The sequence below is a fragment of the Schistocerca cancellata genome, chromosome 11 (genome assembly GCF_023864275.1).
Source record: "Schistocerca cancellata isolate TAMUIC-IGC-003103 chromosome 11, iqSchCanc2.1, whole genome shotgun sequence".
NCBI classification, from domain to species: domain Eukaryota; kingdom Metazoa; phylum Arthropoda; class Insecta; order Orthoptera; family Acrididae; genus Schistocerca; species Schistocerca cancellata.
Window position 1 is genome coordinate 25,457,730 of NC_064636.1, and position 129,498 is coordinate 25,587,227.

The 129,498-nt window shown below is 42.6% G+C and overlaps 1 protein-coding gene and 1 long non-coding RNA gene across 8 annotated transcripts; one reads left to right on the plus strand and one right to left on the minus strand.

Moving 5' to 3' along the window:
- Nucleotides 1–1,313: 1,313 nt before the first annotated feature.
- Nucleotides 1,314–79,068, plus strand: LOC126108130 (uncharacterized). 7 transcript variants are annotated; one of them, XM_049913383.1, is made up of 3 exons: nucleotides 1,314–1,452; nucleotides 77,477–77,647; nucleotides 78,558–79,068. In XM_049913383.1, the coding sequence occupies exons 1-3, from the start codon at nucleotides 1,399–1,401 to the stop codon at nucleotides 78,567–78,569; spliced, it is 237 nt and encodes a 78-aa protein (XP_049769340.1). In that variant the 5' UTR covers nucleotides 1,314–1,398; the 3' UTR covers nucleotides 78,570–79,068. The 7 variants fall into 7 exon arrangements, 3 of the variants coding, with proteins under 3 accessions (XP_049769340.1, XP_049769339.1, XP_049769338.1); XR_007523507.1 differs by lacking the exons at nucleotides 77,477–77,647; nucleotides 78,558–79,068 and adding exons at nucleotides 25,801–25,968; nucleotides 33,974–36,648 and having other exon boundaries at nucleotides 1,325–1,452; XM_049913382.1 differs by lacking the exon at nucleotides 1,314–1,452 and adding an exon at nucleotides 57,140–57,407 and having other exon boundaries at nucleotides 78,558–79,062.
- Nucleotides 1,318–58,960, minus strand: LOC126108133 (uncharacterized). Its single transcript, XR_007523510.1, has 2 exons — nucleotides 57,852–58,960; nucleotides 1,318–1,897 (listed from the first exon to the last, which is right to left on the minus strand). It is a non-coding gene; the product is annotated as an uncharacterized LOC126108133 (long non-coding RNA).
- Nucleotides 79,069–129,498: the final 50,430 nt, after the last annotated feature.

Below are 129,498 nucleotides of genomic sequence, written 5' to 3' on the forward strand. Positions count from 1 at the left end.
CTTAGTTGCGACTTGTCACGGAAATCGCAGTTTCACTCGATAGTGTGTCGCAGAGATGATCATAGTACGAACTTTGGCGTACAGATGGCAGTGCTAACTGCGCTTTTTAGTTGCTACTTGCGACTCTTAGTTGCGACTTGTCACGGAAATCGCAGTTTCACTCGATAGCGTGTCGCAGAGATGAGCGTAGTTCGAACTTTGGCCTACAGATGGCAGTGCTAACTGCGCTTTTTAGTTGCTACTTGCGACTCTTAGTTGCGACTTGTCACAGAAATCGCAGTTTCACTCGATAGCGTGTCGCAGAGACGAGCGTAGTACGAACTTTGGCATACAGATGGCAATGTTAACTGCGCTTTTTAGTTGCTACTTGCGACTTCTAGCCGCGACTTGTCACTGAAATCGCAGAAAGAAATATGGAATTCGGCCAACAGATGGCTCACGGCGTTGAATGTGAAATGCTACTTGCGACTGCTAACTGTCACTGAAATCGCAGTTAGATTTTGTAATGTTGTTATTGTGATAACTGTGACTTCTCAATCACTGTGATTTCTAACAGAAACGCGATTTCCTGCACACCACTAGTAAGCAATAAATTTTAGAACAGGGAAACGTTTACAAATTACGGTATATTAACAGTATACCAAATTTTGGGGGACACCGTAACGTATATTCGTGTCTAAATGTCTATGGGTTGAATGAACTACAGATGCAAGCGATGGGCCTAGTGGTAATGGGGTAAGAAGACCACCACTTAACTAAGTTCTCAGACTCATTCGTGCATATGCCTGTCTCACCACAGCAACTCATAGTGTGCACGTGGACACAGTTCTGAACAGTTCTTGCACTGCTGCAAGTCTGAACACACAATCGTAGTGCTTCCCTTTTGGACAAAGCGGAGGTTTGGTATGATCGCATAGTGTTGGACACACTACCGATTACCCACGTCATTCTTACTCTCCTAATTATGTCCTTGCCTGCCCATCCAGTCGACTATCACTATCTTCAATTTCCGTTAATGTAAAAACTCACCTTAGCTTTTATCTGTTTGTTGCTTTTGCGTTACTGTTGTGTTGCTGCTACGGTGGACCAATGGAGAAAAGCATGCTCCTTATACCTCCATGGAGAAAGGTGCGCGACGTTTAATGACGGAGAATCCACACCTGGCCGGCTGCACGTAGTGTAGAAAAGCGACGCGAGAGGGCAGCAGCAGCGGGCGGCAGCACGAAGTGTCACTGCCCGCGAAAGTATGGCCGTCATTGCATAGCACAGCATACAGCTGACTGCACTTCGTGGCATTTGTAGCCACGTTGGTCTTGAATAAGTCCAACAATGCCGTGCTTTTAGCTGAACTTTCGAAGCCAAGAAGAGAGGGAAGCAGCAAGATGAAGAATATGGCTGATGAACTTCTGCAGAGCAAACTGGCAGAACACAAAAGCAACTGCATTATGTGGAGTAAGAGCAATTTTCACGCATTAACGTAGATTGGAAAATGTAAGATTCCCCGCCTAGTATGTCACGTAGCAAAGACGTGCAGTATTTTACTTGTACAGCTCGTGACGTAACTAGTTGCAGAATGTTGAGGTTAAATTCGTAAGGTACAGTATTGGTGCTTTTACTGGTGAACACGTGTTGGTAAAAACACAAAATAATGTCACCAGTAACTGAGCCAGCAAAACAAAATCTCGTTTCAACTTGTAGCGTGCAGTTCCTGAAGCATGCTTTTCTTATTTGTTTATTTCTGTTCAGTGTAACATCACGGGAAGTGACGAATTAAAACGAAATGAGACAAACGTGAAAGAAAAACAAATATAATGAGAACAGTATAGTTGATTTCTCGTTATTTTACAGTTGTTGTGTAAGAGACTGTTGCAGTAAACTATCTCAAGTGCAAATAGACCTACAACATGTGTAATATATTGCGGTACCGGAACACATGCCAAGTAATGAACGTCATATAAGAGGAGATGTTAAGTTTTTAAATTAAAAATAAAATTGCTTTCGAGCAATTCAAGAAGTGGAATGCCACAGATGAGAAGGTGTCGTGTGTATTACTCTACCCCAGCATGTGCACTTTGTGTGTTGTGATTAACAGTAATATTTCTAAAGTTGTGTTGTTTTGCAAATGAACATCTTTTTTCATTTCCAAATGTATTTCTTATGGACAGTTACGAAATTTATTCACCTTTAATACACAGCAGACGTAATGGGGTCAGCCAATTATAGTTTCACTGATTAATCGAATAGTTTTATTCTAGAGCCATTTTAAACCAAAGGAACTAATGAGTTTGTGATACTTAAACCAGCCATTTTCGGCGGTAATCCGGTAGGATACCGCCCTTCGATTGACCATTTGGTTTAATCGAAGCGTTAGGTATTGCAGGTGCCAGCCAGCAGTCCAGCCAGCAGCCAGCAGCGGTCCCGCCTCCAGCAGTTGCAGCCAGCGGTGGTCCTAGCTGCCCCCAGCAGCAGAAGCAGCAGCAGCAGCCAAAGTGTCCCCACCAGCCAGCCGGCCGGGTCGCCCCGCCACCCCCCCGCGGCAGCAGAGTGGGGCTTCGGCCCCAATCTCCTTCTTCATTCTCCGTCCCTCTCTCCTCTGTGTCTCTAGTTTGCTCCTTTGTCTAGTACTGTGTTTTTTCCCACTTCTCATCATGTCCACCCCCACCACCTCTATTACCACCACCACCACTGCCATTATCTACACCTCCCCCTCCGCTGCTGCCACCACTAACACGTGGTGTGCCGCTTCACTACCCCCTCAGTCCATCCCCCCACTCCTCACTCTCTCATCTCCCTCCCTATTTGTCGCCCCGTCCCCGGTTCCTCCCTCCCCTGCCTCCTCTGATCCCTTCCCTCCACTCCCTCCCTCTGCTCCTTCCGTTTCTGCGGCCCCCGCCAGGGTGGTCGCCTGGCGGACTACTGCTCACGCTCCACTCTCCCCTTCACCTTCATCGGCTTCACCATCGCCTTCGCCATCGCCCTCACCGTCTCCGGCGCCGACTCCAGCCCCGGGACCTGCCACTCCCCGCCACATTCCAGTTGTTCCCATCCCCCACACTTCCTCCACCGCCGTCAAGCGCCCCAGCAGCACCCCTGCCTCCTCTGCTCACAAAAAGGCACCGCCTCATCCCCCTTCCCCCACCCCTGATGCCATGGATGTCTCCCCACCCGTCCCTGCCCCCTCCTCCTCCTCCTCTACCCCCTCCTCCTACCGCTACCTCCTCTCCCACCCGGATCCCTCCCTCCTTGAAGCCCAGAACCTCACCCTCTTCCTTTGCCAGCATTGTCCTGGTGCCCCCATCTCCTTCCTCACTCCTCGCCGTGATTCGGTACTCATCTCCTCCCCCAGCCCTACCCTCCACACAGACCTCCTTTCCCACATCCCTGTCACCCGCTTTGGCCCTCATGCCTCTCTCACCCCTGCTCCTTCGCCACCTCCCTCCCGCCAACCCCAACCTCTGCGTCGTTCGCCGACCCTCACCGCCGTGATCACTTGGCTCAGTCCAGTGATCACGGAGGAGGAGGTGTTGGCGGAGCTTCAGGCCCATCCCCATCTGGAGGTGCGTCCGGTTCGCCGCATCCATAACGCTGCCGGCCACACCCGCCTTATGCGAGTTTTTTCTGAGCATGCCCCCTCCATACACCGTCTCCTGAAGGAGGGTGCCCTCCTTTTTCACCAGCGTTATAAATTTGACCCCTCCCGTTCCCCTCCTCAATCCCTCCGCTGCCAAAGGTGCTTGCGATATAATGTGCACCCAACATCTGAGTGCCGCGAGGCCCCCACCTGCCCGAACTGTAGGCAAGCCCACTTTTTACGGCACTGCCCCAATCTCCAGTCCCCCCCTCCTGTAATACCTGTAACCTCCCTCATCCCACCTACTCCCAGAAGTGTAAGGCCCGACCCCCTCCTACTACTCCTGAACCTTTTCAACAACATCCGCTCCCTTCCCGCCAACAACAACCTCTGCCTACACATCCTTGCAACCCACCACGTGGACGCCTTCCTCCTTAATGAAACCTTCCTCCAAACCCACCACACTGTCCACACTTCGCCCTACCTCCTCCACTGCTCCGATAATCCCCTCTCCATTGCGCCTGGCGGAGTTGCCATTGGGCACCATCGCCAGATCCCCGTTCGGCTCCAACCTCTCCTTCCCGACCCCACCGAACACCTGATCCTTAGTCTCTTCTTCCCTGGCCTTACCGTTACCTGCGCCACCATCTATGTCCGCCCCAACGCCCCTATTTCCTTCGACTTCCTCTCCCACGTCGACCGTACCTTCTCCTCCTACGTGATCGCCGCCGACCTCAACATCCATAGTCGTTCCGCTGCCCAGTTACGGCGGTGGCATCGGTTCCTCTCCTCCCTTCAAGGCGACCTCATTCCCATCCCCCAGCATACCTGTCCCGAATCCGACTCCACTCCCGACGTCATCCTCTCCTCCCCCAACCTCCTTGGCCGCATAATGGTGGATGTCCTGGAGCCTATTGGTAGCAACCATCTCCCTGTCCTCCTCACCGTTTCAGACGGTCGTCGTCCCCACCCCGACCCCCGTCATGACCCTCCCCCTAAGTACGTCCATGATTATTCCCGTACCAACTGGAATGCCTAACGGGATACCCTCTCTGCCCGGGTCGATAGCCACCCTTTCACCTACCACCACCCTGACGATGTCACCCATGCCGCCTCCTTTCTCCAGCAGACGTTGTCTGAGGCCGTGGAGGCCCACGTCCCTACTGTCGACATCCACCCCCACCATCCCACCTTACCCCCACAGGCCGTCCTCCTCCTCCTTCAATCCCGCCGTCTCTACCGTGCCTTCCTCCGCACGCGTGACCTGGACACACTACGATGCCACCGGCAACTCCAGCGACACATTCGTAATTTGCTCGCGGCTAAGAAACGCCAGGACTGGCGACAGACATGCACCCATTTAACTGCTACCCTACCTATCGACTCGTCCAAGTTCTGGTCAGCCTTCCGTCACCTTACCGGAACTAAACCCTCCCCCTACTATCCTGTTCTCCATGATGATCACCGTTTCCCTGACACCCTTAGCAAGGCCAATCACTTTGCCTCCTACCTCTCAGATGTATTTTCCATCCCCAATGATCCCCGGTTCGATTACTCCCTCTTCCCGGATATCCGCGATCGAACTGACACCTCTGTCCCTCCCCTCGCTCCTGGTTTTCAGTACTTGGACAACATTGCACACACGGAACTCAATGCCCCTATCACTACACAGGATCTTATTGCTACACTTCGCACAAAACGCAACACCGCTCCTGGTCACGATCGTGTCACCTACCATCACCTTCATGAAGCTCCTGTCTCTTTCCTCTCCACCCTGGCCAGACTCTACAATGTAGTCCTGTCCACCGGTTACTACCCTGACCTGTGGAAAACCTCCCGTGTCCTCATGTTCCTTAAACCTGGCAAATCGCCGTCCGCCGTCTCCTCTTACCATCCCATCAGCCTTACCTCAGTCTTCAGCAAGGTCCTGGAATCTATCCTCACCCAACGCACCCACCAGCATCTCCGCCAGCACCGCCTCCTTCCCATTACCCAGAGTGGCTTTCGGCCGTCCTTCTCTTCCGACGACCTTCTCCTTCACCTCACTCATCTCCTATCTGAACAGCTAAATTCCCGTCTCTCCGCAATCTTCCTCTCCCTGGACATCGAACGTGCCTGTGACCGCGTATGGCATTCCGGTCTCCTCTTCAAGCTCCAAACCTTCGCCTTTCCCATTAACTACGTCCGTCTGATCGGCTCCTTTCTCTTCCGCCGTCCTTCCTATGATACCATCCATAACACAGATTCCTACACCTTTTTCCCCTCCGCCGGTGTGCCCCAAGGCTCCGTCCTCTCCACCCTTCTGTACCTTTTGTACACAGCGAGCATGCCGCCGCCATCACCCCTGTCCACCCTCTCCAGTTTGCCGATGACACCGCCTTCCTTGCCCTTGCCCCCACCCTGCAGCGCTCCCAACACCTTCTCCAATCCAATCTTGACTGGTTCACCGCTTAGTGCGACCAGTGGTTGCTCAAGGTCAATCCCTCCAAAACCCAGGCAATCATTGTAGTCAAAACCACCCCTTCCTTCCGCCTCCTTGATTTCTACACCACCATCTATGGCCGTCCTATCGCCCTCACTCCCGCCCTTAAGTACCTTGGCGTCACCCTCGACCGTCACCTCTCCTGGACTCCCCACCTCCGGACAATCCAAGCCAAGGCACGCTCCCGACTCAGTCTCCTCAAGCTCCTCTCCGGCCGTACGTGGGGTCTGGAGCCCTCCAACATCCTCCACACCTATAAATCCCTCATCTGCCCTATCCTTTGTTATGCCCGTCCGGCTTGGATCTCCGCCCCCCCCCCCCCTATCTTTTATAAATCCCTCCAAATCCTTGAATGCCATTCTCTCCGCCTCGCCTATCGCATCCGTCTCCCCTCCCCTATGCGGATCCTGTATGATCTCATTCCCTTCCCCCACCTCCTCCTTTTCCTTGAAAGGATACGGATATTGTACACCTCCCGTAAACTCGATCCCCCTCACCCGCTCATCTCCCCGATCCTCTCTCACCCCCGCCCGCTGCCGTGCCTGTATTCCCTCGTCCCAACCGGTCTCCATCTCTCCACCCTCCTTACCCTCTCCCAAGGTGGCTTCCGCCAGCTCCCCCTCCCTGATGATGTCCTCCTCCCCTCCATCTACCCCTCCTATCAACTTTGACCCTGCCCCACCCCCCTCTTCCGGTGTCCTTTCCTTTAGGCACCCTCCCTCCCTTCTCTTCCCTTCCCTTCTCTTTCCTTTTCCCCCGTCCCCTCCCTCCACCCCTCTTCCCACGGGCTTCCCCTCCCCCTTCCTCCCACCCCTCTCTCTCCCCTGCCCGTGGCATCTCTGCCCTCCCCTCTCGCTCTCCCACTCCCACTCCCACTCCTCCTCCTCTCTTGGCAGGTCCCCGGACTCGCACACGCATAGTGAACATTCGCGCGCTGGAGATCGTCGCCATCAGTGTCTCGTGTATGTGCTTCGTATTGTGTTTTGCGTTCTTTCGCAGTTACAACTCCGCTGTTCACATGTGCCATTGCCGTCCTCCGTGTTTTGTGCACCGTGTCAACAAGTGTTAGTGTTTTTATCGTCCAGCGTGAACGGCTTCATGTTTATTGTTTTTTGTATCTCCATTTTTGCCCGCCGATTTTTTGTATTCTCTGTATCACCTCTATGTCATGTTGTTGTTCCACTTAAGGCTGAAGAGCAGCGTACTATGCTGCTGACAGCCCGCCTGTATAGGTGATTAAAATTACAATAAAGGAAAAAAAAAATTATACCAGCTTTTGTTATTGTAAACCAATACTTGTACACAAGGCCGTTGCTGAGAGGAAGATGTTTTTGAAATATGCCCCTAGGAGACAGGAAAAGGGAAAAATTAATTTTATAGCTTCAGTAACTTGCACATCTTATTCATACTATCGTTTGCTACTGAATCACAACAGCCTGAAATACTATAGGCATACTTATAATTTTATGGTTTAATTAATAGGATGTTAAACATTCTGACCCACCAGCTTGGTGATCATAAATTTACCACTACAAGATACTTAAGTATTCCAATAAAAGAAATGAATGGAATTACCTGGTGTATGCTGTGAAATGAAAACTAGGTTCAGTAACTATTAAAATAAAAATTAATTTTTATTGTAGCTACTGTATTTTTTAAATGGGACAAAAAGTAAAAATAATTTCATCCATCCCCATATAGATAGCCATGAAAATGAGTGATTGTAAAACTGTAGTAGGTGTATAAATGCTTTGAAGACTTAAAATGAGAAATGTGGTGTACATTCAGTAGATAATCGATGCATGAATAGTTCACCTCTTTGCTATTACTTTGGCATGCAATTATTCCATAATACATTACTGCGCAGAAATGCGCTAAAGATGTCTGCATTATTAGTCGGAACATGTGTGTTCCTGGAAATATTTTAGACTGCCATTAAAGTGTAGTAGTTTTGTTGAATATGACCTTAAACTATTATGGACTTTAAATAAATTTCCCTCTTCAATTAACAATTTGTTGCACATCAATTTTTTCAGCCTGAGCTGTGTCAATAAATATGCCTTGATTCGGGATCCTACTATCGTCCTGCTCACAAGTTGCAAAATTAACTATGAAAATCAGAGTCAAACACCCAAATAATGGTTATAGTACTTTTTACCTCTCGGAATCCTTCAAGAAGTGTATTAAAATCATCACAAAATAGTGACTGGTTCAGTTTGTTTCACAAATAGCTCAGTAATTCATGTAGATTTCTATTAAATCACTGAAAGTCTCATAGACCTCTGAGGAGTGTTATAATTAGAAGTGTATTATTCTCTAGTAACAACTGACAAGCACACGCTTTTACATTGCGATTTACAAAGAAACTCCTTGTTTCCATATTTTTGCTTTTGTGTTAAAACTCCTCCTTTTTCCTGGTAAACTGTACACATACATGATGCTAGCCTATAATCCCTTATATCTTATTTCTCCATCACTGTGAGTGCATGGTGTTGAGAGTGGCACAAAACACACATCCAAATTTCACACACCTTTCTAACATAAAAGAAGCTCATGTAACTTTTTATTCGGCATCCTAATGTTTTGACAGACCAAACATTTAACTTTCCTGGAAACTATTCCATATTTTACAATGCTATGCGGTTCTAATTTCTCTCGAAGCTGTCTGTCTGTAATCTGACTCTAATCAAAAGATGTGTTGCCTTATGCTTCCTGCAAGATGATCAACTAGTTTCTCGGGTTAACGGAAACGTCCGATTCCACCCGTGTGCTTTGACCAATGCCATCACCAATATAGCGGAAACGACCATTCACAGCAACTCCCATATCGCTACAAAAACGTCATTACGTAAACATGACAACAAACATGAAAATAGATCGGAAAACCATCAAACACATATTTCTCCGATAATATAATGAAACTAACTGGACAAGGGGGGGGGATGGGTGTTTTTTGGGTAGGGACAAACTAAAAATAAACACAAGCCACTAAACCAAACGATAAAATAAAACGACGACAACCTTCCCAAAATCAACTAGAAACAATACCCACTGAAATCGAACATTTCCCTTGACCTTTATAGCTCAACAGAAACTACCGATACCAATTCATACAACCCAAACCTACAACCACCTCACCCATCATTACTGCCTCAAAAACCACAAGAAAACACCAAATTTGGAACTAAACACTTCCCTTGATCTTACAGGTCATCGAAAACACACAAAACCTACTCACCAATACCAGCAGCACCACCACCCCCACACATGATCCACAAATTATCTAGCAAGATAAAAACATGAACAGACAACTCACCACACACACACACACACACACACACACACACACACACACACACACACACACACACACACACACGCACAACACTATACCCAACCTCATAAACATAATAAACCACAACCAAATAAAATTCCCAACCCCTCCACCCCCACCCACCCCCAAAAATCAAAATAAAAGAAACAAATACTAATGTAAAACAAAAAAAGGCACACACACCCTAGAACAAAAAAAAAAACAAAACAAAAAAAAACAAATACCAAAATCTACAACCACCCCCACCCAACTACCTCCCCAAACCTCACCAACCTCCGCCCCCCCCCGCCCAAGAGCCTGAGCTGATACCCACCTCCTTCCCCCCCCACCCAAAAAAAAAAAAAAAAAAAAAAAAAAAAGAAACATCTAACCCTCGGCCTGTAGATCTTACTAACAGCCCTTAAGAAAACCCTAAAAATACAATCCCCCTCAGGGATACTCTTCCACCAACATTACTCACGTAAATGAGCCTGAAGGTTGGAAGAGTGCCTCTTCCCCCTCCCAATAACAGATTTAACAGCAACCCCAAAACCCCTCTACAGTATTTGTACAGGCTCTACTCTCATAATTCTTAAACTCAACATTGTGATTGCCTCCTGACCCAACCCACTATAAGAAACAAACCCATCAGAAACTACAGTACTCCCCTGTTCTACATACTCCTGAATCAACCCCATCAACTCCCTGTTTGTACGATGTTGAACAACCCTAAACACACATTCAGAAGACCCAGACCCCGATACCACAGCCCCCCCCCTCCCCACACATATAAACAGGCTTACCCCTCCCATACTTCCTCCTACCAAACTGTGACTCGTCACTCTCCATCACTACTCCAGGCCCACCCAACTTACCACTGTATTTAATGTATTCTGATCAAACCTCACGACAAAAAGAATACCAATCAAGGACCGTTCGCTCACTCACACCCACCCCTTGCGCGCAAAAACCTGAGAGGACTGATAACAAAAATGATAACTCGTCAAGACAATTTTACGCATGCCCAACCTAGACTTCTCGAACCAGGTACCCCAGTGAATGGAGCGCCAAACGTTATCACGCCAGCACCTCACTCGTCCGAGACGCTGGAACTTCTGTTAACTTCTTATGTTCACCACGTGCAGTGCACTTCACCAGCTCGGCCAGAAGACCAAACGGCTGCAGGAATTTGATGAGCGACATTGAACTGTCACGCAACATGCCCCACAACCGAAAACTGTTGATTTTATAGGTTGTAGCCATTCCTGACAGTGACGTAACAATAGTAATCCAAAAAATTCAGACACGACAAACCATACATGAACACTACATTAACTTAAAAAATAACCAAAAACCAAACCGTCAGCTCACTGCAGAATATTCCACTAGAAATTCACTAATAACCAGAACAACACCCGACAACGTCAACAACTCAAATAAATCCAGTTCGACACACAACCCACAAACACCAGCAGAGAGCACCACCAACCGCAACCGTATGGCACTTACAAACACATCACAAGCACACACTAACCCAACAACAAAACCATACCCACAACCCACAAACATGCCACCAGAGAGCACCACTGACAGAACAAGAAGACATCTACAAACACTCACAAACTAAACATCACACCATCGTGACGTCACACACTACAACAGACTTACATCACGGGTCGAAGCCGACGGGTGGTATCGGGGCCCTTCTGGTGACCCAGTTTCTCTCACTACCCACCCTATTCAGATGCAGGCAATAATTAGTGTATCCACATCTGCCAATTTGTAACAGCACACACACGAAAGATTGATTCAATCGAAATCAGTTCACTCAGCGCCCAGATTACATGGCCTATAGCTGTGTTTAGATTAGATTAGTACTTGTTCCATAGGTCATGAATATGACACTTTGTAATGATGTGGCATGTGTCAGGTTAATAAAAGGTGTCATACAAGATATTACATTAGACAAAATATTACATGACACTCAATATATATATATACCTAAAAACAAAGATGATGTGACTTACCAAATGAAAGTGCTGGCAGGTCGACAGACACACAAACGAACACAAACATACACACAAAATTCTAGCTTTCGCAACCAACGGTTGCTTCGTCAGGAAAGAGGGAAGGAGAGGGAAAGACGAAAGGATGTGGGTTTTAAGGGAGAGGGTAAGGAGTCATTCCAATCCCGGGAGCAGAAAGACTTACCTTAGGGGGCAAAAAGGACAGGTATACACTCGCACACACACCCATATCCAACCGCACATACACAGACACAGACACAAGCAGACATTTGTATGGCCTTTACAAATGTCTGCTTGTGTGTGTGTGTTGTGTGTGTGTGTGTGTGTGTGTGTGTGTGTGTGTGTAAGTATCCAGCAGAAGGAGTTGCCATTAAGAAATTCTTTTAATTTCCTTTTATATGCTATATGGCTATCTGTGAGACTTTTGATGCTATTAGGTAAGTGACCAAAGACTTTTGTGGCAGCATAATGTACCCCCTTCTGAGCTAAAGTTACATTTAACCTTGAGTAGTAACGATCATCCTTTCTCCTAGTGTTGTAGCCATGTACACTGCTATTAGTTTTGAATTCGTTCGGATCGTTAATAACAAATTTCATAAGTGAATATATATATTGTGAGGCTACATTGAAGATTTCTAGCCCTTTAAATAAATGTCTGCAGGATGATCTTGGATGAGCTCCAGCAATTATTCTGATTACACGCTTTTGTGTAACGAACACTCTTTTACTCAATGACGAGTTACCCCCGAATATGATGCCGTACAAAAGCAGAGAATGAAAATAGCCATGGTAAGCTAATTTACTCAGGTGTATATTGCCAAAATTTGCAATGACCCTAATAGCATAAGTAGCTGAACTCAAACGTTTCAGCAGATCCTCAGTGTGTTTTTACCAGTTCAGCCCCTCATTAATGCATACACCTAGAAATTTTGAATATTCTACCTTAGCTACAGATTTCTGATCAAAGTCTATATTTATTAATGGTGTCATTCCATTTACTGTGTGAAACTGTATATACTGTGTTTTGTCAAAGTTTAATGAGAGCCCATTTGCAGAGAACCGCTTAATGATTTTCTGACAAACATCGTTTACAATTTCACCAGTTAATTCTTGTCTGTCGGGTGTGATTGCTATACTTGTATCATAGGCAGAAAGTACCAGCTTTATATCTTTGTAAATGTAGAATAGCGAGTCATTAATATATATTAAGAACAGCAGAGGACCCAAGACCGCACCATGCGGCACCCCATTCTTGATTTTCCCCAGTTTGACAAATCACCAGTTTTTTGCATATTATGTGAACTGTTTATTTCAACATTCTGCACTCTTCCAGTTAGGTATGATTTAAACCATTTGAGCACTGTCCCATTCATACCACAGTACTTCAGCTTATCTAGAAGTATTCCGTGGTTTACATAGTCAAAAGCCTTTGATACATCACAAAAAATCCCAACGGGTGACTTCCGGTTACTCAGAGCATTTAATATTTCATTAGTGAAAGTATATATAGCATTTTCCGTGGAAATCCCTTCTGGAAACCAAACTGACATTTTGTTAAAACTTTATTTTTACAAAGGTATGAAGCTACTCTACAATACATTACTTTTTCAAGAATTTTGGATAAGGCAGTCAGAAGAGAGAGTGGGCAGTAGTTGTTGACATCAGACGTATCCCCTTTTTTTTTTATGCAGTGGTTTAACAGTGGCATACTTCAGTCTATCTGGGGAAAATACAATGCTTCAGAGAGCTATTACATATGTGGCCAAGAATCCCACTTATTTCTTGGGAACAAGCTTTTATTATCCTGCTGGAAATGCCATCAATTCCATGTGAGCTTTTATTCTTGAAAGAGTTTATTATCTTCCTAATTTCAGAAGGAGAGGTGGGTGGAATTTCAATTGTATCAAATGGTGTGCGTAAGCCTCTTCCATTAACTGCCTTGCTTCTTCTAATGAACATTTCGATCCTATTTTCTCTACAACATTTAAAAAATGATTATTCAAAATGTTTTCGACTTCTGGCTTGTTGTTTATCAAGTTTCCATTCACTCTGATGATAATGCCGTCATACTGTACTCTAGGTTGCCCTGTCCCCCTTGTAATAATATTCCAAACTGTTTTGATTTTGTTATCAGAGGTATTAATCTCAGACATGATGCACATGCTTCTGGACTTTTTAATAACCTTTCTTAATGTAGCACAGTAGTTTTTATAATATTTGGCTGTTTCTGGGTCATTACTCTTTCTTGTTGTTAGATACAGTTCCCTTTTGTGGTTACAAGATATTTTTATTCTTTTAATAAGCCAAGGTTTTTTGAATGGTTTCTTATAATTAGATTTAACTACTTTCTTGGGGAAACAGTTTTCAAATTCTCTTACAAGTGTATCATGAAATAAGTTATATTTTAAATTAGCATTGGGTTCCTTGTACACCTCATCCCAGTCTAACTGTTGAAGATTTTCTCTGAAATTTCTAATTGTTGAGTCATTAATTGAATGCACAACTTTGGAGGGTAGCTTTGAATTACTGAATGGAGCTATGTCATATACTGTAACTAGCTGAGCACCATGATCAGAAAGAGCATTCTCAACAGGACAAGAATTTGTTATTAAACCTATCTTGGTCTATAAAAGTGTTATCTATCAATGTGCTGCTGTCCTTTACTACCCGAGTAGTGAATCAATAGTGAAGTCCCCACAAATAATAATTTGCTTTCCCCTATCTGACAGATAGCACACAAGGCATCCAAGTTTTCCAGGAATAAATGAAAGTTTCCTGAAGGGAAACTGGCTTCCATACTCTGCTCTAAGTTGACAGAACTATTAAAGTGAAACAAGTCCAAAATTCCTTTAGACTTTGTGTTCCTTTCTCTGTGGCTTTGTGCATTTGTGACTTCTGTATAAGTTTCGTTATTTGAAGGAATGTAACAGTTATTGAAATTTTCAGGCAGAATAGACACATACAAATTTGGTGGACCCAAAGGTTGTAGTTGGATTCTTCACTTACGATGAGAAACGGAAAGTAAGAGATAAACAGGAGAGGAACAAGCACCTGCTTGGAATTCCAAGAGGGTCAGCCAGCATGCAGATATTCTTGCGTTTAGTCAGTCTGATGGCTTTTCGTACCTAAATTACTGCTGCTTGGATATTGTTGTGGTCATCACTGCTAAGACGGATTTCGTACATATCTCCAATCTAGCCTGTCATGTGCAGTCCTCTTCATCTCTGAATAACTACTGCAACCTACATCCATTTGAACCTACCTACAGTATTCAAGGGTTTGACTCTATCTAAAATCTCTACTGCCAACACATTCCTCAAGTACCCAATTAACTGTTACTGTTTACTTCTTGATGTTTCCTGTTAAAGTGACTGTACATTTAGGCAGGTGGTGCCATAAATTTGTGTCCTCTCAGATAATATACCTCTTTATCGATCATGATCTTCTCCATTATTTTCATTGGAGAATCTTATTTGTGGGTCGGCAACTGATAAACTGTTTGTGGTAGTATAGAAGTGCCGTGGCCATACTATATTGTTTTTATTTTGTGTGTTTATATTCCAGTGTTGGCGATTCATTTTGGGATCTGCCTCATGTCGATCTGGAATGAGGCATCATTGCTGGTCGCAGTGGTCAAAACTAGTCTCTAACATGAAATTGGTAAAATAAAGCGATGGAGTTGTTCAAAAACAAATACCTCTTCATTGGTGATTCAGACTACCCACCACATCTTTAGCATTCTTCTGCAGCTCTACATTGAAACGGCTTCTAATTTTCTCTTGCCTATACTGTTTATTGTCCAAGTTTCAATTCCATATAAGGCTACGGTCCAGACAAATATTTCAGTCAACAGGTGGATTTATTTGTGTTAATGCAATGTGTGTATTGTGTTAGGATTTTAGGGCAACCTGAGGCACTGTGTGTAAGGAAACAGATCCCTATTTTAGAACATGGCTGTGTGAAGGTCATTGACTAAAACCTGAACATAAATCTAAATATGTAAATGAAATAACTAAAATGTAATACCTCCAGTGGCCACAGGCTCCTTTCTGGGTCATATGCATCACAATAAACTAGCAATGAGTTAACTAATCATCCAGCACCTCCGATGAGGGTATGAAGATCACAGCTGAGAACCAAGTAAGAGACACTGTAAACTTATTAGACAGGACCATTATAATAATGAATAATAGACATCAAATTGAAATTTATTGGAAATCTTCAACAATGCTCTGCCTCCCACAATTCCTCCTGTCATCCCACAGCCACAAAATGCTTGCATTCGGGTGTGTTGTTAACAGGAACAGCAACTCAACTACAACACTCTGAAGATAAATGTAAACAATAAATTGAAATGTTAAAACACCACCTCCATAGTATACTCCCAGAAAAACTCAAATAATTGCAGAAGGATCACAGCACAGAAAACAAACATAAAATGAGATCTTCCACACAGTACCATTTGTGGTTAGTATTTCATATTTGATTATTTATATCTCGATATGTAAAGGCATAAACATATCTTTTGTCATGCGCAACATGATTGGGCAGATAATTAGGCATCCTTGAAACACTGCAGATATACAAATACACTACTGGCCATTAATGTTGCTACACCATGAAGATGACATGTTACAGATGCGAAATTTTACCGACAGGAAGAAGATGCTGTGATATGCAAATGATTAGCTATTCAGAGCATTCACACAAGATTGGCGCCGTTGGCGGCACCTACAACGTGCTGACATGAGGAACATTTCCAACCGATTTCTCATACAAAACAGCAGATGACCGGCGTTGCCTGGTGAAACATTGTTGTGATGCCTCGTGTAAGGAGGAGAAATGCATACCATCATGTTCCCGACTTTGAGAAAGGTCGAATTGTAGCCTATCGCGATTGCGGTTTATCGTATCGCGACATTGCTGCTAGCGTTGGTCGAGATCCAATGACTGTTAGCAGAATATGGAATTGGTGGGTTCAGGAGGGTAATACGGAATGCCGTGCTGGATCCCAATGGCCTCGTATCACTAGCAGTCGAGACGGCAGGAATCTTATCCACACGGCTGTAACAAATCGTGCAGCCATGTCTCGATCCCCGAGTCAACAGATGAGGACGTTTGCAAGACAACAACCATCTGCACGAACACTTCGACGACATTTGCAGCAGCATGGACTATCAGCTTGGGGACCATGGCTGCGGTTACGCTTGACGCTGCATCACAGACAGGAGTGCCGGCAATGGTGTACTTGACGATGAACCTGGGTGCACGAACGGCAAAACGTCATTTTTTCGGATGAATCCAGGTTCTGTTTACAGCATCACGATGGTCGCATCCGTGTTTGGTGACATCGCGGTGAACGCTCATTGGAAGCATGTATTCGTCATCACCATACTGGCGTATCACCCGGCGTGATGGTATGGAGTGCCATTGGTTACACGTCTTGGTCACCTCTTGTTCACATTGAGGGCACTTTGAACAATGGATGTTACATTTCAGATGTGTTACGACCCGTGGCTCTACCCTTCATTCGATCCCTGCAAAACCCTACATTTCAGCAGGATAATGCATGACCGCATGTTGCAGGTCCTGGATACAGAAAATGTTCAACTGCTGCCCTGGCCAGCACATTCACAAGATCTCTCACCAACTGAAAACGTCTGGTCAATGGTGGCCAAGCAACTGGTTCGTCACAATACGCCAGTCACTACTCTCGATGAACTGTGGTATCGTGTTAAAACTGCATGGGCAGCTGTACCTGTACACGCCATCTGAGCTCTGTTTGACTCAATGCCCAGGTGTATAGAGACCGTTATTACGGCCAGAGGTGGTTGTTCTGGGTACTGATTTCTCAGGATCTATGCTCCCAAATTGCGTGAAAATGTAATCGCATGTCAGTTCGAGTATAATATATTTGTCCAATGAATACCTGTTTATCATCTGCATTTCTTCTTGGTGTAGCAATTTTAATGGCCAGTAGTGTATCAAAGAAAACAGACTGAGTCCATCCTAATTGCCAACATATACAACAGTTTCCAGTTCTGGAAACATCCCCCAGGCTGTGGCTAAGCCATGTCTCCGCAATATCCTTTCTTTCAGGAGTGCTAGTTCTGCAAGGTTCGCAGGAGAGCTTCTGTAAAGTTTGGAAGGTAGGAGACGAGGTACTGGCAGAAGTAAAGCTGTGAGTACCGGGCGTGAGTCGTGCTTCGGTAGCTCAGATGGTAGAGCGCTTGCCCGCGAAAGGCAAAGGTCCTGAGTTCGAGTCTCGGTCGGGCACACAGTTTTAATCTGCCAGGAAGTTTCATATACAACAGTGTCTGTCATCTCTGATTTTAACAGCACCCTACACCATTAGATGCACTTGCACAAGCTTGTTCTCTCTCTCTCTCTCTCTCTCTTTCTCTCTCTCTCTCTCTCTCTCTCTCTCTCTCTCTCTCTCTCTCTCCCATACACATATACACTGCCTTTATCTTCCACTTCATATTGACATGAATTTCGTAATTTTCATGTTTCATTAATATTTTCTATATGAGCATTTGACTAGCATACTTCCAGTACTCACTAGATCTACTTAAAATGACAAAACAGTTTGGATCCCTTGTCATCCTAGTTGGTTATAGCATGCAACAGATGGAATCCTAGCAAACCCATAACTCTAGAATAACCAGAATTTCTCTCTTCTTCTGCCACTCCTTTTGTCCTCTGTCTCTGAATTCCAAACCAAATTGTTATTTATGTATATTTACACCATTTTTAGCAATATAATTACACACATTTCATGTTTTTAACAGGTCACCTGAACACACAAATGAGTACAAAGTTTAAGTTATGTAAATTTAAAAGAAAAGATTCATGTACCATTTTAAATACTAAATCTAAAATAATTATTAATGTACTCAACCACAGATATGCACAATACTTTAACGCAAACTCAGAAATTCTGGGCGTTTTTACTGTATGCTCTTAGTATTTTGAAATAGTGTTTTTGCTGTACAGTCTTTGTGTCTATCAGTTTCTAAACATCATCTTTGTCAACGAAGTGTGTCAGTTTATTGTGATGTATAGTGACACAGAAACTAGCCTGTGGTAAACGGGGGTATTCTAAAACAACTGTTTTGTGTCTACATTTAGATTTACGTGTAGATTTTAGTCAAAGATCCCCACAGAGCCGCGTTCCAAATAGTGATTTGTTTCCCTACAGGCAGTGCCTCAGGTTAGCAAAAAATCATAACCCAATACACACATCATATTAATACAAATAATCCACCTGATATTGAGGTTTAAGTCTTTGAAGCACATTGAGGAAATAAATTAAACAGTGACTGGTAACTGTAAACACATAGTTTCATGTGAATTAATATACTTCCGTATAGTGGCTTCAGAAGTACTGAGGTTAAGGGCTTAGCCAAATCACTCAGCATGCCCTGCATGAGTCTGGATGCAAGTAAACAGAAACCACTGGAAAATGTAAAACAAGGTAAAGGGATGTAGCCGAATTACAGCAGGTAATGCACAAGGAATTAAGAGGGGGAAATGACACACTACTAGTATTGGACAAATTTTGCTGTTTTGGCAGCAACATACCTGACACCGGTCAAACTAGAGAGGATTAAAATGAAGTGCGGCAGTTTATAAAAAAGCTTCTCTGAAAAAGAATGAGGTATATTTACATCACGTAATTATAATTTTGACTACTGGAAAGTCTTTTTTTGAAAGTATTTGTCTGGAGTGTAACCGGATGTGGAAGTGAACCATGGACAACAAATAGCATACATAGGATGAAAACAGTAGTTGTGTAAATGTGGTGCTACAGAAGGGTGCTGAATTAGATGTGTAGATTGGACAACCTGTGAAGACGTATTTGTTTCTCATTTGAAATCCCACAGGAAGTCCTCATTTCCTTATTTTCACCGTGTGTCTTTGAATGGGAGGAAACCTTCCTTGTTCAACCAACCATTAATTCCCTTGGCTACCTGTCTTGTCCACTTGCAATACATTCGCATTACAGCCATAATTACGTCCACCCCGCCAGTCTGTTCCCTAACCCGTTTTTACTCTTCTATATAATTAGGCTGTAGTCTTTAAGTCCAGTAGTCCAGAAAAAATACACACAAAAGCTCTCCATATCAGAGATAGGACATATATTTTATGCTCACTTAACTTGAAAGAATTCAGAAGAAATGACGTTTATATGAAGTGCCTACAGAACTGAATGACATGTTAATTAGCAACACACACACAATGCTCATTTCACTATTATTTAAGTTAGATTGTTCTCATGCTGCTCAAAACTGCATCTGCTCAACCATAGGATGCTTACAGCTAGTGTAAAGGAAAGACCTTACTTATCTGTACAAATATATCAGGAGAGGCAAAAATTTGTTTCTTTAACTGTGTGGGAAGAAATTTTGTTTTATATGACTGTAACTTATAAATGATTCACTGAAATGTTTATATTGTTATAAATATTTGTAGCTACAAATTGTAAACTTGGTCTTTCTGTGTCTCCACACTTCACATCACACGTGACAACTCATCAATCACGTATACAATGAAATAGATGATGATACATGAAATCTTTCGAAATTGCTATTTATATTAACCATAAATTTATCATTGTACCTATAACTGCAGATATCACATGCTAATATATCTGAATCACAAACATATCATTAAGAATGTCAACTGTTTGCAGCAAATTTGGAGGTTACAGTTCAAAACCTGGAGTTGTTTTAGCTTTATATAAAAAAGAAAAAAATTAAAAATAACAAAATCCATGTTTCTATTGTCTTCTTGACTGGCATGTTCTACTCAATTAATAAATAATATACAAAGTTGGTGTATCATCTTCATGAGCACAGGGCATGCAACATTTGACACCAGTGCAAGAAAAAGTTTGCACTTCTAAACTCTCATTTGAAAGTTTTGCGTTTTACATCACAGATCATAGTTTTCCTCTCACTCTTACTAGAACATGGTGGTGTTGTTGTTGTTTTTGTTGTTGTTGTGGTCTTCAGTCCTGAGACTGGTTTGATGCAGCTCTCCATGCCATACAGTAAAGCTGCATGCCCTCGGAAAAAATTACGGCCGTAGTTTCCCCTTGCTTTCAGCCGTTCGCAGTACCAGCACAGCAAGGCCATTTTGGTTAATGTTACAAGGCCAGATCACTCAATCATCCAGACTGTTGCCCCTGCAACTACCGAAACGGCTGCTGCCCCTCTTCAGGAACCACAGTTCGTCTGGCCTCTCAACAGATACCCCTCCGTTGTGGTTGCACCTACGGTACGGCCATCTGTATTGCTGAGGCACACAAGCCTCCCCACCAATGGCAAGGTCCATGATTCATGGGGAGGAACATGGTGGGTGAATGTGTAATGCTTCATACAAACGATGCTACAATATCTGTAAACTGTTTTCTTTTTTCGTGTCAGATAGTATAGGCTAGTTTGATTTCACTATGAATGATTTCCAGTGACAAAAACCAGACTTATGAGTAATCTACATCTACATTTATACTCCGCAAGCCACGCAACCGTGTGTGGCGGAGGGCACTTTACGTGCCACTGTCATTACCTCCCTTTTCTGTTCCAGTCGTGTACGGTTCGCGGGAAGAATGACTGCCGGAAAGAATCCGTGCGCACTCGAATCTCTCTGATTTTACATTCGTGATCTCCTGTGGAGGTATAAGTAGGGGTAAGCAATATATTCGATACCTCATCCAGAAACGCATCCTCTCGAAACCTGGACAGCGAGCTACACCACGATGCAGAGCGCCTCTCTTGCAGAGTCTGCCACTCGAGTTTGCTAAACATCTCCATAACACTGTCACGCTTACCAAATAACCCTGTGACGAAACGCGCCGCTCTTCTTTGGATCTTCTCTATCTCCTCTGTCAACCCGACCTGGTACGGATCCCACACTGATGAGCAATACTCAAGTATAGGTCGAACGAGTGTTTTGTAAGCCACCTCCTTTGTTGATGGACTACATTTTTTAAGGACTCTCCCAATGAATCTCAACCTGGCACCCGCCTTACAAACAATTAATTTTATATGATCATTCCACTTCAAATTGTTCTGCACGTATATTCCCAGATATTTTGCAGAAGTAACTGCTACCAGTGTTTGTTCCACTACCATATAATCATAGAATAAAGGATCCTTCTTTCTATGTGTTCGCAATACATTACATTTGTCTATGTTAAGGGTCAGTTGCCACTCCCTGCACCAAGTGCCTATCCGCTGCAGATCTTCCTGCATTTCGCTGCAATTTTCTAATGCTGCAGCTTCTCTGTATACTACAGCGAAAAGCCGCACGGAACTTCCGACATTATCTACTAGGTCATTTATATACATTGTGAAAAGCAGTGGTCCCATAACATACGATGGTACAGACTTCGAGTTGAACTCAAAAGAAGGAAAGACAGTGAGAAGTACCTTTGTAACATACGGTAGTGCTGTGAACAAGGCCATTGCAATACTGCCATGGAACTCATTTGAGATAAAAGTGAAATTTATTATTGTTATTTATTCCAAAACATGTTTCGGCCCTGAACTGATCTTCTCTCCTATCGTACTACTCAGATGACTCCATCCATCTTCCCACAAATGCAAATGCGCATGCGCATGTTCACTCTATCTCTATCTCTCTGCCTTCCCACATGTAACCGTCTGCTCATTTGCATATGACATCTGTCCAGCATGGACTACAGCTCCATTGCCAGTGCCGCCAACACTGTTAACTGTGCCAGCTGTGACACTTGCACCAGTCAGCTGTGCCTTCACCCTCACTCTTGCTCCATTTCCACATCACCATCACTACATCTGGGTCCAGAAGCAGCTTCCCAGCATCCCCACCTACTCCAGCAACAACAAACCAACACCTGCAACCTGTGCCATTTCGCAGTCGCCTCCCTCTTTTTATTTGTGCCTTTTTAATGGATCGACAGTTCAGGGTACGTGTGGGTTCTGTCCTGTCAGACAGCTTTCGCCAGGAGAATGGGGTCCCACAGGGCTCCGTTTTGAGCGTCGCTCTCTTCGCCATAGCGATCGATCCAATAATGGATTGCCTCCCAGCCGATGTATCAGGCTCCCTTTTCGTGGATGATTTTACCATCTACTGCAGTGCGCAGCGTACATGTTTCCTGGAGCGTTGTCTTCAGCGTTGTCTTGACCGTCTTTACTCCTGGAGTGTCACCAGCGGCTTCTGTTTTTCTGCCAAGAAGACGGTCTGTATCAACTTCTGGCACTACAAAGAGTTTCTCCCACCATCCTTACATCTCGGTCCTGTTGTGCTCCATTCGTGGAGACAACAAATTTTTTAGGTCTTACATTTGACAGGAAACTTAGCTGGTCTCCACATGTGTCATATTTGGCTGCCCGGTGTACCCGTTCCCTAAATGTCCTCCGTATTCTCAGTGGTACGTCGTGGGTAGCACATCGAACCATCCTACTTCACCTATATTGGTCGATCATCTGCTCAAAGCTGGATTATGGGAGCTTTGTGTAGTCCTCTGCACGTCCGTCCATCTTACGCCGCCTCAACTCTATACCACATCGGGGGTTACGTCTTGCGATTGGAGCGTTCTATACTAGTCCGGTCGAGAGTCTTCATGCTACCGGCGCGTTATACTGTTTTGTCGGTAGGCCTGTCGGCTACTGTCAATGCCCGACCACCCGTCTATCGTTCCTTTTTTGACAACTCTCTTGACCGTCAATACGGGTTGTACGTATCTGCCCTGCTACCCCCTGGAGTTCGCTTTCGTTGCCTCCTTCAGCAACTTGATTTTCCACTCCCTGTAATCTTTAGAGTGGGCGAGAGCCAAACGCCACCTTGGCTCCAGGCTCAGGTTCGCGTTCACCTCGACCTCGGCTCGCTTCCAAAGGAGGTTACCCCAGCTTCGGAATACCGCTCGCAGTTTGTCGAACTTCGTCCGAAGTTCATTAATACGATCTTCATTTATACAGATGGCTCTAAGACCAATGACGGTGTCGAGTGTTCTTTTATTGTCGGGACACACAGTTTCAAATACTGTCTCCATGGCCATTGTTCGGCCTCCACAGCTGAGCTATTTGCCCTCTACCAGGCCGTTCTTTACATCTGCCGCCACTGACATTCTGCTTATGTCATCTGCTCCAATTCCCTGAGTGCCATCCAGAGCCTCAGTGATCTGTATCCGGTTCACCCTTTTGTGCGCCAGATCCGACGCTCTCTTCGGCAGCTGGCAGACGACGGTTCTCTGGTTAGCTTTATGTGGGTCCCTGGCCGTGCCGGTATCCCTGGGAACGAAGCTGCAGATGCTGCGGTCGAGGCTGCGGTCCTCCAGCCTCGGACAGCTTCTCGTCGTGTGACTTCATCCGATTGTAGCAGGGTCATTTCTCAGCACATTTTATCACTGTGGCATGCCGGTTAGTCTCCACCTACTGGAAACGAGCTTCGGGCCTCAAAACCTCTCCCCACGGCTCGGACGACCTCTTCACGCCCTTCTCGGTGGGAGGAGGTCGTTTTGGTCTGGTTACGGATTGGACACCGCCGGTTCAGCCACTGCCATCTGCTGACGGCTGTGTCAGTGCAGTTCTGCCCGTGTGGGCAATTGCTGACGGTGCGCCACATTTTAACGTCCTGACCGAATTTTAATACACTGTGCATTGATCTTGGCCTGCCATGTACTCTGGGTGAAATTTTAGCGGATGACCCAGGGGCAGGTGCTCATGTTCTTCGTTTTATCCACTTGACAAACCTGTCTGAGGACATTTGATCATGCTGTTTTCTTTTCATCCCTTGCCTGTTAATGTGCCTTTTATAGTTGCTGTTTTAACCTTGTGCCTCGCAGTGCATTCATAATTTAGTCTGGGCGCTAATGACCACTGTAGTTGTGCGCCCTAAAACCACAAAAAAAAAACCTCCCTCTCTGCACCTCCACACCCTCCATCTCCTTCATCAAGGCAATTTCCAGCACCGCCCCCTTTCGGATGTTGAACTTCGCCCTGACATCTACCCTTCCTTCCAACTGTAACCTGACCTCGTTCCCTCCCCATATCCACAGCTCGTGGTCTTGCGGTCGTGTTCTCGCTTCCCAAGCGTGGGGTCCCAGGTTCGATTCCCGGCGGGGTCAAGGATTTTCACCTGTCTCGAGATGACTGGGTGTTTGTGTTGTCCTGAACATTTCATCATCATTCATGAAAGTGGAGAGTTTGGAGTGAGCAAAAGTTGGGGATTTGTACAGGTGCTGATAACCGAGCAGTTAAGTGCCCCACAAACCAATCATCATCATCATTATCATCATCATCATCATCCCTCTCCCCCCCCCCCCCTCCCCACCCTTCTGTCGCAGCTGTATATACAAAAGTAATTTTGATATGGTTATAATAGAAGGAAACATTCCATGAAGGAAAAATATACCTAAAAACAAAGATGATGTGACTTACCAAATGAAAGTGCTGGCAGGTCGACAGACACACAAACGAACACAAACATACACACAAAATTCAAGCTTTCGCAACAAACTGTTGCCTCATCAGGAAAGAGGGAAGGAGAGGGAAAGACGAAAGGATGTGGGTTTTAAGGGAGAGGGTAAGGAGTCATTCCAGTCCCGGGAGCAGAAAGACTTACCTTATGGGGAAAAAAGGACGGGTATACACTCGCACACACACACATATCCATCCACACATATACAGACACAAGCAGACATATTTCTGCTTGTGTCTGTATATGTGTGGATGGATATGTGTGTGTGTGCGAGTGTATACCCGTCCTTTTTTCCCCATAAGGTAAGTCTTTCTGCTCCCGGGACTGGAATGACTCCTTACCCTCTCCCTTAAAACCCACATCCTTTCGTCTTTCCCTCTCCTTCCCTCTTTCCTGATGAGGCAACAGTTTGTTGCGAAAGCTTGAATTTTGTGTGTATGTTTGTGTTCGTTTGTGTGTCTGTCGACCTGCCAGCACTTTCATTTGGTAAGTCACATCATCTTTGTTTTTAGGTATACAAAAGTAATTTTGAATAGACTATAGGTAGACTTAGACTATGTGCATCGTACAATATATGTTGTTACACAGGAAACCTAAATCTCATGAAAATTAAACTTGAACAAAGATACATTACCTAAAAGATGTTAGTTATCTCATGTAAAAAAAAAAATTTTTTTTTTCAATTATTTTGCAGGTAGAAGCTGAGAGATTGATAAGAACGACAGTGTTTGTGTATAGCTACTGTACCTAATTCATAGGCCTCTGACCACCTTGCACTTGATGTAGTTTTAGTAATGTGTGCTCAGTTCTATTGATATTGCAGATTCATATATTTTATATTATAAAATATAGTTATAATGTACAGTTTTGAAATTTTTATGTCACTTAAATAATGAAGTTGGTAATTAAATTGGCTGATAGAACTGTTTCTGTTTACCAGAATCACTTCACTCCAGACCAGTTTGAAACCAACAGAGCTTGTGGAGTGGTAAAACTTAAACCAAATGCTGTAACAACCATTTCTTGTCATCATAAGCCACCAGTGGGATGTAAAGCTCCTTCTGAGAGAAACCTGTTGGCCCACTAGAGAAACAAACTGAGGATACTGGTAACTGGAAAATAACATTCACTACTTCAGTAGCTTTTTATATATGTCATGCTGTCACACGCTGCTGAATTGCAGTACTGTGAATATCTTGTGTAACTGCTAACGGTTCACATTTGTTGTTTTGATCAGTAGGACACACAGAATTTCCCTTCACAGCATTATGCTTGCAAACAGTGGGCTTACTTGTATCATAGAAGTTGTCGTAGTAAATACTTTGTCAATTGAGTACAATAAGCATTTACTTTTTAATAGGTATTGTAAATACATAGCTTAGAGTTTCTTCTTTAGAAATAAGAGATGGAGTTTATCTACATCATTTATTATTTGCTGATGATCAAGTAGTCGTAGCACAAGATGGGGAGGATGCTAAGTATATGTGCAATCAACTAACAGTAGCATACAAAACCTGGCGTTTGAAGATGAATTACCAAAACACAGAATACTTGACTAATGATTCAGATGAGCTATACATTGTAGGAAAGAAAACCAAAAAGATAAACACTTTCTGTTATTTGGGATCCATTTTAGAAATGGAGGGAAAATCAGAGTCAGAAATCAATAAAAGAATTAGTAGCGGACGGAGGGTCATTGCGACGCTTAACTCAGTCTTACGGAGCAGGAATGTAATGAGCAGAACTAAAAAATTAATGTACAAATCCATATTGGAGAGTGTGGTTCTGTATGGAACGGAGACCTGGACAATTAACATGAAGCACATTAAAAAATTACAAGCTCTAGAGATGGACTTTTGGAGAAGATCAGCAAGAATCTCCAGCAAAGAAAAGATAAGGAACACCGAAGTAATAAGGAGAATGGAAATAAAAGAAAGAATATATGACGTAATGGATAGGAAGAAATTACAGTGGTATGGGCATGTACGACATATGGAGAAAACCAGAATACCAAAATTGATACTGGAGTGGGAACTGGAGGGGAGAAGAAGAAGACGACCTATGACCACCTGGCTCGAAAATGTACAGCACACAATGAGGAGAATGGGTGCAGAGGAAGAAGACACACAAGATCGAAACACCTGGAGGAATATTTTGAGAATATAGTTTAAGAACATTGATTGTTTGTATTGTAATTTCCAAGTAAATTATTATGTTCGAGATAAGCCTCTGTAATGAGGAAAAGCTCAAAATAATATAATAGAGTTTCTTCTTTTGAAGTTATATTTAATACTCTCATTTAAACTCTCAGTAGTGTACAGAAACAGACTCAAACATTTCATTTACAACAGCTGTATATTTTTCAAACTGGCACGTCCAGGGTCTGTTGGTGGTGGGAACAAAATACTTTGTCACAAGTTAATTTAGCGAGCACGACCACATCTCTTACATACACAGTCCACTCCTATTGGTATCTGATGAAATACATCTTTTCTCATGCGTTTTAGCCTGTGGCTTTTCTGTACCTTTTTTTAACTATGTGTACAGAGCTTTACATTTGTTGGCAATGCGTGGCACAACAGGTGCTAAGATGTCTAATGTTGTGGTTCAGTTTGGTCATTATTTAATCTTTCATTGTAAATAATATTTACTTGTACTTAACTGTATTCCGCGCTACAACCCAAATCAGGAAGTACGACTGGCTTCACAGCTCTTGTAATTTAAGTATTCAGGCCTCACAAGCTCTGTTACTATTGAACTGTTGTATAGTGAAGGTCTGTTAAATTACAGTGCTGTCAGATTTCTTTGGTGCCTTAGCAAAGAGCTAATGATTTTTGTAAACACTGTGGTAGTGTTTATTGGGAATTAAATATAATTGGTCGCCTACAATTTCACTTTAGTATATGGCATTACTTTTCCATTCCATAGTATTAAGAGCCCTCCTCAGGAATATTTTGGGCTCTTAATACTATGAAATGGAAAAGTAATGACATGGAGAAGAAATAAAAACTTTGAGGTTTGCCGATGACATTGTAATTCTGTCAGAGACAGCGAAGGACTTGGAAGAGCAGTTGAATGGAATGGATGGTGTCTTGAAAGGAGGATATAAGATGAACATCAACAAAAGCAAAACGAGGATAATGGAATGTAGTTGAATTAAGTAGGGTGATGCTGAGGGTATTAGATTAGCAAACGAGACACTTAAAGTAGTAAACGAGTTTTGCTGTTTGGGGAGCAAAATAACTCATGTTGTTCGAAGTAGAGAGGATATAAAATGTAGACTGGGAACGGCAAGGAAATCATTTCTGAAGAAGATAAATTTGTTAACATCGAGTATAGATTTAAGTGTCAGGAAGTCGTTTCTGAAAGTATTTGTATCGAGTGTAGCCATGTATGGAAGTGAAACATGGACGATAAATAGTTTAGACAAGAAGAGAATAGAAGCTTTCGAAATGTTGTGCTACAGAAGAATGCTGAAGATTAGATGGGTAGATCACATAACTAATGAGAAGGTATTGAATAGGATTGGGGAGAACAGAAGTTTGTGGCACAACTTGACTAGAAGAAAGGATAAGTTGGTAGGACATGTTCTGAGGCATCTTTATTAGAAGATGCTAGGCTGTTAATGGAAGAGGCCATACCTATGCAATTTGATACAATTGAAATCTCACCCACTTCTCCCTCTGAAATTAAGAAAATAATAAACTTGCTTAAAACCAAAAATTCACATGGAATTGATGGCATTTCCAGCAAAATACTAAAAGCTTGTTCTCAACAGATAAGTAAGATTCTCATCCACCTGTGTAATAGCTGTCTGGAACAGGGCATTTTCGCTGATAGACTGAAATATGCTATTTTTATACCTTTGCATAAAAAAGGGGATAGATCTGATGTCAACAATTACCGTCCAATCTCCCTTCTAACAGCTTTATCCAAAATTTTTGAGAAAGTAATGTATTCAACAGTAGCTTCACATATCTGTAAAAATGAAGTACTAACAAAATGTCAGTTTGGTTTCCAGAAAGGTTTTTCAACAGAAAACGCCATATATGCTTTCACCAATCAAATTTTGAATGATCTGAATAACCGAACACCACCCATTGGGATTTTTTGTGATCTCTCAAAGGCTTTTGATTGTGTAAATCGTGAAATTCTGCTAGACAAGCTCAAGTATTGTGGCATGAGTGGGACAGTGCACAAATGGTTTAATTTGTACCTAACCAGAAGAGTGCAGAAAGTTGAAATAAGCAGTTCTCATAATATGCAAAGGTCAGCACATTCCTCAAACTGGGGAACTATCAAGAATGGGGTTCCACAAGGGTCGGTCTTGGGTCCTTTGTTGTTCTTAATATATATTAATGACTTGCCATTCTATATTCATGAAGAAGCAAAGTTAGTTCTCTTTGCTGATGATACAAGTATAGTAATCACACCTGACAAACAAGAATTAACTGATGAAATTGTCAATCATGTCTTTCAGAAAATTACTAAGTGGTTTCTTGTAAACGGACTGAATTTTGATAAGACACAGTCCATACAGTTCTGTACAGTAAATGGTATGACGCCATTAATAAATATAGACCTTAATCAGAAGCATATAGCTAAGGTAGAATATTCAAAAATTTTAGGTGTGTCCATTGATGAGAGATTAAATTGGAAGAAACACATTGATGATCTGCTGAAACGTTTGAGTTCAGCTACTTATGCAATAAGGGTCATTGCAAATTTTGGTGATAAACATCTTAGTAAATTAGCTTACTATGCCTATTTTCACTCATTGCTTGCATATGGCATCATATTTTGGGGTAATTCATCACTGAGGAATAAAGTATTTATTGCACAAAAGCGTGTAATCAGAATAATAGCTGGAGTCCACCCAAGATCATCCTGCAGACATTTATTTAAGGATCTAGGGATATTCACAGTAGCTTCTCAGTATATGTACTCTCTTATGAAATTTGTTATTAACAACCAAACCCAATTCAAAAGTAATAGCAGTGTGCATAACTGCAATACTAGGAGAAAGTATGATCTTCACTATTCAAGATTAAATCTAACTTTGGCTCAGAAAGGGGTGAATTATACTGCCACTAAAGTCTTTGGTCACTTACCAAATAGTATCAAAAGTCTGACAGATAACCAACAAGTATTTAAGAAGAAATTAAAAGAATTTCTGAATGACAACTCCTTCTACTCCATAGAAGAATTTTTAGATATAAATTAAGAAAAAAAAAGTTGTTATATTAACTTAATTATGTTGTTAAATTAACTTAATTATGTCATGTATTAGAAAATTTGACTCGTTCCACATCATTACGAAATATCGTATTCGTGATCCATGGAACTAGTATTAATCTAATCTAATCTATTCTAAGGGATCACCAATTTAGAATTGGAGGGCAGTGTGGAGAGTAAAAATCGTAGAGGGAGACCAAGAATGAATACACTAAACAGATTCAGAAGGATCTAGGTTGCAGTAGGTACTGGGAGATGAAGAAGTTTGCACAGGATAGAGTAGCATGGAGAGCTGCATCAAACCAGTCTCAGGACTGAAGACCACAACAACAACAACAAAAAGAGACCACCTGGAATTTTACAACTCATATTGTCACAGAGTTGCCTCTGTCCCTTGAAACTAAGATTTTGGCATCTTATGAATCTTTAATGGTTCATGGTGTGGGTTCCTGTAGTCATGTCCTAGTTCATGAACCATGGGCAACGTATGAGTGGCCAAGTAAGTGGTCCCGACAGTCGGGATACCAGTTACTTTGGAATAAGGCTGGGCATCTCGCACATATTCTGAGTCGTGGTCACCTTTGTGCTCATACGGCAAAGACTACCAAAATTCACCGGTTAGTCCCTCAGCCGTTAGGGGTAAAACCCAATGGGACTCGGGGCAAGTAAGGCTAGCAACCTGCTTCCCTGGTACTTTAAATATGATGCTGGCAACAATCAGAGCAAAATGCCTCGGACCTTTGGAGGTGATGGAGTCCCACCTCTAACTGACAAACCAGGGACTCCTAAGATACGACCTGGCAAACAAATGGTAATGAGATGGGGAGCTATTAATATCAATGGGGGCTACTCTGGGAAGAAGGTAGAGCTGGCAGAGGCTGCAAGTAAGATGGGGCTGGACGTTTTAGCTGTTAGTGACATTCGGGTAACGGGTGAGAAAGAAGAGGAAGTGGGAGAATACAAGGTCTACTTGTCAGGAGTCAAAGCAGGAATAGCACAATGGGGTGTAGGGCTTTATATCAGGAAAGAAATGGAACCCAGCGTAGTTGCAATAAGGTATGTAAATGAACGACTGATGTGGATAGATTTGACAGTGTCTAGCAAGATAATTAGGATTGTGTCAGTATATTCGCATTGTGAAGGGACTGATCAAGATAAGATGGATAGTTTTTATGAGGCACTCAGTGATGTAGTTGTTAGAGTAAAGGACAAGGACAGTGTTCTGCTCATGGGTGATTTTAACGCCAGGATTGGAAATCGAACAGAAGGGTATGAAAAGGTTATGGGTAAATTTGGAGAGGATATGGAGGCCAACAGGAGCGGGAAGCAACTCTTGGATTTCTGTGCCAGTATGGGCTTAGTAATCACAAACTCCTTTTTTAAACATAAGAACATTCACTGGTATACATGGGAAAGCAGGGGAACCAGATCTGTCATTGACTATATACTAACAGATCAGGAATTCAGGAAGGCTGTGAGGGACACACGTGTATTCAGGGGATTCTTTGATGACACTGATCATTATTTAATATGCAGTGAAATTGGGATTGCGAGGCCGAAAGTGCAGGAGGTCAGGTCCATATGTAGGAGGATAAGAGTGGAGAAACTTCAGGATAAGGAAATCAGGCACAAGTACATAACAGCGATCTCAGAAAGGTATCAGTTAGTTGAATGTAGTCAATTACAGTCATTGGAAAAGGAATGGACAAGTTACAGGGACACAGTACTAGAAGTGGCTAAAGAATGTCTTGGAACAGTAGTGTGTAAAAGTAGGAGGAAGCAAACAGCTTGGTGGAATGACACAGTCAAGGCAGCCTGTAAAAGGAAAAAGAAGGTGTATAAAAAATGGCTACATACTAGAACTCAGGTAGACAGAGAAAGTTATGTTGTAGGAAGAAACAAAGCCAAACAGATAATTGCAGCATCCAAGAAGAAATCTTGTGAAGACTTTGGAAACAGGTTGGAGACATTGGGTCAAGCTGCTGGAAAACCATTCTGGAGTGTAATTAGCAGTCTTCAAAAGGGAGGTAAGAAGGAAATGACAAGTATTTTGGACAGGTCGGGAAAACTGCTGGTGAATCCTGTGGATGACTTGGGCAGATGGAGGGAATATTTTGAAGAGTTGCTCAATGTAGGTGAAAATACGATCAGTAATGTTTCAGATTTCGAGGTAGAATGGGATAGGAATGATGATGGAAATAGGATCACGTTTGAGGAAGTGGAGAAAATGGTCAATAGATTGCAGTGCAATAAAGCAGCTGGGGTGGATGAAATTAAGTCAGAACTCATCAAAGACAGTGGAATGTCAGGTCTTAAATGGCTACACAGGATAATTGAAATGGCCTGGGAGCCGGGACAGGTTCGATCAGACTGGACAAAAGCAGTAATCACACCAATCTTTAAACATGGAAACAGAAAAGATTGTAACAACTATAGAGGTATCTCTTTAATCAGTGTTGTGGGTAAAATCTTCTCAGGTATTGTTGAAAGGAAAGTGTGAGTATTAGTTGAGGACCAATTGGATGAAAATCAGTGTGGGTTTAGGCCTCTTAGAGGTTGTCAGGACCAGATCTTTAGCTTACGGCAAATAATGGAGAAGTGTTATGAGTGGAACAGGGAATTGTATCTATGCTTTATAGATCTAGAAAAGGCATATGACCGGGTTCCTAGGAGGAAGTTATTGTCTGTTCTACGAGATTATGGAATAGGAGGCAAACTTTTGCAAGCAATTAAAGGTCTTTACATGGATAGTCAGGCAGCAGTTAGAGTTGACGGTAAACTGAGTTCATGGTTCAGAGTAGTTTCAGGGGTAAGACAAGGCTGCAACCTGTCTCCACTGTTGTTCATATTATTTATGGATCATATGTTGAAAACAATAGACTGGCTGAGTGAGATTAAGATATGTGGACACAAAATAAGCAGTCTTGCATATGCGAATGACTTAGTTGTGATGGCAGATTTGATTGAAAGTTCGCAGAGTAATATTTCAGAGCTAGATCAGAAATGTAAGGACTATGGTATGAAGATTAGCATCTCCAAAACGAAAGTAATGTCAGTGGGAAAGAAATATAAACGGATTGAGTGCCAATTAGGAGGAACAAAGTTAGAACAGGTGGACGGTTTCAAGTACTTAGGATGCATATTCTCACAGGATGGCAACATAGTGAAAGAACTGGAAGCGAGGCGTAGCAAAGCTAATGCAGTGAGTGCTCAGCTACGATCTACTCTCTTCTGCAAGAAGGAAGTCAGTACCAAGACTAAGTTATCTGTGCACCGTTCAATCTTTCGACCAACTTTGTTGTATGGGAGTGAAAGCTGGGTGGATTCAGGTTACCTTATCAACAAGGTTGAGGTTACGGATATGAAAGTAGCTAGGATGATTGCAGGTACTAGTAGATGGAAACAATGGCAGGAGGGTGTCCACAATGAGGAAATCAAAGAAAAACTGGGAATGAACTCTATAGATGTAGCAGTCAGGGCGAACAGGCTTCGATGGTGGGGTCATGTTACACGCATGGGAGAAGCAAGGTTACCCAAGAGACTCATGGGTTCAGCAGTAGAGGGTATGAGGAGTCGGGGCAGACCAAGGAGAAGGTATCTGCATTCGGTTAAGAATGATTTCGAAGTAATGGGTTTAACATCAGAAGAGGCACCAATGTTAGCACTGGATAGGGGATCATGGAGGAATTTTATAAGGGGGGCTATGCTCCAGACTGAACGCTGAAAGGCAAAATCAGTCTTAAATGATGATGATGATGAATCTTTAAATAACATACCATATCCTACTGAGAAACAATTTCTGGCTGCTTGAAAGCATATTATAGTATTAAATACTTGTTCATTTTTGAAGATTGTAATATTGCAAATTTGTGTTCCAGTGGTTGGAGAGCCTTCAAATGTGACCAGTGACATCAGTCCTCCAGAGAACCTGGACGCAACAGGAGATGAAGTCACTACTCTGAAGAAGCTAGTACAACAGCTTCGGGCTGAAATTTTAGCTTTGAAGAGAAAACTCAACTTCTCTCAGAAAGGGGGGAGACAAGAGTGTGTTTAGAATAAGACAACTTTCTTGCCAGCCTGCATGGTTTATTTGGTGCAGATCTGTTTGCAGTATTAACAAAGGGGACATGTAAAGGTAGCAAATGGTCAGTGGAATCACTCCAGAAAGGGCTGAGAATTAAGACTAGCTTGTGGTTGTACATGATAGAAAATAAATTTCCATTTCCTTCAGACAGAACCTGAGATGTAATTTAGACCTGGTGTGCTGAGGGAGCTAATGAGTTTTCCTGAAAGTTAAGTTTGACCTCATGCTGCCAGATGAAAAATGTGCTCCTCCCCTCATGGATGAGGGTCGTATCATTCCATCATTGGAACATGATTGGAGCATTAGTTGTTATGCTGGGTGGTATTACATGAAAATGGAAACATACAATAAGTTACCATTACACAGGCCTTCATTTTCCAGTTCTCATGTCAAAAACATCACTATAAGCATTTAGTGAATCTGAGGCACTTGGTATCAATGTTCACTACGTCGTGTCAGATACGGCAGGGCAAAATCGAGCTGTATGGTGAGAATTTTGAATTGTTGTTGGCAGGTTTTCAAAATTAGTCAATTTTTGTCAGTATCCTTGTGATAACAGAAAGCTAATTTTCCTCAGAGATACACCACACATTTTGAAAATATGAGGAACCACTTAGTCACCGGGCAATAAGTCTTCCTTTCACAAAATGTTGTTGAGGAACGATATCTACCTTGTAATGAGGTACATATAAATCGTATAAAACAGTTGCTTGAGATAGACAATGGTTTAAGTCTCAAACTGGCACCACAACTGCATGAGAGGTGTTTGATGCCAAACCTTTATGATAAAATGAAAGTTGGCTTGGCTACTGCCCTAATTAACAGCCAGACTACAGCAGCCATAGAGTATTGTGTCAGGACAGAGAAACTGTAGAAAAATGCTTTAACCACAGCACGGTTTCTAAAGCACGTTCATAAGTGGTTTCGCCTCATGACATGTAGAGCTCCAGTTATGGCTCTGAGTCGTTCTGATGAACAAACATACAGTGAGGCTCTCTGTCATCTGGAGGACACTCTGTGTTTATTTCAAAACTTGAAAATTGGCCTGAAGGGTGCCTGGAAACCAGTTCAGTCTTTGTAGTTTTGTCAACTGTAGGTATTTTGGAATTGCAGGACACATTCATGAATGAGAAGAATTTTAAATTTCTGCTGACAAGTAGATTTGCACAAGATGCTTTAGGAAATCTGTTTTCAATGGTCTTCTTCAAAAATCCTGTATCAGCACCATCAGAACTGAAAACAGCACTGATGATTATTACTCTTTCTTAATTCTTTACTTCTACCACTGATAATGAAAATTAAGACAGTAGATTCCTGGCAGAATTAGTGGGGTAATTTGTAAGTGAAGATGAGGGTAAGTGTGCTGAGGAAGTTGACGAGCCACTTGTAACATGGTGTGTGATGATGAGCACCAGTCTCTCTACTATTTGTGTTGTCACAGTGTTAGGCAAGCTATGAAGCGCCATGCGCTTTGCGAATTTTGCGAGGAGAGCCTAATCGCATCTAAAGAAAATCCCTGTACGTCTGTGAACGTGCTTTTACATCTCAAGTCCTTTAAAGATACCTCACTTATTCAGCCACCAAGTGAGGTTTTCAGTGTATTGCAAATGGCAGAGGTTTATTTGAGAAGCAACAAGAAGAAGTTACTCACAAGTGAATTTTTGGTCTCTGATATAGCCACTTCCGTGTTTGCATCAGTGGAGGAGAAAGTAGTTTTCCCAGCCTGCCACAGTGTACAGAAGAAAATAATTCACAGTTTGTTGGCAACAAGAGTACATATGCTTCTAAATGAGGCAAATAAAAGATACCAGGGTGTAGTGACTCAGGGCAGTAGAAGCTTGGCCATGAGAAAATTATTGCAGAATCTGCCACTTCCAGAATCAGTTTTTACTAAATAATTTGGAAAATTGACATTGAAACTTCTTTAGGTTATCATTAACATATTGTGGCACAAAATCTGTGGTAACATTTTCTCTTCAAATAATCTCATTTTTGTTTGACTTACAGTGATTTTTATAAAATTTTTGTTCCATGTTTCTTTCTGAATGTGGAATGTTATTATTATCTCATGTAATATTTGTTACATTTTGCAAGCAGACTCTGTCCCTGTCAAGGGTTCAGAATGATACATAGATAAATAAAAACTTCATCCTTCAACCTGTGTACATATTTGACATTTGTGCTTTACCATCACCTTTGTTTCTTTCTTGTGCTTCACTTGCTTTCATTAATTTGTTTCTCTGAGTTTTAATAGGCTTTTATACATACGGTGTATCTACATTTTATGTTTTGTAGAGAGGGAAAAAGTATAAACACTTCCAGGAAGAAATTAGCTTGTACTCCATACTCTTTCCTAGCCCAGAATGAAATAGCACGTACAAAATCTGGTGATGGTTCACAGGTAGGCCACCCTTTTTGAAGAATACTTGTTTCGACACATGGTGAAATTTGAAGGTTATTTCATGTAAATGTTGTGCACATTTTGTATTGTAACTGCTATTTTTATTTCTCTTCATAATCTGACAATTTATGTTGAAATCACAAATGTGTGAGCGGAAATGCAGTCAACTGTGGTACATGCTGTAGTTAAGGTTACCGAATGCTTCTAATAGTAAAAATATAGACAAGTTAACCCATTGCTGTAATATTTTAATATTTATACTGATAAAGTTACACTGCCATTCTGGCTAAGTTTAGGTTAGTCTTAGACAACACTTATTTTACCTACATGGAATTCTGGGTATCTTATTAGCAATCCCAAAAGTAAGTTAGTGGTTAATAAGAAACTTAAAGAAATTGTTCTAGGTCAGTAATGCAAGATTAGTTTGAAATTCAAAGATATTTATGTAGACCTGTTATTAACAGTTTTTAAGTTAAGTGCACATAAATGTAAAAATAAGATTTCTTCAGGATATTTTTAATAACACACATTACAAATGATAGTGCACATATTGTCTTACAAGTTGAACAACACTTTCAGTAATACTATATAGTAAATACATTCCCTCAAATATTTTCAGATACTTAGTGTAGATGTTCACTGCTATAATGCACCAATCCCCTTTCTGTTTACAGATATTGGGCGAGATTTATCTTTTCTGTTAATAAACTGTCTTTACAGTACAAAACTCCATTTTAGCTTTCTGGCCAAAACCTATTTCTTTATTCCTTTCTTGGTCCTGGAAATGCAACTTATTTAAAAAACTTGCCTTATATATCTGCTGCAGTGACTTTTCCAGCATATGGTCTACCTTCATACAGTGTAATGTCAATCATTTATTTGAAAGCCATATTCAAAAATTAATTTAAATTTGGTGAGCAAATCCATCAGCAAACCCAGAACCATGTTCTGTTATTGGTTGTAAGTTTCCTGTGATTGTGAGCACGTTTCTGCTAATTCAGCTAATTTCATGCTACTATCATGAGCACCTCCAGGCCTGTTATTTTAATCTCAATATCTCACCACTACAGCATAAGTCCTTATACATTTTCTTGTTTTGGGGTTAATTTTAGTCACAATGGAAAAGGTTGCAGGAACTTGACTTAACCATTCAGTTAAATTTATTCATTTCTGACCTTTTGTCTTTCTACATTTCTGTTACTTAGTTTCCAATCCATTCGAATAGCAAAAAAGTCAGAAGAGCTAACAGTTTGGTTCTATGGTAATTTAACTACAAAATAGAAATCTTAAAGAGATAAAGCTTCCACTGTTAGCATACTAAATGAGAAATAGTGAGTGGTGCCGTACAAAGTCATCATGACTGGTAAAAAATTTGACCTCATTGACTGTACAGTATGGTTTAAACTTATATGTAGGATGTTCATAATAATAAATTGTAGTTTGTTCCACACAATATAATGTACAAAAAGTAAAATAAAAATCATGCGCTGTGCAAATATCGAACCTACGACCTACTATTCAGTAATCATTGTTACCAGGAGACTATTATTACAATTGCAACCTGGTTGCTAAAATGAATTGTATTAAGACTAGTACAATTGTTACTGTTTCCTGCATGCTGCTTTTGATCGTAGGCCTAGTTTTGTTTGAACACTTTTTTTTCTTTTCTTTTCATAATCATTCTTCTAATGTCATAGAACAATTTGCAGGCAACATTTTACGGGATAGATCTGACAAAAATAAAAGGCATGCGTAATCGATAGGAACGTTTATCAGTTCTATTTACTAAGGAACCTTGCATATATATTTGAATCCAATGCTTCACTTCGTATTAAAGAAAAAGACACATTGTTCATATTTTCGTAGTACCAACTAGCAGGAACAAGAAGTCGATATAGAGCTTAAAATTAATGATAGCATTTTCCTTGCACCTGTGGAATAATATTGGTTCCCTTGTCTCCTGCTGCCTATTGGATAGGACTAAATTAACGCTAATTACGCTACAGGTGTTCAAACTTTCAAACTCGATACTGGAACAAGAACTGTGAATATTTTTTTTTTCTTCTTTTTTCTTTATTGTATTTCAATTCCCCATCGGGGCGGGCTGGCAGCAGCATATGCGCTGCTCTTCAGGCAAAAGACATAGAACAAACAATAGAAGACATTTAAAAAGAACAAAGGAGAGAATATGGTGAACATAGATATATATAAAAGGGGGAACATCATGGAAGGCAATAGACAAAAAACGGGGTGACCGTAAAATGGAGATAAAAAACTGTTAAAACTGTTTAAAAGTAGCACACACAAAAAGCCACACACTGCGACAATTAAAAGAACACAAGGCACAGTATGACGAGCATAAAAGGTATCGACGGATGGCGTAGCACATAACAAACACTGACAGTGAACCTCAAGGCTGTACACAATTAAAATCACACCTCTCGACACACAGGAGAAACAGCACTAAACATAACACTGATGTGGCACACTGACGATGATCAAAATAGAGGATCTGGCAGGCGCAAGGGGATGAGGGAGACTGGAAGAAGGAAGGGAGGGGAAGAGACGGGGGAAATGAGTAGGGGGCACGCTGAAAAGGGCCAGGAAGGGACGGATGTGGGAAGGAAAGAGGCAAGTATGGGGTGCAGGGTCTTAGGGGAGGGGGGAAGGAGGAAAATCCGCTCTGGGAGGAGGAGGGAAGAGGAAAAAAGGGGGCCCTGGGGTGGGGGGGGGCAAGGCCAGGTTATAGTTGGAAGGAAGGGTAGATGTCACGGCGAAGTTCGTCATCCGGGAGGGGGAGGCGTTGGAAATTGCCCTGATGAAGGAGATGTAGGGTGTGGAGGTGGAGAGAGGGAGGGATACAGCGATAGAGGCGCGGCAATGGGCGGGGGGTGGAGAGGAAGGAGGAAACCAGAGGGTGGGGGGGATCAAGCCTGTGGACAACGTAAAGAATGCGGAGATGTTGGAGGAACAGGAGGAGGTGGGGGAAGGGGGTCAGTTCATACAGGAGCCGTGTGGCGGAAGGAAGACGGATACGGAAGGCAAAGCAAAGCGCATGGCGTTCAAGGATTTGGAGGGCCTTGTAAAAGCAGGTGGGGGCGGAGATCCAGGCAACGCTGGCATAACAGAGGATAGGACGGATGAGGGATTTGTAGGTGTGGAGGATGGTAGAAGGATGCAATCCCCATGTCCGGCCAGACAGGAGTTTCAGAAGGCGGAGGCGGGAATGGGCTTTCTGCTGGACGGTCTGGAGATGAGGGGTCCAGGTGAGGTGTCAGTCAAGGGTGAGGCCAAGGTATTTCAGGGTGGGGGTGAGTTGGATAGGACGACCATAAAGGGTGAGGTAGAAATCATGGAGGCGAAAGGAGCGAGTGGTGCGACCTATGATGATTGCCTGGGTTTTGGAGGGGTTGAGACGAAGGAACCAATGGTTACACCAAGTGGTGAACTGGTTAAGGTGGGTTTGGAGGGTACGTTGAGACCGTTAAAGGGTAGGATAGAAAGCCACGAAGGTGGTGTCATCAGCATACTGGAGAAGGTGGACTGGTGGGGATGGCTTGGGCATATCAGCTGTATACAAGAATAAAGGAGAGGGGAGAGGACAGAACCCTGGGGGACGCCAGCTGTGGGATAAAAGATATGGGAGTTGGTGTTGTGGAGGGTGATATAGGAAGGACGGTGCGAGAGGAAGGAAGTGACCAGATGGACAAAATTGATAGGCAGGGCGTAGGTTTGGAGTTTAAAGAGGAGACCGGAATCCCATACACGGTCATAGGCATTTTGGAGGTCAATGGAAACAAAAATGGCGGAGCGATGGGAGTTGAGCTGGAGGGACAGAAGGTGAACGAGGTTGAGGAGTTGGTCTTCAGCAGAGAAGGAGGGTCGGAAGCCACACTGGGGAAGGGGTAGGAGGTGGTTTTGAGTAAGGTGCTGATGGATACGGCGGGAGAGGATGGATTCAAAGACCTTGCTAAAGACGGAGGTGAGGCAGATGGGACGATGGGACGATAGGAAGAGGTGGCAGAAGGGGGTTTGTTGGGTTTGAGGAATAAGAGGATGTGGGAGGTCTTCCACAGGTTAGGGTAGAAGCCAGTAGAGAGGATGACATTATAGAGATGGGCGAGGACAGTCAGGAAGGAATAGGGGCTTTCTCGAAGGTGACGGTAGGTGACACAGTCGTGACCAGGGGCTGTGTTGCGTTTGGACCGGAGGATAAGTTTAATGTCTTGTGCTGTGATGGGAGTGTTTATGTCGGAGGGGGGCAACTGCCCCAAGTACTGGAGACTAGGAGCAAGTGGAGCGACCGAGGTATTGGCACGTTCCATGACGGTGGGGAAAAGAGAATAATCAAAGTGGGGATCATCGGGGACGGAGAAGACCTCGGAAAGGTGGGACGCGAAGTGGTTGGCCTTACTGAGGTTGTCAGGAAGGGGGCGATCGTTATGGAGAAGCGGGGAGTGGGGAGAGGAAAGGGAACCAGTAAGGCGATGGAAGGCGGGCCAGTACTTGGAGGAGTTGATAGGGAGGGCGGTGTTGAGTCGTGTGCAGGTCTGGCGCCAGTCTCGGCGTTTCATTGCTGTAATAAGGTTCCGTATGTGTCGCTGTATTTGCCGGTGGCATTGGAGTGTATCACTGTCACGAGTGCGCAGGAAGGACCGATAGAGGCAACGGGATTCACGGAGGAGGAGGACAGCCCGCGGAGGGAGAGTGGGACGGTGTGGGTGGATGGTTTTAGTAGGAACATGGGCCTCCAGGCGTCAGTAATTACCTTCTGAAGGAAGGACGAGGCATGGATGATGTCGTCAGGATGGCGATAGGTAAGAGGGTGGTTTTCGACTTGGGTGGAGATGGAGTCCCGGTAGGCATCCCAGTTGGCACGGCGATAGTCATGGACGACCTTGAGAGGGGGTGCAGGGTGTGGAGCCGGAGGGGGGCGGTGAGCAGACGTTATGGTGAGGAGCACAGGGAGGTGATCGCTACCTGTGGGGTCAAGGACGGCGACAGCGATACGCCCAAGGAGGTTGGCGGAGGCAATGACAACATCGGGGGTGGTGTCACTTTCGGGTCGGGTGTGCTGGGGAAGGGGAACAAGGCCACCTTGAATTGTGGAGAGGAACTGATGCCACCGCTGAAGGGCAGCAGGAGTGCGGCTATGGATGTTGAGGTCGGTGGCAATCACATAGGTGGAGAAGGTGCAGTCAATGTGCAAGATGAAGTCATAAGGAAGAGGAGCAGTGGAGCGGACATAGATGGTAGCACAGGTAATGGTGACGGAAGGGAAGAAGACACTAAGGAAAAGGTGTTCAGTGGGGTCATTGAGGAGGTGTTGTGGCCAGACAGGGATATGCTTAAGGTGGCTAATCGCGACTCCACCCTGCGCACGAGGACCAGGAGCGTCAGTGCGGTGGAGGATATAGGGAGAGGTGCAGATAGAATGGTGGGGCTGGAGAAAGGTTTCGTTCAAGAGGAAGGTGTCGACCTGGTGGTGGGAGAGGGTGTGCATGAGGAGGTATTTGTTGGAGCGGAAGGAGCGAATGTTCTGGAAGAGGATGCGAGACTCGTGCCGCACCATGACGGGAAGGAGGGGGGGGGAAGAGAGGGGAGAGAAGAGACTTAAACTAGGGTGTCGAGGCAGGCGAAGGTGAAGTGGGCTCGGTTGTGGGAGTAGGTGGCGAAGGTGTTTAGGTGGAAAACGGAGCGAGCGGCAAGGGAGATTTATTGGAAGGTGTGGGGGCGCTGAAAAGGGTGAATGTTTTGAAGTACAACGGTAAGGAACCGAATGATGTCCTCGGCCATGGAGGGTGGACGGAGGGAATTGTTGGGATGGACAGGGGGACCGACAGGGTGAACTGGGACTGTAAACTCAGGGGTGGCTGGAGGGGGTTTAGCTTTACACTTGTGGGAGTAGGTGGGATGGGGGCCATTGCAGGTATTACAGGAAGGAGGAGCAGCGAGGTTGGGGCAGTTCTTAAGAAAGTGGGAGGCCTTGCAATGGGGACAGGTGGGGGGGTTTTTGCAGTTTGGAGTCTGGTGGTCATTGTACATCAGGCACCGCTGGCAACGGTAGGATTGGGGAGGGGATTTGGAGGATTTGACAGGGTGGCGACGGTGGTATATCAGGGCACCCTGGGTGAGGAGATGGTCAATGGATGGTGCCGACTCAGAGAACACCCGCGTGAGGTAGGTGGGACCAGAGGCATTGTGGATACAGCAGGCAGAGCGGATTTCCAAGTCCAGGTGGGAGTTCAGTTCTGCCAACACTTCATCCTCTGTGATCACCGGGCTGAGCTTGGTGATCACAGCGGTGTAGGTGGGGGGGAGCGACGGGGAGGCTGGGGCTGACGAGGAGTGGAAGCGGAAATGAAGGGTGTCAGAGAGGCGTGGGGGCCAAACATAACACGTGGGAGTTTTCGCAGGAGGTCTGAGTGAAAGGATGGGGACGGGGACTTGATAAGGACTGAGTCCCTGCGGGGAATGAGTTAGGAAATGGGAGCACCAGGTAAGTACTTTGGTATCTCCATGGTGAGGGTACGAGCGTCGAGGAACTTAGGATCGGGAGTTGACAGGACAAGGGTGTGGAGGGTGGGGGCCGAGGTATGGGTGGCAGGAGGAGGGGTGGTGTCCATGGAGACGGCAGGGGGTGGGGAGGTAGTGTTGACTTTTTGTGGGAAGTGGCGGGAGCAGGGTCGGAAATGACGCGCTTTTGGGATTTTTTGGAGACTGGAGGCTGGGAGGAGGGGAGAGGAATGGGGAGGAGAGGGAGGTGGCGGGTGGCAGATCCCTGTGGCGTAGTGGATGCGCCGGGAGAAGCAGCCGGTTCAGTGGTGGCCATGGCTCAGCGCGATGTGATGCATGTGGGAGATGCAGAAGACGAAGTGACGGGGTCGGTGAGAGAGGGGAAGCCAACCACCTGAGGGGCGGCAGCAGTGGTGGCAACAGAAGCGGGGGTAGTAGTGGGAGCTGTTGAGGGTGTGGAGGCTGGAGGCAGGGTGTAGAGGTGTGGGTATACAGCAGGGGAGGAGATAGGGTGATGGGTAAGTGGGGGAAGGGGAGGGGAGGTGTAAGGAGGGAGGCCAGGGGCGGCACTCCAGGAAGTGACTGTGGGAGAGGGGGAGGGGGAGGTGTAGATGACAGTGGAGGTGGGAGGACTCATAGCAGACGAACGGCGACGGACAGACGGACGGGCAGCAGGCGGCGGCGGCGGCGATTACGGCGACAGCGATGGACAGCGAGCAAGCAGGCGGACTGACGAACAGCTACAGCAGCAAGCGGCGGGCGGGCGGACAGAAAGACAGACAGACAGACACAATCTTCGAAGACGGAGATTCCATCCTGAGAGTAGGGCAGGCTTTGCAATCTGACACTTTCGAAGGAGGGGATCCAACCCTCTAGATGAGAACTGCGAAATCTGGTTTCGCTATTAATAAAGAATAGCAGGGAAAATCTGTTTCATGCTCGCCACAGCAAATGCTTTTCGACTCATTTCGCTAAAATTTATTGCTAAATATCTAACATGCCACTGATCAGTTCTAGCAGTGCAAGAGATGGCAGAGTGCACTTCTTAAATATACACGGCTAATCATGCTGCAGAAGTCAATATATCCCCAGAAGTTCAGTTCCACTTGCAAGTTGGCCGTACATTCCCTATACAAAGCTGTACGCTTTGCAGCTCGTGCATGCCATCTGTTGGTGGCAGTGTGTACTACGCAAGTCCGGGTACTCTGCAATGCGGGCAGGTACTGCACTCTCGCGTTACTCCTCTACACTATGTGCAGCTGGGTGGGTTAGAATCTCCATTACACCACCTGCCGTGTTCTGCTTGCCTGGATTTCCAAAACTGAGCACAACTGACAGGGAAAAATTTGCGATTTCAATACTGGAGCGAGGGAAGACTAATCCCGAACCAGTTGGTTTTTTTTTTCCTTATTGTTATTTTGAAACCTGTGTACAGGCAGACCAGCAGCAGCATACTACGCCGCTCTTGGGCCTCAGAGAAACACAAAAGATACAAATGAAGACATTTAGAGAAAAAAATTCGGTGGACATATAAACGGAGGCAAACACTTCTTAAAATACATGGAACCGTTCACGGGCGTAGAGTCCAAGATAAAATTTGTTCAGACACTTCGACACATACATAGACGAAAATTGTCACGCGTGAATGTAGGTGCACAAAACGAATGACACTGAACCACTTAAGCACAAAATGACGGCACACACAGAACACGAGGCGTTGATCTTCGGCGCGCGAATGTTCACTAACCGTGTACAAGTCCGGGGACCTGCCAAGAGAGGAGGAGGGGGGGTGGGAGACTGAGAAGGAAGAGCAGGTGGGGGAAGGGGAGATAGGGAGACGGGAGGAAGGGGGAGGGGAAGCCCGGGGGAAGAGGGGTGGAGGGAGGGGACAGAGGAAAAGGAAAGAGAAGGGTGGGAGGGTGCCTAAAGGAAAGACACAGGAAGTGGGGGAGGGGAGGATCAAAGTTGATAGGAGGGGTAGATGGAGGGGAGGAGGACATCATCAGGGAAGGGGAGCTGGCGGAAGCCACCTTGGGAGAGGGTGAGGAGGGTGGAGAGATGGAGACCGGGTGGGATGTGGGAATACAGGCGCGGCAGCGGGCGGGGTTGGGAGAGGATGGGTGAGACAAGCAGATGAGGAGGATCGAGTTTGCTGGAGGTGTACAGGATCCGTATCCTTTCAAGGAAAAGGAGGAGCTGGGGGAAGGGGATGAGATCGTACAGGATCCGTGTGGGGGAGGGGAGATGGATGCGATAGGCGAGGCGGAGAGCATGGCGTTCAAGGATTTGGAGGGATTTATAAAAGGTAGGGGGGGTGGAGATCCAGGCTGGATGGGTGTAACAAAGGATAGGGCGGATGAGGGATTTATAGGTGTGGAGGATGGTGGAGGGGTCCAGACCCCACGTACGGCCGGAAAGGAACTTGAGGAGACTGAGTCGGGAGCGTGCCTTGGCTTGGATTGTCCGGAGATGAGGAGTCCAGGATAGGCGACGGTCGAGGGTGACGCCAAGATACTTAAGGGTTGGAGTGAGGGCGATAGGACGGCCATAGATGGTGAGATAGAAATCAAGGAGGCGAATGGAAGGAGTGGTTTTGCCTACAATGATCGCCTGTGTTTTTGAGGGATTGACCTTGAGCAACCACTGGTTGCACCAAGTGGTGAACCGGTCAAGATGGGATTGGAGAAGGTGTTGGGAGCGCTGCAGGGTGGGGGCAAGGGCAAGGAAGGCGGTGTCCCCGGCAAACTGGAGAAGGTGGATGGGGAGTGATGGCGGCGGCATATCCGCCGTATACAAAAGGTACAGAAGGTGGGAGAGGACGGAGCCTTGGGGCACACCGGCGGAGGGGAAAAAGGTGTAGGAATCTGTGTTATGGATGGTGACGTAGGAAGGACGGTAGGAGAGAAAGGAGCTGATCAGGCGGACATAGTTAATGGGAAGGGCGAAGGTTTGGAGCTTGAAGAGGAGACCGGAATGCCATACGCGGTCATAAGCTCGTTCGAGGTCCAGGGAGAGGAAGATTGCGGAGCGACGGGAATTAAGCTGGTTGGAAAGGAGATGAGTGAGGTGAAGGAGAAGGTCGTCGGAAGAGAAGGACGGCCCAAAGCCACACTGGGTAATGGGAAGGAGGCGGTGCTGGCGGAGATGCTGGTGGATGCGTCGGGTGAGGATAGATTCCAGGACCTTGCTGAAGACCGAGGTAAGGCTGATCGGACCGTAGGAGGAGACGGCGGACGGCGGTTTGTCAGGTTTAAGGAACATGAGGATACGGGAGGTTTTCCACAGGTTGGGGTAGTAACCGGTATACAGGACTACATTGTAGAGCCTGGCCAGGGTGGAGAGGAAAGAGACAGGAGCTTCACGAAGGTGACGATAGGCAACACGATCGTGACCAGGAGCGGTGTTGCGTTTTGTGCAGAGTGTAGCAATGAGATCATGTGTAGTGATAGGGGCATTGAGTTCCGTGTGTGCAATGTTGTCCAAGTACTGGAAACCAGGTGTGAGGGGAGGGACAGAGGTGTCAGTTCAATCTCGGACATCGGGGAATAGTGAGTAATCGAACTGGGGATCATCAGGGATGGAAAATACATTGGAGAGGTAGGAGGCAAAGTGATTGGCCTTACTAAGGGTGTGTCACTGGAGTTGTCGGTGGCGTCATAGTGTGTCCGGGTCACGCGTGCGGAGGAAGGCATGGTAGAGACGGCAGGATTCACGAAGGAGGAGGACGGCCTGTGGGGGTAAGGTAGGACAGTGGTGGTGGATGGCGACAGTAGGGACGTGGGCCTCCAAGGCCTCAGACAAGGTCTACTGGAGAAAGGAGGAGGCATGGGTTACAACGTCAGGGTGGTGGTAGGTGAAGGGGTGGCTATCGACCTGGGTGGAGAGGGTATCCCGGTAGGCATTCCAGTTGGCATGGGAATAGTCATGGATGTACTTAGGGGGAGGGTCAATACGAGGGTCGGGTCGGGGGCGACGACCGTCTGAAACGGTGAGGAGGACAGGGAGATGGTCGCTATCAATAGGCTCCAGGACATCCATCGTTATGCGGCCAAGGAGGTTGGGGGAGGAGAGGATAACATCGGGAGTGTAGTTGGATTTGGGACGGGTGTGCTGGGGCATGGGGATGAGGTCACCCTGAAGTGAGGAGAGGAACCGATGCCACCGCCATAACTGGGCGGCGGAACGACTATGGATGTTGAGGTCGGCGGCGATCACGTAGGAGGAGAAGGTACGGTCAATGTGGGAGAGGAAGTCGAAGGGAATAGGGGCGTGAGGGCATACATAGATGGTGGCGCAGGTAACGGTAAGGCCGGGGAAAAAGATACTGAGGATCAGGTGTTCGGTGGGGTCGGGAAAGAGAGGTTGGAGCCGAACTGGGATCTGGCGGTGGTGACCAATGGCAACTCCACCACGTGCATTCAGGAGGGGATTATTGGAGCAGTGGAGGAGGTAGGGTGAAGTGTGGACGGTGTGGTGCGGTTGGAGGAAGGTTTCATTGAGGAGGAAGGCGTCCACACGGTGGGTAGCAAGGGTGTGCAGGAAGAGGTTCTTGTTGGCGGGAAGGGAGTGGATGTTGTTGAAAAGGATACGGTGCTGTCGCGCCATGACAGGGATTTAGACGAGGGTGTCAAGACGGGAAAAGATGAAATGGGCCTGGTTGTTGGAGTAGGTGGCGTACATTTTTAGGTGGAAAACGGAACGGGCGGCAAGGGAGATCTATTGGAGGGTGTGGGGGCACTGGAAAGGATGAACATTCTGAAGGACGATGCTGAGGAATCTGTTGATGTCCTCAGCGGTAGCTGCGAAAAACGCACGGCTCAGCATAAATACAGGTGCTGGCTACCGAAGCCTGCAGATTGAGTATTTCTATTTGACCGTGAACAGCACCTTAGAAACGACCTCAATACGTTGCAAGCTATAGTGTAATTATACAGGGTGGACTATTGATAGAGACCGGGCCAAATATCTCACGAAATAAGCATCAAACGAAAAAGCTACAAAGAACGAAACTTGTCTAGCTTGAAGGGGGAAACCAGATGGCGCTATGGTTGGTCCGCTAGATGGCGCTGCCATAGGTCAAACGGATATCAACTGAGTTTTTTTAAAAAGGAACCCCCATTTTTATTACATATTCGTGTAGTACGTAAAGAAATATGAATGTTTTAGTTGGAACACTTTTTTCGCTTTGTGATACATGGCGCTGTAATAGTCACAAACATATGGCTCACAATTTTAGACAAACAGTTCGTAACAGGTAGGTTCTTTAAATTAAAATACGGAATGTAGGTACTTTTGAACATTTTATTTCAGTTGTTCCAATGTCGTACATGTACCTTTCTGAACTTATCATTTCTGACAACGCATGCTGTTACAGCGTGATTACCTGTAAATACCACATTAATGCAATAAATGCTCAAAATTATTTCCGTCAACCTCATTGCATTTGGCAATACGTGTAATGACATTCTCTTTCAACAGCAAGTAGTTCGCCTTCCGTAATATTCGCACATGCATTGACAATGCACTGACACATGTTGTCAGGCATTGTCGGTGGATCACGATGGCAAATATCCTTCAACCTTCCCCACAGAATTAATCCGGGGACGTCAGATCCAGTGAATGTGCGGGCCACGGAATGGTGCTTCGACGACCAATCCACCTGTCACGAAATATGGTATTCAGTACCGCTTCAACCACATGCGAGCTATGTGCCGGACATCCATCATGTTGGAAGTACATCGCCATTCTGTCATGCAGTGAAACATCTTGTAGTAACATCGGTACAACATTATGTAGGAAATTAGCATACATTGCACCATTTAGATTGCCATCGATAAAATGGCGGCCAATTATCCTTCCTCCCATAATGCCGCACTGTACATTAACCTGGCAATGTCGCTGATGGTCCACTTGTAGCAGCCATCGTGGATTTTCCGTTCCCCAACAGTGCATATTATGCCGGTTTACGTTACCGCTATTAGTGAATCACGCATCGTCGCTAAATAGAACGTGTGCAAAAAATCTGTCATCATCCCACAATTTCTCTTGAGCCCAGTGACAGAACTGTACACAACGTTCAAAGTCGTCGCCATGCAATTCCTGGTGCATAGAAATATGGTACAGGTGTTATCGATGTTGATGTACCATTCTCGACACCGACGTTTTTGAGATTCCCGATTCTCGCGCAATTTGTCTGCTACTGATGTGCGGATTAGCCGCTTCAGCAGCTAAAACACCTACTTGGGCATCATCATTTGTTGCAGGTAGTGGTTGACGTTTCACATTTGGCTGAACACATCCAGTTTCCTTAAATAAAGTAACTATCCAGCAAACGGTCCGGACACTTGGATGATGTCCTCCAGGATACCGAGCAGCATACATAGCACACGCCCGTTGGGCATTTTGATCGCAACAGCCATACATCAACACAATATCGACCTTTTCCGCACCTGATAAACGGTCCATTTTAACACGGGTAATGTATCACGAAGTATATACTGTTTGTAATTCCATAATAAACTAGTTTGTTGACGAGTGAAATATGCTCCACACAATCAAAGGCTTTGCTAAGATCACAAAAGGTAGCCTGAGCAAAATATTTTCCTTCATAAGCATTTAGCACTTTTTTAATCAGGGAGTCAATGGCATGGACTTCCTAAAGCCAAATTCTACCGCAGTAATTTTGTTATTACATGTCAGATAATCACACAACTGGAAGTTGATGATGGATTTCAAACTATAGATAAAATAGGTGTCAAAGATATTGGCCGATAGCTAGAGGGGCAATTTTTGTCTCCTTTCTTGTAAATGGGCACTACCCTGGATAATTTTAATACATCTGGGAATACTCCTTCAATTAGATATCTGTTTATACATTTAGTAAGAGGATATACTATGTTCCCAATTATCTTTTTGTAACATGTTACAAGAAAGACCATATATATCATCACTATCAGAGGGCCTAAAATTATTTACAATAGTTAAAACAACATCTGGTGTGACCTCTGTTAAAAGGAATCTGTCTTTCAGGGTGTAGTCTACATTATGATATTTAATGAGATCAGCTACAGTTTCTTGCGGCCTCCCAACGCTTTCCATAATTTGGTAAACAGATTTTATACAGTAGTTATTAAATTCGTCTGCTGAAATTTCTACCTCAGCTTTCTGCTTGCTTTCAGCCACTGAATTTCTTATGGTCCATGCTTTTTTGCATTTATTTTTTGATGACTCAATGCTGACTAGATTATGTTGTTTTTTGGCCTCATTTAAAGCATACTTATATTCCTTTTGTGCTCTTGATTACCTTTGTTTAGCCATATCAGTTTTCTGAAGTCTGTAAGAATCTCTACACAATAACAACCTCCTTTTCATATTGGATAGTTGAGCGGTATACCATGGATTCTTATCCCTATGTCTATTACTGTTACTTTTAGTGTTAACTTTACATTTATATTGAGGGCAGTTGGTCTTGAATACATTTAAGAAAGAATGAAAAACTCTGTCGAACAATGTATTGGCAGAGCCCTGGGCATTATTGTTAAACATATGTGACCAGTCACAATTACTGAGTGAGACCATGAAATTAGACAATTTTTCTTGCGTTAACTGTCTTGTGATGACTATTTTAGGCTCTTTAAACTCCTTATAGTCCTTATTACGCCTATCTGTACCTATTTTTACCCAAACTGAGTCATGCTCTGAGAAATCGAAGACAGCTACATCTGAAGATAGTAACTCTCTATTGACATTTGTAAGTATGTTGTCGAGACAAGCAGACTGTCTTGTGGGTTTACAGTTCGTAAAAATGAAGCTGAATTGTCCTAACAGGTTTTTAAATTCATTTACGGTGTGCACGTCTTTGTTTACATCAAATGCAGCATTGATGTCACCATCAATAACTATACTATATTTCTTCCAGTGAGGACTACGAAAGAAATTTAGTAAAATCTCAAGTTTTTCTAAAAATATTAGTAGACTTCCGTCTGGTGATCTATAAAGAGATACAACAGCAATTTTTAAATGACCTGTGGCTTCAAAATTATCTCACTGCACAGAAATCGTAGATCTAGTTCATTAGTACCATTTATTAATTCTTTCTTAATGTAAATTGATACACCCCCATGAATATGCTGCTCTGTGCTAAAGCTATTTGCTAAGAGGAAAACATCTAGTACATGAAAAGATATTTCATTTCCTTTACACCAGTGCTCACTTTGGAATAACGCATCAAATAATTTCTCATTTGCAAATTCGTTTAAAATTTCTTGTTTTCCTCTTATACTTTCAATATTGAGATAACCTATCTTGAGAGACGAAGCTGGTGAGTAATTTTTTTTTTTTTATGGGGGCAATCGTCATTACTGCTATATTTCTTTCTAGTGTTACCGACATTTATTATATTACTCGTATCTTTAATCTGGTCGTCCAGTGTGAATCTGGGCAAACCTGTTACTCTCGGTCCTTCTTTGCTACCTCTAAAAAAGAGTCTTCCACAAATCTAAGTGGTATTGACTCAGAGCTTTCGATTTTTGCTATGCCTAACTCATTGGCTACTTATATGACTTCATTATTCACGATTCAGATGAAGACCATGAGCAGTGTAGAATCTTGTACCTAAGTTAGTTATGTTTACAAAACAGAAACAGCAAGAAATTAAGAATTCCGCAGCAAAACGCAACTCAATATGAGAGAAGCAGTGGTTACATGGCACACATCACTAATGCCAAATTGAAGGATAAGTTTAAACAGGCAATCAAGCAACTGCTGTCACAAACCCCTTTATATTCAATCACAGAACTTATTACAAACGAAAATATTTGGAGCAAACAGGCATAGTACACTAAAAAAAATTTACACAACTATAGAGAAAAAGAGAAAGTAAAATGTCTTAACTTCTTAACAGCATTTATTTATCTAAAGATTTCGTTTTTCTACAGTATTATTGCTGTTAATTTTTTTATAATTGTAAACAAAACAGGATCTAGAATATTTATGTGCCGTGTGGCTGTATTATACCGTTGTTGTTTTGGTCTTCAGTCTTGAGACTGGTTTGATGCAGCTCTCCATGCTACCCTATCCTGTGCAAGCTTCTTTACCCTCTAACCGGAACATCGTTTACTCGGCGGTAAGATGGAACATCGGTCTGCTAGACCGCTAGGACATTTAAAGTGTATTTTTCTCTATTTTTATGACTTTTCCGCACTTCTACGTTGCTTCTCTCTCTCTTTAAGGTGTAATTAAACATAATAATAGGTTTTTGAACCATAATATTTGTTAAAATACCAGTAAATTCAAGTTTATTACTAGGAAAAACTTTAATTTGCAGTGTTTTGTTGTTTACACATTACTCCTTTAGAAATACTTTTTTTTACATTATTATAGTTACAACACAAAGAAAATGAATACTAAAATGTAATGCAAAGAAAAAATTTAACTTTTATTTTTAATTGCACAAGTCTTGCACACTTTTCGTGAACACTCCAAGCACGTTGGTTCTTCGCAAGAAATACACTTGTAGGCAGTTTTCCTCTTTTTTTGATATGGACAAAATCGACAGGTTTTTCTTTTACCAAGTGTGTCCGTCGGACACTCATCAACTCGAACAACAAATTTATTCCGTTGGCTAACGATTTGCTTTTCTTTTGCTGCCTCTTCTTCTAAAGATGAAATAATACTTTGTAGCTCTTGAGGCAGATTGGAGATTGCCAGTCGGGATTTTACGAAATCGTAGACCAAATATAGAGAAACTCTTTTCAGGAAATCAAAACGTGATACGGTTTTCTTCTCTCCAAAAAGTCCATAAAGTATACTTGCGTTTGATCCAGCCATGGCCACCATGTGGTAAAAAATAGCCAACGGCCACCTTCTTGTTTTGCGATTAGTAGAATAAACACTGCACTTCATATCTAGCGTGTCTATTCCACTTTTTGTGGCGTTATAAAAAGATATGATTTCAGGTTTATCATTTGAAACGTCAGTGTAATTGGAATGATGCATTGACGAAAGAAGTAGGACTGCCTTATTCCTTTTTGGGACATAAGAAAGCAGAGTCATTTCTTTCGTAAAGCCATAAAGGCTGGACCCAATTTCACGATCGCTTCTTGCTTGAAATTCTGCTGGTATCTGGGGTCTGTTTCTTTTTAGTGTCCCAACTAATGTCAAATTGTGAGCTAGTAGCTCCTGGGCAAGTTCCACAGAACAAAACCAATTGTCGCAACTAATATTTCTGTTTGTGCCATACAGCCCTTTAGATAGGCGGATTACAGACTGCGTGGGAATGCTCTTTTTCTTTTCTGCTGTAGAAAGTGTGGCTCCATCACAGCCTTTGCCGGAGTAGATGTAGGCATTGTAAATATATGCATTGTGTGCATCTGCCAGACCCATGACCTTAATGCCATATTTAGCCGGTTTATTCGGCATATATATACGAAATTTAACCCTCCCTCTGAAAGGCACCAAAGTTTCATCAACTGTCAAATGCGCTCCAGGGCTATAAATTTGTTGGCAGTTCCAAATAAACTTATTAAATATGTCTGTAATGGCAGCAGCTGGGTCATATTTTTCCCTCTGTTCCCTCGTGCTCGAGTCATCGAATCTAAATGCCCTAAGCAATATTCCTAATCGCTTTTCTGTTATTATTGATCGAAAAATTGGCCTCCCCAAGACCGAAGTGGAAAACAGCGAGGTCATAGGCTCCCTCGCAGATTTGAATATGCTGCAAAGAACTGTGACTCCAATCACAGCGTTCACTTCCTGCACAGTAGTGTCTCTGTAAGCTACACTTTCTTTTAGTTCAATAACAGAACGAATTTTGGCCAACTTTTCATTAGTATGCTTTACAATCGTCTCAATCATGTCGTCAGTAAACAAAAGGCGCCACACTTCACCTGGGAGTGGGTTTTTCCCCACGGTAAGAGCAGGCCCTTGTATCTTTGATAGCCGTACCTTTATTATATTGGATGCTGCTGTTCGCGTCTTAGAGCGAACAGGAGTTGATGACCATGTGAAACACTTGTTTCTTCCGTAGTAAGAAACTGGAAGACGACTCTCATCTAGAGTGTCATCAGAACGCGTAGATGAGCTAGCAACATCAGCAGGCTTCTGTGGAGTGATTAGTCTGCTTCCACCAGAAGTTATGTCAGACTGTGGTTGCTCTCCAGTTTCTTCGCGAACTGCGGTATTTTCGACTTCAAATATTTCTCGAATAGTTTCATCATCGCGATCATCATCATTGGGAGAGTCATCGTCATTATCTGTTTCATTGCGAAGATCTTGGATAGTAAGGTCCTCATCTGGAATGCATGATTCATCTGAATCCACTTCCGAGTCTGATTCTTCAAGGTAATTTTGAGAGCGTGCAAGGGCTACAATTCTTTTCGACCGATTTGAAACATATTTCGGACCTTCCATTGTAAACCTGCAAGGAAAAAGGGAAAAATGAGTTTTAACGAAATTTAATGGGGATAATTCTATCGCTGTAATAAGTTTGCGCGGTAAATTGGAGAATGTGTGTGAAAAACGGAAAGAGGAAAAATTAAAACGTTAAATACGAGTTGTTACACTTTTTTCTCGTTCTTCTATGAACACAAAAGTATTAAGCATCGTGTGGTGGCAAAAATTTCAATCAAATAGATGAAATGTTGCTACACAGAAAACAGAAGAGTTCAAAGAGTGGAACATCGGTCATACAGACCGACAAATGCGTGATACTTTAGGAACACCGGTCTGGGAGACCGGCAAAAATTTGACACTTTTAGGAACACCCGGTCTGTCAGACCGGGAGGGGAATGCATTTTTTCGGAACACGGTCTCACAGACCGACAATACGTAACAAAAATTCTACTTACTTGAAAACAATGCATGCGCCGACAATACGTTGTTGGCCAGCTGCGGTTCGGGACCCGACTGAAGATTACTGGGCTTCTCCCCACCCTCACGAACAATGCAGCGCCGTTAGCATTGTTAATGTCAACTATGGCGGTATCTCAGACCGATGTTCCGTTCAAAGGGTGAGACTGGTTTGATGCAGCTCTCCATGCTACCCTATCCTGTGCAAGCTTCTTTATCTCCCAGTACTTATTGCAACCCACAGCCTTCTGAATCTGCTTAGTGTATTCATCTCTTGGTCTCCCTCTACGATTTTTACCCTCCACGCTGCCCCCCAATGCTAAATTTGTGATCCCTTGATGCCTCAGAAAATGTCCTACTAACCGGTCCCTTCTTTTTGTCACGTTGTGCCACATAGTCCTCTTCTCCCCAATTCTATTCACTACTTCATCATTAGTTACGTGATCTACCCATCTAATCTTCAGCATTCTTCTGTAGCACCATATTTCGAAAGCTTCTATTCTCTTCTTGTCCAAACTATTTATCATCCACGTTTCACTTCCATACATGGCTACACTCCATACAAATAGTTTCAGAAACGACTTCCTGACACTTAAATCTATACTCGATGTTAACAAATTTCCCCTCTTCAGAGAAATACCGTATATACAAAATAATGGACCAATAGTACAGAATTATTGCAATTAAATGTTCTGTAATTTAGGTACATATATTACGTATGCCTCATAAAAGCCGTTCAGTTTACAGTACCTAAAATTTTGTAACTATGATGTTAATTTCCAGAAATGTTCTGACTAAAATTTATTAGTTATCTTAACAAAACTATAGTTAGAATCAGTATGAGTAATGTAGTTTATTGGAAAACTGACAAAGCAAACAAATATGTACTTGGACTTACTCCATAGATGTACATTATAAGCTGCTAAATAAATTTAAAAAAAATTCTGGACTGCTGCGGGATGTACTATCAAGTACTGTATGTGTGTTGTTTAGTGCTGCAAAAGGTGAACGTTCAATCCTTATAGAATCTGTCCCGCCTACACTTCTCTTTCTGTCTGCCCATTTGTGAAACTTTGCCGATCTAACATGTTGCATAAATGAGGGTTTAAAACACATAAGCCGTTTTGCTGGAAAGTCAGTAGTTGGCAGCATGGTGAGTTGAGATGCATTCTGCTTTGCGCTGTGATGTTTTTGCGTGAGTACGAAGCCAACGTGTTGGTCTGCCATCTGTCGGCAACGTCAAGAAACAAGTGTGATTGAGAGCCTCTCGCATATTACTTGACCCATTTCGCATTTGGAAGTTTCACAAGAACATCTCAGAAATAACAAACATCTCCTGCGCGATATCAACTGTTTGAACATATTTAATTAATGAGATTGCTAGAAGCGCCAATACCTCCTCATTGTTTCGGGCGAAAATATTTCATACTCACCAATGTTTGTGGTAACACATTCTACATATTTACCAACTGCCGCAAACGACATGGGATTGAATTTTAAATGCATAATGATTATCTAATCAATTTTTGCAAGACATGGAAGTGTAAGTCTGTGTCTATTAATCTGTTTGAAGCACAGAATTTTAGTAAGCATTAAATTTTGAAAGAATAAGGAAACGTTTATAAATTACGGTATATTAACAGTATACCAATTTTGCGGGACACAGTAACGTATATTCGTGTCTAAATGTCTATGGGTTGAATGAACTACAGATGCAAGTGATGGGCCTAGTGGTAATGGGGTAAGAAGACCACCACTTAACCAAGTTCTCAGACTCATTCGTGCATATGCCTGTCTCACCACAGCAACTCATAGTGTGCACGCGGACACAGCTTCTGAACAGTTCTTGCACTGCTGCAAGTCTGAACACACAATCGTAGTGTTTCCCTTTCGGACAAAGCGGAGGTTTGGTACGATCGTATAGTGTTGGAAACACTACCGATTACGCCACGTCATTCTTACTCTCCTAATTATGTCCTCGCCTGCCCATCCAGTCGACAATCACTATCTTCAATTTCCGTTAATGTAAAAACTCACCTTAGTTTTTATCTGTTTGTTGCTTTTGCGTTACTGCTACGGTGGACCAATGGAGAAAAGTGCACGACGTTTAATGACGGAGAATCCACACCTGGTCGGCTGCACGTAGTGTAGAAAAGCGGCGCGAGAGGGCAGCAGCAGCGGGCGGCAGCACGAAGAGTCACTGCCCGCGAAAGTATGGCCGTCATTGCATAGCACGGCGTACAGCCGACTGCACTTCGTGGCATTTGTAGCCATGTTGGTTGTGTACGTTGTTCGTTTAAAATAGCAAGTACTGTGTATTTTTGTCTTGAATAAGTCAACAATGCTGTGCTTTTAGCTGAACTTTCGAAGCCAAGAAGAGAGGGAAGCAGCAAGAAGAAGAATATGGCTGATGAACTTCTGCAGAGCAAACTGGCAGAACACAAAAGCAACTGCATTGTGTGGAGTAAGAGCAATTTTCACGCATTAACGTAGATTGGAAAATGTTAGATTCCCCGCCTAGTATGTCACGTAGCAAAGACGTGCAGTATTTTACTTGTACAGCTCGTGACGTAACTAGTTTCAGAATGTTGATGTTAAATTCGTAAGGTACAGTATTGGTGCTTTTACTGGTGAACACGTGTTGGTAAAACACAAAATTATGTTACCAGTAACTGAGCCAGCAAAACAAAATCTCGTTTCAACTTGTAGCGTGCAGTTCCTGAAGCATGCTTTTCTCATTTGTTTATTTCTGTTCAGTGTAACATCACGGGAAGTGACGAATTAAAACGAAACGAGACAAACGTGAAAGAAAAACAAATATAATTAGAACAGTATAGTTGATTTCTCGTTATTTTACAGTTGCTGTGTAAGAGGCTGTTGCAGTAAACTATCTCAAGTGCAAATAGACCTTCAACATGTGTAATATATTCCGGTACCGGAACACATGCCAAGTAATGAACGTAACATAAGAGGAGATGTTAAGTTTTTAAATTAAAAATAAAATTACTTTCGAGCAATTCAAGAAGTGGAATGCCACAGATGAGAAGGTGTCGTGTGTATTACTCTACTCCAGCGTGTGCACTTTCTGTGTTGTGATTAACAGTATTATTTCTAAAGTTGTGTTGTTTTGCAAATGAACATCTTTTTCATTTCCAAATGTAATTGCAACGGACAGTTACGAAATTTATTCACCTTTAATACACAGCAGACGTAATGGGGTCAGCCAATTATAGTTTCACTGATTAATCGAATAGTTTTATTCTAGAGCCATTCTAAACCAAAGGAACTAATGAGTTTGTGATACTTAAACCAGCTTTTGTTGTTGTAAACCAATACTTGTACGCAAGGCCGTTGCTGAGAGGAAGATGTTTTTGAAATATGCCCCCAGGAGACAGGAAAAGGGAAAAATTAATTTTATAGCTTCAGTAACTTGCACATCTTATTCATACTATCGTTTGCTGCTGAATCACAACAGCGTGAAATACTATAGGAATACTTATAATTTTATGGTTTAATTAATAGACCCACCAGCTTGGTGATCATAAATTTACCACTGCAAGATACTTAAGTATTCCAATAAAAGAAATGAATGGAATTACCTGGTGTATGCCGTGAAAGGAAAACTAGGTTCAGTAACTATTAAAATAAAAATTAATTTTTATTGTAGCTACTGTATTTTTTAAATGGGACAAAAAGTAAAAATAATTTCATCCATCCCCATACAGATAGCCATGAAAATGAGTGATTGTGAAACGGTAGTAGGTATATAGATGCTTTGAAGACTTAAAATGAGAAATGTGGTGTACATTCAGTAGATAATCGATGCATGAATAGTTCACCTCTTTGCTATTAACTTAGGCATGCAATTATTCCATAATACATTACTGTGCAGAAATGCGCTAACGATGTCTGCATTATTAGTCGGAACATGCGTGTTCCTGGAAATATTTTAGACTGCCATTAAAATGTAGTAGTTTTGTTGAATACGACCTTAAACTATTATGGACTTTAAATAAACTTCCCTCTTCAATTAACAATTTGTTGCACATCACTTGTTTCAGCCTGAGCTGTGTCAATAAATATGCCTTGATTCGGGATCCTACTATCTTCCTGCTCACAAGTTGCAAAATTAACTACGAAAATCAGATTCAATCACCCAAATGATGGTTATAGTACTTTTTACCTCTCGGAATCCTTCAAGAAGTGTATTAAAATCGTCACAAACTAATGACTGGTTCAGCTTGTTTCACAGATAGCTCAGTAATTCATGAAGATTTCTCTTAAATCACTGAAAGTCTCATAGACCTCTGAGGAGTGTTATAATTAGAAATGTATTATTCTCTAGTAACAACTGACAAGCACACGCTTTTACATTGTGATTTACAAAGAAACTCCTTGTTTCCATATTTTTGCTTTTGTGTTAAAACTCCTCCTTTTTTCCAGGTAAACTGTACACATACATGATGCTAGCCTATAATCCCTTATATCTTATTTCTCCATCACCGTGAGTACATGGTGTTGAGAATGGCACAAAACACACATCCAAATTTCACACACCTTTCTAACATAAAAGAAGCTCATGTAACTCTTTATTCAGCATCCTAATGTTTTGACGGACCAAACATTTAACTTTCCTGGAAACTATTCCATATTTTACGATGCTATGCAGTTCTAATTTCTCTCAAAGCTGTCTGTCTGTAATCTGACTCCAACCAAAAGATGTGTTGCCTTACGTTTCCTGAAAGATGCTCCTCTAGTTTCTCTCCCTACCCACCCTATTCAGATGCAGGCCATAATTAGTGTATCCACATCTGCCAATTGGAGCGACAGTAACAGCACACACACGAGAGATTGATTCAATCGAAATCAGTTCACTCAGCACCCAGATTACATGGCTGATAGCTGTGTTTAGATTAGATTAGTACTTGTTCCATAGGTCATGAATACGACACTTTGTAATGATGTGGCATCTGTCAGGTTAATAAAAGGAGTCTATACAAGATATTACATTAGACAAAATATTACATGACACTCAATATATATATATATATATATATATATATATATATATATGGTTATAATAGAGGGAAACATTCCACGTAGGAAAAATATATCTAAAAACAAAGATGATGAGACTTACCAAACGAAAGTGCTGGCAGGTCGATAGATACACAAACGTACACACAAAATTCAAGCTTTCGCATCCTACGGTCGTCAGACAAGTGTTAGCCCCATTTTCGTAATCATTCACCACAACACCACTCCTTTTAATACATTTACACGTTTTTTCGAAATTTTCCCGAATTTCACCATCCTTTAACGTGTTTTAGCGGCAACACAACCACCTAACCTTTATGCACATCGCTATCTACCAACCCAAGTTCATCACAGGATCAACTTAACCAACACTTTTTCGCCTTTTTTCATACCAGATCTCCAGTTGCTTTCTAGTTCACCTTTATCTCACCCCATATATTTTTATTTTCATTTTCATTTCAGCCTCATGTTACACTTTCCACCTTCTAATACCATGTCACCCTCACAACACCCCCACAACGACCCCATTAAGTTTTATTTACATTCCCTCCGCAAACATGCCTTCGGCCTAGCCAGATTACGCTCCCATATTCTATTTTCTCAGGCCTGTCTGACATTTGGCATTACCCCCAAAGGCCTCACACTTAAAGTTCACATTTCTGGCTGCAACCCTTCTTTCCATCAGTCCCTATACCAGTTCCAAACTGAACAATCCATTGCCCTCACCCACCTAATCCTTCACCTACACATCAACTCAGCCAATGAACACACCCGTCAACTCCCATCCTTAATAAAAGTCCTTAATCTTTCCTCTCCCACGTCCACACCGGCTGTTCAGAGCATCCTCCTACAGGCCGACCGTAAATTAGAACAGCATGCCACCCTCCACCTCAAAAACTATCCAATCTCCTGGTTTCCCACCTCCGGAAAGGCAACTCGCTCACCCTTCACAACCTTTCCAGCAAACCTCAACCTCCTCTCATTGCACACCAACCCAGTCTCTCCCATCTACTCAATCTCCCACTTCCAGCTCCACTCTCTCCAAAACCTCAAAATTCCAATCAACACAACCTGGAACCACAACACCCTAATTCAGTAGTTAACCTTTCCTCCAAACCTCTCTCCCAATCCGAAACCTCTGTCCTATCCAAAGGCCTCACTTTCAGCCCCACTCCCAGATTCAACCAAACAGCCCTCGTCAAAGATTTACTGTCCTACACCCATACTCTCTGCTGGAAATATCACTTTGCCACGAAGAAAAATGATCCTAATCCTACTCCTAATGATCCAACTCCCCAAGACACCATCCAAATTGAACCCTGCCTGGAACAGTTCCGTCCTCCGTCACAGCGGGACCCACCTCCTCTTCCTCAAAATCACCCTCTCCAAACCTTCCAGGAATTTCTGACTTCCAGCCTTGCATCTCAATCCTTCTTAAAAAACCTTAATCCTACTCCCAACATCACCACTGCTGAAGCCCAGGCTATCCGTGATCTGAAGGCTGACCGATCCATCGTCATTCTTCCGGCGGACTAGGGTTCCACGATCGTGGTACTTGATCGTCGGGAGTATGTGGCTGAGGGACTGCGTCAGCTTTCAGACAACACCACATACAAAGTTTGCCAAGGTAACCCCATTCCCGATGTCCAGGCGGAGCTTCAAGGAATCCTCAGAACCTTAGGCCCCCTGCAAAACCTTTCACCTGACTCCATCAACCTCCTGACCCCACCGACAACCCGCACCCCTACCTTATACCTTCTTCCTAAAATCCACAAACCCAATCATCCCGGCCGCCCCATTTTAGCTGGTTACCAAGCCCCCACAGAACGTATCTCTGCCTACGTAGATCAACACCTTCAACCCATTACATGCAGTCTCCCACCCTTCATCAAAGACACCAACCACTTTCTCGAACGCCTGGAATCCTTACCCAATCTGTTACCCCCGGAAACCATCCTTGTAACCATTGATGCCACTTCCTTATACACAAATATTCTACACGTCCAGGGCCTCGCTGCGATGGAGCACTTCCTTTCACGCCAATCACCTGCCACCCTACCTAAAACCTCTTTCCTCATCACCTTAGCCATCTTCATCCTGACCCACAACTTCTTCACTTTTGAAGGCCAGACATACCAACAATTAAAGGGAACAGCCATGGGTACCAGGATGGCCCCCTCGTATGCCAACCTATTCATGGGTCGCTTAGAGGAAGCCTTCTTGGTTACCCAGGCCTGCCAACCCAAAGTTTGGTACAGATTTATTGATGACATCTTCATGATCTGGACTCGCAGTGAAGAAGAACTTCAGAATTTCCTCTCCAACCTCAACTCCTTTGGTTCCATCAGATTCACCTGGTCCTACTCCAAATCCCATGCCACTTTCCTTGACGTTGACCTCCACCTGTCCAATGGCCAGCTTCACACGTCCGTCCACATCAAACCCACCAACAAGCAACAGTACCTCCATTATGACAGCTGCCACCCATTCCACATCAAACGGTCCCTTCCCTACAGCCTAGGTCTTCGTGGCAAACGAATCTGCTCCAGTCCGGAATCCCTGAACCATTACACCAACAACCTGACAACAGCTTTCGCATCTCGCAACTACCGTCCCGACCTGGTACAGAAGCAAATAACCAGAGCCACTTCCTCATCCCCTCGAACCCAGAATCCCCCACAGAAGAACCACAAAAGTGCCCCACTTGTGACAGGATACTTTCCGGGACTGGACCAGACTCTGAATGTGGCTCTCCAGCAGGGATACGACTTCCTCAAATCCTGCCCTGAAATGAGATCCATCCTTCATGAAATCCTCCCCACTCCACCAAGAGTGTCTTTCCGCCGTCCACCTAACCTTCGTAACCTGTTAGTTCATCCCTATGAAATCCCCAAACCACCTTCCCTACCCTCTGGCTCCTACCCTTGTAACCGCCCCCGGTGTAAAACCTGTCCCATGCACCCTCCCACCACCACCTATTCCAGTCCTGTAACCCGGAAGGTGTATACGATCAAAGGCAGAGCCACGTGTGAAAGCACCCACGTGATTTACCAACTGACCTGCCTACACTGTGACGCATTCTATGTGGGAATGACCAGTAACAAACTGTCCATTCGCATGAATGGACACAGGCAGACAGTGTTTGTTGGTAATAAGGATCACCCTGTGGCTAAACATGCCTTGGTGCACGGCCAGCACATCTTGGCACAGTGTTAAACCGTGCGGGTTATCTGGATACTTCCCACTAACACCAACCTATTAACTTACTCTTCAATATATCCTCTCTTCCCGTTATCCACCAGGCCTCAATCTCCGCTAATTTCAAGTTGCTGCCACTCATACCTCACCTGTCATTCAACAACATCTTTGCCTCTGCACTTCTGCCTCGACTGACATCTCTGCCCAAACTCTTTGTCTTTAAATATGTTTGCTTGTGTCTGTATATGTGTGGATGGATAAGTGTGTGTGTGTGTGTGTGTGTGTGTGTGTGTGTGTGTGTGTGTGTGTGTGTGTGTGAGAGAGAGTGTATACCCATCCTTTTTTCCCCCTAGGGTGGGTCTTTCCGCTCATGGGATTGGAATGACTCCTTGCCCTCTCCCTTAAAACCCGCATCCTTTTGTCTTTCCCTCTCCTTCCCTCTTTCCTGATGGGGCGGCGGTTTGTTGCGAGGGCTTGAATTTTGTGTGTATGTTTGTGTTTGTTTGTGTGTCTGTCGACCTGCCAGCACTTTCATTTGGTAAGTCACATAATCTTTGATGCTATTAGGTAAGTGACCAAAGACTTTTGTGGCAGCATAATTTACTCCCTTCTGAGCCAAAGTTAGATTTAACCTTGAGTAGCGAAGATCATCCTTTCTCCTAGTGTTGTAGCCATGTACACTGCTATTAGTTTTGAATTCGTTCGGATTGTTAATAACAAATTTCATAAGTGAATATATATATTGTGAGGCTACACTGAAGATTTCTAGCTCTTTAAATAAATGTCTGCAGGATTATCTTGGATGAGCTCCAGCAATTATTCTGATTACACACTTTTGTGCAACGAACACTCTTTTACTCAATGACGAGTTACCCCAGAATATGATGCCGTACAAAAGCAGAGAATGAAAATAAGCATGGTAAGCTAATTTACTCAGATGTATATTGCCAAAATTTGCAATGACCCTAATAGCATAAGTAGCTGAACTCAAACGTTTCAGCAGATCCTCAGTGTGTTTTTACCAGTTCAGCCCCTCATTAATGCATACGCCTAGAAATTTTGAATATTCTACCTTAGCTACCGATTTCTGATCAAAGTCTATATTTATTAATGGTGTCATTCCATTTACTGTGTGAAACTGTATATACTGTGTTTTGTCAAAATTAATGAGAGCCCATTTGCAGAGAACCACTTAATGATTTTCTGACAAACATCGTTACAATTTCACCAGTTAATTCTTGTCTGTCGGGTGTGATAGCTATACTTGTATTATAGGCAGAAAGTACCAGCTTTACATCTTTGTAAATGTAGAATGGCGAGTCATTAATATATATTAAGAACAGCAGAGGACCCAAGACTGAACCATCCGACACCCCATTCTTGATTTTCCCCAGTTTGACAAATCACCAGTTTTTTGCATATTATGTGAACTGTTTATTTCAACTTTCTGCACTCTTCCAGTTAGGTATGATTAAACCATTTGAGCACTGTCCCATTCACACCACAGTACTTGAGCTTATCTAGAAGTATTCCATGATTTACATTGTCAAAAGCCTTTGATACATCACAAAAAATCCCAACAGGTGACTTCCGGTTACTCAAAGCATTTAATATTTCATTAGTGAAAGTGTATATAGCATTTTCTGTGGAAATCCCTTCTGGAAACCAAACTGACATTTTGTTAAAACTTTATTTTTACAAAGGTGTGAAGCTACTCTACAATACATTACTTTTTCAAGAATTTTGGATAAGGCAGTCAGAAGAGAGATTGGGCGGTAGTTGTTGACATCAGACGTATCCCCTTTTTTATGCAGTGGTTTAACAGTGGCATACTTCAGTCTATCTGGGAAAATACCCTGCTTCAGAGAGCTATTGCATATGTGGCCAAGAATCCCACTTATTTCTTGGGAACAAGCTTTTATTATCCTGCTGGAAATGCCATCAATTCCATGTGAGCTTTTATTCTTGAGAGAGTTTATCATCTTCCTAATTTCAGAAGGAGAGGTGGGTGGAATTTCAGTTGTGTCAAATGGTGTGGGTAAGGCGTCTTCCATTAACTGCCTTGCTTCTTCTAATGAACATTTAGATCCTATTTTCTCTACAACATTTAAAAAATGATTATTCAAAATGTTTTTGGCTTCCGGCTTGTTGTTTATCAAGTTTCCATTCACTCTGATGATAATGCCGTCATACTGTACTCTAGGTTGCCCTGTCCCCCTTGTAATAATATTCCAAACTGTTTTGATTTTGTTATCAGAGGTATTAATCTCAGACATGATGCACATGCTTCTGGACTTTTTAATAACCTTTCTTAATGTAGCACAGTAGTTTTTATAATATTTGGCTGTTTCTGGGTCATTACTCTTTCTTGTTGTTAGATACAGTTCCCTTTTGTGGTTACAAGATATTTGTATTCCTTTAATAAGCCAAGGTTTTTTGCATGGTTTCTTATAATTAGATTTAACTACTTTCTTGGGGAAACAGTTTTCAAATTCTCTTACAAGTGTATCATGAAATAAGTTATATTTTAAATTAGCATTGGGTTCCTTGTACACCTCATCCCAGTATAACTGTTGAAGATTTTCTCTGAAATTTATAATTGTTGAGTCATTAATTGAACACACAACTTTGGAGGGTAATTTTGAATTACTGAATGGAGCTATGTCATATACTGTAACTAGCTGAGCACCATGATCAGAAAGGACATTCTCAACAGGACAAGAATTTATGTTATTAAACCTATCTTGGTCTATAAAAGTGTTATCTGTCAATGTGCTGCTGTCCTTTACTACCCGAGTAGTGAATAAACATTGAAGTCCCCACAAATAATAATTTGCTTTCCCCTATCTGACAGATAGCACAACAAGGCATCCAAGTTTTCCAGGAATAAATGAAAGTTTCCTGAAGGGGACCTATATACTGTTACAAGAGCCCTCCTTCAGTTTAAGTTGACAGGCACATGCTTCTATACATTGCTCTAGGCAAAATGTTTTAGTATCTAAGCTTTCTACACAGTGATAACTTTTGACATATATGGCAACTCCTTCTCCCACCTTATTCTCTCTACTCACTTAAATCACAGCTGGTTGTGGTGCTGCAATACTTAAACATGTGTGCTGTTACTTCTTGTATTTTCTCCAGACTGGCTTCCATACTCTGCTCTAAGTTGACAGAACTATTTAAGTGAAACAAGTTCAAAACTCCTTTATACTTTGTGTTCCTTTCTCTGTGGCTTTGTGCATTTGTGACTTCTGTATAAGTTTCGTTATTTGAAGGAATGTAACAGTTATTGAAATTTTCAGGCAGAATAGACACATACAAATTTGGTGGACCCAAAGGTTGTAGTTGGATTCTTCACTTATGATGAGAAATGGAAAGTAAGAGATAAACAGGAGAGGAACAAGCACCTGTTTGGAATTCAAAGAGGGTCAGCCAGCATGCGGGTATTCTTGCCTTTGGTCAGTCTGATGGCTTTTCGTACCTAAATTACTGCTGCTTGGATATTGTTGTGGTCATCACTCCTAAGACAGATTTCGTACATATCTCCGATCTAGCCTGTCATGTGCAGTCCTCTTCATCTCTGAATAACTACTGCAACCTACATCCATTTGAACCCTACCTACAGTATTCAAGGGTTTGACTCTATCTAAAATCTCTACTGCCAACACATTCCTCAAGTACCCAATTAACTGTTCCTTTTTACTTCTTGATGTTTCCTGTTAAAGTGACTGTACATTTAGGCAGGTGGTGCCATAAATTTCTGTCCTCTCAGATAATATACCTCTTTATCGATCATGATCTTCTCCATTATTTTCATTGGAGAATTTTATTTGTGGGTCGGCAAGTGATAAACTGTTTGTGGTAGTATAGAAGTGCCGTCGCCATACTATATTGTTTTTATTTTGTGTGTTTATATTCCAGTCTTTGCGATTCATTTTGGGATCTGCCTCATGTCGATCTGGAATGAGGCATCATTGCTGGTCGCAGTGGTCAAAACTAGTCTCTAACATGAAAGTGGTAAAATAAAGCGATGGAGTTGTTCAAAAACAAATACCTCTTCATTGGTGATTCAGACTACCCACCACATCTTTAGCATTCTTCTGCAGCACTACACTGAAACGGCTTCTAATCTCCTCTTGTCTATACTGTTTATTGTCCAAGTTTCACTTCCATATAAGGCTACAGTCCAGACAAATATTTCAGTCAACAGGTGGATTTATTTGTGTTAATGCAAGGTGTGTATTGTGTAAGGATTTTAGGGTAAGCTGAGGCACTGTGTGTAAGGAAACAGATCCCTATTTTAGAACATGGCTGTGTGAAGGTCACTGACTAAAACCTGAAAATAAATCTAAATATGTAAATGAAATAACTAAAATGTAATACCTCCAGTGGCCACAGGCTCCTTTCTGGGTCACATGCATCACAATAAACTAGCAATGAGTTAACTAGTCATCCAGCACCTCCGATGAGGGTATGAAGGTCACAGCTGAGAACCAAGCAAGTGACACTGTAAACTTATTAGACGGGACCATTAGAATAATGAATAATAGACATCAAATTGAAATTTATTGGAAATCTACAGCAACGCTCTGCCATCCATTTGAAACTGTTACCCAACTTAGATTCTTTGTTAAAGATAATATTTTTGATGTACTTATTCTAATTGTGGTCTTAATTTCACTGATACATCAGTTATTTAGTAGTTAAACCTAGATGAAAATAAGTACATGACATAATAAGAAAACAAACCAATATGTATTTCTGGGAGGAGAACATTAGCTATAAAGACTAACAGTTCAACTTAAAAAAATATTTTCCAAATTATGTTAGACTCATTAATTTGTTGTTGTTGTTGTTGTTGTTGTTGTGGTTTTCCGTCCTGAGACTGGTTTGATGCAGCTTTCCATGCTACTCTATCCTGTACAAGCCTCTTCATCTCCCAGTACCTACTGCAGCCTACATCCTTCTGAATCTGCTTAGTGTATTCATCTCTTGGTCTCCCTCTATGATATTTACCCTCCACGCTGCCGTCCAATACTATATTGGTGATCCCTTGATGCCTCAGAACATGTCCTACCAACTGGTCCCTTTATCTTGTCAAGCTGTGCCACAAACTCCTCCCCAATTCTATTCAGTACCTCCTCATTAGTCATGTGATCTACCCATCTAATCTTCAGCATTCTTCTGTAGCACCACATTTCGAAAGCTTCTATTCTCTTCCTGTCCAAACTACTTATTGTCCACGTTTCACTTCCATACATGGCTACACTCCATACAAATACTTTTAGAAACGACTTCCTGACACTTAAATCTATATTCGATGTTAACAAATTCCTCTTCTTCAGAAGCGCTTTCCTTGCCATTGCCAGTCTACATTTTATATCCTATCTACTTCGACCATCATCAGTTATTTTGCTCCTCAAATAGCAAAACCCCTTTACTACTTTAAGCGTCTCATTTCCTAATCTAATTCCCTCAGCATCACCTGACTTAATTCGACTACATTCCATTATCCTTGTTTTGCCTTTGTCGATGTTCATCTTATATGCTCCTTTCAAGACACTGTCCATTCCATTCAACTGCTCTTCCAAGTACTTTGCTGTCTCTGACAGAATTACAATGTCATCGGCGAACCTCAAAGTTTTTATTTCTTCTCCATGGATTTTAATTCCTACTCGAAATTTTTCTTTTGCTTCCTTTACTGCTTGCTCAATATACAGATTGAATAACATTGAGGAGAGGCTACAACCCTGTCTCAGTCCCTTCCCAACCGCTGCTTCCCTTCCATGCCCCTCGACTCATAACTGCCGTCTGGTTTCTGTACAAATTGTAAATAGCCTTTTCCTCCCTGTATTTTACCCCTGCCACCTTCAGAATTTGAAAGAGAGTATTCCAGTTAACATTATCAAAAGCCTGCTCCCAGCACACCAAAGTGTTTCTAATTCATTCATTTGAATTTAGTTGGTCTACTATTCCCAGTACACTGACTAAATTCAAACGAATGAATTAGAAACACTCTGAACAGAGCTACTTGACAGATTTGTGTTGACTCCAGTTCAGTGTAGACTACCGTAACAGATTTTGTTAACTCGAAAAGAATTGGGGGGTGGAGGGGGGGATGTTTCTGATTAAGTCTTTGACACATGGACTCTCGGTTAATGTAACATTTCTTTTGCCTGTCACACCATTGTGAATATGTCACAATGCAATGTGTGCGATGTCGAACCAACCGACCCCGTCCCAGTCCCAACCTTCCACTGCAGAACGCCCGTCCACCACAGAACCTGACAGCCCCTCCTGTACCCTCCCAACAGGGCGCAACCGAGGCAGCTCCGCCGTCCCCTTCTCCGGCCGACACTCGGCTAACGGAGAGGCAGCGGCGCTGGCTGGCGGCTCTGGAGAGCATCCACGACCAGCCGTGGGACGCATTAGTCGGGATCGTCGAGGACTTCGTCTGTGAGATCACCGAGCTGAAGCCGCAACACCAGGCGGCCGGAGGTCTATAGGACGGGTGACCAGCAGCAGCACACCATGGCCAGGGCCACGCCAGCACTGCTGCCAATCCCCCTGCACGCGGCCGCGGTAGGCGGCGCGGTGGACGTGGTGCTGTGTGCCGGAACGATGCGAATGCAACGTCTGAAATTCAGAAACTGTACCGCATGGACTGGCGCAGGGCGATGCAGCGCGTCCTTGGTGAGACGTCGCCGTACTGCCAAATTGATGGCAACGCGCTCACGGAGCACTTCAGAAAAATCTATACTAAAACCGACTTTTGTGTTAGACATGCACCAGCTGCTGTCCCGGACTTTGCCGCCACCACACCTCCTGATGTCAGCAAGGAGGTCCTGATGCTAATCACTGCAACAGCGGCTCCAGAAGGCGAGCCGTACTGCTCCTGGGGCAGACGGAGTCAACTACTCCGGCTTGCGGCGTGAGGAACCTGGGTGCCAAGTGCTAGCTAAGATCTCCTTGTACTGCTGGAAAGAGCGGAAGACTCGAGTGCAGTGGAAAGTATCCATTACCGTCCTCATCCACAATAAAGGTGACATCTTGGACGTGACAAACTGGCGGCCTCTAGCTTTGAGCTCCACCATCTCTAAGCTCTTTGCTGCAATCGTTGTGGATCGTACAACCCTCTGGGCAGAGCGTCTGAGCCTGCTCTCCCCAGAACAAAAGGGTTCAAAGGCTGCTCTGAGCACAACTTTATTGTGCAGACGGCAACTGATGATGCAAGATGCAGGGGAGGCCAAGCATGCTTTGCTTGGCTTGATCTAGCGAATGCTTCCGGCTCAGTGCCTCACGCTCACCTCCTTGGAGTACTGAGCAGGATGGGACTACCAGAGCAATTGCATCATCTAATTGTCGACGTGTACAATGGTTGCTCCACCCGTGTCCGTACATCTGACGGGCTAACGGAGGAGTTGGAGATTCAGGCGGGGGTCATGCAGGGCCGTCCACTGTCGCCCATCGTCTTTAACCTCACGCTGGAGCCGGTACTTCGCGCCGCAAACGCTCTTAGAAATGAGTGTGGTATTCCACTTTGCAGCGTAAGTGTGAGTGCACTGGCGTATGTGGACGATATCGTGCTTCTAGCACGGGACTCGGAGGCGATGCAGACACTCCTCAATGTTGTGGGTGAGGTGGCAACGTGGGCTGGGCTTACCTTCAAGCCATCGAAGTGTGCCACGCTTCACATCTGCCGTTGTGAGACATTATACTCGGTATTTGCCCTACAAGTGGGAGAACCAGCCGTTCTCGGTGAGGGTGATGCCTACCTCCGTCTCGGTGTCCCATCGGGTACAAAGTCTCGCAGACGCCAGCGGAAGCGATCGCGGCAATTCGACTTGACTTGGAGCTCCTGGACGCTTCCCTGCTGGCTCCTTGGCAGAAGATTGATGCAGTGCGCCTCTTCCTCCTCCCCAGGCTTGACTTTGTCACGCGGGGCGGAGCGGTACGCAAGGGACCACTGTCTGCACTCGACAAGGCAGTTAAAGCGGCTGTTAAATCCTGGCTCTTCCTTCCGCAGTGCGCCTCGACTGAACAACTGCACCTCGCACTGGGAGAGGGAGCATGTGGCCTGACGCTGCTCGCGGATGCCGCAGACCATCTCCACCACCATCCACGGCTTCCGCATGTTCGACTGCGCAGACGCCACCGTCCGCGACATCGCCTCGGCCACACTATCTACGGCTGCGCGCCGCCAACTGGGGAGGGAGCCGAGTCGGTCCGACTTGGCCACTTACCTTAGCGGCAACATCGAGAGTGACCTCACAAGAGACCGAGGTGACATCCAGTCGCGTGGACACGTGTCGGGAACACCACAAGGTGCCTAGCGCCACGTGGTGTCACCCGAGTTGCAGGTGAAGGTCTGCAGTCGGCTCGCCATCGCAGACGACGTGGAACATGGTGGCATCGGAGGGGTGACGCACCCGGCCACGGATGGGGCGGAGCCTCGCGGCACGGCCGGCGGGGCGGAGCCTCGCAGCAAATGTGGTGGAGCAGCACTGCACCGACGGACCTGCGGGACGGCTGCACGGCACCTCGAAGGTGGCGGTGATGGACCGCAACACGATGGTGACAGCGTGGGACACGCCACCAACACTGGCGTCGAGCATGTCCGGGTGGGAGGGAGCGCCAAACGTCTTCTCTCGTGGACGCTCTGCGAGTGCCTGAGGCAGCACCTGTGCAACCTCCTACTCAGGAAACCTGACCAGGGGAAGGTGTCTGAGTGCACCGAGGAGTCCACAGCGTCCAACCACTTCGTGGCGGGAGGCAAGTACACACGCTTCGCAGACTGGCGGTTCGTCCATCACGCCAGGCTCGGAGGTGTGCCTCTCAACGGCTGCCTCAGTTTTGATGGGCGGGGGTGAACAACCACAAAGCGTGCCGACGCTGTGGCCACAACAACGAGACACTCCCACAAGTGATCAACCCGTGTATGGTGCACTCGGCAGCCCTACAATATCGCCACAACGCGGTCCTCAACCACCTCGGGCAGCCAAGAAGAGGAAACACTGCTATTCCTGACTTCAGGATGAACCAAATTGTCTTGGGGGCTGCGTACGGATCTCGTAGTAACCGACGAGGCCGCGAAGTCTGTGACCGTCGTCGATGTGACAGTCCCCTTTGAGAATAGGCGGATTGCGCTCGACAACGCTCGGCAGCTAAAGAAGATAAAATATGTCGACGTTGCACGGATTAACCACTAGTGGTTATTCTGTCACTGTCGATGCCCTGGTTGTTGGCAGTCTGGGGGCGTGGGACTGCCAGAATGATGCTGTGTTTTGGCACTTAGGCATCGCCTGCCGCTACTGTCGACTAATGCGGCGGCTGACGGTATCTGACTCCATCGAGTGGTCGCACGACATTTACGTGGAACACATCACTGGCAACCACCAGTATGTGTCCCCCTAGACTGTGACTTGCTTCGACGTCAGGCTGCGAGACCCTCGAGACTGCAGTCGTTGGAGAACTTCGAGGTCGGTGCCTTCGTGCCGGCGGTGTCGAGCTTTTTCTCCACGACGCGGGAACTGCAGCGGAACATCTTCGCCCTGCACTGCAACAGTGCCGAGTCAATAGCGGTGCTGCCTGGTGCCCCTCCCTCTGTGGTGTCCGCCGAATACGGCCCCCACCTCGCTCGGCACGGCGCCAGACGTGTGCCTACTGCGAGGCAGTCTCCAGCCGTCGCGGGAAGCCACGCCCTCCTGCCGCGACACCCCAGTGACGTCTGCCGCAAGGCGGACAGAGGGGAGAAGCCCGGCTGTGTGCGACCCGCCTGTGTGTGTGGCGCACCAGCCGCTGGCAGCCGTGCGTGTGCAGTGTGCTGTCAGGGCATGGAGATGAATGAAATAAAAAATAGTTCCTAAATTAGTTCCAAACCTCCCCCGCCAGTCTGACATAATTGAGGCCGAGCTTAACGCGGGATTAGTCTTAAGTCTGATACACTTAACACTTTGGGTCCTGAGCCATTGTGCATGGTTGTCTACCATAAAGCTTGGCTGATTTTAACATATTTTGAACTACTACAACTCGTGAAAGCTTTCAGTTTAAGCAATAAAATTACTCTTATTGAAAGACCTAGACTTTCTTGTTTAAAACCGTATATAATACCTTTCTCTTGAATTTGTATATACTTTTGACAAGTGTTACTATTATAACATTGTTTTTGAAAAAAGGAAAAATTGGTCAAAGGTATATTCACTGTATTTTCTTGAAGGAATTTTTTTTTATTTTACACAAAAATTGTTATTATGATGGATACAGCATGTCTTATCTACAGTAACTTCCTGTAGCTATTTTATGATGCAATTTTGCTCTTTGTGTGGTTAATTTTGAAGCATGGCATTTTGCACAGTGCTACTTTACATTCACTACCCTGGTAGCTTGTGTCTTTTCACCACACTTTTGCAGTCAGTTTTTTTTCCTCTCAGAGAACACACTACACACTGTGTATGTTTCTGTTTCTTGCCTACTTCTGTCTCAATCTTTCCCAGGAAATGATTTCCAGTTGATAGTCTTGAGAGTCCAGATGGACCAGGTCGGGGTTCAAGATCTTTGCTTTGTGCAAGATCTGCGCAGATAATTGTCATGAAGTGAGATGTTGTGAAGTGTTTGCAGTAACCTTATCGTATAATATGCAGGAATTTGCAACCACTATTAGTATAACATGGAATGCCAACTTTCTCCACCACTTCACAGTTCGATTTTAAAAAACGCCGTATGACAATCGCTGATCTGAAAAGTCAACACCAAACTTGTTTTTACTGCAGTCCACTACACAGGCTGGCTTTGACTTCTCTCTTCCTCTCTGATCAGTGAAAGTGACCATCTCAGCAGTGTGCCTTGTACTTCTCATATGCACATTTCTTTTGTCCTTCCAACACAGTGCTAACATATTTCCTTTACGCCTGAAAATAAGTTCACCTTGCTGAAGATTCGGATCTTTTATAGCACGAGGCAATCCCTGCCGAGATTTTCTCGTTGTTCCCACAGGAGCAGTTTTTGCAGCTTCCAGTTCTGAAGCAAGTATTGGACTTGTGTAGAATCTGTCCGTAAACAAAGTGTAGCCTTTTCCTGAAAGATCTGCAAGCAATGTTTTTACCAGAGTCACTGTGTCAGACCTTCCACCTGCGTAAACAGAGAAATTCCAGATGTAACCTGTGTCAGATTCGGATAACATGTACAGTTTGATACCGTATTTATTTGATTTTTGTGGCATGTACTGTTTGTCTGTGTAACCTCACAATCTCCTTCCCCACGCTAGAGCAAACTTTCAAATCTTAATACACATTTCGCACTGTTCGTGTGGCTTTATACCATTCAATTGATGCAGTTAATGATTTTGCTGTCATCTACTGTGACAAATTTCTGTGAGAAATAATTAATCTCTCTGCTGGCCAGTGCCGCAAAGGAGTGCACGACGGAGAAAAACAGGTGCACGAAACTATGGAAACGTGGCTGAACTGGTTGAGATCCTGGCACACGGAACGGACGTCAACAGACAGTGTGAAAATGGCTACACCCCACTTCACAAGACGGCGAAGTGTGGTGATGCCTCGGCCATAAACTGGCTGCCGGAGTCCGGTGCGGACGTCAGCGTGCGAAATGACTGGCGGCAGACTCCCCTCCACGTAGCGGCAGCATGCGGCAAATGTGGTACCATGAGGGTCCTGCTGTTTCACGGTGCGGACAAGGACGCGTGGGACGGCTGTGGGCGGACAGCTTTGCAGGTTGCCGCCACATGTTTTACAGATTGCTACTGCATGTGGTGAAGTGGTCTCATGACCTGCTGTGGCGCTTGGGCTCGGACCGGTCTGCTGCCGGCTACGGTAAGACACCTCTTGAGCTCACCCTGATGTACAACAGGAGGGCAGTTGTAGGTATAATGACAAGGAGACGGCATGACTGTGGGGTCGGGGATTTGTCCGAAATTGTGTGTGGTGAAAGAGGACCCCTAACACCTCACGTGGTTAAAATATTAGGACGCACTACTCGGAAATCCCGAGAAAAATCGATCCAAAGTTTCTTAGGTGCCTTATGAGTATAAAAAGTTAGTCCATTGGCGAGCCGCCGTCTGGCCTACATGGTTAACGCTCGGACCCTTACGTCAGAGGTTTCGGGTTTGATTCCTACTCCAGCACTTTTTTTTTCCTTCTGTTGCTTGCAGTGCATTGTTACAGGAGAATCGTGAAATTAATTCCTGGGAAGATTGTATAAAAATTCATTCTATAATTCACCATCTGTTATCATCACCAATATTCCGAGACATGATTCAATATGCCTCATTTGCCTCAAAATTATCAGAAACTCAAAACAGTTTCGTAAATGTTAATGGGGCATATTTTTGTACAGATTTATTGCAAACGCCCTGCGATTGTAAAAAATCCGCTTTTATATGCTGCGCAAGATGTCGCAAAAATTATTGCTTTGTTTGTTTTTACAATAATTACCACTGCGGTTCTTGTTTATAATTATTATATGTATAAAAATTGAATTTCCCAATTGACTTTGTTATTATGATTAACAACTCAATGTTTCTCCTCATATACTTTACAATGAAAAATGGAAAACCCACTGCCATGAATTGTGTTGTTGGACAAAAAGAAAATACTTTTTATTCAATAATGTAACTAATTTGTTAAAGATAATGTAGGTTTGGGAAGCTTTCTGAATAACTGGTGGAGTAACCAAAGAAAATAAAACAGAAGAGAAAATAAAAGTGCCGGAGGAGGAATTGAACCTGAGACGTTTGGTGCAAAAGTCCGCGCCCTAAACATCCAGGCCAGACGGCAGCTCGGCAATGGGCTAACATTTTACACTCATAAGGCACCTAAGAAACTTCACATCAAGTTTTCCCGGGATTTTCTGCGTAGTGCGTCCTAATATTTCCTAATATTTTAACCACGTGAGGTGTTATGGGTCCTCTTCCACAACACAAAATTTCGGACAAATCCCCAAGCCCACAGTCGTGCCGTCTCCTTGTGAGCAGGACTTGTCCCTCGTAACACCTGCCTGAGGATTTGTCCCGTGTTAACACGGGCCTGTCCTACCATTTGCAGATGAAGAAAGTAAAACCCTGGTATACTGTGAAATACATGTCATGGAATTATTGAAATATTTACCTGATCTTCCCCACACCCCTCCCCCCCCCCCCCCACACCCCCACCCCCCCTTCTTTCTTCTCTTCATACTGGTCTTACTTCCGCAGGTGAGACTTTCTAAACTGCTACCTTCAACTTCTGTGAGCTTTCCAAACAGTAGTTTTTTTACACTTAGTTTGCTGGCAGTAGGTCACATGTTTGAGAGGCACATGATTGCAGAGCTCTATTGAAACTGCTCCAGAGTAGCAGTCATTAATATTTTAGCTTCACTATGTTCCAAATACACTTATTTTCAATGAACTTCCAGCGTGGTATACTTTGAAGCATTTTCAAGAATCTTACACAACATGCTGTTCCCAGAAGTGTCCAGCACTTCTGTTAACACAGCCTGAAATTTGTGTGTGCATTTTTGTGTCAGTTTACACATCCCTATTCTTAGGTGTCGAGTTACTGTTGCCCGTCAGCATGCACCAGAGTGTGAGGCAACTGGTGAATATGTGGTCAGATTACTGCCAGTGGAGAAGCACACAGTGTGTGTACTAGAGTTACCAGTTAAACCGGTATTACACTATCAAATTTCTTTGTACATTATCTTTGTCAAATATCTTTGTCAAAGATATTTGATGGTGTAATAGGGAACTTCGACAAATGTCATCAAATATTTGATCAAATCCAGGGCCTCGCCGTAGATTTGATCAAAGAAGTCTCTCGTCTTCTGTTCACCGCAATGCGATATGTTACCACACGGAGCGCTAGCATCGCTGCAGCATTCTGTCATCTTAAGTGTGTTTGTAAACATGGCCGGAAAGTACAATTGGTGTGTGGCGTCTACCACAAAATTAATAGAGATGTATGAAGCGAATGAGATGCTTTATAATGTGAGGCACCCTGATTATAAAAATAGATTACAAAGATTGGAGAGTTACAAAAATATTGCGGAGATTATTAGCCGTGACATACAGCCTGGGTGTACGGCTGAGGACATAAAGAAGAAAATTAATGGCCTCCGCACAAGTTACTCGTACGAGAAAGCAAAAGTACGTATCGACATATTTCTTTCTTTTTATGTATGCAAGTAAAGTTAACATGTCATACAAATGACTAGCATTAATATGTTTCACTGCAGCGACTTGAAGCATACAATAATGTTTACTTAACCTATAAGTAGTTTACATTATTTTCATTACTATTATTGCAGATGCATAAAAGCAAAAGTGGAGCCAGTGCACTGGCGGCATATACTCCACAAGTGTATTGGTTCCACATGCTGAAGTTTCTGGACCAGGCGACAGAGGTGGATGAGAGTGTTTGCAACATTGAAAGCACTAAAAGTGAATGTGCTACAACAACGTTCGAAGAAATGTTTGAGGTATGTACATTTGTTTACATTTTACATAACTAAATGTGATTATCTTGCCAGGGCACTTTCCCAGCGCCATTGTAAAATGTCTTAAAGTATTCTCTAACTACTCTCCCGTGTACTGGACGTCCAGAAGCAGCTGGGCAAGCTATCGGTTCCATTCACTGGAGGTCCTCAGTGCTTTGTGTCTCAAGATAAGTGCAGTCTCCTACTACGGCAGACACTGTTTCCTGATGAGTGTACAAATGTTTTCTTCTCTCAGTTAACAAGTTGTGCAATGTGCAGGCAGCGGGTGTAATTGTGGAAACTTTTTCTGGAGGCAGATTAATGGTAGTACGAAAAATCCTGAAACGACTTGCAAGAATGCCAAAGCTGCTCTCCACTAACCTTCTTCCTCGTGACAGTCTGTAATTGAAAACCTTTTCTTCTTTTGTGATTCATTTTAGGGGGTATGGCTTCATAATGTTATAACTCAGAGGAAAAGCGTCATGTGCCAGTACGACCATTGGAGTTGTAATGTTTGTGTTCCCAAGCTTCCTGTCTTCAGGAATGTTGAGAATAGATCGGTCAGCGAGACACTGACGTAGTTTGGTTTCTGAAAACACTCCAGCGTCACCAACACGCCCATTAGTTTCTACATCAACATAAAAAAATTTGTAGGAAGCATCTACCATGGCAAATAAAATGATACCATTGAAGGATTTGTAATTGAAAAAGTGAGATCCACTACCTTGTGGACATTTAATACAAATATGCTTTCCGTCCATTGCTCCTATAGTGTTAAAATAGTTCCACTTCTTCTCGAAATCCTCTGCAATTTGCTCCCACTCTCCTCTGCTTGTGGGTACCTGTAAATAAATAAGATTTAAGTATGTGCAAGGAAGTACGTAACTAATGGCTTTTATCTCTTATTTTATAGCATGAGATGTAAGAGCCTTCTGTCGCATGTAGCGAGGCGAGGAAAGTCACACCAGACGTGGTGACAGACATCGTGGTGGAGGCCAGCAGGACACTGAAGGCCAGAACTCTGCCTGTCCAAGAAGACCGCTACAGTACCCTTGGCACCCACATCGCAGCAGATCTGCGTGAGATGGAAAACATGGGTGGCAAGGAATTCACAACAGCTACAATGCACGGTCTGCAGTGCTATTTAATGGACGGGTGGGATTTGGTGCACGCGACAACTCGACAAACACAACCGTCCACCTCTGGTTGTATCCAGGCTACCTTCCAGCAGGCTGGAATAGAGGAAGAAGATTAGATTTTATAAATTACATACATACATATATAATTTTTGTATCTCTCCAATCTTCGTAATCTATTTTTATAATCACAGTGCCTCACATTGTAAAGCGCCTCATTCGCTTCATACATCTCTATTAATTTTGTAGTTTCACACACCAATTGATATTTGCTATGTGAATAAAATAAAATAAAAATTGATCTTAATGAACATAAAGTGTTCTGAACATGTATTTACCTTCAGACAGTAGTCCTTTAGTGCTTTATAAATTGCTTCACACGTTTCAGGTATTATTTTACTTAATGTGCACTGTGGAATTAGAGTGCTCTACTGTAAGCTAGAGTAACTTTCTCCTGTAGCAACGAATCAGAGTGTTAACAGTGAACCTGTCTTCTGCAAATATAGCAGTTCTTAAGTGAGTACTGTGTTTTGAGACCTGAGGAATCACTTCACTGAGCACATACAGAAATGTATGCTCATCCATTCGTAAGTAATTGATGTACGACTTGACATCTTCCACTATTAGCTCACGTAACAACTTTGGTGAATGCTTTTGTCGTCTCGTCGTGAAACCCACAGTTTCACCCAGGTATGTTTCCTTTCTCCCCCCCCCCCCTCCCCCATCCTTTCCGTATCACATGTGTACACAGTGCAATTGTGGTACAAGCAGCTGCTGTGATAAATAACAATTTGTATTTGTCAGCCATCTCGAGTTTAGACGAAAAATTTGATGACAGTGTAATACCCCTTATAGCGCTACGTCACAGATATTTGTCAAATATATTTGACAGAATATTGGATCACATCTTTGATCAAATCTTTGACAAAGAAATTTGATAGTGTAATACCAGCCTTAGCAACATTACAACATCCTGTAAGAAGAGATCTTGTTTGGTAAATCTGTGAGAAGTTATTAACAAGTCTGGGTCTTGCAGATAAAGCAGAGACATTTTTGGTGAAAGCAAAAGCTTCCTTTCCAACTGTTATTTTAGCAATGCTAAGTAAAGTTTTATGTTGTGCAGCATGGAACAACAGTTGAAAAACTTATTGGTCTTAGATTTGTCAAAAGGAAAACGATTGTCGCCTTGCATATAGCATTTGTTGTGAAGGGGCACTAATTATAGTGTGTTGAGACTTTTGAGAGTTCAGTGCGGAGGGAAGTGTAGTCGCTAGCATGTGCTGGATGCCCAGTGGGCGACAATAAAGGCCGGCATGCTCAGTGTGTAATCTGTTACCTGTGCAAGCTGGCCGATCTGCAGTCTTTCTCAAGCAATTTTAAAGAAACCTTGCACTAATAAAATCTGAGTGTCGCACATCTTATATCTTCATTCGTCAGCTTCATGATATATTACCTATCATTTCGTTAATGGTCATAGTTATTGAGATAACAATTGTTTTAGACATATGTAATGTATTGCAAGAAATCTTACAGTTTGCATTGAAAAATTGGGTTCACTATGAATGTGGTGCAACAGAAGAATGCTAAAGAATAGATGGGTAGATCACATAACTGATGAAGAGGTATTGAATAGAATTGGTGAGAAGAGAAATCTGTGGCACAATTTGCCTAGAAGAAGGGATCGGTTGGTAGGACATACTCTTGAGGCATCAAGGGATCACCAATTTAGTATTGGAGGGCAGCATGGAGGGTAAAAATCATAGACGGAGACGAAGAGATGAATACTCTAAACTGATTCAGAAGGATGTAGGTTGCAGTAGGTACTGGGAGATGAAGCAGTTTGCACAGGATAGAGTAGCATGGAGAGTTGCATCAAACCAGTCCCTAGACTGAAGACCACAACAACAACAACAACATCATAAATGAATTTGCCCCCCCCCTTTCCCCATGAATCATGGACCTTCCCATCGGTGGGGAGGCTTGCATGCCTCAGCGATACAGATGGCCATACTGTAGGTGCAACCACAATGGAGGGGTATCTGTTGAGAGACCAGACAAACGTGTGGTTCCTGAAGAGGGGCAGCAGGGTTTTCAGTAGTTGCAGGGCAACAGTCTGGATGCTTGACTGATCTGGCCTTGTAACACTAACCAAAATGGCCTTGCTGTGCTGGCACTGCAAACGGCTGAAAGGGAGGGGAAACTACAGCCGTAATATTTCCCAAGGGCATGCAGCTTTACTGTATGGTTACATGATGATGGCGTCCTCTCCGGTAAAATATTCCCAAGGTAAAATACTCCCCCATTCAGATCTCCAGGTGGGGACTACTCAAGAGGACGTCGTTATCAGGAGAAAGAAAACTGGCATTCTTTCGGAGTGTGGAATGTCAGATCCCTTAATCGGGCAGGTAGGTTAGAAAATTTAAAAAGGGAAATGGATAGGTTAAAGTTAGATATAGTGGGAATTAGTGAAGTTCACTGGCAGGAGGAACAAGACTTCTGGTCAGGTGATTACAGGGTTATAAATACAAAATCAAATAGGGGTAATGCAGAAGTAGGTTTAATAATGAATAAAAAAAATAGGAGTGCGAGTAAGCTACTACAAACAGCACAGCATTATCGTGGCCAAGATAGACACGAAGCCCACCCCTACAACAGTAGTACAAGTTTATATGCCAACTATCTCTGCAGATGATGAAGAAATTTGTGAAATGTATGATGAGATAAAAGAAATTATTCAGGTAGTGAAGGGAGACGAAAATTTAATAGTCATGGGTGACTGGAATTTGGTAGTAGGAAAAGGGAGAGAAGGAAACATAGTAGGTGAATATGGACTGGGTGTAAGAAATGAAAGACGAAGCTGTGTGGTAGAATTTTGCACAGAGCATAACTTCATTATGGTTAACATTTGGTTCAACAATCATAAAAGAAGGTTGTATACATGGAAGAAGCCTGGAGGTACTGGAACGTCTCAGATGGATTAAATAATGGTAAGACAGAGATTTAGGAACCAGGTTTTAAATTGTAAGACATTTCCAGGGGCAGATGTGGACTCTGACCACAATCTATTGGCTACGAGCTGTAGATTAAAACTGAAGAAACTGCAAAAAGGTGGGAATTTAAGGGGATGGGACCTGGATAAACTGAAAGAACCAGAGGTTGTACAGGGCTTCAGGGAGAGCATAAGGGAACAATTGACAGGAATGGGGGAAAGAAATACAGAAGAAGCAGAATGGGTAGCTCTGAGGGATGAAGTAGTAAAGGCAGCAGAGGATCAAGTAGGTAAAAAGTCGAGGGCTAGTAGAAATCCTTGGGTAACAGAAGAAATATTGAATTTAATTGATGAAAGGAGAAAATATAAAAATGCAGTAAATGAAGCATGCAAAAAGGAATACAGGAAGTGCAAAATGGATAAGCAGGGATGGCTAGAAGACAACTGTAAGCATGTAGAGGTGCATATCACTAGTGGTAAGATAGATACTGCCTACAGGAAAATTAAAGAGACCTTTGGAGAAAAGAGAACCACTTGTATGAATATCAAGAGCTCAGATGGAAACCCAGTTCTAAGCAAAGAAGGGAAAGCAGAAAGTTGGCAGGAGTATATAGAGGGTCTATACAAGGGCGATGTACTTGAGGACAATATTATGGAAATGGAAGAGGATGTAGATGAAGACGAAATGGGAGAAACAATACTGCGTGAAGAGTTTGACAGAGCACTGAAAGACCTGAGTCGAAACAAGGCCCCAGCAGTAGACAACATTCCATTAGAACTACTGACAGCCTTGGGAGAGCCAGTCATGACAAAACCCTACTGTCTGGTGAGCAAGATGTATGAGACAGGCGAAATACCCTCAGCCTTCAAGAAGAATATAATAATTCCAATCCCAAAGAAAGCAGGTGTTGACAGATGTGAAAATTACCAAACAATCAGTTTAATAAGTCACAGCTGCAAGATACTAACACAAATGCTTTACAGACAAATGGAAAAACTTGTAGAAGCTGTCCTCAGGGAAGATCAGTTGGATTCTGTAGAAATACTGGAACACATGAGGCAATACTGTCTCTATGATTTATCTTATAAGACAGATTATGGAAAGACAAACCTACATTTCTAGCAGTTGTAGACTTAGAGAAAGCTTTAGACAATGCTGACTCTGAAGGTGGCAGAGGTAAAATACAGGGAGCGAAAGGCTATTTGCAATTCGTACAGAAACCAGATGGCAGTCATAATAGTCGAGGGACATTAAAAGGGAGTTAGTGGTTGGGAAGGGAGTGAGAAAGGGTTGTCGCCTCTCCCTGATGTTATTCAATCTGTATATTGAGCAAACAGTAAAAGTAACAAAAGAAAAATTTGGAGTAGGTATTAAAATCCGTGGAGAATAAATAAAAACTTTGAGGTTTGCTGTTGACATTGTAATTCTGTCAGAGACACCAAAGGACTTTGAAGAGCAGTTGAACGGAATGGACAGTGTCTTGAAATGAAGATATAAGATGAACATCAATAAAAGCAAAATGTGGATAATGGAATGTAGTCAAATTAAATCAGGTGATGCTGAGGGAATTAGATCAGGAAATGAGACGCTTAAAGTAGTAAAGGAGTTTTGCTATTTGGGGAGCAAAATAACTGATGATGGTCGAAGTGGAGAGGATATAAAATGTAGACTGGCAATGGCAAGGAAAGCGTTTCTGAAGAAGAGAAATTTGTTAACACCGAGTATAGATTTAAGTGTCAGAAAGGCGTTTCTGAAAGTATTTGTATGGAGTGTAGCCATGTATCGAAGTGAAACATGGACAAGAAGAGATTAGAAGCTTGCGAAAGGTGGTGCTACAGAAGAATGCTGAAGATTAGACGGGTATATCACATAACTAATGAGGAGGTATTGAGTAGGATTGGGGCGAATAGAAGTTTGTGGCACAACTTGACTAGAAGGAGGGACCGGTTGGTAGGACATGTTCTGAGGCATCAAGGGGTCACCAATTTAGTACTGGAGGGCAGTGTCAAGGGTAAAAGTCATAGAGGGAGACCAAGAGATGAATACACTAAGCAGATCCAGAAGGATGTAGGTTGCAGTAGGTACTGGGAGATGAAGAAGCTTGCACAGGATAGAGTAGCATGGAGAGCTGCATCAAACCAGTCTCAGGACTGAAGACCACAACAACAACAACAACAACAACAAAGGATGAGTAATGGCCGTCCACTAATATTTCAGTTACTGGAAGTCACAGATGTCATGAAATTTACTCTCGCAGACTGCAGAAAAGTAGTTAATGAAGTTCTTGTAGTTGTAAAAGTGAATCAGTTTGCCAACTTGCTTAACATACTGGGTGATCAAAAAGTCAGTATAAATTTGAAAACTGAATAAATCATGGAATAATGTAGATAGTGAGGTACAAATTGACACACATGCTTGGAATGACATGGGGTTTTATTAGAACCAAAAAATACAAACGTTCACAAAATGTCCGACAGATGGCGCTTCATCTGATCAGAATAGCAATAATTAGCATAACAAAGTAAGACAAAGCAAAGATGATGTTCTTTACAGGAAACACTCAATATCTCCATCATTCCTCAACAATAGCTGTAGTCGAGGAATAATGTTCCGAACAGCACTGTAAAGCACGTCAGGACTTACGGTGAGGAATTGGCGTCAGATGTTGTCTTTCAGCATCCCTAGAGATGTCGGTCGATCACGATACACTTGCGACTTCAGGTAACCCCAAAGCCAATAATCGCACGGACTGAGGTCTGGGGACCTGGGAGGCGAAGTGTGACGATAGTGGCGCGGAGCACACGATCATCAACAAACGACGCGCGCAAGAGATCTTTCACGCGTCTAGCAATACTTTTTTTTGTTTTTTTTTTTTTGTTGTTCTAATAAAACCCCATGTCATTCCAAGTGTGTGTGTGTGTCAATTTTTACCTCTCTGTCTACATTATTCTGTGATTTATTAAGTTTTCAAATTTATACTGACTTTTTGATCACCCGGTACTAAACGCATTTTCAGAACTAACAAAATGAAGTGGAAGGTAACACAGAAGGTAAATGTCAAAGTTATGAGCTATTATAACAGTGAAAAGAGGATAGACCACTACGGTCGCAGGTTCGAATCCTGCCTCGGGCATGGATGTTTGTGATGTCCTTAGGTTAGTTAGGTTTAACTAGTTCTAAGTTCTAGGGGACTAATGACCTCAGCAGTTGAGTCCCATAGTGCTCAGAGCCATTTGAACCAATTTGAAAAGAGGATATAAGATGAACATCAACAAAAGCAAAACGAAGATAATGGAATGTAGTCGAATTAAGTCGAGTGATGCTGAGGGTATTAGAATAGAAAATGAGACACTTAAAGTAGTAAATGAGTTTTACTATTTGGGGAGCAGAATAACTGATGATGGTCGAAGTAGAGAGGATATAAAATGTAGACTGGCAATGGCAAGGAAAGCGTTTCTGAAGAAGAGAAATTTGTTAACATCGAGTATAGATTTAAGTGTCAGGAAGTCGTTTCTGAAAGTATTTGTATGGAGTGTAGCCATGTATGGAAGTGAAACATGGACGTTAAATAGTTTGGACTAGAAGAGATTAGAAGCTTGCGAAATGTGGTGCTACAGAAGAATGGTGAAGATTAGATGGGTAGATCACATATCTAATGAGGAGGTATTGAATACAATTAGAGAGAAGAAAAATTTGTGGCACAACTTGACTAGAAGAAGGGATCGGTTGGTAGGGCATATTCTGAGGCATCAAGGGATCACCAATTTAGTATTGAAAGGCAGTGTGGAGGGTAAAAATCATAAAGGGAGACCAAGAGATGAATACACTAAACAGATTCAGGAGGACGTAGGCTGCAGTAGGTACTGGGAGATGAAGAACCTTGCGCAGGATAGAGTAGCATGGAGAGCTGCATCAAACCAGTCTCAGGACTGAAGACAACAACAACAACAACAACAACAACAACATAACAGTATGATTCTAAAGATTATAAATCATAGTGCAGAACTCAGTTTGATTGCTCGTGAGGCTCTGACAGGAGCAGGACATGGCACTCTTGCAAATCTGTCCCATCGGACAATGGAGTGAGTGAATATGAATATTTAAATTTTTCAGTGAACTGTGGACACTGCAATACCACATTATGCACTCGGAGACACCCTTAATATAACCGAGTCTGACAGTTACATCAATTGGAATAAGGACCATATGAATTGAATGCAATTTTTGCAATTTTAATCCTTCCCTGGAGCATCTCTTAAATGTGCGCAAGTAGAAAGATGAGACATCTCATAGACCTCGCAATATTTTTATCAGACAAGTCTATATTAGCTGATACATTAGTTGAATAGTAAACTATTTAGTATTAAAAGTAGATGAAGTCCTATTCAGCACTTAGGACTGTCCACAAGTTCTGGAAATCAGGAAATTTTGAACGTGTCAGGGAAGTTTGGAAAAAAAACTCTCATTTTTGTCTCAGTAGATGAAATGGTTTGTTTACTGAGATATCGTGCATTATCATTGGTTAGGTGCCACTTCCCTACCCCCCTCATTCTTACTGCTTTTCGCCTTGCAACTAATTCCTTCAGGCTCCCAGGTAGATGCCATTTTCCTCGACTTCCAGAAGGTATTCGATACAGTTCCACACTGTCGCCTGATAAACAGAGTAAGAGCCTATGGAATATCAGACCAGCTGTGTGGCTGGATTGAAGAGTTTTTATCAAACAGAACACAGCCCTGTTGTTCTCAATGGAGAGACGTCTACAGACGTTAAAGTAACCTCTGGCGTGCCACAGGGGAGTGTTATGGGACCATTGCTTTTCACAATGTATATAAATGACCTAGTAGATAGCGTCGGAAGTTCCATGCGACTTTTCGCGGATGATGCTGTAGTATACAGAGAAGTTGCAGCATTAGAAAATTGTAGCGAAATGCAGGATGATCTGCAGTGGATAGGCACTTGGTGCAAGGAGTGGCAACTGACCCTTAACATAGACAAATGTAATGTATTGAGAATACATAGTACTGGTAGCAGTTACTTCTGTAAAATATCTGGGAGTATGCGTGCAGAACGATTTGAAGTGGAATGACCATATAAAATTAATTGTTGGTAAGGCGGGTACCAGGTTGAGATTCATTGGGAGAGTCCTTAGAAAATGTAGGTGGCTTACAAAACACTCGTTCGACCTATACTTGAGTATTGCTCACCAGTGTGGGATCCGTACCAGGTCGGGTTGACAGAGAAGATCCAAAGAAGAGCGGCGCGTTTCGTCAGGGTTATTTGGTAAGCGTGATAGCATTACTCAAGTGGCAGACTCTGCAAGAGAGGCGCTCTGCATCATGGTGTAGCTTGCTGTCCAGGTTTTGAGAGGGTGCGTTTCTGGATGAGGTACCGAATATATTGCTTCCCCCCCACTTATACCTCCCGAGGAGATCACGAATGTAAAATTAGAGAGATTCGAGGGTGCACGGAGGCTTTCCAGCAGTCGTTCTTCCCGCGAACCGTAACGGCCGACTGGAACAGCAAAGGGAGGTAATGACAATGGGAGGTAAAGTGCCATCCGCCGCACACCGTTGGCTGGCTTGCGGAGTATAAATGTAGATGTAGATGTAGAAGCAGTCTGTTGCGAGAGTGCAGGTGTCTTTCCTACGTGCAGCTCAGTGATCACCTTCACAATGAGTTGCTTGCCTGTCCTCACTAGTACTGATTTTCAGAGTATTCGGGCACATTATCTGTTGAATGGATTGATCACTGCAGTCTCGTGTCATCGACATGTTGTCTGTGACACTTGAATAGCTGGCTAAATGAGTGGACTTCCATGACGGGCCAAAACTGCAGTCCATTGCTGAGGGTACCTCTAACGGGTCAGATCTGCCGATACGAAGCCCTTCCCACCAATATGCGAGTCCTGCCTGTCGGACCTAGTCTTACCGATCTACCCACAGGCGGGGTCTGTTCGTGTGTGGCACAATGAGGTGGATTTTCGTGGTTTGTCTGTGGACCTAGGACTGTGGGGCTCCTCCGTGGACCAGAGGCCACAGGCGATGGATTTCAGGAATTGCGGCCGTCGCACCACAAGTACGTTGTACAGTGCAGTGTTTTCTAGACATTTTATTTATTCTAGTACATTTTGGCACCACAAAAGTAGTTTATATATTAGAAAGTATGGACGATAAGAAGAAAATTGTGGCAGTAGCTGGCGGTTTGTATGCTATGTACTCATATAGCTCGGTTGAGGATTGCTCAAAAACTATAAAATAAGACATAACCTTTTGGTAATGATTGAAAACAACAAACGTCACAGAACCAACATCTTACTGGCGATCACCTGTTGGTTTACACAACTCTTCCCCGCTTTGAACTTCTTTCTAGAGCCCTTTATTTTTCTGAGGTTATTTCTGAAATTAGTGAAGGTATTTTAAATCTGTAACGAATTCAGGGAAATGAATATGTTTGTCACAAAATGTTTTGTTTTATTGGAATAAAATAAGTGGTCTTAATGAAACACACATACCATTTGGGTTGCTTTCTCCATCTAAAAATAGTTCATTGCAAAAGATGTTGATGTTAGTACTTAAGATTTTTGCTCACACCGGGGAGAAATACAGAACGCCTTACATTTTTTGTCAACTGATGTCTTTACTTACCTTGGAGATCACAAAATTTGTAATGGCAAAATGCTGATGTCAGAGCTGAATCGCTGGGACCACAATTAATGCTGACAGTAACTGTGAGACTCTGGAAAAAACTCAAACGGGCAATTCAGAACTGGAGAAGAGGAATGTTGAGCAATTGTGTACACATTCTCTATGACAATGCTGGCCCACGCATTGCTCGGCAAACCGTTGCTCTCCTGCAACAATTTCAGTGGCACATAATCGCCCACCCACCCTATAGTCCTGACTTGGTGCCCAGTGACTATCACCTGTTCCCTAGGTTAAAAGAACATTTGGCCAGAAAGCGATTCAGCTGTGACGATGAGGTGAAAGAAGAACAGCGTGGCGACAAGCGGGTATGACATGGACATACAAAAAATGCCACAGCGTCTACAAAAATGCATTAGCAAAAATGGTGATTATGTCGAAATATAGCTAAATGTTCAAGCTGTAAAATGATGTAAACCATTGTAGAAATAAACAGGTCTATGTATTTATAAAAAAAATAGGAGACTTTACTTTGGGATTACCCTCGTAATTCGTGAATCGTGGCAAAAATTTCACCCAATGTTTTTGTGAAATGTATGTATAAATTTAGAACAACAAGTTTGTGTTCAAGCAGTAACCAAACTTGTCTTTGTACACAAAGTAAAGAAAAATGTTTAAGTGATCATGTTTACATTTGTTCTTTGTGTGGTTAGTCACAGAATGAAAAATAAATAAAATTATATGCCACCAATTAAAAAGAAAATCAGGTATAGAAATGTAAAAGATCCTTAACATACTTGAACCATTCATCTTTTGTTCCAACTGAATTCCCAATTAAATGCACCCAGCCATGTATAAGACTCATACATGCAACTTAATAGTACTTCATACTGCCAAAAGTTGCACTCTGCACCTGACAACACATTAATGCAGTTCAGAATTTTCTTATAGGGCAGGAAGAGTAAAGGTCTCAAGTTTTGGTTGCTTTGACTTTTAGTGCCTAAGGCAGAAAAGGAAACCAGTTACATTCCAGCATAGAAATAGTCAGTGAATTGTAGTTTTTACTCTTGGCTGCTTTCAGATTCTCTCTATGGAGCCTCATTCCCACCTGTGAGTGGTCTTTGGAATGACAAGACATACAGCAATTAACTTGTAAATAATTCTCTCCTGACTCCTATTCACAAACTAGTTCCATTTACCCATCCCACAGTCATTCTTGTGGTTTTCTCCTTTCTTCGAGCTGTTTTTTGTATATCTCAATTAATTTACTCCCACCTTTGTGGAATTATTTTATCGGAATGAGGCACCGATGACCTAGCAGTTTGGTCCCACCCCCTCCCCCTTTTAAACAAACCAATCAACCCATCCCACACCTTAGTATGCCCAGAGTAATCACCTGTATGACTCTACTAGATTTTTTTATAATCTTAAACATTTACGTTTCCTTGCCCAATTTGATAAGTCCAGTACGTCAAACTGTTGACTGGGTTAACAATATATATTGGCAGTGAGCCAGTGGTTGTCAACAATTATGACTCGTATCATAAATGTAATATGCACTTTTCCATTGTACTAATTGAATGGAAGTGCATTGTCAAGAGGAAGGAGTCTAGTAAATCATGAAGTAGCGGGTGAAAGACAAATTATAACAGCTATGTATTTTATTAATCAGTCAAGGTTCCAGTTAAAACATCACGGCCTTATTAGGCATGCTGGAGGCTGCAGATGAATTTGCTACACAGTCAACACTGTTATACAGCTCTGCTGCAAGAGCTTCCACCTACAATGTTCAGGCCTTCCTTGTACACTCCAGAGTCCCTCCAATCAGTGACTAATCTCTGTTCATTGGAGTTCCTGCCTCACCTTTCACCTGGACCTTCTGTATAGACTCATGGACTAATCATAAACTAATTTTGAAAATTTAATGTCTGAAGTCTATTATCATAAAAACGCAATTGTGTGCATTTACATAAGTATAAAAAAAATCATAAATTCCCATCCTAGTGATTTGTATGTGTGACATATAATGGGATTACTTCGTGTTTGTCATTTCTTGTCCCACATGCAAACTATCCTGTCTTGAGTGTCTTTCCATTCCTGGCTAATAGACATTTTCAGTTTCCTACCTGTTAGTGAAACTTTGCTCATAATATTCATTTAAAGGTAATTCACCAATGAAATGAATATGTAGTGTTGTCACTTAGCCAACATTGGTCATAAATAGCAGTTATTCAGGAACAGTTTTATTACAAAAACTTAAGTCTTTCCAGTATGGAAGCTAACTTACAAAAGATAATATAACTGTTACATAAAATGTTGAAACAATATATACTGCTGCAAAAGAAGGTTTATATTTGTTCACAATTACCAAAAAGTGAGGAATTACAAACAACTGATAGTTTTGTGAAAAAATGAAGTAACAAAATTGATAACTACAGAAATGCTGTAATCCATACCTTAAACTGCAAGTTGGCTACTCTTGGGGTCCAAGTACATCAATATTACTGTAGATCAAAATGCACTAAAAGCTTCCAAATAAAGAGGCTGTGGGAAGCTGCATCAATTTATTATGTTCAGGAATATTTTAAGAATGTTATGTTATTACTCGTACTAAGGAGTTCATCTGTAATTGTAATGGTTTTCAAGGGGTTACAAAACTCCTTGCACGTTATTATTGGCTTAAATTCAAAATTTTGGTAAGATACATACTGGATGAGATTTGTCTTGTGATTTCTTTAAACCATCTGGGAAAATTGTTAGGAACTGAAAAGCAAATTATAGTTTAATGCCAAGGTGTCACTATTTGTTGGTCTGCACACAAGCCAAAACCGACATGAGATGTCAAGTACGGATCACAGCAGCCGTATGTACTAGACTTATGTACGGGGTGTTTTCTTATGACAAGTGCTGACTTTTGGATTGTGGGGAGCCACCAATGCCGCAGGTCGGCTGTGGTTGCTGCTTGGTCCTCGGGCAGAAATGGCAGGTGACATATGAGTGGTAGTAGTGGTTTGCTTCATGTATTACACACAATTGCCTTTTTACAGTACTCAGGTTCTGGTATGGCCTTCCAACACTTCTTCTAGTGCATTTATTTTTAGTATTTACTGGGCCTTCTCTCTACCCCTATGGTGTACAGGTTCCTTCATTCCTAGAGTGCCATACTGGACCGGAACTGCCTGGGATGTCTCACTTGTATTACCACCACTCGTGCCTCACTTCCGTAAGTAAGGCTTGGTACTCCCGTGGTGCATTTTCCATCTCCAGTAATATTTAGGCTAACCAGACTTCTAACAGAAAACTGGGACACTTGGGTTTATATGTAACTTTATTATAGTTCCACTTACCTTTGTCAGTTGACATCATATTTTAAAATTGACAATATGATGAAGCTGCAGCTGAAATGCCTATAGCGAGACTGTATATTCATTTTGTGAATCGGAAAGGACAATGTAGGTATATAACATATAAACAAAATACTTTTCTTCAGAAATAAAGACTGACATACTATTTTATTGTAATAGCTTGGATACATTTTCTGCAGTGTTTAGTCACTTGCTCGGATTTATTTGTTAATCCTAAAAGCTATGTAACATAATTAATTGGTAATCAGATAGATATTATACACTTCTTACTACAATTTATCATCGTTTGACTGCAGATGCTCAAGGCAAGTCGTTATAACTGCCAAACAATATTCAATAACCATTGCTAATGCCCACTGCTTGTCTCACATTATTCACAAAATTAACTTCCATACGGCTGCTGTCCAATTAGGAGAAATGGTTTGAATGATGCTCTGTTACACCCTTGGTTTTGCTTTTACTTGTCTTGAGGGTCATAAAGTGGATGATATGTAAGTTAGAGGTGGCGATAGGTAGTACCCACTTTCGTTCTGAGCATATAGTAGTAGTAGTAGTAGTAGTAGTAGCAGCAGCTTTATTCATCTGTAGATCTCTTTTTACAAGGATATAGGACATGTCAAAGTACTTACAAATTTAGATCAATTTAAAACAAGCTAATTCGTACACGCACGCACGCACACACACACACACACACACACACACACACACACACACACACACACACACACACACACAAATGGTACTGCATCTTCCCATTTGCTATCCTGAAAAACTGAGTCAGCATCCCTGCATAATGAGTGAGATGTTGAGCTGAGGAAGAGGTGTTAGTATTGCGCCATGCCTACCTTGGGGGTAAGTAATCCTAGAAAGGGGGAAAAAAAACAAAGTGACGGTGTTATGTGAAATGTTGGATATTTTATACTCATTATTATAATTTATTTGTATAACATTTTTTATCGAACCCCTCCTCTGTTTTAGCTAAGTAATCCTTCAGTGTATAAAATGTACTGCATAGCAGGCACTTTTTAGCTGCCTTTTTAAATAAGTGCATTTTTCCAATTTCTTTAATCTCTTTTGTTAATTTATTGTACAGTTTCATTCCTTGGTAGAAAATGCTGTTTTGAGTTTTATGTTTATTTTTTCTTGGTAAATGTAAGTTGGGTCTATCTCTTGTTGCATGGTCATGGACAGAGCTGTTTGGGCAGTAATTACCAATGTTATTTTGATGTGTACAACTGACTGGTAAATGTAATATCTCTTACTCTTTCTTCAGGCGTGGGAAGAATATATCTAAAAACAAAGATTCTGTAACTTACCAATCAAAAGCATTGGTTCGTTGAAAGGAACAATAACACAAATACACACACAAATTTCAAGCTTTCGCAACCCACGGTTGCTTCATCAGGAAAGAGGGAAGGAAAGGGAAAGACGAAAGGATGTAGATTTTAAGGGAGAGGGTAAGGAGTCATTCCATTCCCGGGAGCAGAAAGACTTACCTTGGGGGGAAAAAGGGACAGGTATACACTCGCCCCCCCCCCCCCCCCCCCACACACACATACAGACACAAGCAGACCATATATATATATATATATATATATATATATATATAGAAGGAAACATTCCACATACCAAACTTTGGGTTGGCAGGCCTGGGTAACCAAGAAGGCTTCCTCTCTCTCTCTCTCTCTCTCTCTCTCTCTCTATATATATATATATATATATATATATATATATATATATGGTTATAATAGAAAGAAACATTCCACGAAGGAAAAATATACCTAAAAACAAAGATGATGTGACTTACCAAATGAAAGTGCTGGCAGGTCGACAGACACACAAACGAACACAAACATACACACAAAATTCAAGCTTTCGCAACAAACTGTTGCCTCATCAGGAAAGAGGGAAGGAGAGGGAAAGACGAAAGGATGTGGGTTTTAAGGGAGAGGGTAAGGAGTCATTCCAGTCCCGGGAGCGAAAAGACTTACCTTAGAGGGAAAAAGGGATGGGTGTACTCTCTCTCTCTCACACACACACACACACACACACACACACACACACACACACACACACACACATCCATCCACACATACACAGACACAAGCAGACATATTTAAAGACAAAGAGTTTGGGCAGAGATGTCAGTCGAGGCAGAAGTGCAGAGGCAAAGATGTTGTTGAATGACAGGTGAGGTATGAGTGGCAGCAACTTGAAATTAGCGGAGATTGAGGCCTGGTGGATAACGGGAAGAGAGGATATATTGAAGAGCAAGTTCCCATCTCCAGAGTTCGGATAGGTTGGTGTTAGTGGGAAGTATGCAGATAACCCAGACGGTGTAACACTGCGCCAAGATGTGCTGGCCGTGCACCAAGGCATGTTTAGCCACAGGGTTATCCTCATTACCAACAAACACTGTCTGCCTGTGTCCATTCATGCGAATGGACAGTTTGTTGCTGGTCATTCCCACATAGAATGCATCACAGTGTAGGCAGGTCAGTTGGTAGATCACGTGGGTGCTTTCACACATGGCTCTGCCTTTGATTGTGTACACCTTCCGGGTTACAGGACTGGAGTAGGTGGAGGTGGGAGGGTGCATGGGACAGGTTTTACACCGGGGGCAGTTACAAGGGTAGGAGCCAGAGGGTAGGGAAGGTGGTTTGGGGATTTCATAGGGATGAACTAAGAGGTTACGAAGGTTAGGTGGGCGGCGGAAAGACACTCTTGGTGGAGTGGGGAGGATTTCATGAAGGATGGATCTCATTTCAGGGCAGGATTTGAGGAAGTCGTATCCCTGCTGGAGAGCCACATTCAGAATCTGATCCAGTCCCGGAAAGTATCCTGTCACAAGTGGGGCACTTTTGTGGTTCTTCTGTGGGAGGTTCTGGGTTTGAGAGGATGAGGAAGTGGCTCTGGTTATTTGCTTCTGTACCAGGTCGGGAGGGTAGTTGCGGGATGCGAAAGCTGTTGTCAGGTTGTTGGTGTAATGCCGGACTGGAGCAGATTCGTTTGCCACGAAGACCTAGGCTGTAGGGAAGGGACTGTTTGATGTGGAATGGGTGGCAGCTGTCGTAATGGAGGTACTGTTGCTTGTTGGTGGGTTTGATGTGGGCGGATGTGTGAAGCTGGCCATTGGACAGGTGAAGGTCAACATCAAGGAAAGTGGCATGGGATTTGGAGTAGGACCAGGTGAATCTGATGGAACCAAAGGAGTTGAGGTTGGAGAGGAAATTCTGAAGTTCTTCTTCACTGCGAGTCCAGATCATGAAGATGTCATCAATAAATCTGTACCAAACTTTGGGTTGGCAGGCCTGGGTAACCAAGAAGGCTTCCTCTAAGCGACCCATGAATAGGTTGGCGTACGAGGGGGCCATCCTGGTACCCATGGCTGTTCCCTTTAATTGTTGGTATGTCAGGTCTTCAAAAGTGAAGAAGTTGTGGGTCAGGATGAAGCTGGCTAAGGTAATGAGGAAAGAGGTTTTAGGTAGTGTGGCAGGTGATCGGCGTGAAAGGAAGTGCTCCATCGCAGTGAGGCCCTGGACGTGCGGGATATTTGTGTATAAGGAAGTGGCATCAATGGTTACAAGGATGGTTTCTGGGGGTAACGGATTGGGTAAGGATTCCAGGCGTTCGAGAAAGTGTATGGTGTCTTTGATGAAGGATGGGAGACTGCATGTAATGGGTTGAAGGTGTTGATCTATGTAGGCAGAGATACGTTCTGTGGGGGCTTGGTAACCAGCTACAATGGGGCGGCCAGGATGATTCGGTTTGTGAATTTTAGGAAGAAGGTAGGGGTGTGGGGTGTCGGCGGGGTCAGGAGGTTGATGGAGTCAGGTGAAAGGTTTTGTAGGGGGCCTAAGGTTCTGAGGATTCCTTGAAGCTCTGCCTGGACATCAGGAATGGGATTACCTTGGCAAACTTTGTATGTGGTGTTGTCTGAAAGCTGACGCAGTCCCTCAGCCACATACTCCCGACGATCAAGTACCACGGTCGTGGAACCCTAGTCCGCCGGAAGAATGACGATGGACCGGTCAGCCTTCAGATCACGGATAGCCTGGGCTTCAGCAGTGGTGATGTTGGGAGTAGGATTAAGGTCTTTTAAGAAGGATTGAGAGGCAAGGCTGGAAGTCAGAAATTCCTGGAAAGTTTGGAGAGGGTGATTTTGAGGAAGAGGAGGTGGGTCCCGCTGTGACGGAGGACGGAACTGTTCCAGGCAGGGTTCAATTTGGATAGTGTCTTGGGGAGTTGGATCATTAGGGGTAGGATTAGGATCATTTTTCTTTGTGGCTGGAAGTATCACTTTGCCACGAAGAAAAATGATCCTAATCCTGCGAGCGCACACACACACATGTCCATCCGCACGTGTGCGGGCACAGGCAGACATATTTGGTCTTTAAATATGTCTGCTTGTGTGTGTGTGTGTGTGTGTGTGTGTGTGTGTGTGTGTGTGTGTGTGTGTGTGTGCGAGTGTATACCTGTCCTTTTTTCCCCTAAGGTAAGTCTTTCCGCTCCCAGGATTGGAATGACTCCTTACCCTCTCCCTTAAAACCCAAATCCTTTCGTCTTTCCCTCTCCTTCCCTCTTTCCTGATGAGGCAACCGTTGGTTGCGAAAGCTTGAATTTTGTGTGTATGTTTGTGTGTCTATCGACCTGCCAGCACTTTTGTTTGGTAAGTCTCATCATCTTTCTTTATATATATATAACGTGGAATGTTTCCCTCTATTATATTCATATATATAAAATGTGTGTGTGTGTGTGTGTGTGTGTGTGTGTGTGTGTGTGTGTGTGTGTGTGTGTGTGTGAAAATATTTATTTCTATAATGTTATACTATGAAATTTGTTTTCACAAATGCTTAAGTGAGAAATATTATTCCACTCATTTTGTTTCTCAATTAGAAACCAGGACCACTGTGTCCCAAATGATTTTCTTGGGGTAGCAGGAACTCTGGTCAGCCTAATAATATTAGTGTAACTGAACCTGATAACTACCTCTGTTAATGAAAAATGCTGTTCAACAATGGTGAAGTTTCAATAAAGATATGAATTACAGTATTTTCGTAGCTACCAATTTTATGTCATTTGACTCTTCACAAAACTTGAGTGTGTGTGTCCATTTATCTCTTGTGCTATTTGTAACCAAACGATCCATTTTATGCAACAATTATATTATCTTTGGTAACTTACTTTTGATACTGGAAATAGAAATTACGTTATAGAACTATTGCTAATACTGGCTATGTGATATTACACACACATACGTTTCATTGGCCACTTAACTTTACCCCCATGAACCATGGATCTTGACGTTTGTGGGGAGGCTTGCGTGCCTCAATGATACAGATAGCCGTACCGTAGGTGCTACCACAACGGAGGGGTATCTGTTGAGAGGCCAGACAAACGTATGGTTCCTGAAGAGGGGCAGCAACCTTTTCAGTAGTTGCAGGGGCAACAATCTGGATGATTAACTGATCTGGCCTTGTAACATTAACCAAAACGGCCTTGCTGTGCTGGTACTGCGAACGGCTAAAAGCAAGGGCAAACTACAGCCGTAATTTTTCCCGAGGGCGTGCAGCTTTACTGTATGGATAAAGGATGATGGCGGCCTCTTGGGTAAAATATTCCAGAGGTAAAATAGTCCCCCATTTGGATCTCCGGGCGGGGACTACTCAGGAGGACGTCGTTATCAGGAGAAAGAAAACTGGCGTTCTACGGATCGAAGCGTGGAATGTCAGATCCCTTAATCAGGCAGGTAGATTAGAAAATTTGAAAAGGGAAGTGGATAGGTTAAAGTTAGATATAGTGGGAATTAGCGAAGCTCAGTGGCAGGAGGAACAAGACTTTTGGTCAGGTGATTACAGGGTAATAATTACAAAATCAAATAGGGGTAATGCAGGAGTAGGTTTAATAATGAATAAAAAAAATAGGAGTTCGGGTAAGCTACTACGAACAACACAGTGAACGCATTATTGTGGCCAAGATAGACACAAAGCCCATGCCTACTACAGTAGTACAAGTTTATATGCCAACTAGCTCTGCAGATGATGAAGAAATTGAAGAAATGTATGATGAAATAAAAGAAATTATTCAGATAGTGAAGGGAGGTGGAAATTTAATAATCATGGGTGACTGGAATTCGAGAGTAGGAAAAGGGAGAGAAGGAATCATAATAGGAGAATATGGATTAGGGCTAAGAAATGAAAGAGGAAGCCGCCTGGTAGAATTTTGCACAGAGCATAACTTAATCATAGCTAATACTTGGTTCAAGAGTCATGAAAGAAGGTTGTATACATGGAAGAACCATGGAGAAATTAGACGCTTTCAGATAGATTATATAATGGTAAGACAGAGATTTAGGAACCAGGTTTTATACTGTAAGACATTTCCAGGGGCAGATATGGACTCTGACCACAATCTATTGGTTATGAGCTGTAGATTAAAACTGAAGAAACTGCAAAAAGGTGGGAATATAAGGAGATGGGACCTGGATAAACTGTAAGAACCAGAGGTTGTAGAGAGCTTCAGAGAGGAGAGAGCAATAGGGAACAATTCACAAGAATGGGGGAAAGAAATACAGTAGAAGAAGAATGAGTAGCTTTGAGGGATGAAATAGTGAAGGCAGCGGAGGATCAAGTAGGTAAAAAGATTAGGGCTAGTAGAAATCCTTGGGTAACAGAACAGATACTGAATTTAATTGATGAAAGGAGAAAATACAAAAAAGGAGAAAATACAAAAATGCAGAAAATTAAGCAGGTAAAAAGGAATAAAAACGTCTCAAAAATGAGATCGACAGGAAGTGCAAAATGGCTAAGCATGGATGACTAGAGGACAAAGGTAAGGATGTAGAGGCTTATCTCATGAGGGGTAGGATAAATACTGCCTACAGGAAAATTAAAGAGACTTTTGGAGAAAAGAGAACCACTTGTACGAATATCAAGAGCTCAGATGGAAACCCAGTTCCAAGCAAAGAAGGGAAAGCAGTATATAGGGGGTCTATACAAGGGCGACGTACTTGGGGACAATATTATGGACATGGAAGAGGATGTAGGTGAAGATGAAATGGGCGATATGATACTGCGTGAAGAGTTTGACAGAGCACTGAAAGACCTGAGTCGAAACAAGGCCCTGGGAGTACACAACATTCCATTGGAACTACTGACGGCTTTGGGAGAGCCAGTCATGACAAAACTCTACCCTCTGGTGAGCAAGATGTACGAGACAGGCGAAATACCCTCAGACATCAAGAACAACATAATAATTCCAAACCCAAAGGAAGCCGGTGTTGACAGATGTGAAAATCACCGAACTATCAGTCACAGCTGCAAAATACTAATGCGAATTCTTTACAGACAAAGGGAAAATCTAGTAGAAGCCGACCTCGGGGAAGATCAGTTTGGATTCCATAGAAATGTTGGAACACGTGAGGCAATACTGACTCTACGAGTTACCTTAGAAGATAGATTATGGAAAGACAAACCTACGTTTCTAGCAGGTGTAGACTTAGAGAAAGCTTTTTACAATGCTGACTGGAATACTCTTTCAAATTCTGAAGGTGGCAGGGGTAAAATACAGGGAGCGAAAGGCTATTTACAATTTGTACAGAAACCAGACAGCAGTCATAAGAGTCGAGCGACATCAAACGGGAATTAGTGGTTGGGAAGGGAGTGAGACAGGGTTGTAGCCTCTCCCCGATGTTATTCAATCTGTATATTGAGCAAGCAGTAAAGGAAACAAAAGAAAAGTTCGGAGTAGGCATTAAAATCCATGGAGCAGAAATAAAAACTTTGAGGTTAGTCGATGGCATTGTAATTCTGTCAGAGACAGCAAAGGACTAGGAAGAGCAGCTGAACAAAATGGACAGTGTCTTGAAAGGAGGGTATAAGATTAACATCAACAAAAGCAAAACGAGGATAATGGAATGTATTCGAATTAAGTCGGGTGATGCTGAGGGAATTAGATCAGGAAATGAGACACTTAAGGTAGTAAAGGAGTTTTGCTATTTGGGGAGCAAAATAACTGATGATGGTCAAGGTAGAGAGGATATAAAATGTAGAATGGCAATGGCAAGGAAAGCGTTTCTGAAGAAGAAAAATTTGTTAACATTGAGTATCGATTTAAATGTCAGGCAGTCATTTCTGAAAGTATTTGTATGGAGTGTAGCCATGTATGGAAGTGAAACACGGACAATAAATAGTTTAGACAAGAAGAGAATAGAAGCTTTTGAAATGTGGTGCTAGAGAAGAATGCTGAAGATTAGATGGGTAGATCACATGAGTAATGAGGAGGTACTGAATAGAATTGGGGAGAAGAGGAGTTTGTGGCACGTGACTAGAAGAAGGGATCGGTTGGTAGGACATATTCTGACGCATCAAGGGATCGCGAATTTAGTACTGGAGGGCAGCATGGAGGGTAAAAATTGTAGAAGGAGTCCAAGAGATGAATACACTAAGCAGATTCAGAAGGATGTAGGCTGCAGTAGGTACTGGGAGATGAAACAGCTTGCTCACGATAGAGTAGCATGGAGAGCTGCATCAAACCAGTCTCTGGACTGAAGACCACAACAACAATAACAACAACAACAACAACAATTAACTTTAAATGAACACTCTGAGCAAAGTTTCACCCACATCAGGGACACAACTGAGAACCGTCAGTTATGTGTCGAAGTCATTGTGATCAGCAGGGTTTTCATGTCGAACAAGAAGTGACAGACAAAATGTAATGATGTTGCTGTTCATGTCACTGTCGCCACACAATCACTATGATGGGAATTTAGGATTTGTACGTACTGATGTAAATGCATACACTGATGTGAATGTATAAGATTATGGAGTCACACAGGTAACTATTACCAGCTTATAATGTGTGGAACAGAGGAATGGAAATGAAAGTTTATTTAACAGGAGTTAGAGAGAAAACTGTTTACAAGTGGTCTGGTGTACACCTTGTGTCTCATTCAAATCACGCGCAAAGGTCACTTGTCTGTGGGAAGAGGCTCCACAGATATCATCTGAAAACAGCTGAGGTTTAGAACAGGAAGGATAATCCACTGACTTTCTACACTTTACTGTACTCAGTGGTGTGTCGTGGCGGTGGTATTCCCAATCGATTCTCATCTGTGGGCTTCCGAGTGGTGTTTGTTTCTCCATTGCGGGGCGCCTCCTGATGGCAATTTTCAACAAAAAGCTAAACAAATATTTTCAAAAGTATGACCTCTGTAATAGACAGCATGGTTTTCGACATGGAAAAAACTCCACTTCTGCAGTCCTTGAAATACACTCCTGGAAATTGAAATAAGAACACCGTGAATTCATTGTCCCAGGAAGGGGAAACTTTTTTGACACATTCCTGGGGTCAGATACATCACATGATCACACTGACAGAACCACAGGCACATAGACACAGGCAACAGAGCATGCACAATGTCGGCACTAGTACAGTGTATATCCACCTTTCGCAGCAATGCAGGCTGCTATTCTCCCATGGAGACGATCGTAGAGATGCTGGATGTAGTCCTGTGGAACGGCTTGCCATGCCATTTCCACCTGGCGCCTCAGCTGGACCAGCGTTCGTGCTGGACGTGCAGACCGCGTGAGAAGACGCTTCATCCAGTCCCAAACATGCTCAATGGGGGGACAGATCCGGAGATCTTGCTGGCCAGGGTAGTTGACTTACACCTTCTAGAGCACGTTGGGTGGCACGGGATACATGCGAACGTGCATTGTCCTGTTGGAACAGCAAGTTCCCTTGCCGGTCTAGGAATGGTAGAACGATGGGTTCGATGACGGTTTGGATGTACCGTGCACTATTCAGTGTCCCCTCGACGATCACCAGTGGTGTACGGCCAGTGTAGGAGATCGCTCCCCACACCATGATGCCGGGTGTTGGCCCTGTGTGCCTCGGTCGTATGCAGTCCTGATTGTGGCGCTCACCTGCACGGCGCCAAACACTCATACGACCATCATTGGCACCAAGGCAGAAGCGACTCTCATCGCTGAAGACGACACGTCTCCATTCGTCCCTCCATTCACGCCTGTCGCGACACCACTGGAGGCGGGCTGCACGATGTTGGGGCGTGAGCGGAAGACGGCCTAACGGTGTGCGGGACCGTAGCCCAGCTTCTTGGAGACGGTTGCGAATGGTCCTCGCCGATACCCCAGGAGCAACAGTGTCCCTAATTTGCTGGGAAGTGGCGGTGCGGTCCCCTATGGCACTGCGTAGGATCCTACGGTCTTGGCGTGCATCCGTGCGTCGCTGCGGTCCGGTCCCAGGTCGACGGGCATGTGCACCTTCCGCCGACCACTGGCGACAACATCGATGTACTGTGGAGACCTCATGCCCCACGTGTTGAGCAATTTGGCGGTACGTCCACCCGGCCTCCCGCATGCCCACTATACGCCCTCGCTCAGAGTCCGTCAACTGCACATACGGTTCACGTCCACGCTGTCGCGGCATGCTACCAGTGTTAAAGACTGCGATGGAGCTCCGTATGCCACGGCAAACTGGCTGACACTGACGGCGGCGGTGCACAAATGCTGCGCAGCTAGCGCCATTCGACGGCCAACACCACGGTTCCTGGTGTGTCCGCTGTGCCGTGCGTGTGATCATTGCTTGTACAGCCCTCTCGCAGTGTCCGGAGCAAGTATGGTGGGTCTGACACACCGGTGTCAATGTGTTCTTTTTTCCATTTCCAGGAGTGTAGTTAATCAGACATTCACTGCATTTGAAAATAAACAGCCACACTTTAACTTTGTGATCCGAGTAAAGCATTTGATTGTATCCCCTTCGACGTCCTACTTGCAAAGCTAAAGTATTATGGCATAAACAATACAGAGTTAGAAATATTCATATCTTATCTAAATAACAGGAGAAAATTTGCCACAATTCAAACTACACCTCAGGGCTCTATCCTTGGTCCTTTCTCCTTCATTGTTGCAATTAATGATTTGCCATCTTATGTTGGGCGTGAGTCAGTTATCTGCTATGTAGATGATACAACCTTAATTGGCACAGATCGAGATTTATCAAAGCTACACCAGAAATCACAGGACACTCTCACCTTAACACTAAACTGGTTCTCGGCTACCAAACTTCTATGTAATCCAGATAAAACTCAGCATCTGCAGTTGGGACTGGCTAAACAGGTAGAACCGAGATCGAAAAAACTGCTTGGAATACACATTGATTCCAAACTTAACTGGCAACCCCATATCAACCAGCTCTGCGAGTAGTTACCAAGGATGTCCTATCTCATCTGGAAACTGTCTGATCTAGTGAGTGACAAATATCTTGGAACAGGTTACTTTTGACAATTTTTTAGTCTCATACCTTATGGGCTGTTACTATGGTGGCACTAATGTCAGTGAAGTACTAATGATGCAGAGAATGGTTCTACGAATAATGTGCAAGGTTGGTCGATCAAAATGGAAATAGTGACAGTGATAAATCTTTATATTTATGCATCACAGATATGTGCTAAAAAGAATAGAACAAAAGTTAACACTAGAGAGAACATACACTTTCATGACACCAGAAATAAAGAGAGTACTGACAATCCTAGGAGGAGGCTGACAAAAACAGGCACTCTCACAAAGTGAACTGTTTGAAATTATTTAACAAATTACCACATACTGCACTCAATACACCTTTCAATAATTTTAAAAGTAAACAGCACAAATGGTTAATAGGCCATACATACTACAGTCTTACAGAAATCTTGGATACCTGTAACATATAAATTGAGTTTTAAGTCTATGATTGCAATACTGTACAACTGATTAATGTAGCATAAATAATTTGTAGTTGTAACATAAAGACTAACTAATATAGTAACTTCTTATGTATCTTGACATCATTATAAAGCCCATTTCACTACATGCGGTCAACGGCAAATAAAGAATAAAGGAATTGCCTGTACATTACGAGGCTCACCGTGACTTTTTTTTTGTCAAACATCATCACAAGCAATGAAACATCACTTTCAACCAGGCACAAAACTGCAGTCCACACAGTGGTGCCACACGGCCTGTCCTCCAAAGGAAAAGTTCAGAGCAGCCCCCTGAGTCAGTGAAGTCATGGTGACGGCCTTCTAGGACACTGAAGGTGTTACTCTGTCTGATGTTCCCCCTCAAGGCCAATGACCAACTATGTAGTGTCGTGCTACCCTCAGGAAGTTGAAGAAACGACTTCAGCACATCCGTCACCATAAAAAATGCAAATGAAGTTCTCCTTCTCAACAATAATGCAAGGCTTCACACAAGTTTGCATACCCGAAAGCATCTCACAGAACTTCAGTGGACTGTTCTTCTTCATCCACCCTACAGCGCAGATCTCTCACCTTCCAACTTCTATGAAGCCGCGGCATCAAATAGAGGTTATGTTGGAAAATAGGGTCTTGTAGCAAAAACAGTGGGGAATAATATGGCGAATCCTGAATAAACTAAATTGCTTTCAGAAAATAGTCTGGAGAGAGGGAAGCTGAGGCTGCACACTCCTAGGACACTTTTCAAAACACGTTGGACGTGGCAAGATTACATGCAGTCAGTCGTGTGTATTTGCATGTTCCGCAAGGAGTATATCGGGGAGGGGGGGGGGGGGGGGAGAGAGAGAGAGAGAGAGAGAGAGAGAGAGAGAGAGAGAGAGAGAGAGAGAGAGAGAGATGCAGGAGTGCCTCCACTTCCTTTGGATAAAATAAAGTGGTGGAGTGAACTGCAGCTGCTCTACAAATCAGCAAACAATCAACCATTTACCCAGACTGAGGTGGATCCTACTCCGAGTAAGTGTAAAAATGGGAAAGCGGCAATCCTTGATGATATAAGAGTTGAGCAGATAAAGAACTCTGGGCCGATAACAAAAGCATGGCCGAGAGACCTAATGAACAACTGTGTCCAATCCTGCAAGATTCCTAAACTCTGGAGGAAAACCAAAGTTATAGCTACCTGCAAACCAGGCAAGGACCAAAATGATCCTAAAAGCTACCGCCCTATATCTCTCCTACGTCATCTGTATAAACTTCTACACCGACTAACAGAGAAGCTAGAGACAATATACATTCCACAGCAGGCTGGATTTGGACAGGGAAAGAGCTGCACATCTCAAGTGTTGAAATTAACACAGCACATCAAAGATGGTTTTGAAAGGGAAGAGATCACAGGAGCTGTATTTATAGATCTAACAGCACCTTATGACACAGTTAATTGTAGAAGACTGCCGATGAAGCTGTACAATGCCGCTAGAGACTACCAGCTAATCTGTTTCATAAGGAATCACCTTGAAAATAGAAGATTTTTGTTGAATTCCAGGGCAAGAGAAGCAGATGGAGAGCACTGAAAAACCGATTATCCCAGGGAAGTGTGCTTGTTCCAGCTTTGTTTAACATCTACACAAATGATCAACCACTACCTGAAGGAAAACAGAGCTTCATCTATGCAGATGATTGTGCTAACACCACCCATGCCCGCTGTTTTGAAACTGTTGAAGAGAATCTTTCCAAAACATTGAGAGAACTGTCAGCTTACTACAGGGAAAACCAGTCGAGACCAAGTCCTGGAAAAACAGACTTGCGCTTTCCATCTTAAAAACTGGCAGGCAGCTAAAGCCCTCAAAATCACCTGGGAAGAAACATTACTAGAACACTGTACACATCCAAAATACCTAGGGGTCACCCTCGACCGTGCATTAACATGTAAGAGACACTGCCTAAATACCGAGCAAAAATTGGCTGTCAGGAACAATATCATCAGAAAGCTAACAGGCACAACGTGGGGAGCACACGCCAACACTGTGAGAACCTCTTCCCTTGCACTGTGTTACTCTGCCGGAGAATACCCGAGCCCAGTGTGGTTCGATTCTTGCCGTGCCAAAACAGTGCATCTCGGTCTTAACGATGCTCGTCGTATCGTCACCGGGTGCCTGAAGCCTACTCCTCTGGATAAACAGTACAGCCTCACGGGGATTGCACCCCCACCATCTGCCGAGAGGTAGCAGCAAAAAGTGAGAAGGAAAAAAAAAAATCAGAAACTTCTGAAGCTCACCCCCTATATGGCTATCAACCAGCAAACCCACGACTAAAATCCAGAAAGAGTTTCCTCAGATCTACCGAGGACCTAGTTGGGGCACCACTGCAATGCCAAACCTAACTATGGTGTGCAAGACTCACCAGTACTGTGGGATGGATTACACCAAACGACAGACTACCACCCGGCTACACACAGAATTGGAGTACACGGAGATCCCTCAACAGACTACGCACGGGTGTCTCGAAATGTAAGAGCAATCTGACTAAATGGGGTTTCCTGGAGGAGCCGCCACTCCGTGAGTGTGGAGCAACGCAGACGACCTTCCACCTGCTCCAGTGTACCCAATGTCCAGCAACATGCACAACAGAATACCTGCTGCATGCAAACACCAAAGGCAATGGAGGTCGCTAACTTCTGGGCGGCAAAAGTGTAAATAATTGTCTTGTAAATGTATATATACACAACATGTAAATATTGTACATTTTATACATCTTAAATGCTTCAGGCATGAATAAATAAATAATAACTGAAAAGAATCTGCAAGGACAAATTCATGAAAGAAGAATCAGATGGGCCATCCAAAATGGGAACACCAGGTAGAAAATGCACCTCAAGAAGCAGGTCACAAATCTCAACTCTTTCAGGAAATGTGATTTGTCATCAGATAAATGTGTATTATTCGAGGAAGGAGTACCCAACTAAAAAAGCCTCATGCTACCCTTGTAGCAGCGGATCTATTTCGGGATATGAAACTTCCTGGCAGATTAAAACTGTGTGCTGGACCAAGACTTGAAGTAAAGTTGTGAGGACTTAGTCGTGCTTGGATAGCTCAGTTGGTAGAGCACTTGCCCGTGAAAGGCAAAGGTCCCGAGTTCGAGTCTCAGTCCAGCACACAATTTTAATCTGCCAGGAAGTTTCATATCAGCGCGCACTCCGCTGCAGAGTGAAAATCTCATTCTATTTGAGGATAGTTTATTGTCCTTGTTAAGAGTCACGATCAAGTTAGTATTTCACTATAAACCCATTTGTGGCCGCGTGTTATTAACGGAACACTAAGTTATTGCAACTTCGCGATGCCGCTTTTCTTAGAGAATTAGTAGGGACAAATGTAGACTATCTTTTGGCTTTCTGGAACTTGGATAAATGTGGGACACAGTTTAAAGAAAAACTGAACAGATGATATCAGCAGTAGTATGGCAGCTCCAACTGGCAGAGGAAAAAGAAAAATTGTAGCACATTCTGGAAATTCAAACTGTTTCAATTCTAATTGTCTGATGTTATTAACTTCATACAAGACCTCTGATTACCACACAGACATGAACCAAAATACTTCTATGGAATCATTGCAAGAACTGTATAATAGTCATGGATAACACTCCATATCATTCTGTTAGACGAGGTGCCCACGAAGGCAACAAAGAGTAACACATTGTTTACTGGCTAGAAAATTTAAGATACAGTTTGACTGTAAATTGAAAAGGGCAGAATTATTAAAACACTAGTCACAAAACATGCCAAAGAACATAGTTTACACTGTGGATGAAACAGCAACATAATATTGGCATAAAGTGCTCAGATTGCCTCCCACTATTGCCACTTCAATGCAATATAATTGATTTGGGCTCAGATTCAATATCATAATGCCGCAGAAAATTAAAAAAAAAAAACACTGAATGAGGTGGAGTGGTTTCTGAAGGAGGCAGCTGGAAAAGAGACGTCAGAAGACTGGCGAAAGGTAGTGCATCATGTGAAAGGAGTGACACAGGGTGGATGGGACAATGAAGGTGTGTACAACAGCATGTCAAAGACTCAATAATATCTGCCACTTCGAGCAGCGACACTGACAGTTCCACTGACTGGATTATGTGGTGCCTTCCCATGGTATGATTGGTACTTTAATGAACATCTTACTTACATTAATTCTTGTGTTTGCAACTATTACGATGAGTTTCTCTTTCTTGTTGTCAATCATTTGTTTTTGGGATATGGTGTGTGATAAGTTTGAAGCTGCTTACAAATGCGAAAATTTAATCTGTTTCATAAAAATTAACGTAACTCTTTCCTCATTAACATTGAGAACAGAATTTTGAAATGCCGAGACAAACTGTAGAGGTTTACATTGTAAGTAAATTTGAGATTTTTTTTTATTTGATTTTTGTGGAAGGTGCAGGCTTAAAAGTGATTTTCTGTCACTGCAGAGAGCAATGTGATTTGGCGGCTGCCTCCAGACTGTACTTGACACAACAGAGCCACAACTTTGGAGCCTAGATGTCTAGTGACAACTAGTTAGAGAGAAAACTGTTTACAAGTGGTCTGGTGTACACCTTGTGCCTCATTCAAATCACACGCAAAGGTCACTTGTCTGTGGGAAGAGGCTGCACAGATATCTGAAAACAGCTGAGGTTTAGAACAGGAAGGATAATCCACTGACTTTCTACACTTTACTGTACTCAGTGGTGTGTCGTTTAAATCAAACTATAATGAGACATGTACTCTGTGTCCTTTTGAACTGGTAGAGATTCCCAATTCCTTGCTTTATGTAGGATGACAACTTATTGAATACCTTTCCACAGAGTACATAACTGCAATCTGAAACCTAAAAAAAAAAAAAAAAAAAAAAAAAACTGTGTTCTGTCTTATGGCAGGTCTCGTCATGGGGGAAGCCTCGTCAGAGAGGTCCACTGCACGAGCGCTAGGGAAGTCATTCCAGTGGTGATTTCCCGCTGCCTTCCACTGATGATGAAATGATAATGAGGACAACACAACACCCAGTTCCTGGGCAGAGAAAATCTCCGACCCAGCCGGGAATCGAACCCAGGTCCCTCGGCATGACAGACCGCTGCATTGAACACACAGCTATTGGGGTGGACTCTGAAACCTAAGAAAGGGGGAAAGTCTACATGGAAATTTTCTAGCTCTGCAATTTTGACCATCCCTGTTCTACCAAAAACTTGCTGTAATTGAGAACTGGCACTATTATGGAGTAAATGTGTTGGGAAATGAAAGAACTGAAGGATCCTTAAAGTCTCTGCAATGGTTTACTGCTATCTGATTTACACTCTAGTCTATCTGCTTAATAAACATTTTGTCATCAGGTGCATTACCCCAGAGGATAACACCACAAAACAGGGAGTGACAACCTGCAAAATATCAGAATGCTAGTCTTTAGGTCAAAACAACGAGATGCGTCTAAATTCGAAACACTGCGAACAGAGCTTCTGGACAAGTTTGTGTTGCCTACAGTTCAGTGTAGATCTCATGCTACGTCTGTTACCAAAACAAACACTTCAGTAACTAACAAAGAACTTTGGAGTCACTGTTTCTGTTTCTTAATCTCTTGACATACTGATTTACATACAACACCCTCACTCTAGGTCAGTGGTCATCAAACTTATTTGATCAAGAGCCTACACACATTTTGGGGGTGGCACCTCTGGTCACAGATGTACCAGTCTTTTACTCTACAGAAATCAGTGTGTTATGAGCCCCCAACTGACTAACCATAATAGGGGCACAACAAGATGGCCACCATCCTCCCCTTAACTCACAGCAGAATTCCCCATCCAACAATCTATCTTAAAATATTACTGACCCTGTATTTTTGTTTGTCAGTGGGGGAAGAATACTATGCTATTTAGAAGCTCTTAGGATTTCTTGACTTGACGTAATTCAGTTGGGTGGTGATGGTGATTTTTTTTTTGTGTGTGTGTGTGTGTGGGGGGGGGGGGGGGGGGAGGGGAGGGGGGGGTCTCTGAATTTTAATCACAACTATAGGAAGTACCCCACTGACAAAATACGACTATACTAGTCAAGTGGCTGTCTTTCCTTCTCATCCTATCTGATAAGTCTGCCCGACCCGCAGTTCTGGAGACTTTTCCAAAATCTACCCCTTTTCCTAAAACTCTCCAGTCCTCTTCCTTCCCCTTCAACCCTTCTGGTGGGCGAAGGACCACTGCCTCCTAAAGCCTGCATAAGAATAACCTTTTATGTGCATGTTCTGCCACATCTTGTTGAGTAAATAACATTATATAGACAAGTTGTCTGGCCGTAGACAGATAGTGCTACCCATGCAAAGTCATGGTGGATCCTAGTTTTATTGTAAAACACCATGTGTCGCACGAGTACTTTATTCAGGCTGCATGCGGCCCATGATTTGACGACCACTACTCTATGTTGTTAATGTAATACACGTTTCCCATTTTATCCAATTGTGGACAGGTGTGTGTGTCTGTGATGATGTACACACTAATTCTGCAAGCATTTAATTTGTTAATCATGTGTTGTTCCTGTGGAGAATCCTGAATGAAAGCCAGCACAACAGACAGTTAAGTGATGAATAGGTGTGTTGTATCACAGGCCATTTTCGCAAAATCTTTTCAAAAGGTTTATTACTGCATATTACTACACAATATTAAAGCCTGTCAGTTATGCCTAGAGTCCTTGATAAACATAGCAACCCTTTCAGACCTGGTGGTCCCAACTGTGTACATAAAGTTTGTTCACTAATATTCCTCTTACAAAAAAAATCTGATGCATCCAAACCCAGTGCACACATTTGTGTACATTTGTTTTAGCTATGTTTAAGAAGCTGCTGCACTCTTGTGCAGTCTATGAACTATATATTGACTTATACCCTGCAGCATTTTGTCTCTGTGGGAAGACTAATGGATTGATTGATTTATTTTTATTGCCCAGAAACAAAACATTTACAGGGATGTAAAGCTTATATAACCAACATCAATAAACGTACAAACGATGACAATACACAAATAATTAATCTATGTTAGAAATTATGCTCACAGAAATCTTCCATTGTATAAAAATTTTGAATTAATAAAGTTCTTACAAATATCTTAAATTTTTTCAGCTCCAGACTCTTAACTGACTCTGGTAGTTTATTAAATAGCTTTACAGATGTGTGAAGCTGTTTAGAGTTTTGGTCTTTGAGCAATAGTCTTTTCTTACATCATTACAGTTTCTTGTGTTATAACTATGTACATCAGAATTCAAATCAAAACTAGACAAGTTCTTTTTAATGTACAAGAGACATTGAAATATGTATATACATGGCAAGGTCACAATACTAAGTTTTATAAATCATTCTCTACAGTGAGTTCTAGGTGGTACTTTACATATCAGTCTGACAGCTCTTTTCTGGGCTGCAAATAAGCATTTTGAGTAGCAATTATTTCCCCACAAGATTGTCCCATACATCAATTGAGAGTGAATATAACTATAATAGAAAGCAAAATTTTCTCCTCTACTGTTTGTAATTTTCTGAGCATAAATATTACTTTAGAAATTTTTTATGTTAAGTAATTCACATGTGCCTGCCAGCCTAAATTATTTTGCAAAACAATGCCAAGAAACTTTACAGGAACTGTCTCTAAGGTGATTCTATTGTTATAAGAAATGTTTAATTCCTGTGTTTTATTTATGTTCATAGACAGGCTATTGGCAATGCACTGGTCAGAAAGTATATCTACCTTGAGTGATGTAGAGTTGCTTATGTTATTGTTCGTAGCCACTGTAACACTTAAACTGATATCATCTGCATACAAGTAACAGTTTGTAGTATCATCTATTACATTGCTAGGTAGGTCATTCATATATAATATGAACTAGGGATGGCCCAAGATTGACCCTTGAGGAACACCATGGTTAACAGGTAAGAAACTAGAATATTGTTTATTGAAGTAAACAGTTTCAGATCTATTAGATATGTATGACTTAATAATTTTAACAGCAGAGACTGAGAAACCTACAGTTTTTAATTTCAGCAGCAGAGTGTTGTGGCACACAGTGTCAAATGCTTCTGATCAATCAAAAAACTTTGTACTTACAATAAATTTTTCTTCTTTTGCTTACATATGTAGCTCATAACAGCATCACATGTTGATAGATTTTTCCTAAACCCAAACTGGCTATTTGAAAGTAATTGATGAGAATCTAGAAAATTGATTATTTGAATACTCAGTTTCTCGATGACCTATGATAAAAGTGGTACAAGAGAAACTGGCCTATAATTGCTAGGCAAATTATTTTCACCTTTTTTGTGGACTGGGATTACTTTAACTACTTTTAATTTTTCAGGGAAACAACTTTCATCAAAGCAGTAATTTATGATGTGACAGAACTTCTGCTATATTATGACTACTAAGTTTCAAAATTTTAGAGCTGATATTGTAAATATCCAGTGAATCACTTTTGCTAAGAGAAAGAATGACAGTGTGTACATCTTCTACACAAATGTGTTCAAAATAAAACACATTTTCCATAGCATTTTGGTTTTTATAGGCAACATCCAAATAGTAACTAGGTTCATGTTTACTATCAGGTATCTTAGTAACTACACTATCTACACTGTTTACAAAATAATTATTAAAACTATCAGCACTAATTTTGGATCTATATACAAATTATTTGCCACCCGATGCTAGATTCTCATTAATGATTTTCCACATTTCTTTTGGTTTATTAATAGTTTGTGCAATCAATCTGCAATTATATTCTAATTTAGCTTTCTTAATACCCATTCTGTACTGATATTTGCATTCTTTATATCTTACTTTGGCATGCAGACAAGATGAATTCTTTGCTAGGTAGTAGAAATTGTTGCATTGATCTTTAAGTTCTCGTAGTTCCTGTGTGTACCACTTATTTTTATTGATAGTCGATATCCTGCTCATTCTAACACATTTGTTCTTTAGTGGCAGGGCAATGTTAACTGCCCACATGAATAATTCAAGAAAGTTGTTGAATTGGTTTTCTGCTCCAGTGTTAACATACAAACACAACCAATTAATTTCTCTGAGACATTTTAGAAAAACAGATATATTACAGTCACAATTTGTACGTTGTGTCTTATAAATCACAGAAGGCTTGGTGACATTACAAATCATTGCATCCATGTTTACATGAATAATAATTCCATGATCAGAAAGAAGTGTGTCAATCACATTTGTATTATATTTTGAAGAATGAAAAGTTTTAACAATATTGTTTATACAAATACCCATGTTTACACTACCAGGTCTGGTGATTACATTCTTCAGCATGGTATTCATCCCATAGCTTTTAACTAAGCTATTTATTTCCAAGTTGTCAGAAGTACTGGAGTTTAATATTAAAATCAGCCATTAACATTACATTAACATTCATTAAAAACAATGTGTTTAATAAGATGTCCAGCCTTTCGAAAAATTCTCTTATTTTCCAATACTGGGTTTCTGTAAATACAGATAAAGGCTGTTCCATAAGTCACAATGTAACAGGCAGATATTTCAAAAGTTTCCTCCACAGACAAATCTGTTACACTAGGTAGTGACTCAAAAACAAGGTGGTTCTTAATTAAAATTGCAGAGCCACCTCGTTTCTTATCCTTACGGCAAAAGTAAGAGGCTACTTTAAAATCTGAAATGCCTGTCAAGTTGATGCCATCAGGGTTCATCCAATGTTCAGCTAAACCAAGGACTATTTGCTTTTCCTCGATCAGAACATGCAATGCGTCTGTTTTATCTAATAAGCCCTGTATGTTATTAAACATAATCTTAGCAGTATAGTTAGGTATAATGTTATTAGATTTGGAGATACTGCCTGCTGAACTATTTATTTGCTGTTTTTTAGTGTGGGTTAGGCCCTGGACAACAGGAAGTGACCAAGCCTGGTCTGGACTAGGCTTTATCAATGACTCACGTTTCCCTGGTTCTTTAAACCTGCTTTCATTTTACTACATTGGATTGATGTAGAACTACTCTCACGTAACTTAGTGGCAAAGTCTAATACTACTTTTTTGGAAAATTCAAGAATTTTTTCACTTCCATATTGCTCCTTGATTTTATTACTATAATACACATGTTCTAGATTTTGTTTATGAACATTTTATATAGTTTCCTTCTTTTCCAGACACTTTGAAGTAGTTTAGTGCAATTTTCAGCAGCTTCATTCTGTTATATTTAAATATAATGTACATATTTGTGTACAACCTGGTCCCTAGTGGTTTAAAATAAGAATCATAATCTAAAATGTGAATCAGATGTGCATGCATGCTTCCAGTAGTTGTGTGTGTTTTTCACTTAATTTCAGGTTCAGCAGCAAGGAGGAGAATAACTGGCCTGTACATATGATTTTATTTTCTATATTGGTGCTTTCTGACTTATAAATATGAATAAGAAACATATCTGTGGAGAAAGACTGGGACTTGTTTCTAGACATAACTGATAATGGCAAAGTTTCTGACAGTCAGAGAGAAGGAGAAGAAGAAAATTATGATGATGATTTTATTAAAAGCCATGTTCCACAAAAAGTAAAAAGCTCGGAATACAAAATTGTGCTTATGTTTCAGAAATAAAGGGGTGGGGGACCCCAGACCAGATGAGAGGAAACGCAGATCACAGTGAACTAAGTGAGTACCTATTTACATAAAAAAGGTAACGGGAACAGTCTGATAATCCAAAAATAACAAAACTGTATTGTTATACATCTTACTGGAGATACCTTAGAGCAACAGAAAGGCGAAACATGTCTGGGAAAAATAAATTAAATTGCAGCAAGAAAAGGTGGTTTTATTTACAAAACAAGTAAAAGCAAAATTTGTTGGAGTAGACAAAGTGAATAAGAATGATATACATACAGATACTACATCTGAAGACGACAAACAGGTGATGAGTACCGAAATGAACATGTTATGCAATGGAAACAACCCAGAACTAGATAATCTGGTAGCCAACATAATGGTGACAGCTAAAGACTCCATAGAATGGAAACACAAGCCTCAAAGTATCATTGCAGAGACTTCCAAAGCTCCAAATTTTTGAAGAATCTGATGTGTTTCAGCAATACAGGACTTAAAAAAGGTGTGTGTACCTCGTGTTCTGTTCAGTAGCATATACCAATACTTATGCCTTACAACAAGGCAAGTCCTCATTCAAACAGACTGAACAAGCCACCCAAAAATAAGGACAAATTTTACAAATTCAGGTCAATCTATACAGCCATTCAAAAACACTGCAATAAACTTCATACAGAAGAAAAAGTTTGTGTGGATGAAGGATTTATTCCTTTCACTGCGAAATTTTCTGCAAAGTAGTATGTCAAGGGCAAGCCAAATCCATTGAGAATCAGTCTCAACACTGTATGAAAATAGTGGAAAAGTGCACCATTTGCTTCTGTATCAAAGTGCTACAACTGAACTAAATACTACATGCTATAAAGAATTTTGATTAGGTCATGATGTTTTAGGGTTTTCTGTTCCACTTTTAAATGGTAAAGATCATGAATTATACTTTGGCAATTCCATTTCTTCTAATCATCTGCTTCAAGTTCTGAATCTCAAGGTATCTGTCTAGCAGAACAGGTCCAGAAAGAAATTGGCATTTTCAGATGATAAAAAATAATGAAACAAACCAGAGGTTTCTAGGAAGAAATCACTTGTGCTGATGCCATTACTATATGTAAGTGGGTAGACAATATACCATTTGTATTGTGTTCAAACTTTGTTGGTAAAGGCACAGTGACTTAAGTTGAGCACTAGGATAAAGACCATAAATCTTGAAACTGGCTTTTGAAGATGATTTTTCATGCTGTTGAATTTGTCAGTGCACAAAGTCATATGGAATGTACAAGAGATGCAGAAAACTTTCCCATCCCAAACAAAAAGCAATTTTACGTTCTTCCCTGTCATACCAGGGTAGCAGATGGACTGACACTGTGCCTGGAAAAAGTTCCAGGAAGAATTGGGGGGAGGATTGTGGGTGCCCTTCTGACGATGGATCTGCTTCAGACTTTTAGAGTCACACGTCACGCATCGAAAAACAAGAGTAGAATTATGCCCAGCTGAAGAAATACTCTTATTCCACTGACCATTTACCTTTCATTCTAAAATTCAATGCAGAAAATGTGAAGCACATTTCTTTCTCCAAAAGAAGAAAGTGTTTTTTGCAGTTTCATATTAAACCTGAAGTTAAGAGTGTTCAATCATTCTTGTTTAATTAATAACTAACTTGAAATGATTTTTATTATTTCTTCTGTTTAAAGAAAATTAAGATTGTCTAATCTGATCCTTAGTGCTAACCTCATTAAGGTGTAACAATGCTGGAGACACTATGTACACAACCATGTTCATTAGATATCTGAAAAGGCAGGGATCAGTTACGTTATATAGGTAAATGAAAAAGGTATGAAAGTGTTAAGGAACACCACCAGAGCCAACACAATTGCAACTATCTCATTGCGGGATGTAATTTTGAGATTACCTGTTGACAGTGTATGCCTTGCGCCAGAAGTAAAATTCATGCCTCAACATCTATGTTTGACAGTTTATTATTGGGTCCAATGCTTGCCACCATGTTGAAGCAATAGTGTTCAGTGACCAGTGATCTGAATCTTCACTATTTTTGGCAGAGCTATTATCTTGATCAGTTTTATTTGTGTTGCCGTTTTTGTTTCTTGTATTAAGTGTTCTGAACTGCTTGTGCCTTAAGCCCAGAATATTATAGATGTTGAGTATAGTGTATACATTTCACGTTTATAGTATGACTGGAGAATTTTAAGATTTGTGATTGCAGTGGACTTTAAACCTAATACTACATCTTATCCTCTTAGCTTCGATATTACTGACATCTATGTAATATACTTTCTGCCTTTAATTTTATTTGTATTAAGAATATCAGGTGTTTTAAGTAAAATGATAAAATTGAAGTGTAATACTAGTAAATAAAAATGATTTGGCATTACCAAGTAGCATGAAGTGACTATCAGAAGTTGGGAAGCGTGTAACTAGTTTTTCCCCCTCCTAATTTCAAATGCCCAAATATGGCCAACAAAGGCATTTTGATTCATGCGATGTCAGAGCTCCTGACATTTCTTGTGCATATATAAGGTATGTTCCTAGCTACCTATGTCTGAATATATTGTAAATGTGATATGTTAATCTAAAAAACCACATATATAGTTAACACAATATGTGGAGTCATATGATCGTTTAATTTGGGGCTACTGTGCTTCATCACGTGTGTCCAAACCTATTTTTTCTCCCCACAACAAAATGACTTGAAAACATCTGTTACAGAAATATTAGACATTTCGGATGAAGTAACATCCGACACCAAATTAGAAGTGATGAAAGTGACCTTGATGCCAATCATGAACCTGTTGTGGAAATCACTGCAGAAGAAAGCGATATTGAGAAGCCAACACTCAAAATCGTGGGAGGCCTAGTAATTTCCAAGTGGCACAACATGTAACTACAAAGCGTGCACTTCCAACCGCTTGATTCCAGTTATTTTTGGGTCCCCTCTCATAAATTAAGTTTCATTTGTCTCTGTGCTTTATCAGGTGAGCCAGTAAGACATTTAGTCATTAAATAGAATTTCAACACCAACAGAAATATTAACAGTTTTGACAGTCAACATTAGATTTAGAGTTAATAGATGATTTTATTCATCTAAAACCAAGTATTTAAACGAAAATTTGTTTTACTCAGATACCTTCCATCACATTGAATCATATGCAAAACTCCCATTTAAGGATATATGCTAAAGGCCATAGTTCAAGTTGAAATTCAGCACATTAAAAATAAAGGATGGATCTTAAACACATGACCTGCCAAAAATTAGTTTTCTGCTGAAGGGAAAGTAACACTACAGAGGGGATTTTGTAGGACATGTGCTTCCCGCATGAGATGTACTGTGAAACACCACCTTCTGACATTACTTTCAGTTCTAAAAATGTCAAGGCATACACAGACCAACCGGAATGGCATGCGACTCATTGAAATCTGCAAAATCCATGACCTATTTTTCAAATCAACATTTTTCAAGAAAAGAGCCTTGAAAACGAAAACTTTGATCTCACCTAATCCATTACTAGGTGAATATCAGTTGGATCATGTAATGATCTCCCGCGTAAATACAGTAGAAATCATGAAACAAAGTCCTTAATGGACTAGATCTAGATTCCGACCATTAGCCAACAAAATTCTCCCTAGATGTCATTCCAGAAAAAAGAAAATTCACTAAGAAATCTCCACACCGTAAATATGATGTACAAAAGATAAATGGCAATGAACAATTTACAAAAGAAACGCAAAATTTAAAACTACAAAATTGGCAACAACTGCAAGCAGGACTTTTAAATGCAGCTGAAACTGTAGCACTGCAAACAAGAACACAAACACCCATGGTGGACAGATGAGTGTGACCAAATGATAAATCTCCGACAACAGGCGTGGCAAAATTGGTTGTGCAACAAAAATCAAAAGACCCTGGAAGATCTCAAAGATACCAGGAAAACAGTCACAAAAGCAATACGAACAGTCCGTAAACAACACGAAGACAAAAAATTGCAAGACATAAAAAATGATTTCAAGAAAAACAATTCCCGAAATTTCTACAGAGTATTCAAACAAAAATTAACAAAGTACTCTCCTCCATCACTCCAGTTCAAAAATGACCATGGGGAAATTGCTCATACCAACACCAAAAACTGAAATTCTTGCAAAATACTTTTCTAAATTACTGAATTGTGAAAAGCCTGCAGAAAAATTTGAGTTCCATCGTACACAACGAAACCCAGACACAAAGCCACCAAGTTTACAAGAGATTAAAGAGATAATTCAGTCACTGAAAAATAACAAAGCATCAGGAGAAGACCAAATCAGCGCAGAACTATGGAAAAATGCAGGAGAAAATCTCATTGCAAAACTCAAAGAAATTATACATGAAATCTGGAAAACTGAAAAATCCCCACAGATTGGAAGATTGCAATCATACATCCTGTGTACAAAAAAGGAAGTAAAACAGACCCCAACAACTATTGCAGAATCTCTTTATTGTCAATAACATACAAAATTCTGTCTAAAGCCCTACTAAACTGCGCAGAACCTCAGCTGGATTCAAAACTAGGCGAATACCAAGGTGGGTTCAGAAAAGGTCGATCTTGCGTAGAACAAATCCTTAACTTGAAAAACTCAATGAAATATTTACATAATACTTCAAACAAAAGTTATGTCATCACGTTTGCTGACTTTAAAAAAGCATATGACAGTATAGACCGAGAATCCCTTTTTGAAGTATTAGCAGAATTTGGACTAGATCAAAGGACAATCAAAAGAAACACTCACGGAGACCAAATCCAAAGTAAAATTTATGGGAGAATTGAGCACAGAATTTGAAATAGACACAGGAGTACGACAAGGGGATGTACTGTCCCCAGTGCTCTTCAATTGTGCTCTTGAAAAAGTTGTTAGAGAATGAAAAAAAAAGCAGGTGCACCAGCACACAGACTGGGACCAAGACATAAGGGCATAGAATTACACTGTTTAGCATTTGCTGATGACACGGCACTGACCGCACAAGACATTACCGCTGCACAGAAACAGCTAGAATTATTACAAGAACAGGCAGCTAAAATAGGATTACAAAGTTCATTTGAAAAAACAAAATTTATGACTGACATCAAAGATGCGCCTTCTGATCTCAAAACTGGTAATAGCTACATCTCTCGGGTAAAAGAATTTAAATATTTAGGTGAATGGATTGCAGAAAATTGTAATGAAAAGAAATCTGTCAGATCAAGAGTCCAGAAAATGGAGACGGCGTTTCAGTTAACAAAAAACATTTACAACAAAAAGAGTCTCTCGTGGAACTGCAAAATACGACACTACACAACAGTAATTAGACCCGAAGCTCTCTACGCATCTGAGACACTAAACCTTCAACACAGAACACTAAAAGAGGAATTAGAAGTGAAAGAACGTAAGATAATGAGGAAAATCCTAGGACCAAGAACTAAAGATGGGGTACATTATCCAAAACCCAATGCAGAAATATATAAAAATATCTCCAAAATGACAGACAATGCGCATGAGAAGAATCCAGTTCATGGGGCACTTAGAAAGAATGGACTCAAACAGGTTAACGCACAAAATCCATACGTTTTTAAAGAACAAAACTACAAGACCGAACTGGTACAAACAGACAGAAAAAGACCTGAGAGAATTAGGGTCTCCAAATCTACATGATGGAAATGAAATCAGAAAAATCACAAACACACGGGGTTTTGAGGAAGAAGAGAGAAAAACTAACCGACATACATGGTCTACACAACGAAAGCTAGCCCATTCGTTGTTTATGAAGGAATACTGGGCGAAAAGGAAGGCCAACAAATGTTGATTACGCGTGGTCCTAAGTGATCCATCCGCGAAGAAGAAGAAGAAGAAAACAACAGCTGATTCCTCAAACTGGGGAGCTATCAACTACGGGGTCCCACAGAGTTCGGTCTTAGGTCCTTTACTGTTATTGATATACATTAATGACTTTCCATTCCACATTGATGATGATGCAAAGTTAGTTCTTTTTGCTGATGTAATAAATATAGACTTTGAACAGAAGTCTGTAGCTAAGGTAGAATTTTCAAAATTTTTAGGTGTGTCCATTGATGAGAGGCTAAACTGGAAGCAACACATTGATGGTCTGCTGAAACGTCTGAGTTCAGCTACGTATGCTATTAGGGTTATTGCAAATTTTGGTGATAAGGATCTCAGTAAATTAGCTTACTATGCCTACTTTCATTCACTGCTTTCGTATGGCATCATATTCCGGGGTAATTCATCGTTGAGTAGAAAAGTATTCATTGCTCAAAAACGTGTAATCAGAACAATTGCTGGAGCCCACCCACGGTCATCCTGCAGACATCTATTTAAGGATCTAGGGATCCTCACAGAATATATATTCACTTATGAAATTTGTTAATAATCCAACCCAGTTCAAAAGTAATAGTGTGCATAGCTAAAGGATGACCTTCACTATGCAGGGTTAAATCTGACTTTGGCACAGAAAGGGGTAAATTATGCTGCCGCAAAAGCCTTTGGTCACCTACCAAATAGCATCAAAAGCCTGACAGCCAACTAACATTTAAAAATAAATTAAAAGAATATCTAGATGACAACACCTACTCATTGGCTGAATTTTTAGATATAAATTAAGGGAAAAAAACAACTTAAACATTAGTGTCACGCAATATTTTGTGTAATGTAATATCTTGTACAGACATCTTTTATTAACCTGACACGTTCCACATCATTACGAAGTGTCATATTGATGATCTATGGAACAAGTATTAATTTAATCTAATCTACAGAGATCACGATGGAATGAATATTTATCTATAAATTATGTAGTCGGGTATAACTTGAGTATTGAGAGAGAAATGGTAAATGTGTCAACTCCTCATATCTTTCTAGTACCTCCCCACATATGTATTTTTATTATTATTTAAGTTTAAACATCATTTGTCACAACAATAAATGTTCAGTGGATGGGTAGCACGAAGGACTAGACTGGCAAGCAGTACGAGGACACGCTGCCGTAGCTGGTAGCGTAAAGTGCTTGTCAGATGGCTGGCTTTGTTTTATGGTACCCGACAGGCAGGTGAAATTTAGAGTGCCTGTTTCTGAACAAAAGGTTGAGCAGCACATTGTACTAGAGGAGTATTTGTCACATTTGTTTGCACTAAGTTGGTGCAAAAGTTAAACGAAAGTGGTGATCTGTCGGGTTTACGCTTCCTGTGCCAGGACTAATGCGGTATACCACCCAATGAAGTTTCTTAGAGTTCTAAAAATGTCAAGTAATTCTGTGTAACCTCACAATCTCCTTCCCCAAACTTTCAAATCTTAACACACATTTCTCACAGATTGCGTGTCTTTGTAGCATTCAGTGCGGTTAATGATTTTGCCATCATCTAATGTGACAAATTTCTGTGAGAAATCATCTCCATGCTTGTTAGTGTCACAAAGGAGCGGACGCATGAAGCTGCCAAGTATGGAAACATCGCTGAACTGTTTGAGATCCCGCAACATGGAATGGACATCAACAGCCAGTGTGAAAATGGCAACACAGCACTTCACAAGGTGGCGAAGTGTCGTGACGCCTCGGCCGTAAACTGACTGAGTCAGGTGCGGACGTCGGTGTGCGGAACAACTGGCAGCAGACTCCCCTCCACATAGCGGCAGCATACGGCAGACAGGGTGTCGCGATGGTCCTGCTGTTTCACAGAGCAGACAAGGATGCATGGGACAGCATTGGGAGGACGGCATTGGAGATTGCCGCCACATATGGTGAAGCAGCTGTCGTGAACCTGCTGTTGCGGTTGGGGACGGACCGGTCTGCTGCCGGATACGGTATGATGCCTCTCGAGCTTGCCCTGACATACAACAGGAGGGCAGTCATAGATATACTGAGCAGGAATTGTCCCAAGAATCATGGGGCAGTTCTACCGTTTGCAGATGAACCAAGTAAAATCCTGATATACTGTGAAATACATGTCATTGAAATTATTGAAATATTTACCTGCTCTTCCTCCAACATCCCCCCCCCCCCCCTTCTTTCTTCTCCTCATACTGGTCTTACTTCCAAAGATGAGACTTTCTAAACTGCTATCTTAGACTTCCTTAAGCTTTCCAAACAATAGTTTTTTTACACTCAGTTTGCTGGCAGTAGGTCAAATGTGACTGGCACAGGATTGCAAAGCTCTATTGAAACTGCTCCAGAGTAGTATTTGTAGTCTTTGAACCTCACAATGTAGTAGTTGAACCTCACCATGTTCCAAATACACGTGATCATTTTCGATGACCTTCCAGTGTGGTATACTTCAAAGTCATTTTCCAAAGTCTTTCTCAGATTCTTTTCTGCAGGAGTGTCCAGCATTTCTTAAACACAGTCTGAAATTTGTGTGTGCATTTTCATTCGTGTCAGCACAGGCACCCCTGTTCTTAACTGTCTAATTGCTGCCTGCCTATAGCAGGACAAGGGGCATTACTTATGAGACCGCAACCCTTGACAGCATGATTAGGTTACCACTGGTGAAGAAGCGCATACGAATTAGCTACTTTAACTGGCTCCGTGTAAGGAGATCTCGTTTAGCAAGACTGTGACAAGGCATTCACGAGTATCAGCGTTGCAGATAAGGCAGCCACAGATGTTCTTGGTGAAAGCAAAAGCTTCGTTTCCAACATTAAGAATTTTAGCAATGGTAAATAAAGTTCCATGTTGTGCAACATGGAACAAAATAACTGGAAAAATTATTAGTTTTAGGTTGCTCACAAAGAGAAAAAACTTTTCACATACAATGTTTGTTGTGAAGGGTGACTAAATAGATTTCAATTTAGAATCTCATTTGGTCAGGTTTCAAATTGATCAAATAATGTACTTGCTTGGCTGTCTTATTTACAGGTGGTCTAATGGAAAACACATTTAACAATCTGTCTACAGTTCAAAACCAGTTGCTGAGAATGTCAACCTATTTGACAAAACAGCAGAAACAATTTCATCTGATAAAATTATCAGTGAACACTGTGACTACTTAATACAGTGGTTACAGTAGTGAAGAGATTATAGGAATCCAAACTTTTGGATGAGATAAGGAGTGCCTGCAGATTCAAAATAAAGGAAATGAATGTCCTGAAATTATGTAAGTTACCGATAATGTCCCAGGCTGCCTAGTTCGTTAATTTACTTTTGTAACAGTAAACAGATTACAAGGAATTCTGCAGAAAGTACCACCACTGCATAATGACAAAGCATGTCATTCATTTTTGTGATAGTGTTGCTGCAAAGTAGTGAACACATGTCACAATAATACAGTGGCTTCATATGGGGCTACTGTGGTTCACCAGATGTGTGCAAACCTAACCTGTATCTATTCTCCCCCAGGACACAATAAATAGGAAATCATCATATGTGAAAGGAATATAAGACCTTTTGGATGAAGTTATGTCTGAACCCAAATTACAAGTGATCAAAGTGACCTTTATACTAATCCTGATCCTGTTCTGGACATCACTGCAGAAGAAAGCGACACTGGAAGACACCACATAAAATCATGCGAGGCCTAATAATTTGAGGGTGAAAGTGATGATGAATATAATTTTAGCAGTGATGATGGTTTGCCTTTATCTTCTCTTGCCACTAATACATGGAGTAAAATTTGCTGTGGTAGTACAAAGTGTCATGACAGATGAGTATGTTGGTATAAAGGGCAAATTGAAAGATGAAGGTAATAACACGGCACGACGTTTTTCTGTGACGATTTGATTGGTACGTAGCATTTCACACTAACTTGAATGCGTCTCAAAAAAATGGACCATTTAAATCAGTAACCAAAGACAAAATGTTTGTTTTATAGCAAAAGGAATTCTTGTGGGTATAAAACAACCTCATAGTTATCATGGAAGTTGCTCTTGCTGTAAACAGTTGAGGGACAATTGTGCAAGTTCACTCATGTCCGTAAATAGGTTTGGAGGGTTACCACCACACATTCATTTGAATAACAACAACATGACACCAAAATCAGTCTCCAAATTACAATAAGCTTTGCAATATCAGACCTACGATTGACATATTGATTAAAGCTTTCGAAGAGAGTTATGCCCCACCTAAAGTCAGCCACTTTATGAATGCTTGGTGACCTTAAAAGATAGGATTAGTTATAAATAATAAATGCCCAAGAAACTCATCAGACGAGGATACATGGTATGGCTTTGGGCTAATAAATTAGGATTTGTTCGCGATTTTGAAGGGTTGGGTTGTTCTGAGGGAGGAATCAGACAGCGAGGTCATCAGTCATCTGATTAGGGAAGGAAGTCTGCCATGCCCTTTCAAAGGAATTATCCGAGTATTTGCCTGGAGCAATTTTGAGAAATCACAGAAAACCTAAATCAGGATGGCCGGACACGGGATTGAACTATCATCGTCCTGAATGCGAGTCCAGTGTACACTAGGAACACAGGTACAGCTAAGGTTAATTTAGGAGAAATTGTTTTATTTTACTTGTGGGAGTGTCTGGAATGGAAACATTACATGTTTTTGATAACTGCTTCACAAGTCTGTCCTTTGTGGAAAAACTGAAACATGGGACACGCAGTTGTGACCTCAAAGGTCTGGAAAAAATGAAGCATGACAAAGAACTCTGTAGAGTGGACTGAGTGGTCAGTGAGGGATGATGGAATACCCTCTAGAAAAATGGAAGGACAATTTCTTCTAACTATTATCCATCTTCCAGATAACGTTTCTGTTGTTAACATAAAGGAGGCTGATGGTAGCAAAAAGCAAATTGCTGCAAGGTCACATCATGTGAACAAAGGATGTTACACAAGGTCCTGGCTAAGATTCTTTTGGTATTTTGTTGATGCATCAGTCGTGATGTACACTGGTAGGAGTTTGCAAGTCTAAAAATTTAGAAGGAATGTTGTAGGTGGTTTAGCACATACTAGATATGTGAAAGGTTTACCAGGTTCATCAAATAATACACGACACAGAGATTCAAAGCACAGGTGCCCACAGAAAAGAGAAAGTCAGAAGCAAAACACATGCTACAGCAAGGGCTTCTAGAATGTTATGCCAACTGTGGTATGAAAAACACCTTCATTGATCCTGATGGGGTTTTAAAAAGTGATGTTTGCTTATGCTTGTCACCCGAGAAGATTTGATTCATTCCTAACCAGCACATGTTGCAAGTTTTTCCACATATTGTGAGTGTCGCTAACATTTGCCACAGTGGCTTCAAATGAAGGCACCCTCCAGCATTCACTCAAATGTATCAAAAGCCATAAATTGTCATTTTCATTTCTTCAGTGTGTATTTAATTTAATCAATTTCCACAAGAAATTCAGTGGTCTAATGCTCTGTGCTTCGAAGGGCTACCAGAGATGGCAAGACGGAGGCACACAGAGTAATACTGGCAGCCGGTAGCCCTGTCTTCCCAGCTAGGCTGCCGCACCACATCGCAGAAGCTGCCAGTGGTTGTTTGCACGTACCAGTTGTCAAGGCTGCCACTGTGGAGCACTTTGTCAGTTGCGAGTACACGGACGAGGTCCCAGAAAGGAAGGGTAATGCGGCAAAGCCACAGGCACCTGCAGAGACGTGTAGGCCCCCTCCCCTTAAGGAGGGGGTCCTGGGTTATACATTGGAGGATGGCAGAGTGTGTGGTGCTGACATCACAGCACATATGCTCGGAAGCCTGTACCATTCCGAGCCGTTTAAGGGCTACTCCTTCAAAAATTGGAGTTGGAAAGAGGTAGACCACAGTCTCACAATGTTTTACAGAACGTACTCCATTATTCCTTACTTTCAGCAACCATGCGGTCCACCAACACCACGTGGGCTTCCTGGTCACAAATGAGGGGACAGCCTACAGTGGGGTGGGTGGAGGGGGGGGGGTACTCTACAGTGAGCAGGCGGTGGAGGGGAGCAAGGCCCCCTAAGCTGCCACATCATTGAGTTCATTTCCCTGATTACCTATGGCCTGGAACCTGGCAGAAAATGATTCCATTGTCTTGGCTTTACAGGAGAAGAAGAGCGTCCTGCACTTCTCACGTAAGTGAGAGCAAACATTTCGAGGACTACCCATTCGGTGACATCGGAGTCCTCGTCGGGGACTCGGCGTGAGGCTGTGGTGGAGCACGTACTGTCACAATGTCCCATCAGTGTGGATTCCACATCAGTGTCTTCAGTTCGATGTCTCTGTAGACTGCAGCACCTTCGAGTTTTGACGGAGAGCTGTCCACGTCAGCTTCGAGACGGTCTGCATCTCGGCAGAGTACAGCATCGCACACCAGTTACAGATACACTGAGCATTCCAAGTAACACTGGCAAATTGGGTCACTTGCCTGTCTCAGGATCCACAATCTTGTGTTTTATTCGGGTTTCTGAAAGTAACTCGCTGATATCTCAGTCCTGCTTCCTATCTGGAATTGTGGGTTTGCGAGTGGGCTCAATAACTGGAATTTTTATTCTGCAATTTTATTGAACCCTACATTTACAGTACTTTAGTCCCCTTCAAAATATCATCCATGTGCAATAATGCACTCGGCCCGATGCTTTTGTTACTGTTGAAAACAGTTCCTGAACTCTTGTGGCAGGATACTGTTCAAAGCTGCTACCCTGTTTTTTTGATGTCATTCACACAAATGAATTACTATTCTTTCAGAGTTTGCTTCACCTGTGGAAACAAAAAACATCAGAGAGCCTGATGGGGTGAGTAAGCTGCATTGGTAAAGTACTGGAACTTCAAGCGCCGATAGAAAGCACCAAAGCTGAAATCGTAGGTACAGAAAGCAGGCTGAAGCCAGAGATAAATTCTGCCAAAATTTTTACAAAGGCACAGACAGTGTTTAGAAAGGATAGATTGCATGCAACCAGTGGTGGCGTGTTTGTCGCTGTTAGCAGTAGTTTATCCTGTAGTGAAGTAGAAGTGCAAAATTCCTGTGAATTATTATGGCTGGAGGTTACACTCAACAACCGAGATAGGTTAATAATTGGCTCCTATTACCGACCTCCCGACTCAGCAGCATTAGTCGCAGAACAACTGAGAAAAAAATTTCGAATACATTTCACATAAATTTTCTCAGCATGTTATAGTCTTAGGTGGAGATTTCAATTTACCAGATACAGATTGGGACACTCAGATGTTTAAGACGGGTGGTAGGGACAGAGCATCGAGTGACATTACACTGAGTGCACTATCCGAAAATTACCTCAAGCAATTAAATGGAACCGACTTGTGGAGGTAACATCTTGGACCTACTGGTAACAAATAGACCCAAACATTTCGACTCTGTAAGCACAGAACAGGGAATCAGTGATCATAAGGCCGTTGCAGCATCCCTGAATATAGAAGTTAATAGGAATATTAAAAAAAGGGAGGAAGGTTTATCTGTTTAGCAAGAGTAATAGAAGGCAGATTTCAGGCTACCTAACAGATCAAAATGAAAATTTCTGCCCAAACTCTTTGTCTTTAAATATGTCTGCTTGTGTCTGTATGTGTGGATGGATATGTGTGTGTGTGCGCGCGAGTGTGTACCCGTCCTTTTTTCCCCCTAAGGTAAGTCTTTCCGCTCCCGGGACTGGAATGACTCCTTACCCTCTCCCTTAAAACCCACATCCTTTCGTCTTTCCCTCTCCTTCCCTCTTTCCTGATGAGGCAACAGTTTGTTGCGAAAGCTTGAATTTTGTGTGGATGTTTGTGTTCGTTTGTGTGTCTGTCGACCTGCCAGCACTTTCATTTGGTAAGTCACATCATATATATATATATATATATATATATATATATATATATCTATAGATCTAGTAGTGTCTTAAGTTCCGTGCGGCTTTTCGCAGATGATGCTGTAGTATACAGAGAAGCTGCAGCATTAGAAAATTGCAGCGAAATGCAGGAAGACACTTTGTGTAGGGAGTGGCAACTGACCCTTAACATAGACAAATGTAATGTATTGCGAATACATAGGAAGAAGGATCCTTTATTGTAGGATTATATGATAGCGGAATAAACACTGGTAGCAGTTACTTCTGTGAAATAAATGGGATTTTGCAAGCAGAATGATTTGAAGTGGAATGATCATATAAAATTAATTGTTGGTAAGGCAGGTGCCAGGTTGAGATTCATTGGGAGAGTCCTTAGAAAATGTAGTCCATCAACAAAGGAGGTTCCTTACAAAACACTCGTTCGACCTATACTCTAGTATTGCTCATCAGTGAGGGATCCGTACAAGATCGGGTTGACGGAGGAGATAGAGAAGATTCAAAGAAGAGCGGTGCGTTTCATCACAGGGTTATTTGGTAAGTGTGATAGCTTTACGAGTTCTTTAGCAAACTCAAATGGCAGACTCTGCCAGAGAGGCGCTCTGCATCGTGGTGTAGCTTGCTCACCAGGTTTCAAGAAGGTGCGTTTCTGGATGAGGTATCTAATACATTGCTTCCCCCTACTTATACCCCCTGAGGAGGTCACGAATGTAAAATTAGAGAGATTCGAGCGCGCACGGAGGCTTTCAGACAGTCGTTCTTCCCGCTAACCATATTCGACTGGAACAGAAAAGGGAGGTAGTGACAGTGGCACGTAAAGTGCCCTCCGCCACACACCATTGAGTGGCTTGCGGAATATAAATGTAGATGTAGATGTAGACCACAGTGCCGCAAAAGAACACTCCGTGGAGAACCGAATGCAGGAATCTGCAGAGAACGGAAACATGGCTGATCTGGTAAAGATCCTGGCACACGGAATACACGTCAACAGCCAGTGTGAAAATGGCTACACCGCACTGTGCAGGGGGTGGGGGGGGGGGGGGGGGGGTGAAGGCTGGTGACATCGTGCATCGTGGTCGTAAACTACCTGCCGCCCCCTGTAGCAGCAGGATACAGCTGGGGGGTGCTGAGATGGTGCTACTGTTCTATGGGGCGGAAGGGGATCCACAAGATGGCACAGTTACTGGTAGCTGCCGACAAATATGACCTCCCTCTACTGAAGGATGCTCGTGAGGACCAGTCAGTCCAGAATTTGTGTGTAGAAAATGTGGCAGGGCGTGCGGTGCTGGCCTCGAGGTGATCTCCCAGGATCCTCCGGAGGGCTGGAGAGAGGGGGTGGCCAGCTGCCACCCGCAGCTGATGGCAGAAATCTCGCAGTTGGTCGAAGCAAAAATGAGGTTACTAAAATTTTACTTTCCTCTGTCTTTGTAAGTAGCACCTGCAAAGTATTGAGTTTTATTTCAAAACACTTTCCAAAGGAATGATTTGAGACAGCTAGTAAGCCTCCTTCCATCTGTATTTTGCTAGTGTAAATCTCGTTTGATTCACAATCAGGACTAACAATTTGCATATTCTGTAAGGAAACACTCCACGAGCATTTTTGTGCTTTGAAGATATGATGAACCATTGA

What these genes read in the sequence shown, in the direction of transcription:
- LOC126108130 (XM_049913381.1), top strand. Translation starts at nt 77,013, where the DNA reads ATGTTACCACACGGAGCGCTAGCATCGCTGCAGCATTCTGTCATCTTA. An exon ending in ACTCGTACGAGAAAGCAAAA is followed by an intron (nt 77,316 to 77,476) that starts GTACGTATCGAC and finishes CTATTATTGCAG; the next exon opens with ATGCATAAAAGCAAAAGTGG.